The 132,500-nt window shown below is 47.7% G+C and overlaps 1 protein-coding gene and 8 pseudogenes across 1 annotated transcript; 3 read left to right on the top strand and 6 right to left on the bottom strand.

Annotated features, from left to right (window-relative positions):
* Positions 1–26,953: 26,953 nt before the first annotated feature.
* LOC136661928 (5S ribosomal RNA) lies at positions 26,954–27,074 on the bottom strand (annotated as a pseudogene).
* An 870-nt stretch (positions 27,075–27,944) lies between these two features.
* HIVEP3 (HIVEP zinc finger 3) lies at positions 27,945–85,440 on the top strand. Its single transcript, XM_066638794.1, has 6 exons — positions 27,945–32,999; positions 36,141–36,286; positions 59,613–59,788; positions 68,681–68,779; positions 81,800–82,875; positions 84,571–85,440. The coding sequence occupies exons 1-6, from the start codon at positions 27,945–27,947 to the stop codon at positions 85,438–85,440; spliced, it is 7,422 nt and encodes a 2,473-aa protein (XP_066494891.1).
* Positions 44,174–44,290, bottom strand: LOC136661871 (5S ribosomal RNA; annotated as a pseudogene).
* On the bottom strand, positions 61,488–61,604 carry LOC136662093 (5S ribosomal RNA; annotated as a pseudogene).
* On the bottom strand, positions 71,084–71,203 carry LOC136661770 (5S ribosomal RNA; annotated as a pseudogene).
* Positions 85,441–86,783: 1,343 nt separating the features above from the next.
* LOC136661841 (5S ribosomal RNA) lies at positions 86,784–86,903 on the top strand (annotated as a pseudogene).
* Positions 86,904–116,886: 29,983 nt separating this feature from the next.
* On the bottom strand, positions 116,887–117,006 carry LOC136661846 (5S ribosomal RNA; annotated as a pseudogene).
* A 1,492-nt stretch (positions 117,007–118,498) lies between these two features.
* Positions 118,499–118,621, top strand: LOC136661931 (5S ribosomal RNA; annotated as a pseudogene).
* An 8,574-nt stretch (positions 118,622–127,195) lies between these two features.
* LOC136661994 (5S ribosomal RNA) lies at positions 127,196–127,312 on the bottom strand (annotated as a pseudogene).
* Positions 127,313–132,500: the final 5,188 nt, after the last annotated feature.

A 132,500-nucleotide genomic window follows, 5' to 3' on the forward strand; every position in this document is an offset into this window, starting at 1 on the left:
TAACTTTCCAGCACTGGTGCAGCCTCGAGGTAAGGGAACAAATGTTCCCATACTTTAAGATGGCCTCTGTGACTGCCTCTTCACCACAGGATACAGTGCATACTGCATGACTGCACTGGCACTGGAAAATTGGGTAGGATTGGAACCTCAGGCAATAGATTAGTAAGGGGCACCCACAGCCCTCTGCTAGGCTGCTGTCAATTACTACTACTCCTCATCCCTTGTCATGAATTGGAAAAGGAAAAGAGTTAGACTGCTATATATTAGACTGCTATATATTTTTAATATATAAAACTGCTGCCTGTCTGCATTGACCACATTGACCTAGATGGACACATGATCTGAGTCAGTGTGGCAGCTGCCCTAAGATCCCATAAGGAGGATAGACCTACCCAAGGTTATGCAGCTAAATAGAACCTCCCAGGCCAGATGCAGTCTATCTTTGAGTAGTGGAAGGTGGGGGCAGAAAAGAGGTCAGAGCAGAAGAGGAAGTGTGGAGGAGAGGAGAGTAGTGGGTTAGAGCAGTGTTTCTCAAACTGTGTGTCAGGACCCACTAGGTGGGTTGCGAGCCCTTTTCAGGTGGGTTTGCATTCATTTCAATATTTTATTTTTAATATATCAGACTCGATGCTACTATGGTATGTGACTACATTTGGGGAAATGTTACAGACCTGTACTTTGAACAAGCTACTCGTATATTCTTTTAACAATGATAGTAAATGGAACTTACTCCTGAGTAGGTGTGGGTAGTCTAGCAGTCTAGGATTGTTAACATTTTCCTGCTTGGTGATGTCACTTCTGGTCATGACATCACTTCTGATGGGCCCTGACAGATTCTCATTCTAAAAAGTGGGTTCCAGTGGGTGCTAAATGTGTGAGAACTACTGAGTTAGAGCATTGGAGGCTGACCTGTCACGGGGGGGGGGGGGGGAATAGCATTCAGCATGGTGCCTCAGGTGCCAGAAGGTCTTGGGCCAACCCAGGCTTCGATCCTTGGCCCATCCGGGAAAGGATTCCCTGGCAGAGAAAGTATTCTGTCTGAACCTTGACTGAGCTGCTGCCTGTCTGTGTTGACCGCATTGACCTGGATGGACACATGATCTGAGTCAGTGTGGCAGCTTCCCTATGATCCCATAAGGAGGATATACCTACCCAAGGTTATGCAGCTAAATAGAGCCTCCCAGGCAGATGCAGTCTATCTTTGAGAAGTGGAAGGTGGGGGCAAACTCATAGGGCATGGCTATCACCCAGCTCCCTGCCTGTGAACTTTCAGGGGCATTTGATTTTGTCGTCAAGGGAGATGAGAATTTGAATTTGAAGACGTTTGACATTGCTTTGCAAAACAGTTGTTGCACTCTTTTATTTTTATTTTATTTTAATTTTTTTGAGATGAGATGAGGCTCATTTATAAAGCCACTCAGGTAGAGACTTTCAGATGTTGCGGGTCTTCTGCTTCCTGGAATCCTGAGCACTCCACGGAGCAGTTTCAGGTCATTACATGGACTAACCAGACATTTCTGATTGAAAATCCAGCCCTGCTCCATTCATCCTCAGAAGCGGACCTCTCTAGATAATTGAAACTAGCCCACACACAGGTTAGCTTTTATTTTATTTTCTTTTTTCTTCCTCTTCCTCTGAAAGAGGTTAGTTGTATATGGGGTCAAAGTAAATGCTGGAGAGAGAACAATCAACCCCAGAACTCCTTTTACTGCCAATCGCTCTCTCTCTCTCTCTGCATAGACCAGGGAGTTCATATCTTTTGCCTGTCTGTCCAAGATTGGGGGGGGGGGGGGGAAGAGATCAACCTCTTTGCTTAGGAATACCAGAACATTCAAACCACTTAGTCTGAATGGGTTTCTGGTTTTTGTTGATTAACAGCTCAATTCCAGAGAGCCAAGGATGGTAGGACCTGGAAGATCCAGATTCAATTCCCTGCTCAGCAATTGAAGCTACCTGGGTGATCTTGGAGCAGTCACTAACTCTCAGCCTCACCTGCCTCACAGGGTTGTTGTGAAGGCAAAAGAAGGAAAGGAACTAATGTAAGCCACCCTGAGCTCCTTGGAGGAAGGGTGGGATAAAAATGTGAACAATCACATAAATAAATTCAAACAGCTAAATAGAGCCTCCCAGGCCAGATGCAGTCTATCTTTGAGTAGTGGAAGGTGGGGGCAAACTCATAGGGCATGGCTATCACCCAGCTCCCTGCCTGTGAACTTTCAGGGGCATTTGATTTTTTTTTTGCCCTGAGTTCTGGGAATTTTTTTTTTTTTTAGCTTTGAGTGCGGTGAATCTCTAAGAAGACAACTGGGGCGTATCAATTAAGTGCAGCTGCTGGACAGAGATGCCAGACGGCACATGACACCTCACTGTGGCTTTGGGCATGAATGACATGCACAATGTTGAGGAATCATGAGCAAGCCGTCCTGTGTTTGCGCATCTCGTTAGTGTCCAAAGTGAGGAGTCCTACGTCTTGCCAATGGGGAGGAGTGTGTCTGTGTACGTGTGTGAAAGTGGGCGCACATGATGCGTTCTCCCCCTCTGTTTGGATCTCTGAGCTGTTTGGATCTCTGCTTTGGACGTGAGTTATATACAGGATAGAGGAAATGGAATTCACCTGTGCTTCCTGTGCCTACATCAGTGATTCCCAAACTGGTGGGTCGCGACCATCTCAAAAAAGACATAGTGGAAATGGAAAAGGTGCAAAAGAGAGCGACTAAGATGATTACAGGGCTGGGGCACCTTCCTTACGAGGAAAGGCTATGGCATTTGGGCCTCTTCAGCCTAGAAAAGAGACGCCTGAGGGGGGACATGATTGAGACATACAAAATTATGCAGGGGATGGACAGAGTGGATAGGGAGATGCTCTTTACACTCTCACATAACACCAGAACCAGGGGACATCCACTAAAATTGAGTGTTGGGAGAGTCAGAACAGACAAGAGAAAATATTTCTTTACTCAGTGTGTGGTTGGTCTGTAGAACTCCTTGCCACAGGATGTGGTTATGGCATCTGGCCTGGACGCCTTTAAAAGGGGATTGGACAAGTTTCTGGAGGAAAAATCCATGACGGATTACAAGCCATGATGTGTATGCGCAACCTCCTGATTTTTGAAATGGGTTATGTCAGAATGCCAGATGCAAGAGAGGGCACCAGGATGAGGTCTCTTGTTATCTGGTGTGCTCCCTGGGGCATTTGGTGGGCCGCTGTGAGATACAGGAAGCTGGACTAGATGGGCCTATGGCCTGATCCAGTGGGGCTGTTCTTATGTTCTTAACTACAATTCCCAGGAAGCCTTGCAGGTCTTCCTGTTATCTGGTGTGCTCCCTGGGGCATTTGGTGGGCCGCTGTGAGATACAGGAAGCTGGACTAGGTGGGCCTATGGCCTGATCCAGTGGGGCTGTTCTTATGTTCTTAACTACAATTCCAGGAGGCCTTGCAGGTCTCTTGTTATCTGGTGTGCTCCCTGGGGCATTTGTGGGCCGCTGTGAGATACAGGAAGCTGGACTAGATGGGCCTATGGCCTGATCCAGTGGGCTGTTCTTATGTTCTTAACTACAATTCCCAGGAAGCCTTGCAGGTCTTCCTGTTATCTGGTGTGCTCCCTGGGGCATTTGGTGGGCCGCTGTGAGATACAGGAAGCTGGACTAGATGGGCCTATGGCCTGATCCAGTGGGGCTGTTCTTATATTCTTATGTTCTTACCTTAAGGGGCAAGACGGAGCAATGGCAGCAATGCAATCCCCAGGATTGTGCCGCTGCTGGGGCCAGAAGGTTTTTTAAAAGAACTTACAGACATCAGTGCCAGCCTCTGGGCAGGGTGGGGAGCCCCATGGATGCCTCTGCAGAGCTCCCCAGTTCGCCAATTGGGTAAAAGTAATGATTCCGGTTTTATATCATGAAACTGGAAGTGGTTCTGATAGTTATTTTTACTCAGTTAGAGGCATGGGGAGCCCTGCAGAAGCATCTATGGGGCTTCCTGCACCACCACCCCAGAGGTCAGCGCTGATGTTTGTAAGTAAATTAACCCCTCTTCTGACCCTGGTAGCAGCACAGTCCTGGGGATTGTGTGGCTGCCATTGCCTCACTCCTGAAACACTTAAGTGGCTCCTAATTCCTCCATAGGAATTTGGGAACCAATGACTACATAGTCATGAGTACCCTAAACCAGTGGTTCTCAAACTATTAGCACCAGGACCCACTTTTTAGAATGTCAGGACCCACTGGAAGTGACGTCATGGCTAGAAGTGATATCATCAAGCAGGAAAATTTTTAACAATCCTAGGCTGCAATCCTACCTACATTTACCCAGGAGTAAGTCTCATTGACTATCATTGTTAAAAGCATATAGATAGTAGCCTGTTAAAAGTACAAACCTGTAACATTTCCCCAAATGTAGTCACATACCATGAGAGCATCAAGTCTCACATATTAAAAATAAAATATTGAAATGAATGGGGACCCACCTGAAATTGGCTCGTGACTCACCTGGTGGGTCCTAAACCACAGTTTGGGAAACACTGCCCTAAACTGCATTTTTACTGATTGGGTTTGTGTAGAGCAGTGATTTTCAAACCTTTTTCATTTTATGGCACACTGACAAGTTGCTACAATTGTCACGTCACGTCATCGGTTTTTTGACCATTGAGAAGGCACACCGCACTGCTGGTGGGGGCTTACTTTCCCCAATGACCCTACTAATAAATGACCTCTCCGAAACTCCCATGGCACACCTCTAGATCATTCGCAGCACGCCGTTGTACACGCTGGTTGAAAATTGCTGGTATGGTGGAATCCAGACCAGCATCGTGTTGGAACCAAAAGCCTTCTGTTGGGACTTCTGTTGCCTGATCGTCTGTGGGGGGTTCTGTGAAAGGTCTGGTTCTCCATTGATATTTGCAATGATGCAGTTTAGAACTGCTCTACACATTCAGTGGGATCAGTGCGATCATTCGGGCCGGCAGATTAAGGAAACTGACCAGGCATCATGCTACTCTTCCTTTGTGCTTCTCAGTAGAAACAAAGGTAGGAGATGTGAAGGAAAAGAGGAGTTCAGGGTGCAAAGTGAATTTAAAAAAAACACAAGACGAGATGAGGGAAAGGCGGTTGTACGATGATGTACCTCTTCATAAATGACCTGGAGACAGGGTTGAGCAGTGAAGTGGCTAAGTTTGCAGACGACACCAAACTTTTCCGAGTGGTAAAGACCAGAAGTGATTGTGAGGAGCTCCAGAAGGATCTCTCCAGACTGGCAGAATGGGCAGCAAAATGGCAGATGCGCTTCAATGTCAGTAAGTGTAAAGTCATGCACATTGGGGCAAAAAATCAAAACTTTAGATATAGGCTGATGGGTTCTGAGCTGTCTGTGACAGATCAGGAGAGAGATCTTGGGGTGGTGGTGGACAGGTCGATGAAAGTGTCGACCCAATGTGCAGCGGCAGTGAAGAAGGCCAATTCTATGCTTGGGATCATTAGGAAGGGTATTGAGAACAAAACGGCTAGTATTATAATGCCGTTGTACAAATCGATGGTAAGGCCACACCTGGAGTATTGTGTCCAGCTCTGGTCGCCGCATCTCAAAAAAGACATAGTGGAAATGGAAAAGGTGCAAAAGAGAGCGACTAAGATGATTACGGGGTTGGGGCACCTTCCTTATGAGGAAAGGCTATGGCGTTTGGGCCTCTTCAGCCTAGAAAAGAGACGCTTGAGGGGGGACATGATTGAGACATACAAAATTATGCTGGGGATGGACAGAGTGGATAGGGAGATGCTCTTTACACTCTCACATAATACCAGAACCAGGGGACATCCACTAATATTGAGTGTTGGGAGAGTTAGGACAGACAAAAGAAAATATTTCTTTACTCAGCGCGTGGTCGGTCTGTGGAACTCCTTGCCACAGGATGTGGTGCTGGCGTCTAGCCTAGACGCCTTTAAAAGGGGATTGGACGAGTTTCTGGAGGAAAAATCCATTATGGGGTACAAGCCATGATGCGTATGCGCAACCTCCTGATTTTAGGAATGGGTTAAGTCAGAATGCCAGATGTAGGGGAGGGCACCAGGATGAGGTCTCTTGTTATCTGTTGTGCTCCCTGGGGCATTTGTTGGGCCGCTGTGAGATACAGGAAGCTGAACTAGATGGGCCTATGGCCTGATCCAGTGGGGCTGTTCTTATGTTCTTATGTTCTTATGATGTGCTACCCCCCAGGAACAACTGTTCTCCCCTGCTAAACCTCAGACAGCCATGACTTGCAGAAGCTTTCCTTTGACCCAGTTAACTGTTTCTGATCCTTGTTTCGCCACTTCTCGATCTTTACATTTGTTTTGTTGCTGTAGAATCTCCCCCCCCCCCCACACACACATCATTATATGTGGTGAGGTGTGCTTATGCATTCTGCTGTCCATCCAAAGGCTGGGGGAGGGAAATGAAATAAATAACCCCTGACTGTACCAAAATAGCTGCTGTTCACCATGTCCCCAGCGCACAAAGGCAGAATGCCGAGTTTTGCAGCATGGGGAGAAACGGACTCCACTAGGTGAAGCATTGTCTAACCTATGTCTAGGCGAAATTCTCAAGGGGTGATGTGCACTGGTGTATTAGGGCTTTCTTCAGACGAGTCTACAGAGGAAGAGGAACAGTCTCCAAGAAATATTTTGTGCGCAAGCAGGTTTTTGTGGTTGCCTCCCTTCTCTCTCTCCCCCCCTCCCCCCAGATCAAGAGATTTTTGCAGAGGGATAATTGCTGTTACTGGAGTGGTCTGATTCCAAAGAAGAAGGGAGGGGAATCCTGTGTAGGTCATTTTTTCCCCATGCTGAATGTAAGCTATACAATGTGTTAAGGGAATCTCACTTGCTTTTCCTTTCACGGTGAGGCTGTAGCTCGGTGCTTTGCATGCCGGCGGTTCAATCCCTGGCATCTCCAGGTAGCGCAGAGAAAACAAGGCTCTTGTCTGAAATCCTGGAGCTTGCCCCTGGTTGGGATAGACCAGTGATTCTCCAACTTTTAGCACTGGGACCCACTTTGTAGAATGAGAATCTGTCAGGACCCATGGGAAGTGATGTCATGACCGAAAAGTGACATCATCAAGCAGGGAAATTTTTAACAATCCTAGGCTGCAATCTTACCCGCTCTTACACACAAGTAAGTCCCATTTACAATTATCGTTAAAAACATATACATAGCTGCCTGTTAAAAGTACAGATGTGTGACATTTCCCCAAATGCAGTCACATACCATCGTGGCATCAAGTCTAATATATTTAAAATAAAATTTTGAAATGAATGTGGACCCACCTGAAATTGCTCATGACCCACCTAGTGAGTCCCTACCCACAGTTTGAGAAACATTGGGATAGACAATATAGTACTGAATTCTGGTGAACAGGCCACCTTTTAAAGTGGTGTTCTCATATTTCTCTCTCTCTCTCTCTCTCTCTCTCTCTCTCTCTCACACACACACACACACACACACACACACACACACACAATTTATTTATTTATATTTTGTGTGTGTGTGTGTGTGTATTTATATATATAAATAAAGATCATGAACCTTTTAGGGACAGGGAACCATTTATTGATTTATTTTACTATGTAAACTGCTTTGGGAACTACTCTGGTGGAAAAATGGTCCAATAATATTAATAATGGTTGTTGTTGATCATCATCACCAACAACACCTCCTCCTCCTCCTCCTCAGACCAAATGAAAAGCACATAGAACACAAGGCATAAGAGAATTTGGCAGGATTCCTTTGGGGTGTGTGTGTGTGTGTGTGTGTGTGTGTGTGTGTGTGTGTTGTATGGACTGGGAGAGTGACAAAAGATATTTGCATGGTGTGGGAAGATGGTTCCTCCCTCATTCAAGAGTCCGTGGGCCTGCTCAGGACGGTGGTTGTATCATGCGCCCATCACACTTAGAGCTGTCCCAAGACCCCCTGACACCTGAGATGGCATGCCACATGCTGCTTCCCTTACCCAATGATGTGCCTGCTCCATCCACTTGCCCGTAGCTTAGTGCTCTTCTCCCCATTTTCTCTTCTTCTGTCTCTCCCTCTTCTCTTTCCAATCCAGGGAGTGGAAGGAGATGGAAAACAGTGGAGGCAAATTGGCATGTAGAGATGGGCACCCACCACCTCTGCTGCCTGAGGTGACCACTTCGGTTGACCTTGTAAGGTCAAGCATTACTCCCCTCACTACCTCAAAACTTGTTAAATGAAATACATGGGCAAGGGACCATGTACACCACCCACTTATTTCATGAATCCTACATTTCTCAAGGTGTGTTCCTTGGAGCCCTTCCTTCAGGGGCTCCAAGAGCACACCATCAGTGGCCATCATCCAGTGGCATCACTAGGGGGTATGGGTGAGTGGACTGTACTGGATTACACTCTTGGGGTGTGTGTGTGTGTGTGACACCACTAGTTGGACACCAGAGCTAAACCAACATGCATCACCCTGAACTCTTTGCAAGGTGGAGCGGAAAACCATGCCTTCAAAATCCCAGGTCTCTTATTTAGCCCCTGAAGGATAGCCTGCCTCTTGCATTTGCTCGAAGGAAGAGCTGTGTGTGGAATGTGTGGTGGGTTTTGCTATTCATGTCTTGGCCCCTGAACAAGAGAGTTGGAGGAAGGGGTCGTTGCTTGCCCTATTCTCTATGGGGGACGTGGTTTCGCTTTGTGCCTGCCAGTAATTCATCGCTGGCCTGCCTGGCCTGAAGCTTGTGGGTTTTGAGCTGTTGTGTACCTGTGGGAATCCGCTACTGAATTGGACATTGCAGGAAGGAATGGCATTGGCATTCATCAGAACTGTTGTGATTCAAGGGGAGATGGTGATAATGTCCAACACAATGGCAAAAAAAAAAGGCATGGACAGAGCCAGGCTGGATAGACCAATGGCCGAGCTGGTGCAACACAGCTTCTGTGCTTCGAACTGAGTTGCATGTGGGCACATCTGCCCTGTCTCCTGAGAATAGTGGTCCTTGTTGCGAAGGGTACTGTTGCAACTGTCGACCTGGTTTCCAGTCGCTCTGATTTTTCTCTTTCTTTGTTCCCCCATGTGGCTGAGGAAAGCTCTCTGTTGTTCTTGCGAGTGTGAGAGATGCTATGGAAACCGATCCTTCCCACCGCCGGTTGTCACCAATGGCACACGATGCCAATAGCCATTCACAGGAACTGTCCGGTGGTGGGCACATTTGCATGTATTGCCTCTGCAACGCCTTCTACGTGCGGCTGCCTTGGTAGAGTGTCGGACACATTCAGCTGGTACAACATGCTTCAGCGAGACTTAGTTTCAACCTGTTGTTCAGATTCTGTCTCTCCAGTATCCTTGGTTTCTGGTCTGCTATCAAGTACAAAGCTCTGGTTATTTTCCAAGTAGAACTAAAATTCCCTGTTTTCTCACCAGATTTGCAGAGTGCAGTTTGAGATTTGGGTTTTTTTTTTTGAGAGGTGGGACAGGAGACGAGGCTCAGATGCTGCCCCCTTTTCTCCCACCAGCTGGTGGGCACCTCTTTTTTTCCCCGGAAGCCCCCTCCTTGTCACACTGTGTCATCATTTACCACAAGGGGGGGGGGGGGTCAAACATCATCATCATCATCATCATCATCATCATCATCATAATACATGTATTTATATACCCCTTTCTTGGTCTTTATTCAAGACTTCCTTCAAGGCGGTTTACATAGGCAGGCTTATTAAATTCCCGAAGGGATTTTTACAATTTGAAAGAATGTTCTATCTTACAAGAACCACAACATTCAGGTGTTACTTTCTTGATCTGGTTTCACATTCTGGCCTCCATCCTCCCACGCTCAGAGCAGATGGAATAGCTTGGCTCAGCTTGTCAGCTGCTTCAAGGTCGCACGGTGCCGGTGGCCTCGAACTGGCGACCTTCGGATGTTATCTTCAGGCAAATGGAGGCTCAACCCTCTAGACCAGACCTCCTGCCCACGGACCAAATGGGGCCCCTCAAAGCTCTTTATCCGGCCCTTGGGCTCTCTCAGCACCACCATCAGCTGCTCTTAGCGTAATAATTGGACTCTCCCATATCTTGAAAATACTATCAAGATATTTCCTCTCCTGTTATTTGAGGCTAATGAGTTCCTAAGTGGGGAAAAAGTGCTTACTTCTGGTCACGATCTGCTTAATGACATCACTTCCTGCTTAGTGACGTCATGCCTGGCCCTCAGCAGGCAACATGAATGCCATTTGGGCCGCTGTACGAAACGAGTTTGTCACCCCTGATCTAGCATCGTGGGCTCATTGGGGTAAAACAAACAAATTGAGCAGGGCCAGAATCTGCAGAGGGGAGCAATTCTAGGAGCACTTTCTGGGCACACAAAGGAAGAGTGAGAAGCTTACCTCTGTCCAGGTAAAACTCGACACCAAAGTTTGTAATCAGAGAGGAAAAGACGCCATCGTTTTGTGAGTAAAGGCAGAGAGGATATATTGAGGAGGTTTCAGGGTTTTTTTTTGATAGTGCCCTTTTGGAAATACAGGAAAGAGGAAGGCAGCCATACGTATATGATGGTTTACAGATATGCCATTTAACGGCTCAGTCCTATTGATCTGTGTGGCAACCCACAGGAACATTAGGGCTAGCTTTACAGAAACACTTCGTCCACTTTTTGAAACGGAGCCGCTCGTGATTTAGTGGAGGAAAAAAAGATTGGCAGGTGGGTTCCATTAGACACCCACAATGTTGCCATGTTTTATCCCCGTTTAATTGTACTTCTGTTGGGTCTCGGGCAGCCCAATCCTGAGTTGCCCACGGCCCAGAGGAGCAGTGTTGCCAAAATGGCTACTGCTGCATCCTGTGGCTTTGGGCAGCCGACGATGTCTCCTCGGGGGAATAGGACATTTTCCCCCTCCCCTGGGGAAAGACCCAAGCCCTGCAAGCCCCTGGGGAAAGACTATTTTGCCAGCGCAGAGTTGAGAGGCTCCAGGTCGGGCCAGGAAGCCTGACATGGGGTTCTGAATCTGGTGGAGCTCACCTACCCCACTCCTTCCCCCCGCACTACCTTGCCGCACTCTCCCTCTGCCCCAGAACACTTCTCCCCTGCCTTGGCTTTCCGGAGCTTTCCGGAGCTCATCCCTTGCTCTGGGTGGCATGTGGTGGGCTTCTGGCTGGTCCAGCGTGGGCTGCTAGTGAGCTGGCACCAGCGCTGACCCAGTGCTGAGTGTCACAGGTGTGCCTTGTGGCATGTTTGTGACACTCAGAGCTGGCAGAGGGCTGGTGCTGACTGTTCAGAATTGGGCCCTTAGTCTTCTATAGAATGTTCTTCTGGAGGCTTCTGTTGAAAGTGAATGTGGATGGGTGAAGAAAGCGCATGACTCCATCCTCCTCGGACTGGAGCATTTCAGTTTATGGAGGATGGAGAGACCCTTTTGGAGTCTCCCTTGTATAAAACCTGGTTAAGGAGAACATAAAGTTTATTTATGTGTTCTTCGCATTTTTACAGCGCCCTTCCTTCAAGGAGCTCAGGATGGTGTACATAGTTCCTCCCCTCCTTTTGTCCTCACAGCGACCCTGTGAGGTTGGTTTGGCAGAGAGATGATGACTGGCCCGTGGTCACCCTGCACATGCCTAATCTCATCTGATCCAGAAGCTAAGCAGGGTCAGGCCTGGTTAGTACTTGGATGGGAGACCGCCTGGGAATACCGGGTGCTGTAGGCTTATACCACAGTCTTTCGAGACTGAAGGTTGCCAACCACTGTTACCCAGGAAGCTTCATGGCTGAGCGGTGATTGGGATATGGATCGCCCATATTTAAGTCCAACTCCAGAACCACTACATCAGGTTGAGCTAAAGAGAAGCCGAGAAATGGCTGCTTCAGAAGTCATCTTGTCTCAGACACAACATGACCAATGTATCCCTGCATCTTACTAATCTTATAGTGTAATTCAGCAGTTCCCAAACTTACCATGGTCACGGTACCCTTCTTTTGTGGCAGCCCCTTCTTCCCAGCTCTCCTGGGTGCTGCCATCTTGGATTGTGCATGAGATGGTCCAAGATAGCGGCAGCTGGGAGAGCCAGGAAGAAGAGGATGCAGGGAACATCCTATGATGCCCTTGTGAGTTCACTGAGGCTCACAGTTTGGGAACCACTTGTGTAATCTAATGCATGGTTATTCAGATATAAATCCCACTCTGTTGAATGGGCTTACTCCCAGGTAAGTGTGCATGGGATTACAACCTTACTGTGCAAACCTATGCATGTCTACTCAGAAGTAAGTTCTACTGATTTCAATGGGACCTACTCCCGGGTAATAGGATGTTTAGGATGGGAACCTTAGTTTGCAATCCTGTTCACACTTTCCTGGGAGTAAGGGCCATTGAACACAATGGAACTTACTTCTGAGTAGACATGCCTAGGCTTGTGCTGTGAATCTACCTACCTGCCCTATTGTAAACGATTTCCTGAGCGCAGAAAGAAGATATGCAAGGCTCTCTTTAGATTGAGGGCACCTTGGCAGTGCCTACTTGGGTGGGCCCTTTGGTCTGAGGTGCAGTGACGGTGGATCTCACCTGAACGTGTTGGCTTTTTCAACTTGTTCAAAAGTCAAAGGAACTTAAATGTGTTTAAATCTGGCTGCTTTGTTCTTGACAGCAACATTGTACACGCTTTACCTGATTGGATTTGTGGAGGGATGATTTGTAGCCGAGCCAACTGGCTTACTCCGTGGAGGTGGAGGGGAGGGGGGAGGTGAAATCACACGCTGTCATCATAAAAAATTAATTAAATACTGAACGGTAATTTGCAGTGAATAAAATGTGGTACCTACAATTCTTGGTTGACATCTGGTCTTGAACCGGCGGGCCATTAGCGATTCTCAGAACCGAGGGAAGAATCTGGAGTCTCTTAGCACGCTGGCAAATGCTCCAGTCTCTGGTAGAGAGGCCCTATTACCTTTAATATTTTATAGAGATGCGTCTCTGCCGGTCTTCCTGTGAGTCATCCCTCCACAGGAACCCAGAAGCCTTTTGGGCTGGTTAACCCCTTTAGTGGATTTAATGGCCGGCACTAAATCTTTGCCAATGATGAAGGATCAACAGGCCGGGCCAAGCAGGAAATGCCTCATTCGGTTTCAGCCACCACAGACCCATAAGTTCAAGATTAGTCATCAAGAGCTGTGGGGCTCTCTCCAACAAAATTGCTAATTGAGACAATACGCCTACTAATGGAGCTTTGAAGTTATGTAGTTGATCCCAGAATGGGGTTGGGGGGTAAACTGGCTGATTTGCTCAATTGGCCACTGGACTGCAGGTAGTAGCCCAGTCAACAGGTGAAATCTGCCTGGCTGAGGAGGGGATAGTGGTTCCCAAACTTACTGGGGCCACAGCACCCCTACAGCCTCTTTTTCCTGGCTCAGCCAGGCGCTTCATCTTGGTTCACAACAAAATCTCATGCAATCCAAGAAGGTGGTATCCAAATCTTGTGATATCTTGTGCGGTCCAAGGTGGCTGTGCCCACCAAAGTTGGTAGGAAGGGCCACCGGAGACATCCCACAATGCTCCTGTATGTGCACCATGGTGAACCAGAGCATCATGAAACACGTTTTGGGAACCTTTGGGCTAAGGTGTTAGCTGTGAATGCTGGGTAGGGGAGGAGGCTACAGTACGGTGGAAGGGCACCTGCTTTACATGCTGAAGGTCAATGTTTCGATCCCTGGCATCTCCAGGTAGGGCAGAGGAAAACTCCTACCTTGGAGTCACTGCCATAGTCAGACATATGAGCTTACACATGTGTAAGGCAGCTTGCTATGGGGGGATGTGACTAAGGAGTCCAATATCCCTAATGTTGCACAAGACTGAGGACCTCACTAGACACACTACGGCAGATCTGTGTTTGGATCCCTGCAGTTTTATGCTTCATCTCGAAGGTGCTGATGAGTATACCTTAACTTGGATTGGGTCATGCAGGAGAGAGAGGGTCTAACCTCTGTTCCCGTGCGGCAGCCCTAATCCAAATCCACACCTTGAGCTGTTAGCTATTAATCTAGCAGCGCCGTATGTCTTCTCCTGATAACTAATAGCAGCTCTGAGAGGAGCCATTTTAAATCAAGGGGGGGATCAGGAGTGTCAAGCATAAGACCCATGGGCTGAATGCTGCCCCTGGAATTTATCTGGCCCCCATTATAATTGGGCTCTCCCAGTCAGCTAATTCGGCTCTCTCATATCTTGAAAATATGAATAAGACTTGCACATTTTCTCTTCATTTGCAGCTCATGAGTTTCTGTGTGAGAACAAAGTGCATATTTCTGGCCATCAGCTGCTAAATGATGTCACTCCCTTCTTAATGCTGTCATTTCCAGCCCACAGCAGGCCCCATGAATGCTAACTTCAGCCCTCTGTATGAAGCAAGTTTGTCATGCCTTGGTTAGATCCTCCTCCTTCACCTCTATTGGTGAAGGACAACCTAAGATCTCCTGCCAGCATAGGTGGCACAACAAAAGCCCTCCCTTACCCAGCAGTTTGCTAGATGCTGTTCCTCCTCCCGCTTCCTGGATTTGAGGAGAGCAGAGGAGTGAAAGAAAGAACACTAGACAAGATCATTGGGCCAGAGCATCTCTGATGCTCCAGCCCGCTCCTCTCCTTCCACACTTCTGCTCCTTTCCCATCTCCCTTTTCATATCCAGGGAGGAGGAGGAGGAGGCGTGGAGGTGATTGAGTCTGGTGCCCCCTGCAAGTTCTCCATCTCAGCTGATTTGCTGGGCAGGACAGCTCAAAACCAATGAGCTCCAAAACCTCTCTAGGTATTTGGGTTTTTTTTTTACATTAAAAATAATAAATAAGTAAGACTGACCAGCAAGCATGATGCACCTGTGCGTGATATATAAGAAGTCAATCCATGGTTGGAATGGCCTAGGAGCCAAGGAAGGCCAGGATCAAATAGGAAGCCTCCAATTCCCAGTGAATCAATTTGCATGGCGTTTAGAAAGCAGTGGTCAGGATGTTCCATTCTTTACCCGCGGAGAGCATAAATGTGTTTTAAATGTATTTAGTCATTACTCTGCGTCTGATATGTAAGCCCAGTAAAAATCCCCTTGCTGCTATAATTGAACTATATGGTTGGCAACCTTCAGTCTCGAAAGACTATGGCAAGGGTGTCCAAACCCCCGTCTGGGGGCCACATGCAGCCCTCGGGGGCTCTCAATCAGGCCCTCGGGGAGCCCCCAGTCTCCAATGAGCCTCTGGCCCTCCAGAGACTTGTTGGAGCCTGTGCTGGCCCAAAGCAACTGCTGCCAGCAAGTGAACGACTGTTCGACTTTGCACCTGAGCTGTGGGGCAAGGGCTCCCTCCACTACTTGCTGTTTCACGTCTGTGATGCAGCAGTAGCAGCGAAGGAAAGGCTGGCCTTGCTTTGTGCAAGGCCTTTATTCATTCATGTAAGTTCCACCTCTAGTATATTCATTTATGTAAATTTATTCAAATTTTAAATAGTTAATTATTTCTTTTTTCCTAGCCCCTGACACAGTATCAGAGAGATGATGTGGCCCTCCTGCCAAAATGTTTGGACACCCCTGGACTATGGTATAAGCCTACAGCACCCGGTATTCCCAGGCGGTCTCTCATCCAAGTACTAACCAGGCCTGACCCTGCTTAGCTTCCAAGATCAGACATGTGCAGGGTAACAGTTGCTGCTGAACTATATGGGTATCTCGGTTTAGATACGCTCTTCCTTTGGGGTAGTATTACTAATCCAGTCTGTGCTTCGATCCCCACCATTTCACTTCCACTCCCTCGTGAGGAGGAGGCAAAAGTGTCTCTGGAGAGTTCCGCAGGTGTGAAAGGAAGCAAACGGTTCAGGGGAGTTAGCGGTGGGCCATCAGCCATTTTGCCCCCAGAGCGGACCTGGGAACAGTGGCATCCCTAAGGTTTGCATCACCCAGTATGGGATGTCACCCCCCATGATTGACCTCATCCCATGCAGTGGGAAGGACAGTGCCCTGGGTGGGGGGCATGGCAGTGCACCATTGCCCCACCCCACTGCTTTTTTGGCTACAACCTTTGATAGAATAGAGATGTTTCAACGTGGTTTGCTTCATTGTATTCTGCATGAACGGACGCATCAAATGATATATAACATGATGGTATTATTTGAAAAAACCAAGATTTAAAAATTTTGGGGCCTGTATGGGTGTCACCCCTCCCATGCGCGTCACCTGTTGCGGTCTGCACCACCCACACCCCCTAGCAACGCCACCGTCTGGGAACAATGCTGTTGGGTGACATAGTGGCATTCCTGGGGGAGAACATGGGAGAACAGTGACCCCCAGGAGAAGACCCCTGCTGCTGCAAAAACCAAGCAGGCCATGTGTCACTCCCTTTACTCCTCCCCATTGATCTGGGAAGCTAAGCAGGGTCAGGCCTGGTTAGTACTTGGATGGGAGACCTCCTGAGAATACCAGGTGCTGTAGGCTTGTACCATAGTCTTTCGAGACTGAAGGTTGCCAACCAACCATTGAAACAGAAAGTTCTGAACACTTCAAACTAATTAGTGTTGATTGAGAGACTGTGTTAGAACCAGGCCACACGGCCCTGCAGTGCCCACAAATCTTACCCTGCTACCATTTCCCCTGGCCAACAGCATGCATAGCGAACCACACACCGGTCTCCACCACCGGTCTTCCTCTGCTACAGCAGCTTTTGAAACTCACTGCTCCATCCTTTCCCTGCTTGGTGCTACTGGTACCACTGCTCATCTTCTTCCTCATCTTCCTCTTCCTCATCCTGCTTCCTTAAAGGCAGAGAGTGGGGAACGGAACTGAAGGAAGTGTAGCGGAGTCGATTGAGGGGCTCTTAAATGAGAGATTCCACGTCTTGATTGTCTCTGTTTTTAATGATACGGAGTAAGGGTGTCAGACTTGTTTCATACAGAGGGCCGAAGTCAGCATTCATTGTACCTGCAGAGGTAAGTGACATCATTAAGCAAGAAGTGGCATCATTAAGCAGGAAGTGATGTCATTAAGCAGATGTTTAAAAAGAAGGACTTTGCTCTCACATAGAATGTCATTAGCTGCAAATGACAACAGAGAAAATGTGCAAATGTTGTTCACGTTTTCAAGATATGAGAGAGTCCAAACCCAATTATAACGGGCTGGAGAAATTACTTCCAGGGGCCGCATTCAGCCCAAGGGCCTTACGTTTGACACCCCGATACGTACAAAATGGTGCTGATGCTTCTTCGGATCAATTTCTAGTTTTTTTTTGCTATGGGTTGGAAAGAGAAGCTTTTATACCCTGCTCTGATATGGAGTCCCAATAGTTTCCTGTTGAAGAAATGGACCTGATCTGTACCTGCTGGTTGTCACCAGTTCAGGCCCCCTTCTTGGGCAGATTTCCCCCATTCCCTGGCTACTGGTGATGATGTGGCCCAGTAGCATAGCCAGAGGGGTGGTGGTGGTGCAGTATGTACAGCAGGAAGTAAAACACCCGATGTAAGCACATCCCAGTTGCTATCGCATCCCTGAATGGCTTCACTACTGATGTGACCAGTGAAGGCGGTGCTTTCCCAGAGTCCCTTTGGGCTGCCCTGCTCTTGCAGGAATTGTCTGCCCACTTCCCTTTTGCTTCCCAAAAGTCCTTCCCAAGGAATTGTGAACTTGACATCGATGGGATCTTTTGGGCCAAAAATGGGATGCTCATGGGATGCTGCATAACCTTGCAGGAAGGGCAGATAGCCAATTGAGCATTGAGATCCACAGCCAATTAAACAGCCAATTAAACAATTCGTATAAAGCCTGAGAATAACTATATGCGCTGTTCTCATTCTAGCAGCCCTGTGCGCTTATATGCTGGACTAGAGGGGCTGATGGTCTCTCGTCTTCATTTGCTTAAGATATTTTTATCCTGCCTGGTGGCACAAATGGCTCCCCAAAGTGACCTCCGTAAAATAAAAATAACAGGAGCGTTGTAAACAACCAATTAAACAAATTAAAAACAATTTAAAAAACGGAGGAAGCCAACAGTAGTGTTGGCAGTTAAACACAAACTCGTAAGTGCAATGGATCCCAAACAACCTCTGAAATAAAACTGGCTATGCACACAGAGTCTCAAATCGAGGGATACTGGAGAAGTGTGTGGGTATGAGGCTTGAGCAGGGAAATGAGCGTTGGCAACTTACTGCAAAGGAGAGGCGCATGTTTGAAGCCTGCACATTCTCTGGTTCACATTAAATCTCCCTCTTGAATGGTGAGAGTCGCTGAAGTCTCCTGCCTGTTGCATAAGGAGTCACAAAGTGGCTGTGTCTTCCTCTGCCACTTGGGAAGTGAGTCACACTGGTGTTCCTGGGGTTGTGCCACCCGGGGTGCCCCTTTAAATGCCACTCCCCCTGCCCTGGAAGTAACTGTTTCGATGTGATGACATCACTGCAATTACTTCCTTCATGCTCCGAGGGGCTGTGGTCACTCGGAGGGGCCAGGCTACCCACTTATTTTGACTTTGAAGAAGCGGGTGGCCCAGCAATTCCGAGCAACACGCGCCCACCGCAAGGGGGGACCTTCGCTCCTCACGGCCGCTCGGAGCAGTTGTTCAGAGCAGCCACCCACTGCTTCAAAGAAGCCGGCGGTCACTCCCAGCAGCTGCTCCAAGTGAACATAAGAACGTAAGAACAGCCCCACTGGATCAGGCCATAGGCCCATCTAGTCCAGCTTCCTGTATCTCACAGCGGCCCACCAAATGCCCCAGGGAGCACACCAGATAACAAGAGACCTCATCCTGGTGCCCTCCCTTGCATCTGGCCTTCTGACATAGCCCATTTCTAAAATCAGGAGGTTGCGCATACACATCATGGCTTGTACCCCGTAATGGATTTTTCCTCCAGAAACTTGTCCAGTCCCCTTTTAAAGGCATCCAGGCCAGACGCCATCGTCACATCCTGTGGCAAGGAGTTCCACAGACCAACCACACGCTGAGTAAATAAATATTTTCTTTTGTCTGTTCTGACTCTCCCAACACTCAATTTGAGCAGATGTCCCCTGGTTCTGGTGTTATGTGAGAGTGTAAAGAGCATCTCCCTATCCACTCTGTCCATCCCCTGCGTAATTTTGTATGTCTCAATCATGTCCCCCCTCAGGCGTCTCTTTTCTAGGCTGAAGAGGCCCAAACGCCGTAGCCTTTCCTCATAAGGAAGGTGCCCCAGCCCCGTAATCACCTTAATCGCTTTCTTTTGCACCTTTTCCATTTCCACTATGTCTTTTTTGAGATGCGGCGACCAGAACTGGACACAATACTCCAGGTGTGGCCTTACCATAGATTTGTACTGAGTGGTTGAGGAGGGGGGAGTAACTGTTGGCAGCACTCCCATAGAGATGCCACCTGGGGTGACCTCTCCTAGGTATGCCCCTGGCGAGTTGCAGATGAGAGGTAGCTGTTTACAGCCACAGCGGTTTCTCTTTGAGGGTACAGCTTCTTAAATTACCCAGTTCCAAGCCAGGCAAAGATCTCCAGATGCCTGAGGCAGTTTGCTGAGTTTTGCCTCCACCTGTTGGGACTTTCGGTGGCACTCCTTGTACTTCTGCGCCCTGGATTTGAAAAAAGAAGAGAGGAACAAAGTGGAAGTGGAGAGGAGACGCTCTAGCCCTGCCTCCACTTTTCCTGTCCTCCACAGTTCCTCTACTACCTTTTCAACTTCTGACTTCCTTTTCAAATTCAGGAAGTAGATAGAAATGTATGGAGGTGATCATTTTGACCACCTCGGGCAACTGCCTCAGTTGGCCTCATGGATTGGCCAGCCCTCTCCCTATTTCCATCAGCTGAAGCACATAGTGACAGGGAAGTGGAGCCCAAGCCAATGTAATCCACGAGGTACCTGTTTGTCACGACTGAACACGAGTCAAGAATGGGCAAGACTGACCCTCCCTTTAGAGCAGGGGTGTCCAAAGTTTTTGGCAGGAGGGCCACTTCACCTCTCTGACACTGTGTCGGGGGCCGGGGAAAAAGAATTAATTTACATTTAAAATTTGAATAAATTTACATAAGTTTACATAAATATATTAAAGATAAACTTATATGAATGAATGGCGGTCTTGCAATAGCTCAAGGCCTATAAAAGGCCTTGCACAAAGCGAGGCTGGCCTTTCCTTTGCTGCTGCTACTGCATCACAGATGTGAAACAAGCAGCAGTGGAGGGAGCCCTCATCCCACAGCTCATGCGAGAAGTCAAACAGTCGCCCTCACACTGAGATCGGTTGTGTCGGGCCAGTGCAGGCTCCAACAAACCTCTGGAGGGCCAGAGGCTCATTGGAAACTGAAGGCTCCCTGAAGGCCGCATTGAGACACCTCAAGGGCCATGTGTGGCCCCAGGGCCTGGGTTTGGGCACCTCTGCTTTAGAGCAACCTCTGTAATCTCAGTCCCGCCATTGAGAAGGTCCACAAACCAAGGGCAGAGGCTTCTCTAACCGCTCAAGGAGGTCATGCCTCAAGGTCAGAGCATTGGGCCAGAGCATCAGGCCCCACATATACTGCAGTAGGATATATACAGTGGTGCCTCGCAAGATGAAATTAATTCGTTCCGCGAGTCGTTTTGTACTGCAAAAATTTTGTCTTGCGAAGCGCGGTTTCCCATAGGAATGCATTGAAATTTAATTAATGCATTCCTATGGACAAAAAAAGTCAGAACAAAGTCAAATTTGGTTTACAAAGTGTTTATTAAGTGCTCTTTAAAGGCATATGTACTGTACAGAGGATTTCAAAAATTTCAAGCACAAAACTTCAACTTTTTAATTTTAAAAATTCGTCTTGTGAAGCACGGCATAGAAAAATTCGTCTTGCGAGTCACCAAAAAAATTGCAAAAACGCTTTCGTCTTGCGAGTTTTTCAGTGTGCGAGGCATTCGTCTTGCGAGGCACCACTGTATTTTTTTCTTTTGGAGACATTTTACTCCTCGTTCACCGCTCCCTCTCATATCTGTATTCATAGCAAAAGGGAGGTATTAGGAGATTTCGGCACGACAGACTCCTTTGTCATTTTTGTGAGGCTATAAAAGGATCTCAGTGACTGTTTCCATTTTATTTTGCATGAGTTTTATTGCTCTTTCCTTAATTGATACTGCCTTCCTTCTTAATGTGACAAAGGCAATAGGTTTCAAAGAAGAGAATGTGAATTTAAATGGGTCTGGTGTACAACTTCTATCTTCACCGCGTTCTGCGGATCTTGTCATAATTATCATCATCCTTATTTTATTATTTTATTATTATTTTACATGAAGAAGTCTTCTATGCCATACCAGGTTGTTCAGATAGCCACCTTGTTCTCTCTTGAAGAACAGCATGGTGTAACCGGAAGCACTGCTTTATTCCCCAGTTCAAATTATTCAAAAGAAAAAAAAACATCCAGCTTATATTTGGAGCTGTGGTTCTCAAACCCTTTAGCACTGGGACCCACTTTTTAGAATAGCAATCTGTTGGGACCCACCAGAAGTGATGTCATTAACCTGAAGTGATGTCATGGCTGGAAGCGAGATCATCAATTTAGGCTTCAAACCTAAGCAGCGATAAGCCAAAGGTTCCATTACACAGTGCGCTCCTGGTGTTATTTTGCATCTTTTGGAATTCAAACATTCCAACGTGGAAGTCAAAGCAGAGCGTAGACTTGGATCCTTCTCCCACGACATAGCCCCCCCTTCTTCCCATCTTCCCACCTATTCAGGGCAAAGCCCTGGGAACCTACCACACCCAGCAGCTCTGTATTTTCAGCTCTGTATTTTCTATGGTGGCTGAACTAGGTACTACGTGCCCCAACTGAAAATGGCTTGTGACCCACTTACTGTGTTCCGATGCACAGTTTGAGAAACACTGAACTGGAGAAAGTTGCACTAGCCACCCCTAGGCCAAATTCAAACATCACCACAAACCGCAGCTAAGCAGGCTCGATTCTGCTTGGGCAAGGCAGGTGAACTGATAAATAGCGGTTTGTGATGAGCCCGAAAACGAGAACTGGAAATCATGCTTTTTTGGAGTCCCTGGGCTAACTACGGTGTGATGTATGAATTGACAAACCAGGTTTAGGGCTGTCGGTTTGTTTCCCCTCATCCAACACACATGCACACAAAGCCAATGCAATCAAATACACTGCACAAAGAAAAAAAAATATCAAGTGGTAGTTATTATTAGAGTATATGCATAAGAACATAAGAAGAGCCCTGCTGGATCAGGCCACAGGCCCATCTAGTCCAGCTTCCTGTATCTCACAGGGACCCACCAAATGCCCCAGGGAGCACACCTGATAACAAGAAGATCTGCAAGGCCTCCTGGGAATTGTAGTTAAGAACATAAGAACAGCCCCACTGGATCAGGCCATAGGCCCATCTAGTCCAGCTTCCTGTATCTCACAGGGACCCACCAAATGCCCCAGGGAGCACACCAGATAACAAGAAGACCTGTAAGGCCTCCTGGGAATTGTAGTTATGAACATAAGAACAGCCCCACTGGATCAGGCCATAGGCCCATTTAGTCCAGCTTCCTGTATCTCACAGCAGCCCACCAAATGCCCCAGGGAGCACACTAGATAACAAGAGACCTGCAAGGCCTCCTGGGAATTGTAGTTAAGAACATAAGAACAGCCCCACTGGATCAGGCCATAGGCCCATCTAGTCCAGCTTCCTGTATCTCACAGGGACCCACCAAATGCCCCAGGGAGCACACAAGACAACAGACACAACCTGCATCCCGGTGCCCTCCCCTGCATCTGGCAATCAGAGGCAGCCTGCCTCTAAAACCAAGAGCTTACACATACCTGCTATGACTTGCAAAATTGCAACAGGATTCTCTTGTGTGTAGTATGTTTTGCTGGTGTGTGCAAGTCAGTAAAGTGCCACACACTAAAAAAAAAAAATGTACTTATACTGTTCGTGCAGTTACATTCAGGTTGGCTACGGCTTTTCTCCCTGCATGCACATGAGTCCATAGACCAATTTCTGCATCCTTGCTTGCCTGCTGTGTGCCCATTTGCCCCTATCTTCTGGTGGCACTTTGGTTCTCCCTCTTCCCACGACTGCCATTTTTAAAAAGCAGCCGGGGAGGAACAGTGTCCAGGGGAGGAGAGTGGTGGCATTCTAGAGTGTCCGAGATGCTCTAGGACACCACCGCTCTTCTCCCCCCAACACCTTTCCCCTTCTCCTGCCTTTTAAAACACACTACCCGGTGGGGACGTACTTTATGCAGGTTGTTGCTTTGTGGTTTCTGGTAGCCTGGCCGTGTTGGTTTTGGTGCACTTTTCTGGCCCCCGAGTATGATCCAGAAGTTCTTCATCAAGATCCTCTGTCTCAGTCGTACTATGAATCCAAGGATCCTGCCGTTCTGTCACAGCCTGATCAACAGAGCAGAGATCTGGTCTGCTCCACGCAAGCCTCTGGCTCCTGCAGCTTGCTGTCTTGTCCCTGGACATTCCTCCCCCCGAGGCTTGCCCCAAATGACTATTTCTGCAGGCTGTGCTAGCAACTGTTCACGATTCTCCTCTTTGCCCCAGAGCGGCGGCAACGCTGGCCAGGGAGTAAATCAAACGTGTTTGTGATTTCCCTCCCTTGTGGGCTCCCATCGGCAGCCCTGGCACAGTGCGTTCGGTCATGAATATGCATGACAGTCAGCTTGCCATGTGGGGTTAGCCATCTCTCTAAGGAAGGAGCCAGCTGTGGGCACCAAGTCTGTGTATGGCTCCCGTTACCAGGCAAGGTGTTCGGGGCACCCAAGTCCTGTTTGCTGACAGCACCGCTGGAGAAAAAAAAATAATCCATTCCATCTGCAATGTGCTTTTCTGAGGATGATGATGATGATGATGGCATGTGCTTGTCTTCTTTTGTTTCCTTGCAGATTGAATTAAATCCTCAGCAGAAGAATTAAAGCAAGCACCCATCACTCTTTAGAAGATCAATTTGGTTGGTGAGTATTCCCTACTCTCCTGCTACTCTCAGGTGGAGCAGATGTGTTTTGGACTGTTGCCCAGAGCCTAGGAGAGGGGGGTAAAGGGGGTAATGTACCCAGGCCCAGGGTTAAAAGGGAGGCCCAGGAGCCAAAGGAGGGGGCCCAGAAATTTCCTAGGATCTGACATTCTCCTATCTACTCAGACTTGTTGTCTGTACGGGATGCTGGGAACACTACTGGTGCCACATGGGTGGGTAGACCTGGTCTCCAAAGACTTTTCCAGCTGTCTCTCCCCTCCCCTTACCCTGCTTCGCCCCTCCCTGCCCCTATTTTGCTCACCCGTCACAACCCTCCCCCACTCTGTTTCACCCCTCCCCCTTTGCAAAGGGGCCCATAAGAAACTTTGTAACCCCTGATATAATTCCTCTCAGAGGCCCTGCTGTTGCCTGCCTTTGCAGGTCTTTGTTCTCGTTCCATGTTCTTTCCTTTGTGGAAGTTCTTGGCCCAAGATTTCCAGGGTGCTGGAGTTTGACCATGGCTACTTGATTGTGGCTTGCAATTGCAGCTAGCCTTCTGTGTCCCCTGGTGAGCATCGGACCCTGCCTTTTACTGAGTCAGACCATTGGTCTGTTAAGGTTAGTGTGTTGTCTTCATGGACTGGCAGCAGCAAATCATCACAATTTCAAGCAGGGGTATTTCTGGGAATGCCAGGGATTGAACCTGCAGGCACAGTAGGGGCTCTAGCCCCATCCCTTGTTGGCTGGATAAAATGGAGGAGAGATGCATTGCCCTAAGCTGTTTGGAGGAAAGGAAGGATTGAAGTGTAATAGTCCCACCCACATAATAGGAAGAGACCTCTTCTCTCATTGTTCCCATTGTAAGAGATGGGGGACAAGGGTGGAGCACGAGAGAAGTGTAGAGTAGAATGGTGGGCTAGAGTGTCCAGCACTGTGGTTAACTCTGTATTTCCTCTGCCACTCTGTTCCTCTCTTCCTTTTTGAACCTCATAAGCAAGAACATCCACCTGCAGGTGGATGGAGATAGGTGGCAGACCCTATTAATATTGGGTTGCATTTTGTAATTTTGGTATCTGAGCAGCCTTGAAAGTCTCTATGAATGCCAGCTGCAAGAGAGTGGCAATAGGATACAGGTCACTTGTGTGCCTCCAGGGGTATCTAGTGAGCCACTGTGATATACAAGAAGATGGACTAGACAGGCCCTTGTCCTGATCTAGCAAAGCTCTTCTTATTTTCTTATGACCTGAAAAATGGAGCAGAAGAGGAAGTATGGAGAAGAGAAGAATAGTGGGCTAGAGTGTCTCCAATGCTCTGGACCACCGTGATCCTCCACATTTCCTCTTACTCTCCATTCCAGTTAAGGAAGTTGGGATTTGCTGTACCACCTCAGCATTATGAGGTTTTGGACTGAACCTGAATTTTGACACACACTTTTTTTTTCATAGCAAGGATGGACTTTGAAGTATCACAATGAAGTGACTCTCTATGACTCATTGCATCATACAGGTTCAAGGTAAGAAGCAGCTTTTGCGCAAATGATAGGAAGCCATCTTTTTCCACTTGCTGAAACTTGCATCTGCCCCTTCATCTCCATAGGTGCCCTATCCCTTGGTGGCACTTGTGTTGTCCCCATGTGCTCAACGTGGAAGCCAGTGTAGTTATAGATAGTGAGCCACACATATGTTCCTTTTGGTTGAGAAAGAACCACAGCTCGCTGGCAGAGCCTATGCTTTCAGAAAAGCTGGCTGGTGGGCCTTCAGCCTTGGATTGCAAACACTTATGGGCTTGCAGGAGGCAATGCACCCTAGCTTCCTCCACCCTTTGGCACTGATGTAAAGATGCTTGGGCTGTCTATTGACAGGCATCTGTTTTGAGTCAGGGTGGGACCACCTGAAAGGAGTATCAATGGTGGGTTGCTGTCTCCTCTAGGTTAGAGGCCTACACAAAGAGGAGTCTTGAGGCTTGGCTCACTGCAGGGTTGATCAATTTTGTGATTGACTTTCAATCAAATTGGCCCAAATGACATTCCAAGCAACTTTATTCCAAGTGTGTTTATTTTGGGGGGGGGAGGGTGTACAAACAATAAACTTTACAAACGTTTCAACCCGCACCCCTATGTATTTATTTATTTTCTAAATTACAAAAGTCTCCAAAATGACACAAATGCCAGAGACAGTAGCCAAGAAACCAGGGAATCACTTTTATTGAGACGACTCCTTTTTGGAGTCCTTCCTCCTCCTTCCTTCCTTCCTTCCTCCTTCCTCTTCTTCATGCAAACTCCAGGGGAACTTGTTCTTCCCCCCCCCCTTTTTTTTTTTTTTGCTGAATGAAGCTTGTAACTTTCTGTTAATCAGAAAACTGAATTTCCCTTATATGATAAATGGAAATTTGTAATGCATAAAGCCACCCTATCCGCAGCTGCTGCAAGGGGAAAAAGGAATAAAATGAAATCAGAGTTTATTTGGTTAAATCAGTTGTGGTTTGTTGTTATGGTGACCATTTACACATTGAGGTCATCTTGGCTAGGTCGATTTCTGGAGCACATCTGCTGTTCTGTGGCATGTGCTTTGAAGGATGGTGCTTAGAAATATAGGGCCAGCCTATCCCTGAGGCCGGCCACTCTCTATGGTTCTCCTTCCTGGATTTGAAAAGAAAGTACTGGGGGGGGGCATATTTGTGGATCCCATATCTGTGGTTTCTGTTAACTGTGGATCAGGTCAGTGGGACCCCGGCACACCCGCCCCCTCCAGAGGGGAGGGGAGCTGGGCTCCCTTTGCCTCCGGAGAGTCCAAGCCATGGGGACGAGCTTTCACCTTTCACCTTGGTTTCTATGGGGAGGTCGTTCCAGAACAGAACCCTTGCGGATAAGGGGGCACCCCTGTATGGCAAAAGTAGAATGAGCATTAATGTTAGTTCCCATTCTTGCTACCGGAAATCAATGTGGCTGCTAGCCCCAGTGCACCTAGAGAACGCTTGCACGCATGGATCCTTTTCTTAAATAAGATGAGCATGGAGCAGAAGGGGAAGTGTGGAGGAGAAATGGTGGTTGGCAACCTTCAGTCTCGAAAGACGATGGTATAAGCCTACAGCACCCGGTATTCCCAGGCGGTCTCCCATCCAAGTACTAACCAGGCCTGACCCTGCTTAGCTTCCAAGATCAGACGAGATCGGGCATGTGCAGGGTAAAGAATCGCTCCATTCTTCTTACTTCCTCTTTCGCTCCATCCCCCTCTTCCTAACAAGAAGACGATCAGAGAAGGCTGGTGGTGACGTGCCATTGGGCAAAGGTTCACAGGGCTGGCAATTGGTGCCTGGGTCCATATGATAGCCCTTTAAGTACATGGAGAGCGCAGTCATGTCCCTGCTTCAGCCTTCTCTTCTCCATGCTAAACTGAATACGGAACTGCTTACAATACAATGAATGCCAAGTGCATTAATGTGTGAGATCTTTCTCTCTTAACGGACGTTGTTGCAGAAATGTGAGCTGTGGCCTTTTCTCTCCCCCCCCCGCCCCCCAGGTCTCCAAACACTAAACAGAGAGAACCAGAAGACAAAGACAGAAGCACACCAAAGAGACCATCGAGGCAAGTTCCCGAGCTAAGGAGAAAGACGGTGATGAGATGAGTTCTCGAATGTCAAGTTTACAAAGGTTTACGTGAACGGGGGGGAGAAAAAGCATAAGAACATCTTGTGAGCCACGACTCTCCTTTGAAGGCTCGCCACTCTCCGCGGCGTTGAAATGGCCCGGTTTAAAGACTTGACGGAGTTTACAAGGAAAATATTTGGACTCCGCGTCTTGGAAAGTACCTCTTTGAAATAGCTTTTCCTCCATCCCCAATGTGGACTCTATTGACTCACCGACGTTCACGCTCCCCCCTCCCGAATCTGTTGGCAACAAGTGACACTTTTGACAAATCTTGAGTCAACAACCATTTTCTCGGCAGCTCCGGCTTTGTAGCAAAGGCAGGGAACGGACCGAGGAGAACGGACTGCCTTTGTCAATGAAGTCTGCCCGCACCTTCCCCAAATAGCACTTCTCAGCCTTCCCCTGCCACCCTTTCTCTCAAGGTCATGGATCCTGAACAAAGCCAGAAGAGCACAAAGAAGAGCGAGCAGGGTCCGAGGAAGAGGCTGGTCAAAGGGGAGGCATTCCAAAGCAGTGTTTCATCCACAGCAACTTACCCGGGCAGCTCTGCTTCTGTGCAAGGCTCCCCCCTCCGAGATGTTGCAACATCGCAGCAGCATTTTCAAAGGGAGGAGAGCCAGGAGAAAACCGGGCCAACCCAACCCAAATATTCCTCTTTTGAACCCCCACCTCATGTGACCCAACTTCAGCAGCACCCTCTGTCACCAGCATTCTTGCCTTCCAGGAAGCCAGAGAATGTACTTGAAGGGCCCACATGGCAGCTAGTTGAACCAGCAAGAGCAGGCCCCTCTGGTTCCTTTGCATCTGCTGGGCTTCATTCCACCCATGGCCAAGTCCTACCTTCCCGCTCCTCCATTGTCCCCGAAGAGGACATGCCCTCCGTTCCAAAGGTTTACGTCCCCCGTGCTTCGCAGGTGTCCTTAAAACCTTCAGAAGAAGGTCACAAAAAGGAGAAGAAGCCCCAGAAACCCGGCAAGTACATTTGCCAGTACTGTAGCCGACCATGCGCAAAGCCGAGCGTGCTCCAGAAACACATTCGGTCGCACACAGGGGAGCGGCCGTACCCATGTGTCCCGTGTGGTTTTTCCTTCAAAACCAAAAGCAACTTGTATAAACACCGGAAGTCTCATGCGCACCGGATTAAAGCCGGGCTGGCTTCCGGCAGCGGGACAGAGCAGTATTCTTCCGGTTTGGAAATGGAGAAGATGGCCGGAGAGGAGTTCGAAGAGCCCACTGAAGGAGAGAGCACCGATTCCGAGGACGAGACAAGGACCTCCTCAGGGCATTTGCCGGAACTGTTGCCCAGGCAAAAGCAAGCCATGTTATATGGGGCTGGAAGTCAAGGGTCGAGTCAAGAGAGTTGCTCTTTTTCCCAGTCGAGCATGTCTCAGTCTCTTGAGGAGACCAGTCAATTTGTGGAGCCAGGTTCTGAGCTTGCCCAGAGTCATAAGTCAGAGGAAACTCATACCGTCAGGCAGAAGCTTGCTCTTCGGCTCAGCGAAAGGAAGAAGGTGATAGAAGAACAGGCTTTCCTTAGTCCCGGTAGCAAAGGGAGCACCGAATCGGGCTATTTCTCAAGGTCTGAAAGCGCGGAACAGCAGATCAGCCCGCCAAACACCAACGCAAAATCTTACGCGGAAATCATTCTGGGAAAATGCGGGCGGATCGGCCAACGGACTGTGATGCTGGCGGCAACGGCTGCCCAAGAGTTCCCTCCAGTGTCGACAGAAGAGAAATCCAGCACGGTTCCACTGTCCGTGCCCAGAACGCAGGTCATTGAGCACATCACAAAACTGATTACCATTAACGAAGCGGTGGTGGACACCAGTGAAATAGACAGCGTTAAGCCTCGGAGAAGTTCTTTGTCCAGACGGAGCAGTATCGAGTCCCCCAAATCCGGTGTGTACAGAGAGCCCTTTTCTCTCGAAATGAAATCTGGTTCTGGTGGCCAACTGGAGCCATCCAAGTTGACATCCCATGTGGAAAAACTGAAGCCTGAACAATCATTGCTATCCCTCCAGCAACCCCACGGTGCCACAGAGACAGTGCCTCTCCTCAGAAGCCACTCTATGCCTTCAGCTGCATGCAGTGTGAGTTCTTCTCATACCTTTAGAGGTAGTTATTCATTTGATGACCACATCTCGGAGTCGGAGGTCTTGAGCCGTGGTCAGGTGTCCTCTCACCCTCGGATGCTCAAGCGCCAGCCGGCCATCGAGCTACCCTTGGGAGTGGAATACGGTTCGGAGGAAATCGGCACAGGGAACAAAGACGTGATCTCCAAACCTCTGGAGGAACAAGAGCCCAAGGAGAGTGAGCTTACCAAAAAGTCAAGGAAGGGCGCCAAAGCGAAAGGGTTTATGTACGAGTGTAACGTCTGTGGCGCCCGGTACAAGAAAAGGGACAACTATGAGGCCCACAAAAAGTACTATTGTTCAGAACTCCAGATCTCCAAGCCTCGCTCTTCCACTTCTCATACCTCATCAGAACCTGAGAAAGGCTTTGCGGAATCAGAAACTTGGCCGCAAATGATGCATTATAAGCTGGGGACCAGTTTGGAGCTCACTCCGCTGAGGAAGAGGAGGAAAGAAAAAAGCCTCGGCGATGAAGAGGACCCTCCAGCTTTTGAGTCGATTGGCAGTTCCACCTCCAGCACTGGGCCAGCCACCCAGTTTATGAGCTTGAAATCCACTGATGTGGCCTTGAACCTGGCACCTGAGTCCATCAAGTCACCAGCAGAGCCCGGCCAATCTATGCCGCTGTCCGACGTGAGCGTTAGTTTTCACCCGCGGACTGCAAAGCCATCGTTCAGTGCAGAAAGCAAGGAGAGGCGGACCACCTCCAAGGAGATATCTGTCATCCAACACACGAGTTCGTTTGAGAAGTCGGACTCGGTCGAACAGCTGAGTGGCGTAGAAGAAGAAAAACTCTTGTTGCCCTATGCATCGCAACCAGTGGTCCAACATGGCCGGCCATCTCATTCCATGCAACCCAAGCTTGTGCGCCAACCCAACATACAAGTCCCTGAGATTTTGGTCACGGAGGAGCCGGATAGGCTGGAAACAGAACCGGAGCCGCCCCCTAAGGAGCCGGAGAAGACGGAGGAGTTTCAGTGGCCGCAGAGAAGTCAATCTCTCTCCCAACTTCCTGCAGAAAAACTGCCACCCAAGAAAAAGAGGCTCCGGCTAGCAGAAATGGCTCAGTCTTCCGGAGAGTCCAGTTTTGAGTCGGTCAGGAGCCCAAGCCAGGAGAGCAGTCTCTCCCACGCTTCCAGCCGCTCCACGTCCTTTGAGCGAGAGGAAGCTGCTTCCCAGCCCTTGGAATCCCATACGAAGTTCCTCATTGGTCCGCATATGCTCACGGTACCGAGTCACCACCATCACCCCCAGCACCCTTCCCGAGAAATGAGGAGATCTGCCTCTGAGCAAACGCCTGACGTCTCTCACTCCTCCCCGATGTCCGAGACCCGCAGCAAGTCATTTGACTACGGGAGCTTATCGTCATCTTCGGCCTCCACCTCGCGTCCTCCAACAATGTCGGCGCCGCAGGAGAGGAGGAAATGCTTTCTAGTTCGCCAGGCCTCTCTCACCCGGCACCCGGAACATGAACCGGATTCTGCCTCCAAAGGAGGGGTGGAGTCGGAAGAACGGTTGCAACCTTTGAGCAAATCTCCTGCAGCGAGTGTGCTCCACCAGAAACCTCCTCCCTCCTCCTCCTCCTCTTCTTCTTCTCATGGAGGCTACCCGGCCGACAAGGACCAGCCAAGAGATTGCCCGGAGCCCAAGTACGCCCATCCCTACACCGAAGCGGTCCAGGTGTTCTACCACTCTGCCCCATCATTAACCCTCCACGAGAAACAGTACATGACGCCCCAGATATCTCTCTTGCCCTTCCAGCATCTTTTGCCCCAGCCGGGACAGTCGGTCGAGCTCTTCTCCTCCCAGACCATGACGGACCTTTTCTCGGCTCAGTACCCCATTCCTCAGATACCTCACTCCGTATTTCAGAGCTCAGCACTCCCTCTGCAAGAAGCACTGCTGCACCCAGGCCCACTTCATATTGCCCCTCCACTGATGTCGCACCCGGCTGATGTGCAACTCCGGCAGAGTCCCTCTCTCGTCCCTCTGCACTACCCAAGCTCCCCACCGCTTCCTTCCACCTTTTTCCTGCCTCTCCAGTCCCAGCTTGCTCTCCAGCTGCCCAGTGACATTGGTGCTCATTTGCCCCAACTCAAATCCAGCCTCTCTCCCCCGACAGGAAGTCCTAGTTTCTCCCCATCCACGGACTTGGAGAGCAGGTTGCATATTTTGACTCGTCCAGCCAGCCCCTCTGCAGCCGGCTCCATAGCTCAGTTGGTCATGCCTGCGTGGCCAGAACCCGTTGTTTCCCTTGTTGTCCCTGTCCGCATTCAGACAAACATGCCCTCTTACGGAAGCGCAATGTACACCACCCTTTCTCAAATCCTGGTCACTCAATCCCATTGCAGCGCCTCTTCAATCATCCTGCCCAAGTTTGACAACTACGAAACCAAGGGCACCTTGGTCTGCACCGCCAACATCCACGGAATAGGTCTCGATTTGGCCCAGATGATCACCGAGGAGCAGAAGACTTTGTTTCAGTCCCCATACCTAAGACTGCCGCTGTCGTTGTCGGAGCGGAAAGGTTGCATTCCTCTGAGCCCTGCATCAGAGAACATCTTGGGTCTGGAAGGAAGCCCATCCACTGTTGGGGGAAGCAAGAGGATGCTTTCTCCGGCTGGAAGCTTAGAGCTCACTATGGAAACTCAGCAACAGAAAAGAGTGAAGGAAGAAGAATTTTCTGAAACAGAGGAGAAGTTGGATGTGACGGTGACCCCGAGTGCAATAGTTGAAAGCAAGAAGCACAATCAAAGGAGAGCCAAAGTCGAAACACCTCCAAGCATCACTTCTGAGCTGTCAGAGGCCCAGGAAACCCAGAATCCTTTGCGTCCAGGCTTGGAGAACTCTGAGGCCTCAAGTCTTGAGGTTCAAGAGGAATACAAGCAACTGGCTGGCAAGCAGACAAGAAACAGCAAGGACTCTTCCCAGACGGTGAAGAAGGAAGATTCCAAAGATGCGGTGGAGCCCCCTGTGGTCAACCCGCCGAGAGGAGCGTCGTTGTCCTCTGTGGCGGCCCAAAGCTCAAAGAAGGCTCAAGGCAGTATGGACAGTAAGCAGGTACTTCCGTTCCCCAGTCTCCATACAACGACTAATGTCAGTTGGTGCTATTTGAATTACACAAAGCCAAATCACATCCAGCAAGTTGACCGAAGGTCCTCGGTGTACACCAGCTGGTGCGTTAGCTTGTATAACCCCAACCTCCCTGGCGTATCCACGAAAGCAGCCCTCTCGCTCCTGCGCTCCAAGCAAAAGGTGAGCAAGGAAACCTACACCCTGGCGACTTCTCCGCGGCCGGAGGCAGGAAGGCTGGTCCCCTCCAGTTCCAGGAATCCCAAAATGTCAGAGGTAAGGAAATGTGTTTTACCTTTTGTCCCCGCCTCTTTGTGGGTAGGAGAGTGGAAAGAGAAGCAATGTGCTTTTTAAGAACACAGTTCTCGAGCTGCAGTTCCATATGGGTCTGTCCTCTGTGTCCTTGTGTCCATGGATTTGGGACCCGCGGATTTAACTCATCAGGGATTCTGAACCCGCAGTGGAGGGCTGGACTTAAGCTCCTGGATGTGACTGGAGGTGTTCTCTGATCATGTCCAGGAGACTTTCCAAGGCCTGCAGAGAGGCTGTGTGTGGACCCTTCAGGCTTCAGAACACCTCCAGGCACAACTGGAGAACGTCTCTGGTTGCATCCGAAGGTCCTATGAACCAGAGTCGCGGATTTGCTTATCTGTGAGTTTCAATATCTGCGGGGGGGGGGGGTCTGGAATTGATCATCCATGGATGTTGAGGTCCAACTCTATGAACTTACCTGGGAATAAATCATGTTAAACATGATTGGCTGATAGACATGCCCAGGATTGTACTGAAATAGCAAGCAGCCTAACACAACAGCTTGGTGAACCAAGGACAAACTAACAGCACAATCCTTTGTGAGGAGACATAGATCTCACTATGTCCAGTGGGACTTACACTCTATTAAATGTGTATAGGATGGCAGCTGAGCTGGCTAGGCCTTTCAGGGGCAGTGGTTCCATGGCTTAAGTAAAGCTACCAAAGGATATGTTTGAGTACCCACCAGTAGTGGTGAGACACAACTGAGCATCTCCCATAGTGATCTCAGCAGGCAGGCAGATACATATAGACTAGTGGTCTCCAAACCCCAGCCCGGGGGCCAGATGTGGCCCGTGGTGAGCCTCTATCCGATCCGTGGCCTGCCTCTGATCCCCTGAGAGCCTCTGGCCCACTTGACCAAACACAACCAGAGTTGTGCTTATGGGGTGGGGAAACGGGGGGGGGGCATTTAAGTGTGTACTTCAGTTCTTGAGCTATGTTCGTGCTTGGAAAAGTCCTGGATATTGGAGCCCATTCATTTATTCATTCATCTAAGTTCCATCTCCAAAGTATTTGTTTAAATTTTATATTTAGTTTTGTTTTCTGGCCCTCGACACTGTGCCAGATATTTGATATGGCCCTTAGGCCATAAAGTTTAGAGACCCCTGATATAGACAAAAGTCATATATGCCAATAAAGGTGGTGGTGGTGATGATGATGATGATGACGATGACGACGACGACAAAAGTCATGTCAATCCCATGCAGAATATAAAGTCCAGTGTGGTCCAAGCCATCAGCTCTTCACCAGGGAAATTTGTTGCAGTGCTGTTAGTGGCTAGGAAGCACCGATTGTGGACGTAGCTCTTCATACTATGGGAATCTGTCGGTCAGTGGCTCTTTTTGGATGTAGTCAGTGAAGGAATTGAAGTGGATTCCTCTGATGAAGTAATGGCTTGACCTGGGTTGGGATATTTATAACATGGATTGCTGTATTTTATCTTGTGCATTGTGCTGGATTTCTGCTCTGGTTTTAATATCTGAACATGCATCACCAACCAAGTCTGCATCTCCTTCCACTCTGTGCCATTTCCTACTTAAGAAAAGGATCCATGTGTGGAAGCGCCCTCTAGGCGCACTGGGGCTAGCAGCCACATTGATTTCCAGTAGCAAAAATGGGAACTAATGTTAATGCTGTACACCGACTGACATCCATTCAGTGTCGTTGAGCCCATTCGGAAGCACACTCGGATCCGGGACACATACGGCCTCGTGTCCAGGTCTGAGCTCAGGCAGAACCTTGCCTTTTCCTGTTTGAGGAGAGGAGAAACTGGATTTGTGCAGCACTGATTGCCCAGTACTGGTGCCAAGTGGAAAGCAGCATTCCTCCTGCTCTTCAGTGCACCACTAATTGGATGACCCTTTTGTGAGACAGGAAGTGACCTGCCCCAAGCCAATTTCAAAGTGCAGGCATAAACGTACATGTGTATCCTACCAAGCACATAGCCTGCATGTTGCTCCTTCTGTCAAGTTTCAATCCAGTTACGAACCTGGTCCCTGTGGCATCCTGGGCGCAAGTCCGCCATGCTGCCTCCCCACATCACACCACACCCCCATACTTACCTAGCCACATGAATTGCCTTCCAGTCACATCCAGGAGGTCCTCTGAGGCCCTCCAGCTGAGGGTCTGGCACCAGCAGATATTCAAATTCATGGGTGCTGAGCTCACATATAAGGAAAGCCAACGGAACTTGCTAAGTAGTAACTATGACTCAAAAACTGAGTCACTGAAACTCAAGATGGCCAGTCATGGAGACTCAGTCTGGATGTTTTGCTTGTTTATCTGTTAAATAAAAATGGCTATGCTGCCTGTCTAGTAATTCTAGTGTTAGTGTCCAAAATTAGGCTCTCGACTAGCAGTTTCCAAATTGTGGGTCGGGACCCACTAGTGGGTCGGGACTCAATTTTTGATGAGTCCTCTAGCAACTGAGCACAGCCTCCAGTCAAAATCAGAAAACTAGTTGCCTCCAGCCCTGAGACTGTTCAAAAATCAGGTGCTGATTGCCTGCATAGAACTCAGGGCCCAATCCTGTCCAGCTTTCCAACTTCGGTGTATACACTCCGTGAAACCCCATGTTAAGAGAACAAGCATTCCCATACCTTAAGAATGCCCCAGTGACTGCCCCTCCACCACAGGTTGCAGCACATACCCCACTGGCACCATTGCACCAGCACTGGAAAATTGCACAGGATCAGGCCCTCAGCTCCTGAAGTTTGCAAGGCAGCTGCTGATTGCCCTGCAAAGAGCTCAGCTCCTGCAGTTTGCAAGGAGCTGAACTCCTGAAGTCTGCAAGCATATGTAAAGATGTAAAAATAGGGAGATAAATGAACATCTTTTTTTCCTGGTTATTATTACTTGCAAATAAATAAATATTTATTCCTATAGTAGATCTTTGAAAAAAAAAATGTCTTGTAAACCTAGGTGGGTCATGATATGGTGTCATTTTAAAAAGCAGGACCTGGTTCTAAAACGTTTGGGAACCTCGTGCTTATCAAAACCACATGTACCTTTTTCTCAATCTGGAAGGAAATTGCCCCGGTTTCTGTGTTCAGTGTGGCCGTTTGAAAGGTAATAAACAATTGCTTTGATCTTTTGGGGAGGTAGGTTCATCTGCCTTCACTCCTTCCCAATGAAGGTCGGAAAAACGTAACGAAAGCCGATAAAGAAGAGGATAAAAGAGGGAAACCAGAAGAAGACATTCCGGGGTCCAAGAGAGGAGAGCCAGCCAGAATCAAGATCTTTGAAGGAGGGTGAGTAAGCGGGTGCTTTGCCTTCCATCTTTTGTGGTTGTCTGTTGGGGTGGAAAGCTCTGTCCTTCAACAGCAATGCCATGTTGATCAAAGATGACGCTTGGAAACTAGGGCAGGAGTCTACCAGGCATGACCTCTGGTTGTCTGTCCTTCTATGTCTGTCCATCACCCCTAATTTCCTCTGATGTTTGTGATCTCAATGCCACTTTTGTAAAAAAATTGTGCAGCAATTGAACTGCAAGACAGTTCAATAGACTTGGGTGGGAAATGTGTTATCTACCATGCAATAGTTTCTCTATAGAAGCAGTGGCATAGCGAAGGCTTTTGGCAACCAGGGACACGAAAAGTAACATCCCCCTACCCCAACTTTAACACCCCATGTCATATCTGGTCATGTCCAGGAGGTGGTGTGTGGTATAGAGAGGCCTTGTGCAGCCTCCCTGTGCCCCAGAAGGCCACTTTTTCACCTGGAGTCCGCTGTTGGGGTTGCAGGTTGGCACCCTCTCAAGGTGTGGTCCCCAGTGCAATGTAGTCCACTGACCCACCTTAGCTATGCCACTGTTTAGAAGGAAGGGTACGCTACAGACTGGTTTGGATGAAATGCTCTGGTCATCCAATGAGGTGGAGCATGTGCGTGCATTTCTCCTTCCCCCGGCACACTGATCCATCTCACATAGTCAGGGGGGCAGTGAGAACATCCAAACTGCCCCATGTTTGTGATCTGAATGCTGCTTAAGGGCCATATCCTGTTCAAACTTCCAGCACTGATGTAACTGTACCAATGGGGCATGCACTGCATCCTGCTGTGGGGAGGGGGGGCAGACAGTCATGGAGGCCTCCTCAAGGTAAGGGAATGTTTGTTCTCTTACCTCGGGGCTGCATTGAGGCTGTATCGGGCCTGGAAAGTTGGATAGGGTTGGGCCCATAGCCATTGGTTTAGAGGCAGTTCAGGAATGGCTACATTGGGCATTGGTCAAAAATCCATTGGGGGGGCCCTTTTGATTAGTACTAAGGGGATTCAGGGGGTCAGCCCAAAGAGACACTGTGGTTCCCCTTCCCATTCACTGATTACTTGGGTAGGAGGAGCCACTACTCCCATTCATAAGAACAGAAGAACAGCCCCACTGGATCAGGCCATAGGCCCATCTAGTCCAGCTGCTGCTGTGGCTGTACCCCAGCAATCTGACAATTGCACTTTCACATATGGCTGCATGGCTAGGACAGCACACGTGGTTGTGGGGCGACCTATGTGCACCCAATCTTCCTCCTGCAATGGCCAGAGCATGTTGTCTGAGCCAACCCAGGGACAGGAAGATAGGCTGTGTAAGTTGGTTTTGCCCCAGGGCCTTTGGTTTGGTTTGAAGTTCTTGTTAGCATTGTAGCGGTAGTCAGACCACCTTGCCTGACGTTTGCAGTCCTACATGGTGGAATGTCGAGTACCTTGTGCGTAAACTTTTGCAAAAGTGCTCACGCTGGATTGTGTATAATTTTAACACAGCTTGGATTGTTGGTTTGATCCTTTGATATGATACCCGGACAGCAGACTTTACCCACATTGTTTTGCCCATGCGCGCATGCACAGATAACATGGCAGCCCAACACCAATTATGTTCCTGGAGCGGGGCAACCTTCAGTCTCGAAAGACGATGGTATAAGCCTACAGCACCTGGTATTCCCAGGCAGTCTCCCATCCAAGTACTAACCAGGCCTGACCCTGCTTAGCTTCTGAGATCAGACGAGATCGGGAGTGGGGGGAGGGTCACTATTTCCCTATAGGTTGTACCCCTAACTAATTCCAATTTAATGTTCATCCCAGTTTTGCGGTGTCATCATTTGACACTTTGTGGTCATTTGTGCAGAATATCTGTGGGTTTCTATTGTCACATCCAAACTGCCATGTATTTACTTGTTCGTTCCTGTTTTTCACATTTTTGTACCACCCTTCCTCCAAGGAGCTCAGGGTGGTGTACACTGTGTTCCTTCCCTCCTTTTGACCTCACAACAACCCTGCCAGGTAGGTTAGACGGAGAGATAGTGAGCGGCTCAAGGTCACCCAGGAGACTTCATGGCTATGTGGGAATTTGGACCTGGATCTTCCAGGTCTAATTCAGAACGACTGCACCATCCTGACACTCTTTTTAATAAGGTAGAATATCCTGGTGAAAGGTACACAAGTTATGCTCCATTTTCCCCCCGCCCCCTCCCCCTCCCCCAGTGTCTTTTTGGGAACATGTTACAGCCTCAAAGGTGTGAAATCTTCAAGGAAACTTGCAAGGAACTTCCTGTAGGCAACTGATGTGCTCAGCCTTGGGGAGAGGAGAAACTGTGCAGCCCCAGATAAAGCTATACTCAATCTAAGTCATCCTCTGACATGTGCATATATGTGGTAGAACTAATGTTTGGCATGCTGGCAGTCAATCATTGGCATCTCCAAGTAAGGCAGAGAGAAATCCCCTGCTGAGTAAGATGCACTTTTTCAAGTGAGTGCTCCTCTTTTATTTAGCAGGGGGAGAGTAACTGGCCCTCCTCACCCCAGCAGGGTTTTTTCTAGTTGCTGTCTGCTGGTGTCTGTTTTAGAGTGTGAGCCCATTTGGGACAGGGAGCCATTAGTTATTTGATTTTATCTGTAAACTGCTTTGTGAACTTTTTGTTAGAAAGCGGTATATAAATACTGTTGTTATAATAATAATAATAATAATAATAATCCCTAGCATGTATGCACTGCTGAAACAGAGACGCCTGCGTTGGCTCGGTCATGTCGTGAGAATGGATGATGGCCGGATCCCAAAGGATCTCCTCTATGGAGAACTCCTGCAAGGAAAGCGCCCTACAGGTAGACCACAGCTGCGATACAAGGACATCTGCAAGAGGGATCTGAAGGCCTTAGGAGTGGACCTCAACAAGTGGGAAACCCTGGCCTCTGAGCGGCCCGCTTGGAGGCAGGCTGTGCAGCATGGCCTTTCCCAGTTTGAAGAGACACTTGGCCCACAGACTGAGGCAAAGAGGCAAAGAAGGAAGGCCCATAGCCAGGGAGACAGACCAGGGACAGACTGCACTTGCTCCCAGTGTGGAAGGGATTGTCACTCCCGAATTGGCCTTTTCAGCCACACTAGACGCTGTTCCAGAACCACCATTCAGAGCGCGATACCAGAGTCTTTCGAGACTGAAGGTTGCCAACAACAATATTTTCAACTAGCTTAGATACCCTTTTTCCTCAATAACAGCAAACTCTTTTTTTTGTTTGTAGTGTAACTCTGTAACATGAATACAGCGTTAAAAGCAAGTATATATTAGTTTGAAACACTTTTATTTTGAAGTGTTTCAAAGAGGTTTGCAAACAAAATCAGTTCAAGAAGCCCCCCCAATAATACGCTAGTTATACAATTGAAAACTGAAAGCCGCTTAATTCGAACCAGTTACCAGTGTTGAGGGATTTGGTTCTGGTTCAGGCTCAAGACAACAAAAAATTCTCTGAAAGGTTTTATAGGTTCACCGTCAGTTCAGCACCCTGTTTCCCAGGCAGTCTCCTATCCAGGCACCCATCAGATCTAGACCGGCTTATTTTCAGCAAGGCAGTTGTCTCATGTGCTATGCAGATTTATGCAAATAGATTAAACCTCGTGATCAAAGAAGTGAGGGCCCAATCCTGTCCAACTTTCCAGCGTGCCAATAGGATATGTGCTGTATCCTGTGGTGGAGGGCAGTCATGGATGCCTCCTCAGAGTAAAGGAACATTTGCTCCTGTACTTTGGGGCTGCGTTGTGGTTGCATCAGCGCTGGAAAGTTGGATAAGATTCGAGGAGATTTAGGACAAAGGGATACCTTTTTTTTAAAGGGATATCTGATTCGAGGAGATTTAGGACAGAGTTAAAGGGATACCTTTTTTTTAAAGGGATATCTGATTCGAGGAGATTTAGGACAGAGTTAAAGGGATACCTTTTTTTTCACTTGGCACATCTGTGGTCTGTGGAATTGGCTGCTCCAAGATGTGGTGATGGCCACTTGCCTGGATAGCTTTCAGGGGGGACTGTGCAAGTTCATGGAAGATAAGTTTTTCAAGGATATCTTTGCGTTACCTCTGGAGTCAGTGGCAAAACCTCACCGTTTTGCTTGTGAATTATGTTGGTAGCAAATCCTAGACATACAGACGGACTGAGTGACTGACTGGTCATTTCCAGCTGTGTTCAAAATTAGGGCTGAGCCATAAATAACCCTCTTCCCCCCCCCCCAACGTTTACAGATGAAAAATGGAGCCGTTCTGGAGATGGGGGGGGGGATACAGAAGGAAGAGAAATACATGGGTACCAGAAATGGTGGCACTCCTCTGGTTGGCTAGTAGCCCCCCACCACATCCCATGAGATTATTGCAACACCATCACCAGAGGGGTCTCACCACTGCTGTGAAACCATGAGAAGAGTGATCTGGTGTCATGAGGGGGTGGGATGGGTGAGTACTGTTAACCCCACCTAAATTTTAATCCTGATGTTCTAACATAATCCTGATGTTGCTAACACAGCAATTTTCGTTATCTTTCTTCTCATGGTACACATGGTCTTCTCTATGCCCTTTGCCTCTTGTGGCTCTTCTGGCTTCCTTCAGACATTTCTGGGTACTTCAGCTCTGTTTCTAAAGCAGCTGTCTGAACCGGCAAAGGAAGTGGGACAGACAATTAGCTACTACAGACAGTTGCCCTAAAGGCAGAACTACAGAACCCAGAAGAGTTTTTCAGCGATGTTCAAAGGTTGGGCTCCAAACTACCATGACATAACCTTGGAACCTGGTTGAAAACAGGTGGCACACTGGTTGAAAACTGCTGTTCTAACAGGAGCTCAGCTCAACCAAATACACTTTTGCGCTTGTTACATGTGCCGTGCGCTCCTTAGTCTTGGACAGAAAAATTTTTCATGGCAGAAAAATCAAACGTCTTCCACAGGAAGGGTATGGAGCTGCACATCATTGTGCATGAAAAGTAGAATTGATTTCCATGGGAGCAGTGCTTGAGAGAGTGCTTCAGGCTGCAGTCCTGGACACACTTAACTGGGAGTAAGTCCCAGCAGTGGCATCACTAGGGTTCACATCACCTGGTGCGGTGGGGTCAGCGTATCACCCCTATGATGGATGTCTTCTCATGCAGTGGGCAGGGCAACAACCTGGGCTGTGGGCATGGTGATGCACCATTGTCCCACCCTCATTGGTTTTTTTGGCTATAACATTTGATAGAATAGAGATATTTCAATGAACATAAGAACAGCCCCACTGGATCAGGTCATAGGCCCATCTAGTCCAGCTTCCTGTATCTCACAGCGGCCCACCAAATGCCCCAGGGAGCACCCCAGATAACGAGACCTGCAAGGCTTCCTGGGAATTGTAGTTAAGAACATAAGAACAGCTCCACTGGATCAGGCCATAGGCCCATCTAGTCCAGCTTCCTGTATCTCACAGCGGCCCACCAAATGCCCCAGGGAGCACACCAGAGAACAAGAGACCTCATCCTGGTGCCCTCCCTTGCATCTGGCATTCCGACATAACCCATTTCCAAAATCAGGAGGTTGCGCATACACATCATGACTTGTAACCCATAATGGATTTTTCCTCCAGAAACTTGTCCAATCCCCTTTTAAAGGCGTCGAGGCCAGATGCCATCACCACATCCTGTGGCAAGGAGTTCCACAGACCAACCACATGCTGAGTAAAGAAATATTTTCTTTTGTCTGCCCTAACTCTCCCAACACTCAATTTTAGTGGATGTCCCCTGGTTCTGGTGTTATGTGAGAATGTAAAGAGCATCTCCCTATCCACTCTGTCCACCCCCTGCATAATTTTGTATGTCTCAATCATGTCCCCCTTCAGGCGTCTCTTTTCTAGGCTGAAGAGGCCCAAACGCCGTAGCCTTTCCTCATAAGGAAAGTCCCCCAGCCCTGTAATCATCTTAGTCGCTCTCTTTTGCAACTTTTCCATTTCCAATGTGGTTTGTTTCATTGCATTCTGCAAGAAATTGTGCATCGAATGGCACATAACATGATGGTGGTATTAAAAAATGCCAAAATTAAAAAAATTTTTGACCACTAGTGGTGTCACGCTCCACCTACACTTCACCCAGTTTGGCCTGCACCCTTTGAACCACCACTTAGCAATGCCAGTAAGTCCCTGTGAACTCAGTGGGACTTGATTTTGAGTAGACAAACATAGGATTGCGCTGTCAGGGTCTTTTACAAACGTGCCAAGGAACCAAATGTCAGAAGATGGTTTGAATAGTGCTTCCATCCTTCTGTGGGAAAAGGGAACTCTGTTTTGTTTGTTGTTCTTGGGAAAGTCTTTGAGCTTCCCTTTGTGCTTCTGATTCTTGTTTCCTCGCAAGGCATTTGCCATTCCCCTGCCGAAAACTAAAACACCCATAAAGATTTCACTTTCAAATGTCCTATCCAGATGTGCGCCCATTTTTCATCCTGCAAAATGGTTTAGATTACGTGCATCAGGCAATGATACGTGACCAGCAGCTCCTGTAACAAAAGACCTCCTTTGCTTTAAACTCTTCTGCAATAATAACTGCAAGGTAATATCCCGTCGCTTCAAACAGCCAGACTGCCAGCTTTACGTCTGCCCAAACCACAAGCCAGCTGAAACGCTGCGATTCAAGCTGCTTCTCGCCCCGTTGACCTCAAAGAGAAGTTCTCAGATGCGGACCAGTCAGGGAACGAAACATAGACAACATTTACAGCCCAATCCAAGCCCAGCACTGGACCTTGTGCTGTCGAACTTGTGCACACAGCAGTGCAAGGCCCCTTGTAGTGGTACAAAAGTCAAAATGCCATCCTTTGGCTATCTGGGCCACTGGTGCAAATAGCCAGAGGTATGGCACACACACCAGTAGATCCCAGAAACCGTGTCAGTGTCAATATGTTGGCCGTTGGTGAAGGTAGATCTGGGCAGCAAAGATGTATGCCAGATCCTATTCCCGTTTCTCAACCTGCCCCCTTCCTTTCCATGGACATGCACCAGCAAAATAGCTGGGGTGGGTCTGAGAAGGCCCATAGGCAGCCTGGTTTGCTTTCTGATCACTCCCTCACCCCCACCATAGGAAGAGCCCTGTTGGATCAGGCCAAAGGCCCATCTGGTCCAGCTTCCTGTATCTCACAATGGCTCACCAGATGCCTCAGGGAGCATAAAAGACAACAAGAGACCTGCATTGTGGTGCCACTCCCTTGCACCTGACCTTCTGAGGTAGCCTACTTCTAAAATCAGGAGGTTCCACATACCCATCATAGCTTGTAACCTGTGATGGACTTTTCCTCCAGAAATGTGTCCAGTTCCCTTCAAAAGGCATCTAGGCCACCACCACATCCTGTGGCAAGGAGTTACCACACTCCATTTTAGTTCTGGTGTTGTCTGAGAGGGAAAAGAACATCCCTCTATCCACTGTATCCATCCCTTGCGTAATTTTGTATGTCTCAGTCATGTCCCCGCCCACCCTAGGCACATTTTTTCTAAACCATAGCATGCAGCGTGCACTCCCTTGGCAGGATTGGGCTTCGGCTACTCATTTTACCTTTTCTGCGCAGATTGGTTTGGGATCCCCGATGGATTCTTTCAATACAGGTGTACAGCCTAAGTAGAGGTTAGCAGATGTCTAGAACATTGACAGTAGAAGCTGGTTTGGTTAAAGCAATATAATGGTTGGCAACCTTCAGTCTCGAAAGACTACGTATGGTATAAGCCTGCAGAACCCGATATTCCCAAGCGGTCTCCCATCCAAGTACTAACCAGACCTGACCCTGCTTAGCTTCCGAGATCATGGTATAAGCCTACAGCACCTGGTATTCCCAGGCGGTCTCCCATCCAAGTAGTAACCAGACCTGACCCTGCTTAGCTTCCGAGATCATGGTAGAAGCCTACAGCACCTGGTATTCCCAGGCGGTCTCCCATCCAAGTACTAACCAGACCTGACCCTGCTTAGCTTCCAAGATCAGATGAGATCAGGCATGTGCAGGGTAACAGTTGCTGCCTCCACCAGCATAAAAACCAACTGATGTACTTTGTGTGTGTGTGTTGCTTTATGGAAAAGGGTCCGGCAAGAAGTCCCATGCATTTTGAAATAAAGATATATGTATTTATAAATGTTTTGTGTAAATAGCAGCCCAATCCTATCGAGGGGGGGGGGAGACTCTGGGAGGGGTTGGATCTGATGCGGAAGGTATGTGCTGAATCCGATCTCCTCCAGCAGTAACTTTCCTCCCTTGCGCTAGCAAAATCACTAGCGATTGGGTGGCTTATGCAGGTGTAAGGGGATTTAAATCTCCTTTCCTTGCTGAAGCCTCCCAATCTGTCACCCCCTCCCTTAGCGGGATACATCACACCCATTTTTGGCCCAGGTGCACCAGCAGGCGTGAGGAGGATTGGATTGGACTCCAAATAAACATTGGCTCCTATAGGCCAGCAATACGTTGACCTGTACAGTGAAGCTTATTTGCCTTTCTCAGGTTGAGCGGATGAAATGTCTTGCCCTTAATCAAAATGGCCAAACACGAAGCAGGCTACATAAAATCAGAAGCACAGGCTGTGACAATATAGTTCTTTACTTTTTTTATTTTGCCATAGAATACCTTGGTTGTCCTTGACGTCGTGGGCAGACAATGCCGATCTATCAAATGTTGCCCAGACAATTGGAGATGAGTGGTCTCCAAGATTCATGAGCTTTTATCTCATTAGATCCCAGAATGGAGATTTCATTTAATTGCATCCCATAGATGTGCTTGGCTGTCAAAAGTGATCCCCCCCTCCCCAATCACCACAAACCAAATAGAAATGCAAGCAATGTCCATGTTCGTGTGTGCCCTGCATTGACAGTGGGCTACCTCCAAAGCAAGATAGTCATGACCAGGGTTTCTGTTAAGCTGCGAGGAAGTTAGTAACTTTTTGTGTTGTCTAGGGAAGAGAGGTGGGAACATAGATGTGGAGGATGAACTTGCCAGGTCATAAGATGACCAGGCTGTTATTCTATTCTTGAAGCTGTCAGAGGAGATTTTGGTCAAGCTGAGCAGGGAAATGATGTGTCAGTATCAGTGACAGCGAATGGATTGGAATGCCAGTGAGCTATAGATGATGATGTCATAAGAGTAATTCTAGTGATGATGCTATCGCATGAAGTCTGTGTGGGCTTTCATAGACTCTTGATGTGAATCTCCTTTCAATCTACTCATCGATGGGTGTTCCTACTGAACTGTGGATCTTGTGCATGATGAACCTGCCCATTCATCTATGTCAGTGTTTCTCAATATTGGTCCTCTGCCATACCATCTCACATGGTGTACCTTTTCAAAGTGCCACTGAAAGTAACTGGTAATGACATCGTTACTAGTTACTTCTGGGTTGGGAGGCCAGATGCAGCATGATAAACAGTAAGAGGCTCTAGGTGGATGGGAAGGTTTTTTTTCAGTATGGAAAAGCATTTTTGGGAGCCTTCTACCAGTGTTTGTTGTGTCATGTTCCTGGTCTTGTTGCTAGTCAGCAGCTTCCAGGAATCCCGCAAGAACCACCAGACACCACCACAAGTACCACTGGTGGTACTTGGACCACTAGTTGAGAAACACTGTTCTATGTGATGTCCCCCAGGGAGTAGTGATGGGAACTTGTTGTCAGAGGTTGGATGGTTACTGCTTCTCTCTTCCATGGGTTTGACAGGACCCTTGGTAAAGTCAGCCTTCCTTCCTTGTCACTGTGTGTGTGTGTGTGTATGTGTGTTTTCTCATTGTCACTTGGCTGGTAATCCAGGGGTTCCCAAACTTTGCAGCGCCACAACCCACCTTGTCCTCTGATGTGGGTTACTATGCTTCTGGTGGTGTGGGGGGGGCCTGGCAACCCACTCTGCGGGCCTCAGAATGGTCCGCAGAAGCCTCCATAAGCCACTTTTGGTTTTTGGAAGCAAGCTGGCTTGCGAAAACCGGACGTGGCTTATGAAGGCTTCCGGCTTATGAACCAGACGTGGCTTATGAAAACCAGACGTGGCTTATGAAAACCAGACGTGGCTTATGAAGATCCCATTCTGAGACCCACAGAGGCCTATAGAATAGGTTGCTGAGCTGGGAACTCTTCTTTGGAGGGTTTAAGGGACCAAAAACCACAGACTTGCTTATCCACCGTTTTCAGTGTCCACGGAGGGTCCAAAAACGAATCCCTTGTGGATACCGAGGCTCCACTTGTATTTTCAAGAAAAGGGAGAGCCTGATTATCATGGGGGGGGCACCCTTTCAGCAGTGACACCTCAGCTCAGCTTCCAGGGGCCACATCCGGCCCTCAAGCCTTACATTTTATACCCCTGCTCTAGAAGCTCTGACCATCAGGTTTCCTCAAACAAATGGCCTGAAAATGTTTTATTTAGGTATTCCTGAAGTGATCCCACCTGTCTTTATGATTCTAGGTTCTCAGACGTGATAGATGGCTTCTAGTACCACCTCTACTCAGGGGAGACCAAGCGTCTGGAATAATAAGGTCTCTGTATTAGCAGTGAGCATGTGATGCCCAGACAGGCCTCAGGATTAGTAGCCTTTTTGCATTATTGATTTAGCCCAACCCTTGCTGGAAATTTTGAGGACAAATTTAAAGCAAGTAAGCGAGCAAAAGAGAGAGAGAGAGAGAGAGAGGCTAATTGCAAAAGCCCTAATTAGTTAATGGTCACAAAATCATGGATTTAAATTTCTAAGCATATCCATTACTATAGCGAACAATGATGCCCAGGGCTTAAACATATGTGAAGAGTATTCCCGAGACTCAATCATTCTTACAGGCTTTTATCCCTAGAACCTAAAGATTACCAGGATAGGAAGGTGTTTGTTTATTTCAAATAGCTTTTGCATGGGATATTTTGGCCTTCATCAAAGAGGAGGTGTTTGATAGACTGCATTCCATTGATCTGTTCCCTAGCCCTACCAAGGGGTTACTACAGCACGGATGCATTAGGGTTCAAAAGCCCAAGAAGGTGACTTAAACTGTTGCACTTCGATATATAATGTCCAGCTTGCAAAAATCTGTTGAGTGAGCTCCTTTGGTACCACAATTAATATACAAGGTAAATAAGCCATTTTCAAGTTTTACCATTATTTGCCCGGTATAAATTGTGAGTCCGCTGGATTCAAACCTTAAGTTTAGTGTTTGTGGTGAGTTAGACCTGGAAGATCCAGGTTTGAATCTCCCCTCAGCCACAAAGCTTCCTGGGTGACCTTGGGCCAGTCACTTTCTCTCGGCCTCACCTACCTCACAGGGTTGTTGTGAAGACAAAAGGAGGGGAGCAGCTGTGTACACTGCCCTGAGCTGTTTGGAGGTAGGGCGGTCAAAAAATGGGGAAAATAAATAAAGAAGAATTAAAATGCTTCTTAAATACAGGCAAGCCCTGGTATCCATGCAGGTTCCATTCCCGAACACCCCGTGGATAACGGAAATAGTGGATACATGGGACATCCCTAGCATTCTGGACCCACTGGAGCCCCTCGCCTCTTCTGAGCCCTGCAGAAGCCGCTCGCATCCGCCCGCAGCCTTTGCGGGCCTCAGAATGATTGTTAAAAGGAAAAAAAGAGACTTACGCTTTTTTGACAAAACGGAAAGTGATGTTTTTATGCCTTTAAAATGTATTATGAGGGTCAGGGAAACGCTTTTTGCCCAAAAAACCCCCCAGGAAGTCATGTTCCCCCCGCCCCTTTAAAAATCATTCTGAGAACCGCAGAGGCTCAGGTGGAGGTGTATCGCCTCTGCGGTGCTCAGAAGAGCCTCCAGAGGTGAGGGGAGCACAGTGTTGGCATGTTTCTTGCTTTTACAGATGCTATAAGAGCAAAGCGACAGGCAGGCAGGCAGTCTGCATACTAGGGGGACAGCACCGGAATGTTAACCGGAAGCAGGAATTGCCCTGGTTTCTGTTAACATTCTGACTGCGTCCCTATAGCCTGGAGGCTGCCTGTCTGCCTGTCACTTTGCCTTTTTAGTGCCTGTAAAATCAAGCAGCATGTAACAATCGTGCCTGATTGTTAATGAAAAACGTGGAAGATAATGGGTGGGCGCGTGGGGGGGGAGGCAGTTGGGGGCCCCAGAGCTTTAGACCTATAGGGTTCCCCCCTATCTGCAGTTGAAGTCCACAGAAGGGAGGGCTGGAATGGATCCTCGCGGATATGGGGAGACACCTGTCTATCCTCCCTTCCATGCCTACGCCTCATTAGAACGATGGCTGGTTGTCCATGCTCTCTCTCTCTCTCTCTCTCTCTCTCTCTCCCCCATATTATTGACCTGGTTCACATTGCTATCTCTTTCATTCACATAGCGGTAGTTAGTGGTTCAAAGCGGAGAGATTGCTTGCAGATGTTTTGCATCAAGGCACAGCCCCAGTGGTTTTTCAAGGCTTATGAGGTTTATGAGTTTCTTGACATCCTTCTTTAAACAAACTATTTCATGGCTGGAATTATGTGGTTTCCAGGGTTGCAAGAAGCCAAGCGGTTTTGCCTCTCATCTCAGGTTCAGTTCTATATTGATTTCAGGTCCAGGTCTTGAACATGCCAGAAGATGGATTCCCAACATCCGTAGGCTGGTTCTAATGTAAAGATTTGTACTCATGGATTGGATCTTCCCCACCCCCAGTAATCATTTGAATGACTCCATGTATTTCCATGGGGAAATTATTCATGAGAACTGTTCATGTTTCTCGAGATGAGTCTGTGAACAAGGTCCTAGGTTTATGGGCAAGTGCCCCCAAACATTGGCACTGCTTACTAGCCAGTTCATGATTTGTGATTGCCACCAACCCTTCTCCACCCTTCTCATCTGAGGCTGCAGTCCTAACCTCACTTTCCTGGGAGTAAGTCCCATTGAACACAATAGGACTTCTGAGTAGACCTGGTTAGGATTGTGCCCTGAGTCCTCCTGCATGCCCAAAAGGCTTGTGAGAGACACAAGTTCCTCTTATATGCACCAACATAGAAAGGAACATGAGAAACTATGAGAGCCTCCACTGTTGCTTGGAAGAATTCTGAATGTTTCATTCCTCCTCAAAAAAATGACAGTGGAACTGAGGGTATCTGTATCGATGTTGAGCGTCTCCCTTGCTGAAGGACTAGGAGCACTCACCTCTGGTGAATCGGCAAGTGGATTTATGGACCACCCGTCTATCACTTCCTCTCTGGAAAAGATTCGGGATTTGTGGCCTAACAACTTATTCTGATTTGTTTGAAAGACTGATCTCAGTTAAGATAATGGGAGTTGGGGAAGGAGGTTCACCATGAAACTCTCTCCGTGCATACACGGAATTTACAGTGTTCTTCGCACAAAGGTGATATTCCTTATTTTTCACATTTTTTTTACTGCTCCTCCTACAAGCTCAGGGTGGTGTACTTAGTTCCTCCCCTCCTTTTGCCTTCACAACAACCCTGTAAGATAGGTGCTGCTGAGATAGTGACTGGCCCCAGGTGACCCAGAAAGCTTTATGGTTGGGCAGGGTTTCAACCTGGATCTTCCAGGCCTAAATCAAAAGCACAAACTACTACACCAACGATTCCCAAACTATGGGTCCATGGCCCACCAGTGGGCCACGACTCAGTATTTGGTGGGTTGCAAAACTGATAAGGCAGATAGGCTATGTGCATCAAGGGTTTAACAACCTGCCACTTGCGGGAGCACTGCTGCCCAATCACCATTATAGCCACAGAGGCAGAGCGACTGGGAAAGTGGAATTTTTTTTAGGTGGGTCCCGATGCTCAAATGTTTGGGAACCACTACACTTACACCATCCTGGCTCTCAGTTCTTCGGGGCAAACTAAGTGTTATGGAAGCTTATCTGTATGTTAGAATACAGGTTTGTGTTAAGTTGCAGAGCAGGGGGCGGGGTGATTTAAATGGACGCGGCCGTTCTGAAACCTTCTCCACTGAAATCTCCCCCCACCACTTTTTTTCCCCTTTTGGGGTTGCTTCTCACCTCACAGCCCCTCCAAAAGAAAGGAAAAAAAAAAAACAAAAACATTTGTGGGAGGATTGCAGATAATGGGAGAGTTCAACACTCTCTTACACCCCTGCTGAGCTTTCCGTTCACTCTGGGCCACCACCCTTTATCTTTCACCCTTTCTCTTCCACTCTGTTGTCTTCCCATGGCAAATATGGGAAATGTGGGAGGAGGAACTGCTGAACATGGGGAGAAGGGTGGAGATAGCAGTAGGTGAGGGGGATGGTGTTTGGTACCCTACCTCAAGTGCCCAAGGACATAAACCATGGTTTCTGCTTGTTGTATATTCAGAAGCCCAAGCCTTGGTTTTTATCCTAAACTGTGGTTAGTGCAACCTATGGTTTGATGCAAGGTCTGATTTGAACCACCGGACTTGGCATTCATGGTTTGGGTCCAGTGCTTGGTTTAGGTCCAGACCTAAACCATGCTTGTCTTCCTGATTGCTCAGCATTCCTGTTTTTTTTTTTTTTTCCAGCATGTTAGAACCTAAACCATGGTTTGTGTTTATTTTGTATTACAAAGCCCAAGCCTTGGTTTTATTCTAAACCATGGGTGTCCAAACTTTTTAGCAGGAGGGACACATCCTCTCTCTGACACTGTGTTGGGGGCCGGGGAAAAAGGAATTAATTTATATTTAAAATTTGAATAAATTTACATAAATGAATATATTAGAGATGGAACTTATAAATGAAGGTTTTGCAATAGCTTGGGGCCTATGAAAGGCCTTGCACAAAGCAAGGCCGGCCTTTCCTTCACTGCCACTGCTACATCACAGATGTGAAACAGCAAGCCGTGGAGGGTGCCCTTGTCCCACAGCTCATGTGAGAGGTTGAACTGTCACCTTCAAGCTGAGATTAGTCGCTTTGGGCTCCAGCATGTCTCCGGAGGGCCAGAGACTCATTGAAGACTGGGGGCTCCCCGAGGGCTGGATTGGGAGTCCCCGAGGGCCATAAGTGGCCCCCAGGCCAAGGTTTGGGGGCCCCTGTTCTAAACCTTGGTTAGTTCCAATTATGGTTTGATGCAATGTCTGAATCGAACCACCGGTGTTAAGTGTGTCCTTCAGTGCTATCGCAAGGGAGTGAGTGCATAAAGGGTGTTCCCTTAAAACATTGAAGGGGTCAGAACCATTAGCTCATTTTATTATAATCCTACTAGGGAAAAGGACTTAAATATGTCTGTGGAGAAGGAATAAAAAGACCCCAGCTGCTGAAGTGTGGCCTCCTTGTCTCTTAGTGGAATTACATAGCATTGGCCCTGTTGGTGCTTTCTTTCTTTTTTTTAAAAAGGTCCCTGTTTCCCTTGCATGTGTTTTTTCAGTGTGTGGCAGACCCATTTTTCCACCCCTGCAAACTGAGAAAGTCAGGAGCAATACAGCATGTCAGGCGCAATAGCCGCTGGTGGGTTTTGTCTTAGATGGTCTCCATGGACCTCTGTCGCTGGAGCTGCTGAAAACTGTATACATGAAGGGTCGCGTCGGGAACTGTGAATCTGGTTCATGAACTGTGGCTGTGTTTGTATGGCTGCTGGCGAGACGGCAGATAAGAACATAAGAACAGCCCCACTGGATCAGGCCATAGGCCCATCTAGTCCAGCTTCCTGTATCTCACAGCGGCCCACCAAATGCCCCAGGGAGCACACCAGATAACAAGAGACCTGCATCCTGGTGCCCTCCCTTGCATCTGGCAAGGGCAGATGATGCTGTCAAGGCAAATCCCTTCCAAGCAGATGACGGCCTTCCAAGCAGATGACGGCCTTTTGCATCTGCTGTTAGAGAACGTAGCAAGTTGCTGGTTGGGGAGGCAGTTATTAGAGGACTGGATCTCAGCCCCTGCTAAGTGGGCAAATGAATCCTTTTTAAACTTTTAAATTCTTTTAAAACTTTCTAATGACCCCTTTTTAAATGAACTACATGCTGGGGAGGGCAGCAGGGCAGAGGTTGTGTCTTGCTGTCTTGTGTGCTCCCTGAAGCAGTTGGGGGGCTACTGTGAGATACAGGAAGCTGGACCAGGTGGGCCTTTGGCCTGATCCAGTGGGGCAGTTCTTATGTTCTTAAACTACAATTCCCAGGAGGCCTTGCAGGTCTCTTGTTGTCTGGTGCGCTCCCTGGGGCATTTGGTGGGCCGCTGTGAGATACAGGAAGCTGGACCAGGTGGGCCTTTGTCCTGATCCAGTGGAGTTCTACTTAAGTAAACTGGTGGCTCCCTTAGATATCGCTCTCCATCCTCCATCCTCTCCATTACCCGAAAAATTCTCACTTCGGGTAATGTGTAGATCTCGTCTTATATTTGGAAGAGGAGAGCAGGTGATAGGCCAGCCCATCCATGTGACCAACTTCAGGCAGCAGTTTGGTGTGGAGGGTACTCATCTCTGCCTACTTGCCTCCACTGCTTCACCTTCTCCTCCTTCTCCCTGCATTAGAAAAAACGCTGGACTCCGTTCCTCCACCTTCTTTACAGCATGTGTCGAATCTCATCGGCAATTCCATGGGCCTTGAGTTGCGTTGGAATTTGAGAGCCGATGTTGCGTTGCGGCGAAGAAACCAAAGCCGTGCAGTGGGGATTCCCTGGTTCATGTCTTGCCTCTGCTGTGAACTCACTGGGCCTCTTTAGGCAAGCTGCTCCCTCTCAGAGTCAAGCTGCGATATTGGGATGAATACAGTAGTTCCCAAACTCACTGCAGCTGTGGTGCCCTTCGCACTCATGCAGCTGCTTCTTCCCGGTTCACTGGGACGAGATAAATCTTGCAAGATCGTGTGAAATTCTCGCACAGCCGATCAGTATTTTGCACGATCGGATTGGTGCAGCGGGAAGAAGAGGCCGTGGCACAGACTTTGGGAACCACTGGGATCGTGCTTAACTTTACAGGGTTGTCGGGAGGACGGCGAAAAGTGAATTCGTAGGGCATGCTTTGAACACTTGATAGTGCTGTACAAAAGCATTGTTAGTCAATCTCCACTGCTTCGTTGTGTGCTCTGTTGCATCTCCCAGTGGCATCCTACTACGTCCTAGAACTCAGTGGGCAAGCATCTAAATGCCAGTTTCCCAGCTCCCACTCAGCCCTCCAAGTGGGAACTGGCCAGACCCCAAAAGCATTTTTTGAAAACGGACCTGGGAATCGTCCTGCTCACTCAGCATTCCTGCTTTCTTCCAGCCTGTCAGATCTGCGAGGGATTCCATTCCTGTTTTGTCGAGTTTCCCAGCTGCTTGTGGCTCTTGATGGAGCACGTGGGTGTGGGCAGAGCATCTGGGAACAGACAGCCTGGCAGCTTTCCCTGGCCCTGGAGTTCCCTGTCTGCATGAATATGACCTCCTCCAATTTGCATTGTAGAGCAGTCAGTTGCTGGAGAACGGCTGATTCTAATAGGAGATGTTAGGTGAACACTTTTTCATTGGCTTGGGGAGCGCTGCCTGGTTCTAATTAAGGAAATGCAGAAGACCCCCATTTACAACCGTTGGTGCTCAAGTGAACCACAGGAATAAGTGATCCAAAATGCTCCACTTGGTCATAGGCATGGTGATCCTGTTAAGCCTCTTTCTACCACGGTGGCACGGAAAGCTATTAAAGCCAATTAGTTTTTTCTGCACCATGAAAGACTTATTTGAAGGCCTTTGAATCACAGAATCATAGAGTTGGAAGGGGCCAAATAGGTCATCTAGTCCAACCCCCTGCCTTAGGCTGGAAATTCTCTGCATCTCCAACAGGTGCTTGTCGAGCCTTAATATTGTTCATCAGTGATCTTCATGATCGCATCACTTTCATCTCATTGCAAATAACCTATGGCCGTGTGGTCATTTGTATTGCGCCTGTAAGGCTTTCACATGTATCGTGTGTGGCCACAGTTGGAACACTGTATACACATCTGCCATTGGTATCCGTGGGGGATCCCTTCCCAGATCCCTCGTGTATACCCAGAGGCATCACTAGGGCAGTGGTTCTCAAGCGTTTAGCGTTGGGACCCACTTTTTTAGAATGAGAATCTGTCAGGACCCACTGGAAGTGATGTCATGACCAGAAGTGACATCATCAAGCAGGAAAATTTTTAACAATCCTAGGCTGCAATCCTACCCACACTTACCCAGGAGTGACTATCTTTGTTAAAAGCTTATATATAGTAGCCTGTTAAAAGTACAGAGAGGTAACATTTCCCCAAATGCAGTCACGTATCAGTCTAATATATTAAAAATAAAATATTGAAATGAATGGGGACCCACCTGAAATTGGCTTGCGACCCACCAGTTTGAGAAACACTGCACTAGGGATTGTGTCACCTGGTGTGGGGGCTCATTGCTTTACCCCCATAATGACCCTTCTCGCATGCCAGACCATACAGAATAAATCACAACATGGTACACACAACTTAAATGCTGTGGCATCATTAGGGGTAATCCCCATTAATTTTGTTTGTTTAAGTATATAACAGTACAGGTCACCCAACTAATCAATTTTTAAAAGCCAGTGGCAAATTTATGGCACTCTAATAATAATAATAATAATAATTCCAATATTTATATATTGCCTTTCTTGTCTTTGGATTTCTCTTCTGACTTTATTCAGTGTGGTTGTTTACATAGGCAGGCTTACTAAATCCCCATAGGGATTTTTACAAGTTCTATCTTCCAAGAACACCTTCATTCCAGGTGTAATCCTTCACAGTCTGGTCACTTTCTGGCTGAATTTGCCTCTCCTACATAGCTGAGGGCACTCCACTCCACTCACTGTGGTGGTGGGGGGAATCATCCTTTGCTTCGCTCACCAGCTGGGATGACTCATCCCATCAGCACTTTCTGCAGCTCTTGGATACATCCATCTGTTTAGAATTGCATTCCCAGCTGTTCTTCAGGCTTCCTAGTCAACAGGTCTACCACTCAACCAGACCTTCTGCCCACACAAATAACTAAAATGCGCGAGATACATGGAAAGGAGAACTGACTTGTACTTAATGGTTCCTTGCTGTGTCATTATAACACCTCATTGGCTCTGAGAACAATCAGTCTCGTTGGTCAGTTCTGAGTTCAGAAAATCCACTGTTTGTTACATAAGGCAGTGGTGTTTTCCATTTCTGGTTATTTGGCCACAAAGTTTGATAGAATGCAAACATTTCAGCATGCGTGAAATGCATCCTGCATGACATTGTGCATTGAATAATATATAACTTGGTGGTATTATCTGAAAATACTGAGATTTCACCATTTTGTCCAGTGGTTGTGTCACCCCGCCCCCTAGTGATGTCACTGCATACACCAGTTCTGCAGATGTGGAAGGCCCTCAGAGGACATACTGGATGTGAACAGAAGCATCTTCTAGTCACATCTGGGTGGTCCTCTGAGGTCCTCCAGCAGAGGCTTGCAATCTGCAGACACGGAGGAGTGCATCTGTTCACTGTTCTGTGATGCCAGACTCTGTTTGTGCATGTTTAGTCTGTTGTGTCTTTTTTTTCCAACAGAACACTTGCCATTTTTTAAAAATGAGAGTAAGTAGGTGAAAACAACGCAGTATTGTGTTGTTTTCTTCAAAAGGAGCTTCTTTTGCTTCAAGTGCAGGTAAGCCGAGTTGAAAAGTAGGGTTTTGCTAAGCAACGGCTGCACCGGCATAAACATCCCCTCTGCAAATGAACCAAAATGTGAGCAGCGGTAATCGTTCCAAGAATCTTTTTCTGCTTTTTCCTAGGGTAAAAAAAACACAACACAACAAGATTTAATAATACTACAGCTCAGTTCTAACTGGGTTGCCCATCCCACAGTACAGTAGCACCAAAACAGCAGCCCCTGTATCCCATGGGGCCAGGCAGCCAGCCAAAGGTTTCCTTGAGATAAGGGAACATTACTTCCCTTACTTCGTGTCAGACCCCAACAGCCCCTACAGGTCTATTTGGATCTGAACCAGAGAACCGAGTAGACCAGCGTTTCTCAACGTCTGTCTCCCACTGTACTACTTTGCATGGTCCACCTATTGGAAGTACCACTATTAGTAACTGATGATGATGTCATCAGCAGTTACTTCCTGATTACGAAGCCGTGACAAATGTGAGAAGCCCAGGGTGGACAAGAGGGCTTTTTGACTGTGCAAAAAGTGCGCACTGGAGCTCTGCCTGCCAAGCCAAGCCTCCTACTCTTGCTTGTTGACTTGCATTGCTGGATTCACTGCCAGGGGGCAGGGTTCTGGGAGTTCTGTGAGTACCACTGGACACCACGTCGTGTACCACCAGTGGTACTCATGCCACTGGTTGAGAAACCCTGGAGTAGACCCATGTAGGGCCTTGATACTAGATACAAATGAAACTAGTTCAGTGTGTCACATATGAAAGAGCTGCACACTATAGTTAACGTAAAAGTAATGTCTTAAAATCCCTCCTACATTTTTTTCTATGAAACCTTTGGTTCAACACCAGTCATAGAGTTGGAAGGGACCCACGAGACCATCTAGTCCAATCCCCTGCCTGTTGCTGGAAGTCCTCCTCGAGCATCTCCGGCAGGTGCTTGTTGAGCCTCTGCTTGAAAATCTTCAGTGATGGAGAATCCACCAACTTCCTTGGTAATTGGGAACCGACCTGACTGTCAAGAATGTTCCTGATGTCCAGCCAGAAGCTCCTATCTTGCACCTGTTGGCCACCACAAATGGCCACCATTTGTATCTTACAATTTTTGAACTGAATCATCTCCAATAATATTGCGGGCTCTCTCCTTCCGATTTCCTCGCATTCTTCTGTAGAATGTTTGGAATATGTTTTATATTTTATAGCATGTAGTCTCTTGTAAATGAATTGCTTGTAAACCAGAATGCAGCATGGGGTTTGGAACTTGTCTTTAGTTTGGTTTTGGAAAGTGCCGGAGTTCCCCGCCTCCCACAGGTCCCCAACTTACCCAGGGAAAAGACTGCTGGGCCAGAAGATCAGGGAGGAAGCCGGTGGAACATGGGGCCACTTCCCCATATGCTGCCTGGGCACTCCTGTGGGCAGCAAAGCGCAGCAGAGGAACACTGTGCGCCGGACCCCCGCTTCTCCCTCCGCTTTGGAGGAAGGAGGGGGGAGACTGGATGCAGGCCATTCGGCTGCTGGGCAGCCACCCATCCCCCGCCTCGGGGGAGAAGGGGAGCACTCCCTCGCCCAGTCAGCCAGGACCTGCCTGACCGGGCAGGGCACCTGGCTATGACATTGGGAGCCCACAGCTGGACTTCCCAATGTCTTCTGCAGAGCTACAAGACCCAGGTGGGCATGGCCAGCCCACCCCCCAAAGGCAGAGACCAGAGCAGAGGCAGCAGCCTTCCCAGCCATCTCAGGAACAACCCTGGCAGCTCCAGGTGAGAGGAGGTGGTAAGGAAACAGAGAGAGGAAGGGGAGGAGTTGTGGTAATCCCAGGGGAGGGCAGTCCCAGGGACACGCCCTTTTTGCACCATGCCTGTGAGGGAAGGGGAGGGCCAAAGGGGAGGGGTCTGCCCTACATAAACCTGAGGCCAGGGATGACAAAGCAGTGGGGGGTTAGAAGAGCAGGCAGGAGGATCTGCTGACAGCAGCCCCTGCTCCTGACTGGCAAATGCTGCCAACCCAAAGAGGGGGAACTGGGTGACGCAACCCCCTCTTTCCTCTGGTGAACTAGTCTGAGGCCTCCAGAAGGGGGTCCCCCTCGGAAAGGCCAGGCGGGCCCTCCCCTCCCCCTACAGGGAGGCCTCACAGAAAGTTTATGGGTTTTCTTGGTCAATACTTTTCATTTAGTAAATCATTTGGTTTTTGTCCCGAACCCCCTCCCCCTTCCTTGGCTGTAAAGAAGACTTCAGCAATGTCTGTCCTCTGTCAGATATTCTAGGGCAGCGGTTCTCAAACTTACCTTGCAAGATTTGGGAACCGCCATCTTGGACCTTGGGAGATTTTGTGAGGTCCAAGATGGACTGGTGCCTGGGAAAACAGATAAGAGGAGTCAACAGGGATAGCCTGCTGTGCCTGATAGTGCACCACGACCCCTGAAGATACACTCTTTGGGAACCTGTATCCTAGGGTTAGACTCCAAAACCGAGATGCATAGAAAACCTAGGCATTTTTCCCTCTTTCCCATTGACTAAGATGGTGGTCTAGGTAGTGGTGTTCTCAGTTTAATAAATCCAAGCAATTTTTCCCCCCTGTGCTTTTGAGTATAAGAAAATGGCAGGAAGCGATTGTTTGTGACTCTGTGCTCACCTTCATGAGCTATCACAATAGCCTTTTCATCACCACTGCCAGAATGGAAACACATGAACGAATGGAGCTTTGGTTTTTGAAAGGACGCAGCAGTCACTTGGTTGAGTCCAGTGCTAACAGGGTGCTTAAGCTTTTTAAACCTCTTTCTCCCGCTCATTTCATTTGATGTTCCTGGTTACCCGTTTCAAGATATCATCTCTGTAATGTTCAGGTGGTTGTCAGAGGTAAGGATGTCAACCTTCCAGGAGTGACCTGGAGTCTTCCGAAATCAGCGTTAAAATCCAGGTGATGACTGGAAGCAATCCTGGAGGTGTGAACAGGGCCTTTAGGGATTTCCAGCCTTACATCATGATGGGAAACAGAATCTGGAGGGATAGGTTTAGCTAGAGGTGGCGACCCTAGTGGAAAGATGCGTTAGTTGTTTCAGTAGAAAGCAATTGTCTTGCGGATAAGCAAAGAAAGTGGGGTGTGTTCATGTCCTAGAGTGAAAAGCCGCAGTAGACTGTCATGTATCATCAAGTGAATACTTGCTTGAGCATGTGGGCTCCTGATCCTTCCAGTGGGGAAGCCAGTCCACACACACACACACACCTTTTGCCTTTTAATCCCACCCTTCTTCCATGGAGGTCAGGTCAACCCACATGGTTCTCCTCCTGCCCATGCGATCTTTACAAAAACCCAGTGAGGTAGATTAGGTGAGGAGACAAGGCCGCTCACTGGGTTTCATGACGAAATGGGGATCTGGCCCAACATTTTCACCACTAGGCCAGCTCCGACATTTTCACCACTACAACCACATTGGCCCTTGTATATAGAAAGGACAGTTTGTCCATGCAGATTGGCTACCTCACTCAACATGGAAGTGTTGTCCAGAGGAGCTAAAAGGCTGAACAGGCACCTGCTGGAGATGTTGTAGGAGGAGTTCCTGCTACAGGTGTGGGTTGGACTAGATGACCTTTTGGGTCCCTTCCAACTCTATGAGTCATGTATGAGACTCCTGGTGCTTCCCCCACGACCAGTCACCTCTTAATTATTCTTTGATGACAATTCACTCCCTTTCTAACCAATCCTCTTTTCCCCTGTAGCCATGAATAATGTCGTGACTTTTTTTTCCCCCCAAGGAGACATGTTTCGAATGTTGAGGTGGGAATCTTGTATTTCTGTTACCATGACACCCTGTTGCTCATAGGTACAAATCAAACGAAGAGTATGTGTATGTGCGAGGCCGCGGCCGAGGGAAGTATGTATGTGAGGAGTGTGGAATTCGCTGCAAGAAGCCCAGCATGCTGAAGAAACACATTCGCACGCACACAGACGTCAGGCCCTATGTCTGCAAGTACTGTAACTTTGCCTTTAAAACGAAAGGTAAGCCACAGTTGGTTCCAAAAGCTCCTCTCCTCAGTGCATTTGGCTTGCGCGTTGAGTTCTCTTGGGGGCACTAGTGGAACAGGAACGGCCTTTTTGAACAAGAATTTGGCTCGGGTGCCAAACCTCTAATTGGCTGGAATTGGCCGAGGCCTGCCAAAGCGAGAACGACCGATGTGCCGAGTCATCGGGCGATGCGGCAAACTTTTGCTCTCAGAGTTTGCCTGCCATACTGCGGGACGTCCTTCTGATTTGTGTTTGGCCTTCATTGTGGCTGAAAAGAAAAAAAAAAAGTACCAAAACCAATCACGTTTTTTTGACAACCGAATGGCCAACCAAATGGCACCTGGTTGTAGGGCAGCGTTCCTTTTAATTTGAGGAATCCAAAGAGGTCTCCAAAGGCCATCTAGCATGTCTGGGGCCTAACATACTAGTGCTCTCAATGTCAATATATGCTGTATTTTATTACCTTTGCATTGCTGCTGCAGCACCCCAAGATGCCCTTTTCCCGAATGAACCAGCTTTCCAGTCCAAAGCCCTGCAGCTCTAGGAAATGTTGATTTTCCCCACATGCACTCTACGCTTTCAGCTCTGAGAGTTATAACAACCCTGCTTTTCATCTCATTTTAGACGGGGTTGGGGCCCTAACCTTTCCATTAAATCCACACAGGACTGCGTTGTGAGCAAAATGCCCACCAGTGAAGAGGTTATGAAATTGGGCCAAACCATATGTGAGGAAGAGGACAGAGAGGAAGATTAAAAGGAAAATTCAAGATAGTGAAATCTGGCTCACAGCTCCTTAATTTGAATAGCTGGGCCTCGTGGCTCAAGGTTTTGCTGTTTCACAACCAGAAACCCTCTGGGTTGTTGTTGTGTTATTTTTTTTTTTCGTACAGGCATGCTGCCACCTGACTCATGTCGCTTATATTGGTCTCCCTCTACAAAGAGCTTCTGTGCAAGCTGCATGGAATTGCCCAATGGGTTGTGGTTGGTTTGGCAACCTTCAGTCTTGAAAGACTATGGTATAAGCCTACAGCACCTGGTATTCCCTGGAGGTCTCCCATCCAAGTACTAACCAGGCCTGACCCTGCTTAGCTTCCGAGATCAGAAAGACTATGGTATAAGCCTACAGCACCCAGTATTCCCAGGCGGTCTCCCATCCAAGTACTAACCAGGCCTGACCCTGCTTAGCTTCCAAGATCAGAAAGACTATGGTATAAGCCTACAGCACCTGGTATTCCCAGGCGGTCTCCCATCCAAGTACTAACCAGGCCTGACCCTGCTTAGCTTCCGAGATCAGAAAGACTATGGTATAAGCCTACAGCACCCAGTATTCCCAGGCGGTCTCCCATCCAAGTACTAACCAGGCCTGACCCTGCTTAGCTTCTGAGATCAGAAAGACTATGGTATAAGCCTACAGCACCAGGTATTCCCAGGCGGTCTCCCATCCAAGTACTAACCAGGCCTGACCCTGCTTAGCTTCCGAGATCAGAAAGACTATGGTATAAGCCTACAGCACCAGGTATTCCCAGGCGGTCTCCCATCCAAGTACTAACCAGGCCTGACCCTGCTTAGCTTCCGAGATCAGAAAGACTATGGTATAAGCCTACAGCACCAGGTATTCCCAGGCGGTCTCCCATCCAAGTACTAACCAGGCCTGACCCTGCTTAGCTTCCGAGATCAGAAAGACTATGGTATAAACCTACAGCACCCAGTATTCCCAGGCGGTCTCCCATCCAAGTACTAACCAGGCCTGACCCTGCTTAGCTTCCGAGATCAGATGAGATCAGGCATGTGCAGGGTAACAGTTGTGGGCTTACTAAAATTATCTAATAAGCTTAGGTTTGAAGCGGAGTTACCCATCAGTGGTATTCAGCGTAGCCACTCCATTTCACTGAAGATGGAATTGGGCCAGGTTTTGAGCTTTTTTGCTTTGGTGGAATTGACACAGATTGTTAATGGTCACAGTGGAGGCACTTAGAAGAATCAGAGGCAGGTTCTGGCAGGGTTCTTTCATGTGCTGGGCTCTGGCAGAGGCCTCTAAGTGTTGGCCGGCATCATTGGCATTTGATGTACCACGGCCCGGAAGCGTTTGTCCAGTTTCAGCATATCAGAAAAATCTCAACATTCCAGTTAAGTTGTCTCCCTCCCAGTTTGGGTGGAATCCAACTGGGTAAGTGAAAATACTGGAGATTTGGGTGTAGTACACAGATTAGTAAACCCCAAGTTAGTACAGATTAGTAGCATTCCTCCTTTGGGTCCTGTTCATTTTTTAATTCTGAGCAGCTGTACACAATTCAATGCTGGATCACATCTTTTACATGATGACTGTCCCAGGTTCAACCCAAGGCATTCCTAGCTAGAAGGGTGTTTGATAACATTGCTATCACAGCCAGTCAGAGGAATGGAGAAAACTGAACTTGATGGACCTACAGTCTGGCAATAGCAGGGAGATTCGTTTTTATTGCTGGGTAAATTAGAAGTCTCTTCATTCTTCTGATCAGGGCCCGGTCCATCCACGAGGCCAACTGAAGCTGTTGCATCAGGCTGTGCTCTTTCTCCCCCACCTTCTGTTGCCCTGTCTCAAAGTGACTTCTTCCATTTTAAGAAGACACTGAAAAGCAGGTCCCTGGGTTCTCGTGTTCAGTGTGTTGCATACAACATATAGTTAGAACGAGTGGCCTGGAACCATATGAAATGCGATTCGTTCTTTTGAAAGGGCTGTGATGTACTGAAGGTTTGGCTTTAAATGTCTGCTTTTCAGGGACCTGTAGGAAAAGCTTATCCAAAACTGCAATGCTCTTTGGGTTGAATTCAGCCATAGTTGAGCATTTTTAAGCCCGGCAGTTGAGGAGTTAACATGTATTTTATGCCTGGAAATCAACAGGGGCTTTGAATTTTGGCTATATTGTATCCTTTGTGTAAACACCATTTTTCCCCCTCTTCTCTTCTCCCCTCTGTCTTTTCTGTCTGTATGACATGTTGCAAAAGTAGGTGGCTTTAGGGCTGCGGTTTTCAAATTCTCAGGGACCCCAGTAAGTCCTTGGAGGGGAGGGGAAGGAGACAGTGGAGGCGGGGGGAAGGGGGGCTGCAGGGACTGGGACGTACTCACCAGTCCATGCAGCAGCCTGTCAGGGATGCAGGGAGCCCTACACAAGCATCTGCAGGGCTCCCCAGCGGAACCCAGCGGAACCCGGGGGGTGATCGCTCCACTTCCACTTTTGGAGCGTATGGGGACCCTGCAGGTGTTCATGTTGGGCTCCCTGCACCCCCAACAGGCTGCTGCGGGAACTAATGAGTACATCCCAGTCCCTGCCGCCCCCCCCTTACCGATGTGATCCTGGGGATTGTGTCTCTGCCTTCCCCCTGCCCCTTAGGGGGACAGAGGCTAGGGCGCCCCAGTTTGAATAGCTCTGCTTTAGGGGGAAAGGAAATCACAGTGCCATACAAATGTTAAAGGAAACTGGCTCAGAAAGTTAGTAGTTGCAGTTTGTTAATGAGATATGTTGGGGAGGGGTGCTTAAGAGGGGCCCAATTTGAAATCCAGAGCTATGTGTAAAAGAGCATCTTAAGCCTTTAGATTTGGTGCATGTGCTGCGATACCAACTCTCCCCAACCCCATTTCTAGAGTGTTTTTCCTTCCCTGATTCCTGGGGAAGTCCATGGGGTGTTTCCTTATTTCCCATCAAGTCCTTTACTCTTCCTGCACCAACTTCAAACTGGAGGTTGCCCGTGATACTCAACTCTCCATATACCTTTTGATATAATCACCAGGCAAGATCGTAAGGCTTGGCTCTCTGACTTCTCCGTCTGTTCTCTATAGGCTCAGCTCTGTTGTGTGCATGTCGCCGGGTCTCTCTCCGCGTAATTGGCATGTCTGCATCTTTCTGGAATGTGCAATAGGCTCTGTGCGCAACCTCCGAGGAATGCATGGGCAGGGCTGGGCGGAGCCAATGAATGTGATCCGCTTTGCACCCACCTACCCCTTTGCCATGTTCATATCTCCAGCTTTGTTTCCTGAATTATATTCTTGGTAAAATTTGGAAAACTTATATTAACGTTAGCCGAGTCTGGGGTCTGTGGAAACTCTGTTTGAATGGCGGTTTCCAGATCCCCATCACATGGATAATTGAGCCACAGGTAGGACTGCAAATACAGATGAAAGTGCATTAAAAAAAATAGGGAAGTGATTACCTGTCTGCTGGGAAGGCAACTGGGTATGTCTCTTCCTGCAGAGTCTCTGTGGCTTAAGATGGAGGCATTTTGGCAGGTCCTAGATGCTGTATTGAATGTTACAAACCATTGGGAATTTACTCAATGGTCCCACAGCGCTTGAGTGACATGGAATAGCCATGTTGCCAAAGGACCTTTGTAGGCCTAGAAATTGAAAAAGGGATGTGAACTGTCTTAAAGAAACCATTATGTAAAGCAGGGGTGTCAAACCCGTTTCATCCAGTGGGCCGAATGGCGTTTATGACACCTGCTGAGGGCCGGAAGTGATGTCATTAGGCAGGAAGTGATGTCATTAAACAGGTCATAACCAGAAACAAGCACTTTTTCACGCTTAGGAACACATTAGCTGCAAATGACAGAAGAGAAAATACACAAATCTTGATCATATTTTCACATATGGGGGAGCCCAAGTATCATGTGGACTGTCCTTTCAGCAGTAACACCTAACTACTACAGCCACTGCTCAGTAGCTGAGAGCCCAGGGGTCAGATAAAAAGCTTCCATGGGCTGCAACCGGCCCCCGGGCCTTATGTTTAACAACCCTGATGTAAAGCTTAGTTCCAAGCTGGCTCTGACAGTTTTCATGCAGTCGTATTCTCTAGAGCAGGGATTTAGAAAAAATTCCTTTTTTCTCAAGGTTTGTCCTCTGCCGTACCACTTCACATGGTCCACTTATTTGAAGTACCACCTATTTGAAGTACCACTTCTTATTTGAAGTATGACATCATCACCAGTTATATTTGGGTTGGGAGGCCAGATGCAGCATGACAAACACCAGTAAGAGGCTCAGGGTGGACAGGAGGACTTTTTTGAGCACAGAAAAGCATGCTTTGGAGCTCTGCCCCCTGAGCTGAGCCTCTGACCGCTGTTCGTTGCATCACGTTCCTGGTCTCTTTGCTGAGTGGCAGATGTCCAGGGATCCTGCGGGTACCACCAGACACCATCTCAAGTCCCACTGGTGGTACCTGTACCACTGGTTGAGAAACAGTGCTCTAGAGCAGGGATGCCCAAACTCCGGCCCTGGGGCCACTTGCGGCCCTTGGGGCCTTTCAGTGAGGCCCTCAGGGAGCCCCCAGTCTCCAATGAGCCTCTGGAGATTTGTTGGAGCCCACACTGGCCCGACGCAGCTGCTCTCAGCGTGAGGGCGACTGCTTGACCTCTCGCGTGAGCTGTGGGATAAGGGCTACCTCCACCACTTGCTGTTCCACGTCTATGATGCAGTAGCGGCAGCATGAGAAAGGCCAGCCTTGCTTTGTGCAAGGCCTTTTATAGGCTATTGCAAGACCTTCAATCATTCATACAAGTTCATCTTGAATATATTCATTTATGTAAACTTATGCAAATTTATTCAAATTTTATATGTAAATTAATTCTTTTTCCACCTGGCCCCCAACACAGTGTCAGAGAGACGACGTGGCCCTCCTGCCAAAAACTTTGGACACCCCTGCTCTAGAGCTTCTTTGTGGTTCTGGTGCAATGAAGCCTTTATGCTTTCTGGAAGAGGATGATGCTGGTGATGTTTTATGTAAGATGGCAGTCTGAGCCAACGACGGGTAGCAGATATAATCACATGACCCTTATGTAGAAGTTCTCGAAAAGTGGTTAATATCGTGAATTGTCATTGACAGAAAACTGAGGAAAGGGGAGCAGACATTGTCCAGAAGGGTCAGCATAACTTCTCATGACCATTCACACCAATCACATAGGCTAACGCCTTTGTGGTCCACTTTGGTTCGGTTCAGCACACACTTGACTTTCCTCCTCAATTTTTTTTTTTTTTTGTCCTCTACAACCACAGCCTTGATCAGATGCCCTACATTTGATAAAGGATCTAATTCGGATCTCAAAGGCACAGAAAGTACGCCCTCTCCTTCCTAAGCTGCTTTGAGGGTTTAAGAACCCAAAAGAGTATTAGCTGGCTGACAGCAACTGCTTAAGTCCTACGAATGCCCGGTCTCCAACAAAAGGAGTTTAAGCAGCTAATAATGTTCATTGAGAAGTAGGCGATGCTGGAATCATGTGGTGTGGGGGGGAGAGTGGTGGTTCCTTGCCTGTGTTGCTGGTGCATGCTCCTGGTTCCCCCTGCTTTAAATTGTGCGCTGATTGATTTAAAGTTGAACAGTGGACAAGACCTGTGTGGGTTATATTGATGTAGTCTTCAGTTGAACTGTGATGTTATTGATTATTGAGCTTCTCTGCTTTGAGCTTTTTTCACATATTAGGCAACATGCTCCAAAATTGAGATCTTTAGCATCCTTTGAACATAAGAGCCCTGATGGATTGGGGGCAAAAGCCCATCTAGTCCAGCTTCCTGGATCTCACAGTGGCCCACCAGATGTCTCAAGGAACAAACAAGATAACTGCATCGTGTGTCCCCTCCCTTGCACCTGGCCTTCAGAGATAAGCTAGGCTACCTCCCAAATCAGAACTTGATGTCAGTGGGAGAGAATCAAGCCACTCAGGACGCAATCCTAACTATAAGGCTGGCACAAGTCCCTTTCAGCACAAATCCCTTTCATCATAAGTCCCTTGTGCCAGCCTAGGAGGGTCACAAAAGTGCCATAAAGCACATTTACGCCTCCGCAGGAGCAAGACATACCAGTGCATGGAGGTGCGCCGGAGCACAGAGGCTGCATTCAGCCTCTGTGGCAGCTTGCCAAGCGAGCCTCGCGTCGGCCAAGCTTGGCTGACGCAAGGGTCTGGGGTGGACGGGGAGGAGGCAGGAGGGAGGCGTTCCGGGGTGGGGGGAGGGTGGGGAGAGAGCAGGGGGAGGGTGGTCCTGGGGGCAGGCAGGCAGGGAGCAAGAGGAGAGACTGGGACCTGGCAGATATGCCGATTTCTATCCCTTGTTCCTGAGCGGCGCCGAGCGGCTACAAGTCATTCTGCTCTCTAGGGATTTGTGTCACCTCCAGATGTGGCACAAGTCCAAGGAGACCCACTGGGGCTGCGGTGGCTTACCCGGGGGTAAGGGGAACAGTTTACCCTTACCTCCTGCTGACCCGCTTTGGGCCCCTATCTTGCACTGTATACAGCTCAGGCCTCATACAGCGCATGGGACTTTAAAAAGCTTACTGGTGGTTGGCAACCTTCAGTCTCGAAAGACTATGGTATAAGCCTGCAGCGCCCGGTGTTCCCAGGCGGTCTCCCATCCAAGTACTAACCAGGCCTGACCCTACTTAGCTTCCGAGATCATGGTATAAGCCTACAGCACCCAGTATTCCCAGGCAGTCTCCCATCCAAGTACTAACCAGGCCTGACCCTTCTTAGCTTCCAAGATCAGATGAGATCAGGCATGTGCAAGGTAACTTGGCCAGATTGTGATCTTTGTTTCTTGTTCGTAATTATTTTCAGAAAGCTCTTATTTTCCACGTTTAAGTGGCAACTCAGAGACGTTCCTGTGGTCTTATCCTTGCAATTCTTAATCCAGATTACACAGAGGAATGATATATATGGAAAATTGTCCAGTAGCGATGTGCCCTTGGAGCTCTTTTCTGTGCTGAAGCATTAGGAATCTGCCGCTTGGGAGCTCTTGCGCATACAGGTTGCCGCTGAACTGGGCTGAAATGATGCTGCTGTTGAAGCCGTGACAGGTTCAAATCAGTGATGCTCAAGCCTTGCTGAATCTCAGTCCACTCTTCTAGTTTGCTTTCTCTTTGTGGACCTCCGCATCATCTAGCCTTATGTCCACCTTGCAGGAGACTGCTTTGAAAAATGGCGAGGATTGAAATTTGACTCCTTCAGCACTCTGACGCGGCCATTCTGTGGGTCCCATGAAAAGAATTGTCCTTAAAACTCAGTACATGGTTTGCTTTGGGAATTACTTGTGGCTTTTCTTTCTGTTTCTGTTATGGTCTCATGGGCCACCTGAAGGCAGACCAGGGATGGCCTATTGGTAGTCTGTGAGCCACAGTAAGACTGTATCCTGTGCAGCTATTTTTGGTATCTGGTTGTGGCAGGCTCTACATGGAGTCCATCCTTCCACATGATCAGTGGTCCCTGGTTCATGTTTACAAGTCAGCAGTCTGTGTGTGTAGTGTACATAGGTTTGTCCCGCATGAACAGGAAGTGTCAAGAAGTGTACCCGGATACGGTCTAGTAATGATTGGACTTGGTTGTACTCGTATACGGCTTAATAGTGCAAACAGCCCTTTGGGTTTGCCCTTCTGTCTCTTTTCTATTTCACTGTTACAAACAGCTAGTAACCTTGTTTTGGGAGGCAAGACTTCCCCTTGTGTTTGGTCATGCCTGTGCTTTGGAGAGAAAGATGGGCCATTTCCATCACGCGACACGCAACTATCTTTCCCTCTCCAGATCTCTCCTGCCTGTTGCGTATGCTGCAGCAGAGAGCATTCTGGGTAATGCCTTTTTTCCCCCATCGTGCAAAGCGCCTGCCTGCTTGCTTTTCTGCTTTGCACGAACGCTTTGTCATGGCGGAAGCTGCACTGTGCCCCCCCGCCCCCCCCGAGAAGCAAACAACTAAACACACGCTCAGCCACTGGGGCCAGCTGCTTGGGATACAGAGAGGACGTTGTTCACGGGAAACCACCTCTCGCTCTGATTGAGAATGCCGACATCGCTTGCCGAGACTGTTACTGGTCATCACTGCCCAAAGACAGCAAACAATGCTTGACAGATGTGTCTGTTTCTGTTTTATTCCAGGGAATCTGACTAAACATATGAAGTCAAAAGCCCACAGCAAAAAATGTCAGGAGATGGGTGTGCTGGTATCCTCCTTGGCCGAGCTAGAAGCAGAAGAAGGTACAGGTATCATATATATATATGATAAAAAGTGTATATATATATTTGATATACGTGTGTTATCTTTCCCATCTGGGTGGCCTGTATAATGCTTAGGTATCAACTGTGCCCTGGGAATTTAGAGCCAATCTGTACATCAGTGATATAAGGAAAGCCTTGCTGGTTCAGACCATTGAGCCCAGCAGGATTAAGGAGCATTGATATAGCTGACCAGGTAGCTGGGGGGGGGGGTGTTGCTGTGATACTTGGTGGCACTCAATGCCACCCCACTGGCCATAAACCATGCCGCGTGACCTGCTTGCCAGGAGAACCTGTCCCCCGCTCAGCCGCACTTGGAGCAATTGTGTGCTGCGGTGAGTGACCGGAAATAGTCGCAGTGACATCATCACATCACCGCAGTTACTTCCGGGTTGGGGACGGCATTTCAAGGGGTAGCACCAGAGCCAACTACGCCACTGGTAGGGGGTTAGTCTGTGGCTCAGTGGCAAGGCACATACTTAGCGCACATGAAGGAACGAGCCTGTTGGGGAGAAGGCTGATTTCTAACATACTGACTTGTTACGGGTAGGGTGCTTTTTGTGTCAAAGAATATTCAAATATGCAAGTTCCAGCTCAGGGCTGGCACACATCCTCCCGGTACTTGGGGTGGTGTGCCAAACGCTGCCCTTTTGTGCCCAGCAGGTACGCACACTGCCACCCTTACCCCTTCTCCTGCTCTTCCCCATTCCCTTGATTTGAAAAGGGAGCTATAAATGGAGCCGAAGGGAAAGTGTGGAGGAGCAGAGAGTGGTGATCTAGAACTTCCCTGACACCCTAGCCTAGTGGGGAAGAGGTTCCCAAACTGTGCCCTGGGGCATCACAAGGCAGTCACTGGGGCATCATGGGATGCCTGCCGCCCAGCAGTCAGAAAGCAGTGAGCTTTCACTACAAAGCTCCAGAAGCCCTCAACCAGCTTTCGTCAAGTAGGTGTCATTCAACAGCTCGTGACACAGAAGCAATATTTCTGAAGCTTAAGTTTTGAAGCTTTCCTTATAACTGTAATATCAATATTATTAATGTACTAAGAATTCAGTTCAGTAAGACCTTTATTGGCATAAAATACAGAGAAAGAACAGAACAAGACAGGAATGTACAAAGGCAACACAACATAAGCAAAAACATCAGTCACTGCCCAGAGTCCCAGGGCTCTGCCTGGCTATTACCCCAGACAAAAAGGAAGCAACATTATCCAGAGTCTCAGGATCAGGAGTGGAAAGGAGAGACTGAAGCATGGTTGAATCCTCCCAGCCCTGCATCCTAGCTAGCAATGGACCTAGAAATTTCTTGCGTGACACAACATGTAGCGGGCAATAAAAAAAGGTATGCATTAAAGTCTCAACGCAATCCCTACCACACTTGCATTTCCTCTCTAAGTAGGGGATACCGCTGAACCTGCCCGTTAACAAGGCTGATGGAAGAGCGTTACACCTTGCCAGTGTGAAAGCTCTCCGGACCAGGTGGTAAAAGAAGGAGGCCGGTTTCCCAAAACTGACTGGAATATGAAGATGGAGTGGAGAACATGTGGTTCTGGCGGCACTAAACAGCTCTTGTTGTTCAATATCTAGAATTCTTCCTTTGACAATTCTGTAAGCTGCATCACAACCAATCATACCTAACTCTTCAGTGTCCAGCCCTATTGACTTAATTTTAGTTAGAAGATCAGTGATCTCAATAGGCAGGGCTGGATCCGATAATAATTGTTGCATTAGATCAGAAGAGGTGGGGTTAAATAAAATCCTAAACCAAAATTTCGGAAGTCTTAACCATGCAGTAGTCCTTAGTCGAATTAACCCCACCTCGAGACACAGGACCGAGTAGGGAACGCACCTGGGTAAGCCCAAAATCTTCCGTAAAAAGGAGGCTTGGACGCGTTCTGTACTAAGAATATTTATACAATCCATTTTGCAACCAGAACTTTCACAAATGGTTGGCAACCTTGAGTCTCGAAAGACTATGGTATAAGCCTACAGTACCCGGTATTCCCCGGCGGTCTCCCATCCAAGTACTAACCAGGCCTGGCCCTGCTTAGCTTCCGAGATCAGACAAGATCGGGAGATAGTGTTCAGTATAGGGAGATGGTTGGCAACCTTCAGTCTCGAAAGACTATGGTAGAAGCCTACAGCACCCGGTATTCTCTGGCAGTCTCCCATCCAAGTACTAACCAGGCCTGGCCCTGCTTAGCTTCCGAAATCAGACAAGATTGGGAGATAGTGTTCAGTATAGGGAGATGGTTGGCAACCTTCAGTCTCGAAAGACTATGGTAGAAGCCTACAGCACCCGGTATTCTCTGGCAGTCTCCCATCCAAGTACTAACCAGGCCTGACCCTGCTTAGCTTCCGAGATCAGACGAGATCAGGCATGTGCAGGGTAACAGTTGCTGTCAACTTTCACAAAGCCTGTATCAAAAGTCCTCCTTTCACATTCTGCTGCCCAGCCTTTCTGTGACATCAGAGCTGCTAAGCCAATGGCAGCCAAAGGGCAGCCAACCCCCTCATGACCTCAGAGCAGATCAGCCCCTTGTTGTCAGAATGATGCTTGTGGGCTGTGAACGTGCCAATCACTTAACTTCCTTCAACAGATCAGAGCTGCTAAAAGAACTTAACTTCTCTCCCTCCCCACCCCAGCAATTTAGGCACTGCATGTTCTCCACAGTGACTGTGATTTGTCCACCCCCGACAGTGGGGATGGGGGTGGTGAATGACTCTGTAATGTATGAGGGTTGAATTTTTGACAGAGGATGTGCTCAGCCAGGTGACATCATCGGTTAATAATCATGAATAAACTTAAGTCATCAGCTAGGTGACAGTACTGACTACAGTGTTGGTACGTTGTGGTAAACACAGTGCAATGCACACATAGTGTACTGTCACCTTCACACGCACACCCCGACTGACCTAGCTATGTGACGGAATGACTGTTGGTCAGGATGGATCTATGGAGTTTCCATGTTCAAATACAATGAATACCAGTCTGCTGGGGAGCAACAACCGGAGTGCTGTTGCAGGGATGGTGCCATACATGAGTCCTTCCAGGGCTGGGACACGGGCCTAGAAATCTTGGAAAGACCATTGCAGGACAATCCAGCTTTGGATGTGGTTCCCATGACAGCCAATGGGTTCGTCGCTCATTGGCTGGGCGGGAGAGTAGGAAGTGCCTGTTCAAGTCTTTTGCGGGCACTTTTCTTCTTCCACCCACTGAGTGTGGGAAGGAAGGAATTGTACCCAACAGCCACGAGCCGTCCTGGTATATTGAGGCTGAAGGGTGTAGGAAAGTCACCCTATGGAAGGAGGCACTCATGCTCAGAATCAAAGAGAGCTCAAGAGCTATTCCCCCCCCCCCATAGCCATTGCCTTCATGAACCCCATGTGACGTTCTGGGAGGCATCTCCTGCAGCACTTTGGAAAGCAGGATGGAAACAGGCTAGACTGATCTTTGGTTCCATGGCCTCACATCCTCTAAACCAGGGGTTTCTAATCTTTAGGGGGCCTGCAGACCACTGAGGCACAAATTAGCATCATCGTGGACCACATTCAACCCCCCACCCCATCCGGCACCCAAAAAATGCAATTAAATTTGTAATAATTAGAGAAGATTTATTAGACATTTATTTTATCAGGGATGTTAAACTTGCTTCATACAGAGGGCTGACGTTAGCATTCATGGGGCCTGCTGAGGGTCGGAAGTGACATCATTAAGCAGGAAGTGACATCATCAAGCAGATGATGACCAGGATAAGTGCTTTGTTCTCACCTAGAAACTCATTATGCAAATGACAGAACAGAAAATGTGCAAATCTTGTTCAAATTTTCAAAGTACGAAAGAGCCCAATTTTAATAATAATACGTAATAATACAGGTTTTTATATACTGCCTTTCTTGGTCCTCAGATTTCTCCTTAGACTTTATTCAAGGCGGTTTACATAGGCAGGCAATTTAAATCCCCGTAGGGATTTTTACAATTTGAAAGAAGGTTTCTATCTTTCAAGAAACCACAACATTCGGATGTTTCTTTCTTGATCTGGTTGCACATTCTGGCCTCCATCCACCCACGCTCAGAGCAGATGGAATAGCTCAGCTCAGCTCAGCTTGTCAGCTGCTTCAAGGTCGCACGGTGCCGGTGGCCTTGAACTGGCGACCTTCAGATGTTATCTTCAGGCAAATGGAGGCTCAACCCTCTAGACCAGACCTCCTGCCCTTCAAGCTGGGAGAGCCCAATTATAACAGGGGCCTGATAAATTACTTCTGGGGGCCGCATTTGACCTACAGGCCTTGGGTTTGACACCCCTGTATTAGGCATATTATTTATGGAGAAGATTTGTGGGTTGATGCTTTTGTTGTCAGCTGTGGCTGCAAGTGGTCCATCCTCCGCTCTTTCTGGTGGTCACCTGAACTAGCACTCCCCCGTGGACTACCAGAGAGGGTGGAGAATGGACCACCCACAGACACAACTGGTGGTTCTGGGCTGGCTACGACTGCAGATGGTCCGTTCTCTGCCCCTGTGGTGTGGAAGCCTCTGCCCCTCGTCCGTGGGGAAGCTCTCACGAGGTGAAATGCTGGAGGTGATCAAAGGCGATCTTTTATTTTTCTGAGACGTAGCAGCTCACTTCTCAGGGTCTTGCAGACCGCCTGTGGTCTGCGGACCACGTGTTGGGAACCAGTGCTCTAAATAGAAAGCATAGCGCCGCCCCCTGACCATGCTGTGAATTGCAGCTTATGTTACCCAAAGGGCTTCTTTCTCAGATATCCCTGTAGTCTTTGTTGCTGCTCTCAGTATCTTACATCACGTAGAGACGTCCTTTCTTGGAAAGGCATGGCGCTATGCCCCGAGGGAGGGAATCACGTGCAAAAAAAAAAAAAAAAAAATGGAGTCCACTCTTGTGTCAGTCACAGGGGAGACACATTCATATTGATGTCAGTCAGTGGACAGCTGCTCCCGCGTCAGATGGCTGGAGGACTTGGGGCGTCTGTTTAGTGTACTCAGAATTGCTGATTAGCTTTGACAGCCTCTCACAATTGCACTTTCCAGTCTGACCCAGTACCTGTGGGCATTTCTTCTTCAGGCTTCCCGAAATGTGGGAGGCTCAAACATCACCCCTATGCCACAAGCATGGTATAATTTCAGCCTGGAGGTAGAAGGGAACAGGCAGAAATCTGTTGTGTTAGTGACGGGCTGAGAAGCTATAGATTGTGTGGCTTCAGGCAGCACTGTGGACAACTACAGGCTGAAAAGACCGAAGTTGGGCAGACTCTGAAAGGATCCTTTTGGTTAATTACTTAGTACTGTCAATCACGTCCCACCTCCCTACTGGATGAATGGTGACACGTTGTGAACAGTGCCCTGTGTGAGCCGCTCAGCAATGATTCAAGCCTTCAAGCCAACCATGAGCTTATTCTGATTCCAATAGGGGGGGGGGGGGACATGAGCATGAAAACATGAAAGTTTCAACCCTGCCACAATGGTGTCTCACGCTTTGGGGAAATGTGTGGCAAGGTTCTATGGTTGAAGCAGTGATGTGACGAAGGCGGTACAGGTCAGGTACATTGCCCCAGGTGCCAGTCCTTGAGGGGGTGTCATGCCAAACACACACACACCCCCACTGTAGCTAGAAGCCTCCCAGACACTCCAGCAGGATAACCTGGCTTCACACCCCTTCAAAGCCGGACACCCAGTTTTTCAGACCACGTCTCAGGCACCGGGAGGATATTGGGATTTATCTGGGAGGATTTAGCACCGCTCTGGGTGGTGCTAAATTTGATTTTAAAGTATGGGGGGTGTTAAAAATGTTTGTGCCCCCAGGTGCCAGGTGCATTAGCTACACCACTGGGCCGAGGTCTCCTCCATAAGAACAGCCCCACTGGATCAGGCCATAGGCCCATCTAGTCCAGCTTCCTGTATCTCACAGCGGCCCACCAGATGCCCCAGGGAGCACACCAGATAACAAGAGACCTCATCCTGGTGCCCTCCCTTGCATCTGGCATTCTGACATAACCCATTTCTAAAATCAGGAGGTTGCACATACGCATCATGGCTTGTAACCTGTAATGGATTTTTCCTCCAGAAACTTGTCCAATCCCCTTTTAAAGGCATCCAGGCCAGATGCCGTCACCACATCCTGTGGCAAGGAGTTCCACAGACCAACCACACGCCATCCTCCTCTACACACTGATCTGGACGCCTTCCTGTTGCACCTGCCCTCTCAGGCCCTGGAATCTGGCAAGCCCAATGCCAAGGGTCAACTCCAGCCCTGTGGCAGGGACCTGCTGGCATTTGAACTGGTGTCCTCCCCCGTGTGTTGATGTTGGCTGTGGCTCTGTCCACCAGAATGTATTTAATTGTCTGGGTTCCACTGCATCATGCTGTCAAAACATGTAATTACAGAATTCTCTCAGAATGTCCGTACAGTTCTCATGTTTGCAGATACAAATCTTATTTCCGGACCATTAAAGCTCTGCTCGTTTTGAGACATAAGCATTCTCATTCACCCCTGCCTTTTAATGGAGTAATGGTGGTGCTTCCCTCCTTCCTGTCCCCGTCATTTTCTCCCCCATTTTGAAACTCTTGCCATATACCAGAGAATTGACACTATGTGTGGTCAGCTTCCAGGGAGCCACTCTCTCCCAGGTGAAGCTGCCGGGAGCCTGTGATCCCTTAATCCAGGGGGCTCCAAACCCCGGCCTGAAGGGCCAGATACAACCCGCGTCAAGCCTCTATCTGCCCTGCGGCTAGCCTCTCATCCCCTGAGAGCCTCTGGCCCAGTTGACCAAACACAACCAGAGCTGTGCTTGTGGGATGGGGGAATGGGGGTCCGTTTAAGTGTGTGCTTTATTTCTTGGGCTGTGTTCATGCTTGGAGAAGTCCTGGACATTTGAGCCCATTCATTTATTCATTCCTCTAAGTTCCATGCAGTGGGCATGTTGATATACCATTGCCCCACTCTGCTGGTTTTTGGCTATAACTTTTGATAGAATAGAGATATTTCAACAGCGTTTATTTCATTGCGTTCTGCATGAAATTACACATCGATTGATGTATGATATGATGGCATTGTTCTAAAATATGAAGATTTTAAACATTTTGGCGAGTGGTGGTGTGGCATCTCCTCTATGGAGAACTCGTGCAAGGAAAGCGCCCTACGGGTAGACCACAGCTGCGATACAAGGGCATCTGCAAGAGGGATCTGAAGGCCTTAGGAGTGGACCTCAACAAGTGGGAAACCCTGGCCTCTGAGCGGCCCGCTTGGAGGCAGGCTGTGCAACATGGCCTTTCCCAGTTTGAAGAGACACTTGGCCAACAGTCTGAGGCTAAGAGGCAAAGAAGGAAGGCCCATAGCCAGGGAGACAGACCAGGGACAGACTGCACTTGCTCCTGGTGTGGAAGGGATTGTCACTCCCGAATCGGCCTTTTCAGCCACACTAGACGCTGTTCCAGAACCACATTCAGAGCGCGATACCATAGTCTTTCGAGACTGAAGGTTGCCAACTGAGGTGCGACATGCACCCCCCCCCAGCAACGCCACTAGCAAATGGCTTAGCAAAGCCTGCTTTACATCTGAACGTCGTGGGTGTCAAAGCACCTTGAATGGGAGAGCTCATTTTAATTTTGCTCCACTTGCTTTATTTCTCATAGTACATAAAGACTATTTTAAGAACCCCCCCCCCCCAGGTCTCCCATGCCCAAACATCTCCCATTGGATGAAGTTAAGGCTGCTTCTCACTCAGTGGCAACCATGTGCTGTAGCTAAGCACTGCTCCTTGTCATGCAAGCAGTGCATCTCTGCCAGAGAGTGGCATCGGGATGACGACATGCGCGTCAATCACCCGTCTGTCATGCAGATGAATAAGCCTTCACGCTGAACTATCTTGACAGTCAGTGAAAACAAGTGAATAACAACATACAATGTGGGCACAGACAATGGGGAAAATGTCCTTGGCATGTTCCCACATGCAATTTCCATACGTTTCAGTGGGGATTGTTCAGGAGAACTCCTTCAGTGGTCTTCTTTCTTCTTGCACTTTTTTGCCCTCAAAAATAATGTTGAAGACTAGAGGTTTGGGCTTGTGTCCTGTTGGCAAGCTACAGTCAGTTCTCGTTATTGGCTTGGGTGAGGTTCCTAGAAACCCTAGCAGATAGCACATTTGCAGATAATGAACAATTGATCCTATGGGATCAATGGGGTTAGGTGCAAGGGGTACCCTGGGAGGGAAGGGGTACCACAGAAGAATCCAGCAGAGACCCTCAGGAAGCGACTATAGATCTCTGAATGCTGCAGAGACCTTCCAGAGGCTGCAGGGATCTTCAGAATGGCACCCACAACCAGCACAGACCCCTTTAAAATGACTGGCAGAAGCTTCCGGTGGCCGTTTTAAAGGTCTCTGCAGCCATTGGAAGTTCTCTGCATAGCAGATGACAAGAACAGAGGCATGGATAATGAGAGAAGGTAGCGATTCTGCCCCTTGCATATAAGCAAAGTCACAGATAGCGAACTCGCATACAAAGAGAACTGACTGTATATAAATAGATCCTGTCAATTGAAAATCGATATAGGTTATTGATCTTGTTCCTTTTTATTATAGTAATAAACTACTGTGATAAGCAATGGTGTGTAGCCCGTTCATGGGCAAGCAGACCAATGGGAAGAAGCTAGACATGCTCTTTTAATGTCTAATCCAACTCAAGGGGGTCTGATCCAGCTCAGGGCCATGGCACATGGAGGAGGGTAACATTCCCTCCCCACTCCGCATGTTTTTCCAAGTTTGCCACACTCTAACGTGACTATTTCCAGCAAATAATCAATTTGGGGTCAAATAGCCACTTCTGAGGTTGTTTTTCTGTTGAAAAAATGTTCTGGGGAGGGAGGGTTAACCCCCCTTTCAAGTACAAGTTGTCACAAATCAAAGTTCTCTCTCTCTCTCTCTCTCTCTCTCTCTCTGACATCAAAAGGGCACTTTAGACTTGATCTCATCTTATAGGGTTGGGGCACTATACAAAACAATGATGTCATCTCACATGTTGGGTTAAAATTAGATGTTAACCAGGAACAGCGACTGTAAAGGGACGCACAGCAGTGTCAGCGCCATGCAGGGTCGGTGTCAGTTGGCATTGGGCCTATATCACAAGGTTCCCCTGTGTTCACACACCCACATGCCCCCACGCTCCCCATCAGCATGGCTTTTCCCCCTCCCCTCCTCTAAGCCACAGATAAAGGTAGGAAGCGAAGAGTCACTGTGCATCTATGTTTTCTTAACAGATTCTAAGGCTAGTGCAACAGCATCTACTCATAGGGGGCATCGTCTCTACGTGGGCCCATGTCCAAGACCCCATAGCTGATGTCATCCATGACTCCATGTTTCTCATAACGCCTTGTGCTATCTCATAATGTCTCATGTGGTCCTGCACGGACCAAGGGAGGGCACCAGGATGAGGTCTCTTGTTATCAGGTGTGCTCCCTGGGGTATTTGGTGGGCCGCTGTGAGATACAGGAAGCTGGACTAGACGGTCCTATGGCCTGATCCAGTGGGGCTGTTCTTATGTTCTTATGTTCTTACCCTTTCGAGATATTTCAGTCTCATCTCCTTGAATATTCAGATTCCTCTCTCAGTTGAAAGTCTCTGATCTTTTTCTCTTGCGGAGATATATTGAGAATAACATGCAAATAAAATGGTACCCAATTGCTCCCAAAGACACTAGTCAGTTAAATAATTTTAAATCATATTAGGCCACCTGTATTTATGTTCTGACTGTTCTGCTATAATTTACCATCCTTTTTATCCCCCCCCCCCCACATTTCTGGCTACAGGCCCCTGAGTTCTACGCCGTGTGCTCACATCCATACACGCACAGGATGATAAATCAGCAGTGCCATTATCCAAAAATTCCTTCTTAAAAGTGATCTGGAGGAAGGGTAGTTGCTTTCAGATGCCACATCTCATAGGATATACTGACATCCAGTGGCTGTTCCTTCCAGATCTCTCTTCCATCCTGACTGTGAATACGTTTCACTCATGATCTGTCAGGCAGAGAAAGGAGAGCATTTGTGAGAAGTCTGTAAGAAGTTTACTGTTGTTTGTAAAACAACAGTAATAGAGGCCCAGCAGAAGTGTATACTGCAAAGGAAGAAGGGCTCCACTAAGTCCAGGATGTGCCCGCATGGCTAATGAGCCAAGTTAGAGAGGTTGTAAAGGGTAAGGAAGCTTCCTTCCATAGATGGAAGTCTTGCCCTAATGAGGAGAATAAAAAGGAACATGAACTGTGGCAAAAGAAATGTAAGAAGGTGATACGGGAGGCCAAGAGAGACTATGAGGAATGCATGGCCAGCAACATTAAGGGGAATAATAAAAGCTTCTTCAAATATGTTAGAAGCAGGAAACCTGCCCGAGAAGCGGTTGGCCTTCTGGATGGTGAGGGAGGGAAAGGGGAGATAAAAGGAGACTTAGAGATGGCAGAGAAATTGAATGAGTTCTTTCCATCTGTCTTCACGGCAGAAGACCTCGGGCAGATACTGCTGCCCGAACGGCCCTTCCTGACCAAGGAGTTAAGTCAGATAGAGGTTAAAAGAGAAGATGTTTCAGACCTCATTGATAAATTAAAGATCAATAAGTCACCGGGCCCTTATGCACAGGAAGGATAAAGTGGATAGAGAGACGCTCTTTACACTCTCACATAACACCAGAACCAGGAGACATCCACTAAAATTGAGTGTTGGGAGAGTTAGGACAGACAAAAGAAAATATTTCTTTACTCAGCGTGTGGTTGGTCTGTGGAACTCCTTACCGCAGGCTGTTATGACGGCATCTGGCATGAATGCCTTTTAAAGGGGATTGGACAAGTTTCTGGAGGAAAAATCAATTATAGGTTAAAAGCCATGATGTGTATGTGCAACCATTGATTTTAGAAATGGGCTAAGTCAGATGCTAGGGAGGGTACCAGGATGCAGGTCTCTTGTTATCAGGTGTGCTCCCTGGGGCATTTGGTGGGCCCCTGTGAGATATAGGAAGCTGGACTAGATGGCCTATGGCCTGATCCAGCGGGGCTGTTCTTATGTTCTTTCACTGCCACAGTTAACTCTCTATGCAGTAAGAGACTAGCTGAGGCAGATGAGAGCTCAGTCTCCCCAGAGATAACGCAGCCACTCAGAAACGGGGTGGAACGTGTGTGCAATCACAGGGAGATCAGGGCTTGGAGTAAGATTGGTGAGGCTTTGCCTCTCCTGACTGCATATCCCTGGCAAATGATGGTATAAAACCAACCCATGTGTGGTTTTATCCTCAGTATAAAACCATTTCATACACTCATGCTTCCACAGAAGACGAGACAACAGTTGGCTAAGGTGGCTGAATTCTCTTGCCAAAACACACAACAGAGTGCCTAGTTCTGGACTCCTCCTGCTCTCCAGCCTATCAGATTTTATAAGTTACGGACATGTCTCCGGATTTTATGCATTCCTGACTTTTGCAGGCATTGCATATTTACATGGGTGCTGGTCCAATATGTTATCACACCAGCTGTTTGGATAGGAAATGCATGAAAACACTTGACCAAAATGTATGTTGGAAAGCACATTTTTGGGGGATAACAGAAAATGTATTCCAGAGACAAGAGAGCAGTGTGGAAATGGAAAAGACACTGAAAATTTCAGAGGGAATGAAAACAGAGAGGCCTGACCATCTTTAAGCCCCCCCCCCCGCTAGCGGGGGAGGGGATACAGTTGGGGGGAGGGCTGGAGTGCAGACCCCAGTTCGAGCTGAGCTCAAATTAAAGGGAGACTGGGGCCTAATTTGAATTCAAGCCAGACTTCTTGGACGCAAGGTGAGGGATGTTCTCGTGCTTTGAGGTCTTGCACCATCTCTAGAGGAGCTCACCTCCGATCATATTCTTGGACGCAAAGTGAGGGTCCAGGGTGACCGGAACATTCCGGTCCATGTTCTTGGATGCAAGGTGAGGGATGTTCTCGTGCTTTTGAGGTCTTGCACCATCTCTAGAGGAGCTCACCTCTGGTCATATTCTTGGACGCAAGGTGAGGGTCCAGGGTGACCAGAACATTCCGGTCCATGTTCTTGGACACAAGGTGAGGGATGTTCTCATGCTTTTGAGGTCTTGCACCATCTCTAGAGGAGCTCACCTCTGGTCAGTGGCGTACCAAGGTCATTTGGCAGCCGGGGCTCATAAATTTTTGGCAACCCCTCCATTGCAAAATTATTTTCTGTAAGAGTTGTGACATGAAATGAATAATAATGATAATGGCTAGAGAAGAAGTGCAGGCAGTGAACATTTTCTTTTACTGAACTTTGTGAGTGTGTCTAGCAGTGTTTCTCAAACTGTGGGTTGGGACCCACTAGGTGGGTCACGAGCCAATTTCAGGTGGGTCCCCATTCATTTCACTATTTTATTTGTAATATGTTAAACTTGATGCTTCCATGGTATGTGACTGCATTTGGGGAAATGTTACAGACCTGTACTTTGAACAAGCTACTATGTATATTCTTTTAACAATGATAGTCAATGGGACCTACTCCTGGGTAAGTGTGGGTAGGATTGCAGTCTAGGATTGTTAAAAATGTTCCTGCTCGATGATGTCATTTCCGGTCATGACATCACTTCCCTGACAGATTTTCATTCCAAAAAGTGGGTCCCGGTACTAAATGTGTGAGAACCACTGGTGTATAGGACTGTAAGTTTGTATGTTTATATTTGTATATTTATATACAATTTTGTATATATCATTATACCAATAAGCAGGTTTCTCTTGCAGGTGGCTGCAGCCAGCGCTAGCCAAATCACTGATGCAGCCGGGATCAGCCCCACTGTCTCATCTGTCTTGGGGTGGCCTCTCGGATACCCCCCTGTAGCCTAGCATCCGGAGCTGGGACCGTCCTCAGCCACTCTTCATATGCCGCTTCCTCCTCATGTACCACAGGAGATGGATATACTGATATACCTGTATGTTCTGCATTCCATGATGATTTTATTTGTTTTTCCCCATAGGAACTGGTGAAGAACTCTTCCAAGATTCAGAAGGGCAAGAGGGATCTGAGCCCCTTGAAGAACACCAGTTTTCAGGCTTGGAGGAGTCCGATGACGACGATGACAATGAAGAGGAGGAAGAGGAGGAAGAAGAAGAGGAGGAGGAGGAAAGTCAAGAAGAGCCACCTGTAAAGTTTTCAGAAGCAAAGAACCCCTCTCTCCCAGGACATTCTCCAAGAAATTCTCCCTCTGCCCAGGAGAAAGGTGCCAGGCCAGCCTTGTCTGTATTGGAAGATGTCATCTCCAGCAGACAGCGTGCTGTTCAGACCCACCAGGCCGCCTCTTCAGGACGCGAAATAAAATGGTCCACGGACAGCACCGAAGTCGCTGTCTGCCACAGCTTCTTAAGACTTCATCGGCCGGTTTCGACTGCCAGTGAGCCCTTAGCTTCTGCCGGGAAGGAATCCGTTTCACAGCCCCAGATGGTCTTCACAATGGACTTACCTGTCTCCAAAGACACCTCCCCTAGAAGGAAGTGGTCCCCCCGCAAGGACTCCGGAAGCGGTGGTGGGAACCGGTCCATATTAGCAAGAAAGCACTTTTTAACCAAAAATGAAACTTCACCGAAAAGGTTTTCACCGACTGGAGAAATGTCTCCACTCAGGAGTCTCTCTCCAGGGATGGGGGTGTCCCCCTGCCACCGTGTGTCCCCCAGGAGAGAAGCATTTCCTGTGTGCAGTTTGTCACCAAGGCTCGAGCTCTCGCCGAGCAGGTACTCTTCTCCAAGAAGAGAGCTATCATCTCGATCGTACCTCCCGCCAGAGAGGGGGATCTCTCCTTTGCGAGGTGTGTCTCCAAGCAGGGACTTGTCATCCTCCAGGTACTTATCCCGGAAAAAGATGCTCCCCCACAGCTATTCAGAGCCACCTTCCCAGTACTCATCTCCAGGAAGAGAGGACTTGCCGACCAGTAGCCAGTCGGCCACCGATGAGAAAGTTCAAAGCTTGAGAAAAACTCCATGTGGGATGTCGTCTTCAATGCCTCTACCTCACAGGTCCCTTGGCAAAAACATGGAGCTGTTTGATGAACCTAAACAGGTAAGGTCTACACGTCATGAAGCACTTCTTCATTCATCACATAATGAATCTGGGAGGGGATTAGATCAATTTATGGAACATGTGCATCATTTTGTTCTGCAGCTTCCTGACTTTGGTGGGCCCATGGCCCATCAAAACTGGGGTTCTGACCCACTTGTGGGTCGCAGCCCGCAGTTTTGGAGCTACTACCATAAATCATTCAGCATGGTACCGACAGGATGATAAACTGTGTAAATCCTGGCTAATATTTCCTCTCACTTGACAACTCTTTGGCTGTGGTCCTGTGCAAACCACCATATAGATAAGCCCCACTGAATACAGTGGGACTTCCTTTTGAGCCAATATTTATGGGGTTGCCCTATTCATGTGTTCAGATATTGTGATGTTTTTACTAAGTCACCATGAGGTCTTTTTGAAACACAGAATGGCAGATTTATAAAATAGATAATATAAACCAGGACCCATGAGATGGTTTGAGGACATGAGATACTCTTATGGCCCAATCCTATCGAGTGTCCTCTCCAGTGCGCAAAGCCTGGGTAAAGTAGGTATGGAGGATAGGCTATTACCCATGCAGCAAATCCTCCCTCTCCATGTCGCTGAAATGGTCCAATGGAAAGGCAGAAGCCAATACGGTTGGTTCCAGCGGCGTCGCAGGAGTTGCCAGAACGTGACTGTGTTCAGCCATGAACTGCCTCAGGACTCCGGCTCCGGATTTTGCGTCGAGGTTGACTCCTGAAGCCTTTTCCATAACTGGATGTAGCCACAAGGCAGTGGAGGTTTGGGATCAGAGTTTTCCTTCTCTCAGATGAGCTGCCTTCCCAGGCTGACGAGTCCCATCTACCCGGTGGCTGTTCAGTCGCCTCTTACGACAAGTACAGCCAAACTGAGGGCCTATTCTTATCCCATGGTCTTCCGAGACTGAAGGATGCCAACATGCATCAGGGCCTTATGCTGACAGGTATTGTACTCCTTCAGTGTAAGGGCAAGCCTGCTGTTGTATGAGCTGCTCCAACAGTGGAAGGCGCACTGCCGATGGGAGCCAGAAAACCTGAGAAACCCCCTGCTCCAGCAGCAACCTGCCAAACCACCCCCAGGGAGGTCAGCAGTGGGGGCAATTTATGGGAAGATCTTGGGCAGTTCAGGGCAATGAACAGGTTGGGCCAGGAGCGGGCCGGGGGATGATCTTGGTAGCAGTGGTGCATGCCAGGATCCTATTTCCTTTCCCAGACACCCACTAGAGTCTTGGACTTACAAGAGCAGAAGAGCTGGCATAGGTCCAAGGGAGACCAATTGAATGCCAGGCAGTTTACAGGGAGGTAAGTCTCAGATTCAATCACTGGCATCTCTAGGCAGGGTTGAAGAAGACCCCTTCCTCAAACCATAGAGCCACTTCAGGTTGCTGTCGGCAAAGTAAACCAAGGCGCTGAAATGTTGGCAAGGCGCTAAAACTGTCAGGGCACACCATCAGTTTTTGGGACAATTGGTAAGGCAAACTGTACTGCTGGCAGGGGGCTGGCATCCCCCAGTTGGCCCTACAAGTAAATGACCCTCCCCCAAACTCCCACAGTTGCACCTGCGTACTGTTCACGGCACACCCATGTGCTGTGACCACTTTTGGCCACTGTGTTGAAAATTGAGGCTCTGGGCTGGTAAAGTTGACTGATTTTCTTTCTGTGCCTCTGCCCGTTGCAGAAGCCTGAATCCAGGAGCCCGACGAGTTTGCCTGGTGGCACCCAGCACTTCTGCACAAGACCTTTGCAATCACCCCATGAAATACACGTCCGTCCTCCAAGCAGAGTGGAAGACTATATCTTCAGCCACCTCCCATTACATTCCCAGCAGCTCCCCAGAAGTCCCTGTCCTATGATTCCCATTGGGGGCATTCAGATGGTCCAGGCCAGGCCCAGCAGCCACCCCAGTTTGGGGGCTCGGATGTCCCTGCCAGCCAGCTGTTTTAACCCTGACGGTATCTTCTCCGAACCCAGCCAAGCCAACGAAAGAGGCAAAGAGGCCCCAGATCCGCGAGGACCTTCCCCGTCGTTGTCAGCAGCAGCAACTCCACCGCTTCCAAGCAGCGGCAGCAGCAGCTACTCAGAAGAGAAAATAAGGACTAGTGAGCATCATCAGAGGACTGCCAAGGAGGAATACAGGGTAAAAACAAGCACTGACCCCTGCGGGTCAGAGCGGGTCACTTGTTCGGCCGCTGGAGACAGTTCCTGCCCAAAGGATGAGCACTCTCCAAAGCCTTCAACCAGTGGGGATGAACCTTCTGGAAAGAAGGGGAGGAAGCAGCGCCGCAGCTCCAGCACTTCCTTTGAACCCGCCTGCACTTTCATCTCAGATGCCTCCACCCCGACGCTGGACCGGAGCAATAGCACCAGCTGCTTGACGGAGCCCCCATTGAGCCAGTCCCCTCCCTGCCCTCTCTCCATCCGGAGGCGAAACCTCTCAGGAGAGCCGGCTTCCCAAAGGGGATCACACCGGAGGAGTAGCCCACCCTTAGAGCAAACAGACCTCAGCCTGTTGCAAAGGCAAGTGGAGGACCAGACAGGAAGTACTTGAGCCCGGTTTCTTTTCTTTTGCGTCACAGGCGCCTCGCGTGCGTCCACAGACCTCTTGCCGGCGCTCTCGGCGCGGCGACGAGCGTTGCAAAAGGAAGCTCGCGAGCGTGCGGCCACACACACAGGACCGTCGCTGGTGGTGGTGGTTTTTCATTTTTTAACACAGTTTGTTTCAGTCTTGGTATTATTTCCACATGTATCTGTGCCTTTTCTATACCTTTTGTTGTTGTTGTTGCTCCAAATAGACTGACAAAAATTATAATTCTTTTTTTTAAAGATCATTTTTTTTGGAAAGGGATTTAGTAGATTGTGTCCTCCTCCTCTTCCTCCTTCGTAGATGTCCCTTTCTAACGGGCCTAACAGATGCAGCAAGGAAAGGGTTATAAGAAGCATTCTGGGGAAAAATAATGCACTGAAAACAAATGAAACATTTAGGAAAGAACATGCCTCTCCAAGTATATCAATTGATTAGAAAAACACCTCCAGCTCTTGTGTACAGCCGGTTACGACGACCCCCTATTTATTAAGGCTTTATTTAAATAACGTGGCAAAGTGCTTGTTCTTATTTTATAATTGTTGCTTTATTTTTATTTTTTTCTTATTTGCAATCCTGGTTGCCTCTACGTGTGCTTTAAGGACAGCCGTGACTGCTTTTTGTGTGGAAGAAAGGAAAAAAATATATATAAAAAAGGAAGTGTTTACCCTTGAATTGTAAATGAAACTAGCACTTATTTTGTATGGGTGGGCCACAGTGGTGGCAAAAGAGAACATCCAAAACAAAAACAAAAAAAAAGAAAGAAAAAGAAAGAATTTCAAATGTGCCTCCCTTACATGAAACCCTAAAAAGCACTTTTCGAAAAAAAAAGGGACACACACACAGACACAGACACGCACGCAGCAGGTCCACCCCCCCCCCCATGAAGAAAATCAGAAGATATTGAATGTAGACAATCTTTGGAGACGGAGGTTGCGTTCTGCTTTTAACAGCCATTCCTGCTTGAATCCTGACATTCCATGATTGACTTTAGGATCACGCACACAATTCCTTTGGGGTGCCTTTTGCCGGCCACCAGACCGAGAGGTTCTTTGAAAATGTCGCTCCATCTGGGTTTTTTTTTGTTCTGTTTTTTATTTTATTTTTTAAATCAAATCTCAGCTTTGGAGAAGGCTTTGTCTCCCCTTCTTCTCATTTGAGCTTTCTGTTGGAAACGAAAAGGAACTGTGAAACCCACAAAAGCCTGGCTGCAACTGGGTGGTCATCTGTGCAGTCCCACGCGTACGTCCTCTGCCTGCAAGCCATTCCATTTGGCGCCACCAGAGGGAAAATTGATCAAGTAAGGCCTGCTTTGCAGCAACTGTTACCCTGCGCATGCCCAATCTCGTCTGATCTCGGAAGCTAAGCAGGGTCAGGCCTGGTTAGTACTTGGATGGGAGACCGCTTGGGAATACCGGGTGCTGTAGGCTTATACCATAGTCTTTCGAGACTGAAGGTTGCCAACCAAGGCCTGCTTTGTTGCTTGGGCTGGGACTGGCTCAGGGCCGGCCTTAGGACACTTTGGCGAAATTGGGCCTCATGCCTGGGGGGGGGCCCTTACTGGGAAGGTGAGCAGAGTGCCCACAGCCGCAACTGGCACTTCACTCTCTAATTGGCGCTTTGGCATGGAATCTTTCTCAGCAAGCAGAGCATTGCTGCTGAACAGCCCTCCCTGCCTACCCCTGAATCAGACTGGCTTGAAATTGTACCCCCCTCCACCCCGGAAGTAGTTAGTGGTGACGTCATCACAACACTACTGCCCACTACTGGCTGCCATGTTTTGCGTAGCGGGACATCAGCCTTGGGTTCGCCAGTACCACTCGATCTGATGAGTAGGGCCTCCCCGCAGGGGGGTGGGGACCCTGCAAAAATGTTTTGCACTGTGCCCCGCAGCTTCTAAGGCTGGCCGTGATTTGCCCTCCCAGAACCAACTTCCTCTGCATCCGACTTTCATTTGGCTTCAAAGTTCATTCTATTGGCTTGGCTGGGACCAATTGCCATTCAGCTCCCCCATTCCCAGAACATATTAAAAACTGCCTTATATTGAGTCAATCCCTTGGTCTGAACGGCTCAGTATTTTCTACAGTGTAGCTTCCCCCTCCCCCGCCCCCAGTCCGAGCTCGAAAGACCTGGCATTGAACCTGGACCCATCTGTAGGCAGAACTGCCCTTTGCTGGGGGCCCTTCCGCCCAGTCATTGCAACATCCATGCATGAATTGGTACCCGGAGTTCATTCTTTTTCTCTTCCACCCCTTTGCCCCATTCGTATCATGTCTGTTGCATTGCAGACCATCCGTTTAAACCAGGGGTGTCCAAACATTTTGTCAGGAGGGCCACATTATCTCTCTGACACTGTGTCAGGGGCCGGGGAAAAAAGGAATTAATTTATATTTAAAATTTGAATAAATTTACATACATGAATTTATTAGAGACGGAACTTATATGAATGAATGAAGGTCTTGCAGTAGCTCAAGACCTATAAAAGGCCTTGCACAAAGCAAGACCAGCCTTTCCTTCACTGCCACTGCTGCATCACAGACTTGAAACAGCAAGTAGTGGAGGGAGCCCTCGTCCCACAGCTCAGGTGAGAGGTCAAATAGTTGTCCTCATGCTGAGAGCAGTTGCATCGGGCCAGCATGGGCTCCAGCAAGTCTCTAGAGGGCCAGAGGTTCATTGGAGACTGGGGGCTTCCTGAGGGCCTGATTGGGAGCTCCCGAGGGCCGCAAGTGGCCCCCGGGCCGGGGTTTGGGCACCCCTGGTTTAAACTGTAAACCACCTGGACTGGATTGGCAGAAAGAGCCAGCAAATACCTGCAATCTGATCAAGACAGACACATCTCAAGCTAGCCAGGAATTGAGCTGATCATTGGGACTTTCCTATTGATCAAGACTCAATTTACTCTCATAGGTTTGCCGGCCTAAACCGTAGCTACATTCCGCAGCTGGTCCCAGATGTGTCTGTTTCTCTTGGAATACCTGGATGTGGGACTACACAGAGACCACAGTGAAGACAATGAGGGCATTTATTTAATTGTCTTGCATACTTTTCCCTCCCCCCTTTTTTTTTTGCAAAGAAGTTCCACAAATTTTAGTCCATACTGTTGTCAGTATTCTAAAATCAATCCATGTCCTGTGGTTAGCAAAGGGGCTTTTGTTTGCATGGCTAGTTCCGGCTTATAAGGCGGTTGACTGGAAGAGGACCATAGCCCTCCAGTTTCTTGCCAACCTGGTATGGGCATCCAAGAGGAAATCATCCCACATTGCTCCACCCTGTTAAGGCCACCCTACCAGCAAGCTGCCCTCGTTGCAGTTCTGGAAGCTCTCTGTCTGCGCATGGAGCCAAGACCTTCGCAAAAGCATTTCACAGATCTTACCAACAGAACAGTGGTTTCGTCATTCAAAGATGTTCCACTTTAAGATGCACCTGCTTCCTCGCTTTCTCTGCATCCCTCCCCAAATGACCTGTGCTACTAAAGCAAAATGGCAAATGACCGCATATTTAAAATGGGCTTGGATTGCCACAGACTGTTGCCATTGTATCGGTGGACAAAAACTGTGGGGTGGGGTTCTGTGATGTGTCATTTCGTTCTTGCCTTCTGTGAGTTATGAAGGACCGCAGGATGTCAAGATCAGATTGAGTTTTGAAGGTGACCAAACCGACGTTGGGACTTTCAGACTTCACTGGAAAAGCTCCATTCATGGTCTACGGTGGGGCTGTGGCTTTGTTTGTTTTTGCATTTGTTTACTTCCAGTTCTAATACCTCTTTGGATGCCAAGGTCCAGACTGATCTTGCTAACAAGTCCACACTGGAGCCTAGGACCTACCTGGAGGCCTTACTGAAGGTCCAATACAGCCCCCCCTTTTTCTCAGCAAGACCTACAAATGGACATCAAACCTTTGACTTCAGCTCTGCCTCCAACGACATCTCTCTCTCTCTCTCTCTCTACCATGTTCAAGTTGCTACCTTCGCAGGATCCGGAATGTCACCCAGCTACTTCAATGAAGGAGCAAGCCCTGGATCAGGACTTTGGTGGGCACTATTGGAAAGCATCCATGTGTCTCCACCATGGCTTTCAATGCTCTGCCATTTGGGGTGGTTTCCTTTCTCACTATCGTCTTAACCCCCCTTTCCCCTCCCCCTCTTCCTTCAATATGCTGATTTTCATACAGCTCTTTTTTGGGACTGGATGGTTGTCAGTTTTGAAATTGAACGTGAGCCACGATGGGAGCATTTGCACATTGGTTAATGCGATGGTGTGCTGGATGTTGCGTTTGGGGGGGGGGGCTAGATCAAATGCACATGGTGCTTGGCCTTTGGATGGTTCTCTCCATTGGGTGCACTGGTAATTGTGCTTCTGTTCTAATGGGACCCAACGTTCATTAAAAAAAACAACTATTTAGCTAGGTTTACCTTATCATCTTGCACTTTTAGAACTCCGCAGAGGAATGTTATTTTTGTCTGCGCTGCAGTGCAAAGATGCACCCAGCAGGGGGCAGGCAAGCACTGCACTTGTCATAGTGTCTTGTACATATTATCCCCAAGCGGTGTTTGCATCTAAGGGAGAAGAAATGGGGTCCTGAATGCCATAGGCTCAGGAACATGATGACTTACAAGCAGAGCAGCCTGTGACACTGTGCAGAGCAGTGTCTGTGTAGCCTTGGGCAAAAACATCTCTGAACTCTTCACTTGCTTTTCTCTGTTTGGGGATCCGATGAGTGCCCCGATCCTAAACATCGGGGCCAGTGTTATCTGCATGTAACAACGTATTCCCATCTTCAGTGTCAATAACACCTACAACACAACAGCGTTGTGTTGTGTTCTGTGGCTCGCTGGTGTAGCTTCGTGTTGGTGTTGCTTCGTCCCTTCGTGTGCTGGTATAGCCAGACTTTAGTTTTCACGCATGATGCTCAAGTGTGCCTTTGAACGCCTGGCACAACTCATGTGAATGTTGGGAAGAAAAAATCAATTGGACATTCGTGCCAGAGTTGGTTTGATGTTCCTGTTTGAGGCCAGTTTAAGGCTCATGCGTGAAAATATGAGAAGTTCTGGGCAGCCACCAGCTCTTCCCATCCATCAGTCCCAACCAGCAAGCCTCCTGATGTTTCTGGGGCATTTCTTGGTGGCCTACTGAGTGCACTGGCTGGCCAGGTGGAGCTGGCTCTCCTTAAGACAAGCTACTCAACACAACTAAGGGCTCAAACTGTACGGTGCTGAGCACTCGAGGCAGGCCTAGCAAAGCCTTAAAGAACATCCTTAACCTGAAGCACTTAAAATTGCCCCGTGGAAGAGGTCATCCTGGGTCAACCACACAGGCTACACTTCTTCAGCCAACCGCTGTGCGTTTCCCCACTTGGCGTGGTGCTATCACGAAAGCCGAAGGAGACAGCCACAGTGACGCAGTGTCCCCTGCTGAGTCCTCAAACAAAAGAGATGTGGCAGATTCTATCATTCCTTCTTTTGTCATTTCAAACAGATGATCAGAGAGGTTCTTTCGATCACTTTATGCAACAGCTCACTAAAGCTGCAATCTTACGCGCTCATGCTTAGGAGTTGATCCCATTGACCGTAGCTTCAAAGTAAATATGCATATAATCAGGCTACATGTTTCCTAGAATGAGTTTCTGAGGCCAACTAGCTTTGAAGTCCAGGTTTTTCAAAACATAATGTAGGGATGCATGGATGCATCGCATTGGTGCATCAATGTGCACCTTTCTGCAAAGTGCATGTTGAAGTCTTGAGTTGGTTCTTGTGCTTAACCAGAAAGGGTAGAAATGTACAAGGATCTTGGTGTTTGCGTGAAAGCTCCTCCTAGCTTTATCCATTGATAGGCCAAAGAGGGTAATGGTTAAAAGATTGGTAAGCAACCAAATGAGAGCTGATCCTTTTTAAAAAAAATTTTCAAAATGACTAGCTTTATAACCCATGGAAGACTTTCCACTATATTAAAGCATCTGGTTATGGTGCCCGGTGGTTTTCAAATGTTCTGAGAGCTGGTAACCTGTAGTGTTAGTTACAGGGGTCAGTCTGACTTAAAGTTCAGGGTTTCAAACAGTTGGTCTACCCACCAATTTTAAGTTCATCAAAATCTTTGCTTTGGGTCAACCCGTTATGGGTTGACTCAGGCATGAACGCCGGACTGCTCTTTGCCCAAACTGTCATTTGCAAGCCAGCTTACAAGTAATTTGGTTTCAGATCATGGCTTAGCGGTCACTTGCAAACCATGGTTTGTCAGACTGTGTTGATTCAGACGTTTGCTTTGGAAGCTGCGGTTTGACATTTCATCTAAGCTGTTTCTATGGGGCATCGAGAGCATTTAAGAGCGCAGTCCTATGCATGCCTACTTGGAAGTAAGTCCCATTATAGTCAATGGGGTTTACTCCCAGTTTAAGTGTGGATAGGATTGCAACCCCAACCTTCCTGCTGGCTTCTTCTGTTAGTTCTACAGAGGAACTGAGTTGCAGTAACAGAAGTGAAAGTCATTGGCTATGAACCCAGTTTGGTCTCTGGCTGTAAAACAAAACTCCACCGTGCACATGGTCTTCTATGCAATCAGGGTTGCCTCATTCACTTTAATGTTGGCACATGGGCACATCTGAGTCGCTGGGTGGTGCCGATGCATTGAACATCAATATAATGCACTTTCATTTTTCTGATCTTTTGGCAAAAATCTAACCTTAAGAGCCTAACCAGGTCTACTCAGTCCTATTTTGTTCAATGGGGCTTACTCTCAGGAAAGTGTGATTAGGATTGCAGCCTAATACATGAGCCATTTGACAGTCCTCCCCCAAAACTGCGATTCTCAGTTTAAAAGCTTTCATTGTTTTTATGTGTTTTGATTTCTACCATTTTATATTCATTTCCAAGTAAAATATTAGAAAATAACCTTGTCTGAAACCAAACTGCCAAGATAACATTTAAACAAGGGTTGGCAACCTTCAGTCTCGAAAGACTATGGTATAAGCCTATAGCACCTGGTATTCCTTGGTGGTCTCCCATCCAAGTACTAACCAGGCCTAACCCTGCTTAGCTTCCAAGATCAGACAAGATCAGGCATGTGCAGGGTCAACCATGGCCTCATTTAAACAATACATTAAATAGATCAGAACCAGATCTATTTAATCTGGCCAGAGAGATCTTAACTTCTCAAATAATTTAATTTGAAGAATGTGTGCTGTACTGGGATGCCCTATTTTGGGAACCTCCAATAAATTCTGGAAAAGATTATCAAGGCATTGAGCAATTGGTGGATCTAGCTGGACTTCTGCTCATTTTAACCTTTCAAGCTTTTACATCTTCAGAATATCTCAGAAAGTATCAATTCATGGATGCTTATAGGAGACAGGTCTTGCTCCCCCCCTCCCCTGGCTTTTCCTTCTATGGCAGCCATTACAAGATATAATGCCATAAGAACATAAGAACAGCCCCACTGGATCAGGCCACAGGCCCATCTAGTCCAGCTTCCTGTATCTCACAGCGGCCCACCAAATGCCCCAGGGAGCACACCAGATAACAAGAGACCTTATCCTGGTGCCCTCCCTTGCATCTGACATAGCCCATTTCTAAAATCAAGAGGTTGCACGTACGCATCATGGCTTGTACAAGCATCATGGCTTGTAATGGATTTTTTCCTCCAGAAACTTGTCCAATCCCCTTTAAAAGGCATCCAGGCCAGATGCCATCACCACATCCTGTGGCAAGGAGTTCCACAGACCAACCACATGCTGAGTAAAGAAATATTTTCTTTTGTCTGTTCTAACTCTCCCAACACTCAATTTGAGTGGATGTCCCCTAGTTCTGGTATTATGAGAGAGTGTAAAGAGCATCTCCCTATCCACTTTATCCTTCCCGTGCATAATTTTGTATGTCTCAATCATGTCCCCCCTCAGGCACCTCTTTTCTAGGCTGAAGAGGCCGAAACGCCGTAGCCTTTCCTTATAAGGAAGGTGCCCCAGCCCAGTAATCTTGGTCACTCTCTTTTGCATCTTTTCCATTTCCACTATGTCCTTTTTGAGATGTGGTGACCAGAACTGGACACAATATTCCAGGCCTTACCATCGATTTGTACAACGGCATTATAATATTAGCCGTTTTGTTCTCAATACCTTTTCTAATGATCCCAAGCATAGAATTGAGCTTCTTCACTGCCACTGCACATTGGGTCGACACTTTCATCAACCTGTTCACCACCACCCCAAGATCTCTCTTCTTATCTGTCACAGACAGCTCAGAACCCATTAGCCTATATGTGAAGTTTTGATTTTTTGCCCCAATGTGCATGACTTTACACTTACTGACATTGAAGCGCATCTGCCATTTTGTTGCCCATTCTGCCAGTTTGGAGAGATCCTTCTGGAGCTCCTCACAATCACTTCTGGTCTTCACCACTCAGAAACTTTTGGTGTCGTCTGTTAACTTTGCCACCTCACTGCTCACCCCTGTCTCCAGGTCGTTTATGAAGAGGTTGAAAAGCACCGGTCCCAGGACAGATCCTTGGGGCACACCGCTTTTCACTTCTCTCCAATGTGAAAATTGCCCATTGACACCCACTCTCTGTTTCCTGGTCATCAACCAGGTCTCAATCCAGGAGAGGACCTGCCCCCTAATTCCCTGACTGTGGAGTTTTGTCAGTAGCCTTTGATGAGGGACCGTGTCGAACGCCTTCTGAAGGTCCAGATATATAATGTCCACGGGTTCTCCCGCATCCACATACCTGTTGACCTTTTCAAAGAATTCTGTTAGGTTTGTGAGGCAAGACTTACCCTTACAGAAGCCATGCTGATTCTCCCTCAGCAAGGCCTGTTCGTCAGTGTGTTTTGAGGTTCTATCTTTGATGAGGCATTCCACCATCTTACCCGGTATAGATGTTAGGCTGACAGGCCTACAGTTTCCCACGTCCCCCCTCTTTCCCTTTTTAAAGATTGGTGTGACATTTGCTATCCTCCAATCTTCTGGCACTGTGACTGTTTTGAGGGACAAGTTGCATATTTTAGTCAAGAGATCAGCAACTTCATTCTTCAATTCCTTAATAACTCTTGGGTGGATGCCATCAGGGCCCGGTGACTTATTGATCTTTAATTTATCAATGAGGTCTGAAACATCTTCTCTTTTCACCTCTATCTGACCTAATTCCTTGGTCAGGAAGGACCTTTCGGGTAGCGGTATCTGCCCGAGGTCTTCTGCCGTGAAGACAGATGCAAAGAACTCATTTAATTTCTCTGCCATCTCTAAGTCTCCTTTTATCTCCCCTTTCCCTCCCTCTCCATCCAGAGGGCCAACCACTTCTCTGGCGGGTTTCCTGCTTCTAACGTATTTGAAGAAGCTTTTATTATTCCCCTTAATGCTGCTGGCCATGTGTACCAGATCTTGGTTTGGTTTACACCAGTGTTTCTCAATGTGTGTCCTCCATTGTCCCACTTCACATGGACCACCTATTAGAAGTACCACCAGAAGTGACTGATCTCATTGCCAGTTACTTCAGGGTTGGCAGGCCAGATGCAATGTGACAAACACCATTAAGAAGCTCAGAGTGGAATGGAGGGCTTTTTCGAGAGCAGTAAAGCCTGCTTTGGAGGTCTGCCTGCTGAGCCTCCTACCACGCTTTGTTGTGTCATGTTCCTGGCCTCACTGCCAGGGGCAGGGGTCCAGGGGTCCGTGAGTACCACCAGACACCACCTCAAGTACCACTGGTCATACCTGTACCACTGGTTGAGAAACACTGGCTTATACTAAATAAATATCTAATAACATAATATACTAAATACCCATTGATGAACCAGTTTTTCCTTGCCACTAAGCAATAAATGGTTCCCAATTTTGAAATCCATAAAAATAAGTTAAACTATAGATCCCGTTCATTCTATTACAATTAATTTTGATTACCGCAGTCATCCCATATATTTTATCTTCTTGATCATATGGATACATTTGATTTTCCACCCTCTAAATTCTAGTGGATTTAGAGTGCAATCCTATGCTCATTTACTTGGGAGTAAGCCATATTAATAATCCGAGGATGCTTCTGAGAAAACATATAGAGGGTTGGAATATTAATAATCTATACAGTGGTTCCCAAACTATGAGCCATAGCTCCCCGGGGAGCTGCAGAAACCAGCCAGTGGAACCATGGAAACCTACAAGAAACCTACCGTCCTACACAATGTAAAGGATAGGAGCCCCAATGGGGAGCTACAGCCAATAGCCCAGTAGATCAAGCGGGCTACCAGTCAAAAAAGTTTGGGAACCACTGATATATGAGATTTTTTCTATTCTATTCAAAAGAATGTTTTGAGTATCACTTCCAATATCATGGAGGGGTCATGTGAGGTAGCCTCATTTTTGAAGCTAAGGCGGTCGGGCAGCCCGGTCTTAAGCCCCGTGGCACACAGGGCTCTAGCGGCATCGAAATGGCTACCGCTGGATCCATTGGGTACTGGGTTAGTGCTGAGAGTCTCCTCGGGATAAGGGAGCATTTGCCCTCTTACCCCAGGTAACACAACACAACACCAATGGGTCTCCTTGGATCTACACCTGCTTTTGAGTGGGCACAGACCTGAGGAGTCCCGTGTTGGCTAGGATATAGAGCCTGCCACTGTCTCCATCCCCCTCCTGGGCCTGATCCACCTCTCCCTCCACTCTGTCCTGCCCACTCTCCACCTCCACCCTGCCCCGAGAAGACCTACTGCTGGCCACTGCTGGAGGAGTGCCGCCCAGCCGTCCAGCGGCCCCTCCTCTCCGGGTGCTCCAGTTGTGCCTTATGGTTCATTTGCGACACCCAGCACCGGCACTAAGAGGTGTTAGGATTGATCCCTAAGTCTGGGCAGTCCTTGATTGAGTGACCACATGGGAACCCCATGTTTTCCACCTTGGCTTCCATGATGGAAGTGATGGGTTATAAATTTAAATAATAAATCCAATAGAAATAATAAGGCGTCTACACCTAAACTCATATATCAGACTTTTTCAATTGTTTCTCTGAAATTATTCCATTTGGTTTATTGCCAAATGTCAGGTCCAGCAAAATATTTTCAGCTACTCTCTTGTGATTGGCATTTGGAGAGCACCAAAGCAAGCAATATCGGCGGTGACCTTGGTCACCCGTGCACCATTTTTGAGCCAAGTGAGACGTATTTTGAATTTGATCTAGCCCATTTATGGCAATTGTTCAATACAGTATATATCTATAGCTGTACATTCTTCTCTTGAATTATTGATTTCATTGTGTGTGTTCCTTATGAATTCTTTTTTTTTTTTTTGGTCCAGTTATTGTTGCACAGTATTTGTGAATTTTTTTTAAAAAGGTATGAAATATTTTTTAAAAAAAAGAATACCAAATTTGGGTCCGAATGATGACATAAAACAAGTTTTCATTATTGAGATACAATGGCACTTATGCTCACTTTAGTAAATGTAATGTATAAATAACGACGATGATAATTATGATAATTAAGGACGTGTACGCAAATTTAATATACATGGTCTCATGTAAGATAAATATTTGCCTTTTTTTCTAAAAGGTGTACGTATTCTGTAAGTGGAATAGTCTTTAGAAAGTTTCTATATATGTTCTTACAATGGCAATACATTCCAAAAAACAAAAAAAGGTCCTGTAAATATGTACAGAGTGCAGTGTATTTGGGTAGTTTTGCCTGTAATTTTATTTTGAATTCAGTTTCTACATTTGCATCTTGCAATGTCTGTATGGTTATAAGAGTGCAAAAAATAATGATGATGATGCAGGTATAAAGCACAGAATATAATGTTACAAAAAAAAGAGAGGAAAAAAAAATACTTGGCTTTTGATGTTTGTGATCTTGTAAATGACATCTGTACTGTGAATGAAAAAAGTTTTTACACGTATATTGCCTTTACTACAGTCCAGACTCTATGCAGTCTGAGCCTATTTTTTAAAAAAAATTAGCACGGAATAAATTTTAAAGTCCCAACATATCACCACGAGCCTGCTTGGCTGTCATTTTTTATTTTATTTCCTATAACACAGGGATGTTTCATACCTGCCCAAGGCTGGTACCATCAGGGGCCTGTCCTGGTTCAGGGTAAGGAACTGAGGGCCCGATCCTATAGAATTTCCCGGCGCTGGTGCAGCCGTGCCAATGGGGCATGCACTACATCCTGTGATGGGGAGGTAGTCATAGAGGCCTCCTTAGGGTATGGGAACATTTATTCCCTTACCTTGAGGTTGCATGGTGGCTGCACCAGTGCTGGAAAATTGGATAGGATTGGGCCCTGAGTCCCTGCATGTATGGGGCCTCTCTTCCCCCTCCAGAGCTGTGCCAGAGCTGCCACCCCTTGACTCGAGCCGAGTTCCAAGTCTCTGTCCCCTGACTCAAGTTGCAAATGAGTCAAGTCGCCCCTGACTCTATCCTCTGACTCAAGTCGCAAATGAGTCATAATGGACAGCCTTCGCGATTCCTCCAGAGCCTTTTTGAGTCACTTTTACTCGAGTGAGTCTTTTTGAAAAGCGAGTTGAGTTGCAGAAGCAGCTAAGAAAACCTGGTGAAGCCCACATTTCTCGCACGCCCCCTAGTGATACTACTGATGTGCCAATAGCATGGTATCTGGTTGCAATCAACAACCTTTGCAGTGTAGAGAAGCAATCCAAAAGCACATCACAGGCAGTCCTCTACCAGGACTCTAAGGAAACCATCACACTTGGATCTGGGGAACCCTTTGGTCATCCTCTTGGAGCTGAAGTTCTGTCCATCACTGCCATCTACTGGATAACCCTGTTCACAGCAATCAAAAGTTGAAATGTCCCCGTGGAACTTTCAAGATTTGAGATTTGTATTACAGCAGTGTTTCTCAAACTGTGGGTCGGGAGCCTCTAGGTGGGTCGCGAGCCAACTTCAGGTGGGTCACCATTCATTTCAATATCTAAGTTCTAATCTGTTAGACTTGATGCTACCAGGGCACGTGACTACATTTGGGGAAATATTACAGATGTCTACTTTAAACAGGCTGCTATGTATATACTTCTAACAATGATAGTCAGTGGGGCTTACTTCTGGGTAAGTGTGGGTAAGATTGTTAAAACTCTTCCTGCTTGGTGATGTCACTTCCGATCATGACATCACTTCTGGTGGGTCCTGACAAATTCTCATTCTAAAAAGTGGGTCCCTGTGCTAAAAGCTTGAGAACCACTGTATTGCAGCAATGTTTTCCCCCTTCTGGGTTGTTTCTATACAGATCCTTTTTTTCTGGAATGGACAGCCTTCGTTTGCTCACTTTTTATGGAGCAGCCAGACAATGACATCGTCATATTGTCGCACCCAATGTTTTTTGTGTTGTCCTTTGGTGTTCTCTTTAGAATAAATGTGTGACATAATTTCTTTCCCCCACCCCATAATGCAATAGCATCGATCTTTCATTTTAGACAGGAAAAGTGCTATTAAGGGTTTCTATACCTTTGGTTAAATGCTTCTTCCATCATGTTGGCATCCTTTAGTCTCGGAAGACTATGGTATTGCGCTCTGAATGGTGGTTCTGGAGCAGTGTCCTCTCCAGTACGCGAAACCTGGGTAAAGTAGGTATGGAGGATAGGCTGTTACCCATGCAGCAAATCCCCCCTCTCCACGTCGCTGAAATGGTCCAATGGAAAGGTAGAGGCCAATACGGTTGGTTCCAGCGGCGTCGCAGGAGTTGCCAGAATGTGACTGTGTTCAGCCATGAACTGCCTCAGGGACTCCGGCTCCGAATTTTGCCTCGAGGTTGACTCCTGAAGCCCTTTCCATAACTGGATGTAGCCACAAGGCAGTGGAGGTTTGGGACCAGAGTTTTCCTTCTTTCAGATGAGCTGCCTTCCCAGGCTAACGAGTCCCATCTACCCGGTGGCCGTTTAGTCGTCTCTTATGACAAGTACAGCCAAACTTAGGGCCTATTCTTATCCCCAGCCCCCAGGAGAAATGCTTCTTCCAATTTGCATGTTTATCATGCTTTATTGCTTCTTGCTGATTGTGACAGGGCAATGAATGAGGAAGAGCTTATTAATTGACCCTTGATTACTATCTTAGGGCACAATCCTATGAACACTTTCCTGGGAGTAAGCCCCATTGACTAGAATGGGTCTTACTTCTGAGTAGACATGCATAAGATTGGGCTGTGAAGCACTCCAGTGACAGCATCTGCTCTTTCACTGGGCTGAAGAAGGGTTTCATTTGTGTTTTCCTTTTATTTTTCTTTGTCTTCTGTTCCAGATGGTTCTGTTGGTTAAGTCAACATTGGAGTAGGGGGTCTGAATAGAGGCTTGAATCAAGTCTGGTGATATAGATAGACCATGGACAGCTCCAATGGAGGGAATCAGTACCTCAGGCAGCTCTGAGGTGAGGCCAAAGATATCTAGTCAACTTTGACTGCATAGAAGTGGCTCCAACATCTGGAGTGGATGTGTGTAAAGTTTGTTAGGGTTGTAGTAACTGCCCTCTCCTCACATAAACATTGCATCCCTTAAAGGAACCCATGCCCAATTTAGAGGTTTGTTCTGATGTGTGCTGGGGGATTTTGGCTCCATTTCAGGGTTCTCAGGGGAGTCCTCGGACTCAGAGGAAAGGGCAAATATTGGGATGTGGGGGAGGGGGATGTTAGGATGGACAATGAGATACCTCCTTGGAGGAGATGTTGCAAGTAGAGGGGATGCTGGAATGGTCATCCTCTTGTGCAGGGGGTTCAAGTGGAGTAAGGGCACAAACCTAAGCAGGTCTACTCAGAAGTAAGTCCTATTTATTTTCCTACTCTCAGGAAAGTGTGGTTAGGATTGCAACCTAAGGGTGTTAGGGAGTCTGTCCAGCAGAAATAACCTTCTCCCAATCTGTCCCCTCAACAGTTGGAGTTGGGTGCAGTCTCATCCCCAGACTGGTGTGCACTCAATTCCCAAGGCTATGACCCTTTTCTTTACGTTATAGCAAGTGTATGGTATTTCATTAGAAACAATAATAATAATGAGAGAAAAAATGAGTGAAGTATTTGCTAATAGAGCAACACGAATTCTTTAATGACTGAGTTGGTTCAGTCTGGAGTTTCATCACTGTCAGCTTTGAATCTCTCTCCCAATCTCCTCCCTTATCATCGCCTTTTCTGAGTAATTTGGTTGCAAAAATTAATGCTTAATAAAACAAGCCTGCTAGAATCTCCTTTGATTAGAAAATGCAGCTTTCCTAAGCCAAGAGATTAGGCTTATAACTTTGCACCCACAAAGGATATAAAAATTGCAGTCGGAACCATAAAAAAAGCACACCGTGGTATGCAAGTTTAATATGTGCCTTAGATAACACTGGAGAATTTTTATGGCTTCTGTGTTTATTGGAGATCTGGGGCAATCGGGTTAGAAATCAAAGTCCTTCTGGGCCTCTTTGCAGAGGGTGCAGCATGGAATTCTGCAAGCAAAATGTTTTCAGGCTTTGGGCTATGGATCCCTGGCAAGAGCATAAAATGGTATTCTTCTCTAGTGTCCAGTGGAATTCCTAGGGGAGAGGTCCATGGGTACAAGTGACCCTGGGCAGCACTGCAGGGCTGCCTGTACCCACTGCCTCCCTCTGGAGACCCACTACCTCCTTCTGGAGGCACTATGAGGGCTCCAAATGTAAAAATTGGATAGGATTGGACCCCAAGGCATTACAGTCATTTTTGAGAGCATACATACTTATCCATTCACAACCCAATACTCTCCTTCTCCCCCTCCCATGCTGGTGCAGCCATGCTAAAAACAGGCATGGGGAAAGGAGGGGAAAGGGGATTTAAACCTTTCCCCCCTCCCCCATAAGCCTCATGACCCACAATGACTCTCCCTCACTAGAGATAGTCAAGCAAAGGCTCGACAAGCACCTGTTGGAGATGCTCTAAGAGGATTTCCTGCCTAAGGCAGGGGGTTGGACTAGATGACCTTTAAGGACCCTTCCAACTCAATGACTTTATGATATGATTAGACCTGCGCCAGCAAGTGACTAGCACAAGCCCAAGGAGAGAAAGGGCAGAGGGGGGCTGCTGCTGGAAGGGAAAGGATCAGGCAAGCACCATCACTGCAGGATCCACCCCCCTCCCACAGACTCCCTGCCCCATTTCGCCCCCTCTTTGTCCCCATTCCACCCTGTCTGTCCCTCCTATTTGACCTGCCATCTTACCTTCCTTGGCGGGCAGCTGTTCCTCCAGTGACATGCTGCTGGAAGGTGCATCAGGCCTGCTTTTTGACAACTAGCGCTAACACATGTTCCTGCCTTGTTGTGCAATGCTTTTACTGTGACACAGCATGGCGTGCCACAAGAGAGCATCCCATTTGTACCTTTGAGTGTGCCTCTGGATGCCAATGTCATCTATCCGTCTTACAAATATCTGACTGGTAGCAGCAGATTATAGGGTCTTTCTCAGCCCTAACAGAAGATGCCAGGATTTGAATCTAGAACTTTCTGCGTGCAAAACATGTGCTCTGAAATTGACATATGGCACCCTCCCTCTGTCTGTGTGTGTTTGTGTGTGTGTGTGTGTGTGTTGGAGAAATGTTCACTCCTCTGAGCTAACATTTTCATATCAGTCACAAAAGTTGTGCAAAAATGGGACACCTTACCATGCACGAATGTACTGAGATGCCCCTTTTATATTTGACTCTAAGGGCGCAAGCCTAACCAGGTCTACTCAGAAGTAAGTCCTATTTTGTTCAATGGGGCTTACTCTCAGGAAAGTGTGTTTAGGATGGCAGCCTAATTCTGATCAACTAATCCAGAGCTATACAAACTGGGGTGTCGCGACGCCCCAGCCTGACAACCCTGCTCACTTTCCCCTTAAGGGGCGGAGGCAGCGGGGAGGCAGTGACGCGATCCCCAGGATCGCTTCGCTCAGGGGGCTGCAGGGACTGGGAGGTACTTCTGGGATGTACTTCTGCAGGGACTGGGATGAGCTTCTGCAGGGGTCCCCACACCCCAAGGAGGTCGCTGCAGGAGCTGGTGAGTACATCCCAGTCCCTGAGCCCACTGAGCAAAACGATCCTGGGAATCACGCTGCTGCCTTCCCCCTTCCCCCGCTGCCTCTCCCTCCCCTGCAAGGACTTATGCGGTCCTCAAACTCCTTGAGAATTTGAGAACTGCAGAACGGATCCCTGCAGAAATCAAACAGCTGGCAATTGCTAGCCCCCAGTCCTTTCAATGTCTTGCCCCTAGAGGGCACTGTCTAGCTGCCTTTCATAGAGTTGAATTTCCTGGGGTAACAGAGGCAGTCAGGTATTTCCAGCGCTACTACACAAAATCATAAATCCTTCACCTTCTCCTTCTGGAGCATGAGGAAGGATTTGGCGATGCGAGCCTTTAAAAGGACATAAGAGCCAAATCGGATGATAATGGTCTCCTGAGTCAGGCCATCGTGTACTCATGCTTACCTTCCCTGTCCACCAGTCCTATTTTCCCCATCCTTGCGGGAACTGAATGTGCCCATGCCACAAATGCTCTTGAGCTCTAACGCACACAGGCTAAAACTGCACGATCGATCCTGGAATCAATGAGGCAACAGTGACACTGATCTTCACTAAGCTTCAGTGAAGGAAACCGTTCATGAGATTTTAGCTGAGATTTAATAAATGTTATATGACATTCATATACAGGTGGACCCTCTTAATCTGTAGGTTCAGAACCTGATGATTTGACTCAGTATGGGTTCAGAACCCATGCCAGAAGGCCTCATCTGACCTCCCAGATGCAACAGGAAGCACCTTCCTGTCACTTCTCAGACAACCACATCTCAGGTTGTGCTCAGAAAGCTTTCTGAGATGCAGGGAGGCCGTATGTGACCTCTCCATGCCTCAGAACACCTCTGGATGAGACCAGAGGACTGCTTCTGGTCACATCCAGAAGACATCTAAGAGCCTCAAATCCATTATCTGTGAAGTTCGGCATCTGTAGGGATTCCGGGAACAGACCCGTCACAGATGCCAGATGCCAACTCTATTGCATCTCTGCACAGATGGCAGTGATGGAGGGCAAGAGTGCACATATGCTGTCCTCCACACAGTGAGCTGGATCAAGAGGTAAATGTTGTCTCTGTTTGGGCCCATTGTGTTTAAGTTTAATTGGAGCCATGATTATATGTAGACCCAGACCTCTTTCCAGTGCCCACATCTGTCTCTGGAATATGTTACTCTTTTGAGTCAATTGCATTTAGGATGACCCGCAAGTTCTCAGCAGGATGTTGTCACCTCAAAATTGCAAGGTGACTAGGAAACCATCATTGCCCTTGCACAATTGGATCTTGGGTGCCCATTGGATTTGCTGTAGACTGCCCTGTTGAAGTTAACTGATGCAATCGCCTCAGGCGTTGGTTGGGGATGCCCACCTCTATCTGCCTCTACTGCTTCTCCTGCTTCCTGGATTTGAAAGGGAAGAAGGGAATGGAGCAGAAGAGGAAGTGTGGAGGACAGGAGAGTGGCAGGCTAGAGTGTCATGGATGGTCAAGTCCATCCCTCTCGTGTCCTGTCCTCTGTGCTTCCTCTTCCTCTCTGCTTCACTTTTCCTTTTCAATTCCATGGAAGGAAGTAGGGCAAAGGTGGAGGCAGTGATTGGTGCATCCCCAGATATGGGGGGAGGGGGACATTTGGCATGCTTGGCTGACCTTGGGTCTCATTTATCTTTGCTGGATTATGCCACGTGTCACACATACTTCAACATGTGCCACCAGATCCCAGCCAATCAGGGATCACATAGGGAGTGCAATAGGTATCACAGTGGCAGATGTAGCCCATCATATTATACAAGCAGATGATGGCGCATGAAAGAGGAATGTTGGCTTAGAGCCGTAGCCAATGCCATAAAGCGCAACGAAGACATGTCCATAATTAGGGGGCTAAAATTTTGAGTTGAGACGAGGGACTCTAATCCTTTCGTGAGGTCACATTGCCTGGAAGTGACCTCAGACTGTGTGTTTGGCTAGTCAGGTTTCATCTCGGTTGTTGAAATTCATCTACCTGTACCGCATTACCTGTGAAAAATCCTTCCAGCCAATATGTTTACTTTCACCAGCCACGCTTCACACTGGCTCCCTTCTTCCCTTTTAGGGGAAGAAAAGAGCAGTGTGGCTTTCAGCATTTAGTTCCTTCCACATGAGTTCCTCTTCTCAATGGAACTGATGATAGCGACACCGCCAAACCTGTCAGGCTAGCAGAAAGCTCCGACACATAATTCTGTAGATGTGACTCACTCCCAGCCAATCCGGATTCTCCTTTCAGTCTGGTCAACAACGCCTTAAAAGGATGCTACCTGGTCTCAATGTACCCATTCCTAAGGCAGGAAGGACGTAGCAGCTGCATGCCACCAAAGCCACTAGTATTTTTTTTTTTTTTTGGGGGGGGGGGGGGAGGAAATACTGTCAGAAGTAGAGCGAGAACCAGGAAGTGGAAGAACTGGTGGTGTCTCCATAGCAATGCCATTCTCCATAACCCTGGTTCTTAGATGGTCTCAAAGACAGGCTCAAAGTGCACCTTTAGCTCTTTATACAAATTAGCTCCATTTGGCATCGCTAAGGGAGGGCAGGGGGGTACATTGCACCAGGTACCACACTTTGAGAGGATGTCTCAGGGGGCCTCTGAAAGACATCTCCAGTTTTAGGCTAATGCACCTTTCAGAGGTTTATAAGACACCCCCTCTAAGTGTTGTACCTTTTGGATGCCTCTTAAGATATTGTATGGGGGTGTTAATAAATTTTGTGCCCCCGGGTGTCTTAGCTACCCCACTGTATGAATCATTTGCAAATCTGACAGAACACACAAGGGGGGGACAGAACCATAACTAGGGATGATGAAGCAATGCCATGGCTTAACACATTTGGAGTAAAAAATTATTCTTCGCAGCTTGGCTGACTTAGTTCCAAGCTCAAGTTTATTTGCGACTCATCCCTAAGTCACTCTTAAGTTGTATTCATCAGAGACCTGGACTCGACATACAACTTGGAAGCAGGGACTATGGACTCAAAGCCATTTGAGTCCCTATCAACATAGTGTGTGTGTGTGTTCTCTTCTTTTTATTGCCACAAATCAGCTGGGCACAGTGAGATGGCATTTTTGCACCCAGCTGATCCACGGCATCAAAGTGCCCTAGGCAAGCTCAGGGCAGGGACTTTGAGACTTAAGACTGACTTGACTATTTGAGCAGGGACTTGAGACTCCCACCCTGGTTCCTCCCCCTGCCCTCACCTGCCCACTTCCCCACCTGCTGGAGCGCTGGCTGGCCTTTTGACTGACTAGTCCAGGGGTGCCCAAACCCCAGCCCTGGGGCCACTTGCGGCCCTCGTGGCCTCTCAATGTGGCCCTCAGGGAGCCCCCAGTCTCCAATGAGCCTCTGGCACTCTGGAGATTTGTTGGAGCCCGCACTGGCCCGACGCAACTGCTCTCAGCTTGAGGGAGACTGCTTGACCTCTCGCGTGAGCTGTGGGATGAGGGCTCTCTCCACTGCTTCTTGTTTCATGTTTGTGATGCAGCAGCGGCAGCAAAGGAAAGTCCAGCCTTGCTTTGTGCAAGGCCTTTTATAGGCCTTGAGCTATTGCAGAACCTTCATTCATTCATATAAGTTCAACTTTAATATATTCATTTATGTAAATTTATGTAAATTTATTCAAATTTCAAATGTAAATTAACTCTCCCTCCCCCCTGGCTCCCAACACAGTGTCAGATAGACGATGTGGCCCTCCTGCCAAAAACTTTGGACACCCCTGGACTAGTCAAACTAGTGACTGACTGACTAGTTCCGGTCCAGTGCTAGTGACCCCTTTTCTCCAGGTGCCCCACACACACACCTCACACGTGGTCTCTGCGGGGTTCAGAATAGCCTCTGGACCTTGACTACAGAGGCTTCAACAGGTGATGCTGCTTAACAACAGCATCACTTAATGATGGGGATCAGAGAATGCATCCCCACCATTAATCATCTGTATTTGGTTTGACCTATTGCAACCCACTCCAAGAGGCTGGGATAAAACGTCTGATCCTTTATTGAAAGTGGAAGTTGGTGGAGGTGAAGACAAACTCCGAGAATAAAAGGGACAGTTTTGCAGTCTTACTGGAACAGTCTTAGTGGAACTTGGCTATAGGGAGTACAGCAATGAGGGTGTGAGTCCCTTCTGCACTTCAGGTTGTGCCATGACACCACTGTGCCAATATCTCAGGGATCGCTGGAGATTGCTTGTTTGCAGATCTTGGGATAATGGAAAAACCTTTCACTTGCTTTCCTCCCGAGCATCTAAGCCGCGCCACCAAACCCATTAGCCAAACAGTGGAATGATAACGCAGCCAGGAGCCATGCTGAAGCTGGAGCCAGCATATCGCAGCATCTCATGCGAGAATCGAAGTTTATTGCTGCGAGTCCATGTTTTAAACGACTTTATTAGTAATAATTGTTTAATAGCTCCCGGCTGTCAGGGAAAGGATCCTGAGGTGTGGTGTCAACTGTACAGTCAGCATAGACAGCAGGAATGCAAGCTCTGTCTCAAGCTTGGCTGTCCTCTGAGATGCACTCAACCTGATGGCCTGAGAAGGAGATCCATGCATGAGAAACAGGTTCTGAATGGTGGACCTTCCTTCCTGGGTGAGGTGAACGCTGGAACCTTCCTTCTGTTGAGTTAGATTTTGGGACTTTGGAGCGCAATGTAATCCAAATATTTGGCACCAGCTCTTCAGAGTTCCTGAAGGACTTTACCTGCCCTACCTGGAGAAGTCAAGGGTAGAAACCAGCACCTTCTGCTAGCAAAATACATACTCTACCAATGGCTTTCGAGCTTTTCCCATCAAGGCATTGGCTGAGATGGGTTTGAAAATAAATAGGACAACATCATGGAGGAAGGCAGGTCTATGAACTGCTGTTAGCTATCTTGGCTAGATGATTCCTTCAAAACGGGGTGCAGGAAGAGGCCTCACTTGGGTTTACACCACCCGATGCAATAACTCATTGAGTCACCCACCTGATGGAACTCCTCCTGTACAAGACCATAGAGAATAAATGACAATATCATATGTGCAGCCAAAATGCAGTGCCCTCATTAGGGATGATGTAACTCCCATTCATTGTACGTATGTATGAATGTGCGCGCACATTTATTTATTTATTTATTTATTTTAATATATAACAGTCTAGGGGTGCAATCCTAACCAACTTTCCAGCACTGACATAGCTGTGACACTGCGGCTTGCACTGCATCCTGAAGTGGGGAGGCAATCAAGGGGGCCTTGTTTGTTACCTTAACTTGGGGCTGCATTGCAGCTAGGTCAGTGCTAGAAAGTTGGATAGGATTGCGCCCTAAATTACCCAACAAATCTGTCACCAATAAAAAAAAAAACCAATGGTCAACTTGATGACACTCACACAACTGAATATGAGTTCTAGTATTAGCATTGTTACACAGAAATGAGAGCTGACTCATACTAACACCTCATTGGTTCCCTGCCGTATCATAATGACGCCTCATTGGCTCTCAGAACAATCAGTCTCATTGGTCAGTTTTGAATTAAGGAAATCCACTTTTTTTGTTACACAAGGCAGTTGTGTTTTCTTTTTCTGGTTAATTGGCCATTGATCGCATATAAATAATTCAAATTGGTTTGTTTCATTACATTCTGCATGAAATTGCCTTTCCAATGATATATAGCACGATGGTGTTACTCATAAATGCACACTTTCCAAAAGTTTTCCAAAATTTTGGTCACTAGTGGTGTCAAACCCCCCCCCCCGAGAGTGTACCCTGGTGCAGTCCATACCTCCACGCCTCCCTAGTGATGCCACTAGGTTCAGGTTTCTGGGAAGGCAATGGCAAGTGAAGGCTAATATCTTCAGTCCCTGCTGGCATGCTTCCTGGAGACCATTTGTCTCCACCCTGCTCAGCAGAGCACTGGCTTTGCTGAGTCTCTGATCTTATCCAGTCAATTGCTTCTTCTTCAGAAGGAGGAGGTGTCCAAAGGGTATACAGTAGCCCCTGATGGAGGAGCATGTTGAGTTACATCAAGGAACTTTCTTCCTCTGTAATCATCATTTATGACAGCATCAACCCTCGATCCATCAGGTGGATGCCTGAGAACAGCTCTTGCCTTTGTGAAAACACAATTGATTGAAAATGTCCAGGTCCTTGTCAAGTAACTACAATAGGAACAGATTTGAAATTTGCCTGTTAAAATCATATAAGAATATTGTATGGAACATGTCAGGAATTCCCAAGTGTAGGGTTTCTTGTAAACTTCTCTCTTTCTGAATCTCACCCCACCTTGATTAATGATTCTGACCAATCATTCAAGATCTAATATCACAAGAGGGGGGACAGATGACCTCCACTCACTTTCCCCAAGCAATGCGTCATTTTATTTTTATTTGTTTTCCTCATTTTCATACCACATTTCCTCCAAGGACTTCAGGGTGCTGTACACATTCGCTTCCCTCCTTTTTGTCTGCACAACAACCCTGTGAGGAAGGTGAAGCTGAGAGAGAACATAAGAACAGCCCCACTGGATCAGGCCATAGGCTCATCTAGTCCAGCTTCCTGTATCTCACAGCAGCCCACCAAATGCCCCAGGGAGCACACCTGATAACAAGAGAACTCATCCTGGTGCCTTACCTTGCATCTGGCATTCTGACATAGCATCTGGCATTCTGACATATCACTGAGAGAGTGACTGGCCCAAGATCATCCAGGAGGCTTCTTGACTGAGTAGGGATTTGAACCTGGGTCTTCCAGATCTAACTCCCAAACCAAGACACCAGTGGTTCCCAAACTTTTTAGCACCAGGACCCACTTATTAAAATGACATTCTATCTATAGGGACCTGCTGAGATTTACCAACTTTGGAAAAAGATCTAGAAATATTTATTTATTTATTTATTTATTTAGACCCTCAGAAAAAAGACTCTCAGATGTTTATCTCCCTATATTTATGCATGCTTGCAAACTGCAGGAGCTGAGCTCTTTGCAGGGTTATTAGCAGCTACAGTATCTGATTTCTGATTAGCATCAGGGCTTGAGGCAATTAGGTGTCTGATCTTTCCATCACCCTTTGTCGACCCCCCAAAAATCAGGTCACGACCCATTAGGGGGTCCTGACCCACAGTTTGGGAACCACTGCACTACACTATCCTCTCTCTTTGATGAACCCCGATCATGTTCTGCTTATTGTACTCTAGTTTTTCCTCTAGGGAAGGTGTGCTAACACCTTGATCGTGTCCACCATTGGTCTTCTCATCACTTTTTCTGCTTCTCCAGTATCACATTGGAAATGAAGCAACCGTTCATGAAGAAACCAGAATGGTCAATGATGAAGAAGCCTAAAGAGTTCCAGGAGAAGACCCTTCAATCAAGCTCAGAAACCTTCCAGTGCGTTCTCCATCTTGCATTATAGTGAGCTATTATTTTTGGGTCCTCTTGAGGAGCTTGCCCATTTTGGACTTTTGCAACCACCTGCTCTTCTGCACCTGGCTAGCGGGACAAGGACGCAATGTGTACTGATTGGTATCTGCACAAAAGCCGCTTGTGGGAGGAATGATATGTGAGCACATTCCAAAACCAGAGTGAAGGTGCCATAAGCGTGCATAAAAGACCAGGTGGGCATGTTGTCCATCAACTGACTGCCAGTCGCACATCCAGATAGAGGGAAATTGTGGATTCCTTCTCCGCAGTTCCTGTTCTCAGGATCTTCATACCTTTGAGTACTGTGCAAAATTTGACCCCGGCTACCTGACATTCCTTCCCACCCTAGTACAATGAGGTAAGAACAGGTAGACAGTGTTCTGTGTATCATATCACACTGCTGGCAACAGATCGTGGAACAGACCCAACGTCCATGGAATGGACCCAGTGTCCAATGACCATGGGACTTCTCTGTTGCCAGGCAGTTGACCTGTTAAGAAATCCAGCAAACCTCCTCATTGGCTGGGATACGGGTCACAGAATCAGAGATTGGAAAGGATATGAGAAGGTCTAGCCTCTTTCCATAACACAGAACCCCCATCTCACATCCTCAGCACACTATGCTCACTCTCCCCAGAGATCCACATCATCTAAGCCATGATGTGATCTATGCAGATTTCAAGTCTGGGCAGAGTGAAGGAGGCTTCGAAAATGAAGTCTTATTCTTGCCTTGATGCATATGAGCATGAACACAGTCATGCTCTTAGATATGATGAAAGCATCTATACTGAAGCATCATGCACTGATCTCAGCTTTGACATCTCTACTAGTGAGGTCTGAGAAGTTCGTTGTTATCTGGTTCACAGAATAAACTTGTTCAGTTTCACTAGTGCTCTACTGAAAACCACATCTAGTGACACTTTGACCCTAAAGATGTTTTCAAACTCAGTGCGCCGAACAAGTATCTCTGGTTCTTTCCTGGTGCTCTGATTGCTTCTGTAGCAGCATCCCAGACACTAATGACCTCATCATTTGGATAATGCCATCAGGAGCGGAATGGATTCAGATTTTGGAACTGAGCTTGAGGGGAAAACCCTCCAGGATTCATTCAATGACAACAGCTCAGTTTATCGACTCTCAATTCCAAATCAAGCCAAGGAGAGTTTATTTCCATCCTTAGTCTGTACAAAAAAAGGTAGTAATGAGCTTAGAAGCCCCAGGTGATGGTTAGAAAAAGCATTATACTTCCTGGAGCACAGCTTAGTCAGTAGCATTGCTATCCTTTAGGGAATTGAAGGCAGGAAAAAAAAAATGGATACAGAACTTGTGTGAGCAGCCAAAGTCATGATTTTTCTACGTACTTGACAGTACCATCAGCAGACATGACTTTTCACAGTAGAACAGAAGACAGATCCCTGCCCCGAGAAGCCTGCAAACCAGCAGCCCAATCCTATTGGGACTTGGGCAGTGGTGTCACTAGGTGCTTGCAGGGGTTGCACCAGGTGACATGCAAGGAGGGGGGATGGCCCAAATTTTTAAAATCTTGGTATATTTGAATACTACCATCATGTTATACATCATTAGATGTGTATTTTCATGCAGAATGCAATGGAACAAACTGTGCTGAAATATCTCTATTCCATCAAAAGGTATGGTCAAAAAATGAGCAGGGGGACCGCGGACCATCACCACGCCTACCTCCCAAGGCATTGCCTTGCCCACTGCATGAGAATGGCCATGGCAGCCTGTACTGAATCCTAACCTCCGTCCCTGGCCTGAGCAGCCTGTATAAGCCTATCCAACTTTCCAGCACTGTATAATCCTATCCGACTTTCCAGCACCAGTGCAGATGCAATGCAGCCCAGAGGTAAGGGAACAAATGTTCCCATACCTTGAGGAGGTCTCTGTGAGTGCCTCCCCACCAGGATACAGTGCACATCCCATTGGCACAGTTGCACCGGCACTGGAAAATTGGATAGGATTGGGCCGAAAGGCTGCTCGGATTTGCGCCAGCTAAATAACTGGTGCAGATCCGAGTAGTCCAACGGGGTGGCTAGACCTTGATGCAATGGACCTTGATGCACCCCAATGGGGTGGCTAGACATTGGAATGTAAGGGGAAAAATATTCCCTTACCCTGAGTTGCCCTCCAGCCACCTCCTAACCTGTGCTGTATCCAGTACAAGTTAGGATTGGGATGTAACTGCTATATTTTTCAGTACATGTATGGAATGTGCAAAGGAGGGCTTGTGTTCACATGGTATGGAAGGCCAGTGTGTCACCTCTATGATGGACCTCCTCCCATCCAGTGGGCGGGGCAATGCCCTGGGCAGTTGGCATGGTCATGCACCATTGCCTGCCTCCCACTGGTTTTTTGGCTATAACTTTTGATAGAATAGAGATGTTTCAACACAGTTTGTTTCATTGCATTCAGCATGAAATTACGCATTGATTGATATATAACATGATGGTATTATTCCAAAACGACAAGTTTTAAAAATTTTTGGTGAGTAGTGGTGTCACCCCCCCATGCATCACCTGGGGCAGCCTGCACACTCTGCACCCCCCCAGTGACACCACTGATTCCTATTATGTGCTCACTGGAATGCCTTGCCCAGTTTCTAGCCCATGAAGATCTCCTTTGAATGTTATACTTGGCCTTCGTCTCCTGTCCAATCACTGTGGAGTCTTGTTCAGATACGGTTCCGAGTCAAGTGCGCTGCCCTTGGATGTCATCCAGGAACCCCTTTGGTAAGACATTATTTCAGCCTATTTGTCTTCCTACTTCAGCCAGAGACGTGGTGATGTCATCGTTGCCTTTCTCTGCTGCTTGGTTTCCTTTATGCAAAGAGGCAGCTTTTGTCAACCAGCATGTTCATATTTCAACGCCACTGAGAAGAACAAAGAGTCCCTGCTCATTCCTCTTTGCTTACTCACACCAAGTCACGTAGAAAGCTAGGACCAAAATTGGCAGGGAAGGAATTATCAGCTGCAAGTCACCAGGCCAACAGAATGCACTGGTAGAAATTGCATATTGTCCCTTTGGCAGAAAGACAGAGATGAGTGGAGAAGGGACCACCAAAGGGTTGTTCATTGGGGTGGACAAATGTGTGTAAAGTCAGAGCTGTTCCCAAAACAAGGGCAAGATCCTCTTCCCATCTGTCTCTCTCCCCAGGAACTTGTAACTTCATGTAGCTGCTATATCAGGGTCGAGCACATCCAGGAACTCCGGTGATTGTAACAGAGCACTTCTGCTAACTGCACATAAGAGTGTGGTATGTGTCAGCTTCCCAATGTGAAAGTTGTTTTGGAAGGCTACAACAGTGCCTTAAGGGAACCTGCTTTCCCTGACTTGTAATTATCTTTTGTCTTTAGAACAGACGGAATAAAATGTCTTTTGCGTGTATTTAATCTGTGGAACTCCTTGCCACAGGATGTGGTGATGGCACCCGGCCTGGATGCCTTTAAAAGGGGATTGGACAGATTCCTGGAGGAAAAGTCCATCATAGGTTGCAAGCCATGATGACTATTTGCAACTTTCAGATTTTAAAGGTAGCCTGTCTCTGAATACCAGGTGCGAGGGAGTGGCAACAGGATAGGGGCCACTGCTGATCCTCAAGACCACTTATGCGTCAAGGGCTGTCCCACGGCAACATGCCAAATTCCACCTCCCGTTCCACTCTCCAGTGGCCAGCCCTATACATATAATTTTGTGTCACCTGGTGTGGCAGATAGGTATATTTATCACTTGATTCACTTTCTTATTTCAGTGTATTTGTTAAGCTCATATTGAAGTCATTAATTCAAATCAGCAAGCAAAATCAGGATGAAACTAAGGGGCCAATCCTATCCAATTTTCCAGCCCTGGTGCAGCCATGTTAATGGGGCATACACTGCATCCTGCAGTGGGGGGATGGCAATCATGGAAGCCTCCTCAAACTCAGGGTGCAATCCTAACCCCTTATGTCAGTGCTTTCCAGCACTAGCATAGCAGTGCCAATGGGACATGTGCTGCATCCTGCAGTTGGGTGTCACTCACGGAGGCCTCCTCAAAGTAAGGGAATGTTTGTTCCCTTAACTCGGAGCTGCATTGCCCTTATGTCAGTGCTGGAAAGCACTAACCTAAGGGGTTAGGATTGTGCCCTAAGGGAGTGTTTGTTCTCTTACATTGGAGCTGCATTGTGCCTGCATCGGTGCTGGAAAATTGGGTAGGCTTGGGCCCTCAAAGGGGAAAAAAAATCAGTTCCAAATTCCAAAACTGTCAGTGGTCCTAAACCAACACCAACAATTAAAACAGGAATAAGTGACTGAAATAAAGTAGCTCAGGGAAAGCTTGTCAGCATAAAAATGTCTTCAAAGTTTGAGAAAACATGGACAGAGCTGAGTCTCCCTGGGAAAAGAGCAGTTCCATCATTGGTGATCGTCCTTACTAAATAGTATAGTTCAGTGTTTCTCAAACAGTGGGTAGGGAGCCAATTTCAGATGGGTCCCCATTCATTTCAATGTGAATTTTATTTTTAATATATTGAGGCTACCATGGTATGTAACTGCATTTAAGGAAATGTTATAGAACCCAATCCTATGTGTGCCTTGTGTGTGTACAAGTCCCATTGTAGTCAGTGGGGCTTACTCCCAGGTAAATGTGGATAGGACTGCACCCATAGATTTGTACTTTTAAAAGGCTACTATGTACTCGTATATGCTTTTAACAACGTTAAAACGCATCGGTAAAGCAGCTACCACATTTTCCAGACTCACAAAGAGAGTCTGGTGCAACAAGAAGCTGACGGAACATACCAAGATCCAGGTCTACAGAGCTTGCGTCTTGAGTACACTTCTGTACTGCAGCGGGTCATGGACTCTTTGTTCACAACAGGAGAAGAAGCTGGACGCTTTCCACATGCACTGCCTCTGACACATCCTTGGTATCACCTGGCAGGACAAAGTTCCTAACAACACAGTCCTGGAACAAGCTGGAATCGCCAGCGTGTATATGTACACTGCTGAAACAGAGACACCTGCGTTGGCTTGGTCATGTCGTGAGAATGGGCGATGGTCAGATCCCAACGGATCTCCACTATGGAGAACTTGTGCAGGGAAAGCGCCCTACGGGTAGACCACAGCTGCGCTACAAGGATATCTGCAAGAGGGATCTGAAAGTCTTAGGAATGAACCTCAGCAGATGGGAAACCCTTCCTCTGAGCGGCCCGCTTGGAGGCAGGCTGTGCAGCATGGCCTTTCCCAGTTTGAAGAGACACTTTGCCAACAGACTGAGGCAAAGGGGCAAAGAAGGAAGGCCCATAGCCAGGGAGACAGACCAGGGACAGACTGCACTTGCTCCCAGTGTGGAAGGGATTGTCACTCCCAAATTGGCCTTTTCAGCCACACTAGACGCTGTTCCAGAACCAGCATTCAGAGCGCGATACCAGAATCTTTCGAGACTGAAGGTTGCCAACAACAGTCAATGGGGCTTACTCCCGGTAAGTGTGGATAGGATTGCAGCCTTTAGGATGTTTCGGAAATTTTTTTTTAAACAGACCAGCAACTGCTTGGGAGGGTTCTTTATTTTAAATAAATTTTTAAACTTGTACTTATTGTAGACTTTTAATTTACTTACTTAATTGATTGGATTTGATTTTGATGTATTGGGGGGGGGGGTGTTAAAAATTGTTCAGCTGTTGATGATGTCACTTCTGTCCATGACTTCAGTTCCAGGACTGTGGTATCACTCCCAACAGATTGTCATTTTAAAAAGTGAATCCTGGTGCTAAAAGCTTGAGAACCACTGGTACAGTTATTTTGACTTGGGACCCAGTCCTATTCCAATTTTCCAGTGCCAGTGCAGCCATGCCAATGGGGTTACACCAGCCTGGCTACACCAGACTACACTGCTGCTGGAAAGTTGGATAGAATTGGACCCACAGTCTCTTAACTGAGGCTGCAATCCTATCCACACTTACCTTGGCGTAAACCCCACTGACTATAATATGACTTACTTCTGAGTAGACATGCAAAGGATTGAGCTCTTAGTTTCATTCCCCATTCTGGTTACTTACAGGTGTTAACATAACGTTCAGACAGGAGCCAGAAAAGGCCCTGCTTTGGTTTGAAAAGATGCTTCAATGCTTTTTGAGTTTGGATCTTTGGCATTATTAAGATTTGCCCAGCTGGACCAGATGATCTGAGGAGCCAATAGGAACTTGCCTGACCTTATATTAAACCCTGACTTTAGGCTTTTTTTCTCAGATGAAGTCATTTGTTAAGGGTAGTTATGCTTGGGTAGTTGCTATCACAAGGTCTCTAGTTAGGCTCAGATTTCTAGTTTTGGAGGGCTATATCTGCTGTTACCTTGTTCCTTTCTCTGCAAAAATGTAGTATGTGCTATCAGTCCATCTCCTCCATTTATCCTGAAAGTATAGGATGTGGTGTAGGAGTGATATGAGAGGAGTTTTGCAGTTATAGAATTGGTTGTAGTACTTTAGAAAGTATCTTATTTTACTTATTAGTTTAAAAAAAAATTTGAGTGTTTTCCCCCCAGATCTTATTTTCCCTGGGTGTGAGCTGCACCCTGGCATCAGATTATTATTGGTTTGTTAGGGAAGCTGAAGGCTTAGTAAGGGGAGTAGCTTCCAGTGGTTAATGCTTATTGCATCTCTTCCACCTCTCTGCTTCATTGATTTGGGAAAGTGACCCTCCCGCCATGGGACCGTGGTCACCGAATCCTAAAAACAGAGAGGTGGAATTTTTTTTTTAAAGATGCAACTAAAATAATCAGGGGTCTGGAACAGCTGTGGGCCTCTGGGTTGGCAACCCCTTCCTTTGCCCAACGACACCATGTACTGAGGCCATCCATGACTATAATGGTTGGCAACCTTCAGTCTCGAAAGACTATGGTATAAGCCTACAGCACCCGGTATTCCCAGGCAGTCTCCCATCCAAGTACTAACCGGGCCTGACTCTGCTTAGCTTCCGAGATCAGACGAGATTGGGAGATAGTGTTCAGTATAGGGAGATGGTTGGCAATCTTCAGTCTCAAAAGACTATGGTATAAGCCTACAGCACCTGGTATTCCCAGGTGGTCTCCCATCCAAGTACTAACCGGGCCTGACCCTGCTTAGCTTCCAAGATCAGACAAGATTGGGCATGTGCAGGGTAAGTAAAACACCCGATTGCTACTTCTTTTCTTCTGGCCCCCTGAGGTACAAACCCAGTGCAATCAGGCAGGCATACGGGAGAGATTGGTAACTGACAGTCAATTTCACTTTATTAAGCACTCCTTACTTACAAAGAGCCCCCTCCCCCAATGGCATTGCTCCGCCAAGCGTGCGAACATGGTGAGCCTGAATTTATTTGGCGCATAGCCCTGGAGGAACAGCCCAGATGTGCTGCAACATGGCCACCTTTCCTCTTGCAGGGAAAGAGCTGTGCGTGATGAAATAGTTTAGCATGCTTTTCAGACTTGCTGGCCTACTTGTATCCATGATGCTGGGAGGAGGAGATAGTGGATATGTGATATAGCATAGGCCACTACTCTCCCCTCCGCCCAGCTTATTCTATCCCCCTCTTTCTTTTCCAGTCCAGCAAGTGGGAGAAGGAGGAGAAGGCTGAGTGGAGGCAAGTGCATGGATGGAACTGGGTGCCCTCCAGAGTTGTAATTAGGGCAGAGCCTGAGGGACGCCTGCTTCGTGGATACGCTAAGGGGGTGCAGGATTATCCCTCGGGCTTCACCCTAGCTACAGAGGAGGTGCTAGTGGCTTTGCACCCTTGAAGGGGAGCTTCCACAGGAGAAGGCACAGGGGTGCAAAGCCACCACTGCAAGTGCCCCCTCCTCCAGGGAAAACCTGGAAGTGATGTCATGTGTCTTTGTGATATCATTGCCCTGGGAGGCAGGGCAGTGCGTTACGCCTCTGATGCCCCCTGCCTGTCTTCTGCCTGAGGCAACTGCTTCAGTTGGCCTCATAGATGGGCCAGGCTTGGCCACAACTGCAAAATAAGTCATGGCGAGAAAAAGGAGGAGCAATTTTTTGGGGGGGGACGGGGACTTTTACCTTCCCTTATCTCCCCTCTTTGAACCAAAAGATCTCTTGTGAGAAAAGTTCGTTCCCCTACCCAGTGACAATGTGTCCATCTTCTCTCCTTGTTCAGCATTTGTGAAAGAGGTGAGAGAGCTCGTCTTTCAATAACCTTTGGGGGGGGGGGGAATAGGACAATTTCAAGAGCAGGAAGCAAGGAAACAAAGGGGGAAGGAGGACAATTCCTGAGCGTAGGGGCCAGTGCGGGCCAAAGCGCTGCCATAATGCCCAAAGTTTCAGCCAAAGTTAAGACCCTGGAGACACAATTCAGGTCAAGCAAGACATCAGGTGGGAAATCCATGCTCAGATGTCCCCACGTTTATTATCTTTTGCTTCAAAGTGCTCAGAGGGGAGTCCATTATGAATTTGGGCCATGGCAGCAGGGGGAGGAGGATAGAACCCTTCCCTGATACCTGGGCAAAGAGGGCTCTTTAAAAATGCTGATTCTTTTATATTTAACAGACATTACCCTGCACATGCCTGATCTCGGAAGCTAAGCAGAGTCAGGTCTGGTTAGTACTTGGATGGGAGACCGCTTGGGAATACCGGGTGCTGTAGGCTTATATCATAGTCTTTCGAGACTGAAGGTTGCCAACCATCTCCCTATACTGAACACTATCTCCCGATCTTGTCTGATCTCGGAAGCTAAGCAGAGTCAGGCCTGGTTAGTACTTGGATGGGAGACCGCCTGGGAATACCGGGTGCTGTAGGCTCCTACCATAGTCTTTCGAGACTGAAGGTTGCCAACCATATATAGCAGAGCCACTCTCCCTTTTTATCACAGCAAAGCATACCTCCCAGTGGGGGATTGCTGATGCCTCCTTTGCCTCTTTCTGTCTCAGCATATGAGCCTCTTTGGAGATGGGGAAACACTATTTTCCCCTTATATTGCTTTGTTAACCATATTAGACTGTAGTTAAAAAAAAATACGTGTACATCGATTATTCTTAAAACCCTCCCCCAAGCTTTTGTTTTTAGCCTTACAGGGGGTGGAGGGGGGGACGACACAACAGGTACAAAGTTTGCTTTGGGCAGTGTAAACTTACAGTACAATCCTACTCATGTCTACTCAGAAGAAAGTCCCTTTAAACACAAGAAGACCCTTGCTGGATCAGGTCAAAGGCCCATCTAGTCCAGCTTCCTGTATCTCACAGTGGTCCACCAGATGCTTCAGGGAGCTCACAACAAGAGACCTGCATCTTGTTTCCACTCCCTTGCACCCAGCAGGTAGCCTACTACTAAGAACAGGAGGTTGCACATATACCCATCATAGCTTGTAATCTGGGAAGGACTTTTCCTCCATCGATCTGCACAGTCCTCTTTTCAAGGCATTTGGGCCAGATGCCATCACTGCATCCTGTGGCAAGGAGTTCCACAGATTGATGCCACGCTGGGTAAAGAAATAGGTTCTTTTGTCTGTTCTAACGCTCCCGACGCTCATTGTTAGGTGGGTGTCCCCTGGTTCTGGTGTTGTGTGAGAAGGAAAAAGAACCTCCCTCTATCGACTGTATTCATCACCTGTATAATTTGGTATGTCTCAATCAAGTCCCCTTCCCCAGGCCTCATTACTCTGAATTGTATTCAGTGGGCATTACTCCCAGGAGAGTGTGTATAGGATTGCATCCAACAGGCACAGTCATGATGGTTGTTTTCTCATTTTCTTTACTGGATGATCCTTTTTTTGTTTTGTTTCTGAGTAAAACCCTTGTGTTAAAAGTTCCTTTTTTTGGGTGCTGAATCTCTTCTCTGTACATCTGACTCTTATTGTTTCTGGTTTGCGAGTGTCCTGGTGTTTAATCTCTTCCAATCTGCCACTTCTGGTTTTATTAATACCTTTTTCAGCACCTGTTTCATGTGGGTGGTTTGGAAGGTGAAGAATGTGTTGGCAGCTGCCCTAAATCTCATCATCCTAGGAGCATGTCAGCCCTGGAGAATTCCAGAGGCTGGAATGCGTTAGTCAGTTGCGGCAAAAAATCCTTTGGGTTAAAGAGAATAGTGTGACACAATCTGTGGCTACTTGGAAGTAAGTCCCAGTGTGTTCAATGGGGCTTACTCCCAGGTGTCAGCGTGTGCGGACTGCAGCCTTAATAAAACATCATTTGTTATCAATGCACTCCAAAACATAAGAACATAAGAACAGTCCCACTGGATCAGGCCATAGGCCCATCTAGTCCAGCTTCCTGTATCTCACAGCGGCCCACCAAATGCCCCAGGAAGCACACCTGATAACAAGAGACCTGCATCCTGGTGCCCTCCCTTGCATCTGACATAGCCCATTTCTAAAATCAGGAGGTTGCACATACACATCATGGCTTGTAACCCGTAATGGATTTTTCCTCCAGAAACTTGTCCAGTCCCCTTTTAAAGGCCATCACCACATCCTGTGGCAAGGAGTTCCACAGACCAACCACATGCTGAGTAAAGAAATATTTTCTTTTGTCTGTTCTAACTCTCCCAACACTCAATTTTAGTGGATGTCCCCTGGTTCTGGTGTTATGTGAGAGTGCAAAGAGCATCTCCTTATCCATTCTGTCCATCAATGGTCAGTGGTCTTCAACCTTTTTCATGCCATGACCAAAATTAACAAAGGACATATGATACTGGGGGTGCATAGCCGACCTTGCCCCCTCCCCAGAACCTGATCCCGGGACCCCTGTTACCACCCACCCCGCCCATTTCCCCCCTGCCTCTTGTGTCTTCACAACAACCCTGTGAGGTAGAAATCTGAGCAGGGCTGGCCTTAGGAACTGCGGAGCAAGACAGCAAGAAGAGGCTGTGCAGGATTATATATAAAAAAGCTCTGATAAGGCAGTACCATTATTGCATTGGCTCCAAGCTCTCTCTTGCACAGATTTTGAAAGGTTACTGCAACCCTTTCTCCAGGAGGCTTTGAGAGCCCATTGGGGTTATGACCCACAGTGTTTAAGAACACTGCTCTAAAATGTGTGATTATGTGACACCCTTGACCCTGTGCTATGCAATGTTCCAGGGGCAAGTTGCATCAAGGGTGATCCTGGCTGTGAACCGTTTTTAATGTCTGATTGATGTCACTTCCAGATACTGGAATATGTAATTTACACCCTCAGATATAAAAGTTCAGGCCCTCTGATGGTGTAAACAAGGCTTGTTCCTTTGTGGCTATACTGGCTATTATTTTTTATGCAAGGTTAGCGGAGGATGTGATCTTGGGACTTCTTCCACAGGAAACAGCCTATCACAATGTCTCCTTCCTGAATTTCCTAAACATGACAGAAAGGAAAATAACATGTAAGAGGAGCGCTGGGGTGAAATGCTTCCTGCCCAGAATTTCAGTCTGGCGTTCCAAATCTACCTGCCTTCGGGGAACTCGGCAGAAAACCCATCATGCCGCAGTGGCTGCCATCGTCAACTACATGTTGGCACCTCTTCCGCTTGACATTTGTGTGCCTTGCTGTTTTGTTCACCCTTAAACAGTGCATTCCATGAAGCTGACGCAGGATGTCCCACGAAGTTAGACATTCAGTCCTTCCCTAATTTCATTCAAAGCTTGGAAACTCTTTAGGGAAGTAGCAAACGTATCACAGGCAGAAAACAATGGCCAGGTGAAGGGCCAATGCTTTGAAGCAGGGCTGGACTGAGAATGAATGAATGAATGAATGAATGAATGAATGAATGAACTTGAGACTTTTGATCAAAAACCCCATAAACTGATGGACATTCACCACTGGTTGCATCCTAGGAGTGACGTTGACCAAATGTACCTACCGAGGAAGATGGGAGGCTGGGGGCTTTTGCAAGTACCACAAACAGTGGAAAAGGAAAAGTAGGACTGAATGACTATATCACGAAAAGGTTGGAAAAGTTGATAAAAGCAGTTTAGTCAGCAAACTTGATGAAAGTTACAGAAAGTAACCTGAGTTGGCATCCTTCAGTCTCGGGAGACTGTGGTATCGTGCTCTGAATGGTGGTTCTAGAACAGTGTCTAGTGTGGCTGGAAAGGCCGATTCAGGAGTGACAGTCCCTTCTGCACTGAGAGCAAATGTAGTCTGCCCCTGGTCTGTCTCCCTGGCTACGGGCCTTCCTTCTTTGCCTCAGTCTGTTGGCCAAGCCTCTCTTCAACTGGGAGAGGCCATGCTGCACTGACTGCCTCCAAGTGAGACGCTCAGAGGCCAAGGTTTCCCATCTGTTGAGATCCATTCCTAAGGCCTTCAGATCGCTCTTGCAGATATCCTTATATCTGCAAAGAGAAAGTAAAGAGGAATACAAAAAGCAACGTTGTGAAAGATGGATCAACAGCAGGAGAGAAAAGCCATTACGTGGACATTAAAGGTATAGAAAGCAAGAGCAATAACAGCTTGAGCTGGGCATGGTTAAGAACAGGCACCCTCAAGAAGGAGACTGAAGGACTAATTCTCGCCGCACAAGATCAGGCTCTGCAAATGAATATAAGAAGACAAAAATACAAAGCACCAGTGATGATAGTAAATGTCGTTAATGCAAAAAATGGGATGAAGCAATCAATCATTTCATTTGCGAATGTCCCAAAATCAGCCATCCTTCAGTCTTTGAAGACTATGGTGTCGTGCTCTGAATGGTGGTTCTGGAACAGAGTGTCCTCTCCAGTGCGTGAAGCCTGGGTAAAGCAGGTATGGAGGATAGGCTGTTACCCATGCAGCAAATCCCCCCTCTCCACGTCGCTGAAATGGTCCAATGGAAAGGCAGAGGCCAATACGGTTGGTTCCAGCGGTGTCACAGGAGTTGCCAGAACGTGACTGTGTTCAGCCATGAACTGCCTCAGGGACTCCGGCTCCGGATTTTGCCTCGAGGTTGACTCCTGAAGCCTTTTCCATAACTGGATGTAGCCACAAGGCAGTGGAGGTTTGGGATCAGAGTTTTCCTTCTTTCAGATGAGCTGCCTTCCCCGGCTAACGAGTCCCATCTACCCGGTGGCTGTTCAGTCGCCTCTTACGACAAGTACAGCCAAACTGAGGGCCTATTCTTATCCCCAGCCCCCAGGGGAAAAAATCAGCCAACACCGATGACAAAGAACGGTGCAATAATGTGGCCCAATTAGTCCACTGGGCCTTATGTAAAAAGTACAACTTACCTGTCAGAGAAGCCATGGCAACACCAGGTGGAAAGGGTAGTAGAAAATGTAGAGGTCAAAATTCTGTGGGACTTTCAGATACAGACTGACAGATGTGTGGAGGTCAATGCTCTGGATATTACCATCATAGAAGCCGGGCGCATGTTCATCATAGATGTCGCCATTCCCTGCAACTCGCAAATTTTGGAGAAAGAACAGGAGAAAATATCTAAACACTGTGGCCTGCACATAGAATTGACACAAATCTGGATGAAGCATGTAAAAGTGCTGCCTAGAGTGATTGGCGCGCTAGGAACAATATCAACACAATTTAGCAAGTACTTTGAACGACTGGGCGACCCGTAATAACAGCTGTGGAATTGTAAAAGACGATCATAATTGGCACAGCGTCCATCCTTCGTCAGTACCTCATCTACACCCTGATGTCAGGCAGGATGAGGATTTACCAGCTGATAAATGTTTGTGTATATATACGATCATTATCGGCTGTGTTGTCATTTTGATGGGAATAAAATAATAACAGTAAAACTAAGTCTTTTTATTAAAGAAAATATTTCTTTACCCAGCGCGGAATTAGTCTGTGGAACTCCTTGCCACAGGAAGTGGTGATGGCATCTGGCCTAGATGCCTTTAAGAGGGAATTGGACAAATTTCTGGAGGAAAAGTCCATCATGGGTTACAAGTCATGATGGCTATGTGCAAGCTCCTGATTTTAGAAGTAGACTACCTCGGAATGCCAGATGGAGGGGAGGGCACCAGGACGCAGGTTGTGTCTTGCTGTCTTTTATGCTCCTTGAGGCATCTGGTGGGCCACTGTGAGATACAGGAAGCTGGACTTGATGGGCCTTTGGCCTGATCCAGCAGGGCTCTTCTTATGTTGTTATGTTACGTTCTTAAATCAACACATAAGGAAAAGAAGAGTTGAATCGGTTCAAATTGGGGGCAGTTCAAATCTGTTTTTTTGCATAGTGAGGGTTGGTAGAATCCAGGCTTCCTGTAATGGGGAGGGAATAATCCTTTATTCTTCTTGAGAATATCTTCTTGAGAATAACAGAACCAGGGGACATCCATTAAAATTGAGTGTTGGGAGGGTTAAGACAGACAAGAGAAAATATTTCTTTACTCAGCGTGTGGTTGGTCTGTGGAACTCCTTGCCACAGGATGTGGTGACGGCATCTGGCCTGGACGCCTTTAAAAGGGGATTGGACAAGTTTCTGGAGGAAAAATCCATTACGGGTTCAATCCAAACCATGATTACGGGTTCAATCCAAACCATGATGTGTATGCGCAACCTCCTGATTTTAGAAATGGGCTATGTCAGAAGGCCAGATGCAAGGGAGGGCACCAGGATGAGGTCTCTTGTTATCTGGTGTGCTCCCTGGGGCATTGGGCCGCTGTGAGATACAGGAAGCTGGACTAGATGGGCCTCTGGCCTGATCCAGTGGGGCTGTTCTTATGTTCTTAACTACAATTCCCAGGAGGCCTTGCAGGTCTTCTTGTTATCTGGTGTGCTCCCTGGGGCATTTGGGGGGCCGCTGTGAGATACAGGAAGCTGGACTAGATGGGCCTATGGCCTGATCCAGTGGGGCTGTTCTTATGTTCTTAACTACAATTCCCAGGAGGCCTTGCAGGTCTCTTGTTATCTGGTGTGCTCCCTGGGGCATTTTGGTGGGGCGCTGTGAGATACAGGAAGCTGGACTAGATGTGCCTCTGGCCTGATCCAGTGGGGCTGTTCTTATGTTCTTAACTACAATTCCCAGGAGGCCTTGCAGGTCTTCTTGTTATCTGGTGTGCTCCCTGGGGCATTTGGGGGGCCGCTGTGAGATACAGGAAGCTGGACTAGATGGGCCTATGGCCTGATCCAGTGGGGCTGTTCTTATGTTCTTAACTACAATTCCCAGGAGGCCTTGCAGGTCTTCTTGTTATCTGGTGTGCTCCCTGGGGCATTTTGGTGGGGCGCTGTGAGATACAGGAAGCTGGACTAGATGTGCCTCTGGCCTGATCCAGTGGGGCTGTTCTTATGTTCTTAACTACAATTCCCAGGAGGCCTTGCAGGTCTTCTTGTTATCTGGTGTGCTCCCTGGGGCATTTGGGGGGCCGCTGTGAGATACAGGAAGCTGGACTAGATGGGCCTATGGCCTGATCCAGTGGGGCTGTTCTTATGTTCTTATCTTCTTCCACCATACTCTGATCACGATCAAACGGACCTAAAGGAACTGGAATAAGTTATTTTTGTCATTGCATACATGTCTTGTTAGCCTGGTGCTCTGATGTGGGGCATGAATGTGCATTTTTCAGGAGTCACTTTTCTTGTTAGGTCACGACTAGGCATTTGAGCCTTCAGCTTAGATTTTTTTTTTTTTTGGGGGGGGGGAGGTAGGGAGAGGTGAATTGACATACTGGCTGCTTTCTCCTTTGTGCCATCACCCAGATCTCAGCAGTAGTCTTCCTGACAGCCATCAAGCAGGGGCTATCTCACCAAGAGAAGAAGGTGAATGGAGGTGAGGTACAGAGCAGTGAGTGAGCAAAGTCAGAATGAGGAGGACAAGACAGGAAGGCAGAAACAGACCCATTTGGTTCCCTGCACCCCCTCCCCTCCGTGGACTATTGGATGCTACTACTGCCACTGCTGTTTAAGGGTCAGCTAGGCCAACTGACTACTCTGATGGGCTTGTGGCTTTGACCTGGTTAACCTCTGGTGTCTCTCTGACTGTATTTTTTTCTATTCATTTTGTCTTAATGCTCTCTTCTTATTTATTTACTTTTTCACTTATTTATTGAGCCCATTTTCCAAAAGAGTTCAGGGTGATGTTCATAGTTGCTTCCCTCCTTTTGGGCCCTCAGAAGAACCCTGTGAGGTAGGTGAGGCTGGCACAAGGTCAACCAGGAGTGGGGACTTGCACCTGGATCTGGCCAGGATCTTGCACCTGGCTCTAAGTCCAATTCCCGAACCATTACACCATCCTGGCTCTTGAGCACTTCATAGCTGCCTTGAGCACTCTATAGAAAATGAGCAGGTGGGAAATAAATATTTTTACATATTATTAACTAACCTTGGCACTATACAGGAAAAAGACTCTCTCTCCCCTACCCCCCACACCCTATTGCATGGAGCCTTGGGACTTCCCCTTCCCAGAATTCCCGGAAGCATAAGCATGGCAGTTGCTGGTATCTCTAGCACGTTTCTGGAACTTGTTATATTTTAGCCAGGACTGGGCTCGTTCACCAAACTAAGCTGGCAGTCGTTTGCATGCCATGACAACGAGGCAATCTGAGCCAAGTCGCTGAGAGCAAACAGATTAAAAAACAAAATGCCAGCCTAAGCATTTTTATTTTTTAAAAAAATGCTTTCCTACAAAATCTTATCATGTAGCAAGCACTCCAGGGACTCTTGCCAAGGAAAGCAACAGTTTTCAAGTGTACCACTCCTGCCTGGCACCCATGTTTAGCCTAAACATGCCTTATAGGAGCCATTTCTATGTCTACAGATAGAGATATTTGATCATAGAATGGCTGGTAACATGGGGTGCCTTCGGGCAGGGTGTGACCCCTTTGTGGATCCTGATCAATCAACTAAAGGCTAATGTTCACTTGAAGAATAGAGGTGTCTTAAAACACCTGAAAGCCACCATATAGCCAAACTGGAGCAGGTTCAGAGAAGAGCAATGACAATGGTCAGCGGATCGGAGAACAAGCCCTACAAGGAAAAGTTGAGAGAACTTGCTATGTTTAGCCTAGAGAAGAGAAGGCTGAGAGGGGATAGGATCAATGTTGGCAACCTTCAGTCTCGAAAGACTATGGTATTGTGCTCTGAATGGTGGTTATGGAACAGCATCTAGTGTGGCCGAAAAGGCCAATTCGGGAGTGACAATCCACACTGGGAGCAAGTGCAGTCTGTCCCTGGTCTGTCTCCCTGGCTATGGGCCTTCCTTCTTTGCCTCTTAGCCTCAGACTGTTGGCCAAGTGTCTCTTCAAACTGGGAAAGGCCATGCTGCACAGCCTGCCTCCAAGCGGGCTGCTCAGAGGCCAGGGTTTCCCACTTGTTGAGGTCCACTCCTAAGGCCTTCAGGGCTCTTCAAATACTTGACGGGCTGTCAGATATAGAAGAAGGGACAAATTTGTTCTCAGCTGCTTCTAAGAGTAAAACTAGATCCAAGGGGTGGTTGGTTGGCAACCTTCAGTCTTGAAAGACTATGGTATAAGCCTACAGCACCCGGTATTCCCAGGCGGTCTCCCATCCAAGTACTAACCAGGCCTGACCCTGCTTAGCTTCCAAGATCAGACAAGATTGGGCATGTGCAGGGTAACAATTGTGGTATTGGAACAGATTGCCAAGGGAGGTGGTGGATTCCCCCTCATTGGAGATCTTCAAGCAGAGGCTGCTCTTGCTACACACAGGGGGCTGCCTGTTTAGCACCTCCCCATAGAAGCATCACCCCTTCCCTGAGGGTGAGGAACACCAGAGTGGAAAGTTGTCATGACATCTAGGGTTACCAGTCCTCCAGGATTGGCCAGGGGAACTCCAGGAATCAGCATCAACCTCCAGGTGAACAGGCATGAAGATTTGAAGGGGGCCTCCTTGACTTAGTGACATTGCATCATATTAGAAAAGGAACAGCTTCAGTTTGAGTTGGCAACCCTAAGGGGGTCAGATCTTTTGATTCAACCTCCCCATGCTGCATGTGGGGCAATAATGATAGTTCCACCAAAACGAGGGCAAAACAAGGAATTGGTTCTCAATTTTCTCCTCAATGATTCATAGCTGAATGTCTTTGATCTGACTCCACTCCAAGCTGTAGTTTATCAATGGACAAACATGCAACGGGTGAAGCCGCCCCAGTGACCTCTCTATAACACAAATGCATATAGACTTTAGGTGTTTATATATACATTCCTGGGATGTATAACTTTGCTAGGAAGCAGGAGTTACTCACTACTCTCCTTTGGCCTAGTCTTCTCTAGGAAGTCAATACACACAGTCAAAAGCATTACTGCTGCCAGGTAGGCCAGGAAGAAGCTGTATACTAAATGTTACCAAGGTTTTTGTTTTAGGCTGCAATCCTAACCGCACTTTCGCACCATTGAACAAACTAGGACTTACTTCTGAGTAGACCTTAGGTGCCACCTTAAAAGCTAACAGGTATATTTAAGTCTTCCTCCATTAATGCATTAGTTTTTTAGGTGCTACCACATTCTACTTTTGCTGCAGCAGATCAACATGGTTTACCCCCCCCCCCCCCAATGAATAAAGGCTGTAATCCTAACCATACTTTCCTGAGAGTTGTTGTTGGCAACCTTCAGCCTCGAAAGCCTATGGTATCGCGCTCTGAAAGGTGGTTCTGGAACAGCGTCTAGTGTGGCTGAAAAGGCCGATTCGGGAGTGACAATCCCTTCCACACTGGGAGCAAGTGCAGTCTGTCCCTGGTCTGTCTCCCTGGCTATGGGCCTTCCTTCTTTGCCTCTTAGCCTCAGACTGTTGGCCAAGTGTCTCTTCAAACTGGGAAAGGCCATGCTGCACAGCCTGCCTCCAAGCGGGCCGCTCAGAGGCCAGGGTTGCCCAGCTTTAGGGCAGGAGTTTTCTATTGCATGGTGCAGAGTTGTCGATCTGCTTGTCGGTTTTCACCCTAAACCCCACGCACCCCGTGAGGTTAACGGACCGTGGCGAGGCAACACCTTACTGGCTGGGGACTGCCCAGCTTAAGGCGGGCGGTAGCTGCCCAATGAGATGCAATGATCTCTCCCACCGTCGGAAGCAGCCCCTGGCGTCACGCCCTACGCCAATCGAGCGAAGACTTATAACCGGTAACTGCTGCTTCCCGTGTTGTGCCAACGCCGTATGGCGAAGTTGGAGTGTCCTCTCCAGTGTGCGAAGCCTGGGTAAAGAAGGTATGGAGGATAGGCTGTTACCCATGCAGCAAATCCCCCCTCTCCATGTCGCTGGAATGGTCCAATGGAAAGGCAGAAGCTAATACGGTTGGTTCCAGCGGCGTTGCAGGAGTTGCCAGAACGTGACTGTGTTCAGCCATGAACTGCCTCAGGGACTCCGGCTCCTGATTTTGCCTCGAGGTTGACTCCTGAAGCCTTTTCCACAACTGGATGTAGCCACAAGGCAGTGGAGGTTTGGAATAAGAGTTTTCCTTCTCTTAGATGTTTCCCTATTCAACTTCCTGATACCCACAAACCCCTCTTGTGCCCCTCCCCCTGCATCCCGTCTGCCTCACTACTGCTCCCTTTGAACAAAATAGGACTTACTTCTGAGTAGACCTGGTTAGGATTGTGTCCCAAGTCAGTGGTTCTCAAACGTTTTACCCACTTTTTAGAACCTGTTGGGACCCTCCGGAAGTGATGCCATTAACCTGGAAGTGATGTCATGGCCAGAAGTTACATCATAAGCAGGAAAATTCTTAGCACCCCCCATAGATAAAATAAAACCACTCAAGTAAGTAAATTAAAAGTTTATAGTGAAGGTATTTGAATGTTATTACAGGCTGCAGAGACATCCATATGGTGGGTAATTGTAGCAAAGGGCTTCCATAGTGACTACACCAGGCACTTTCAACCACTGAGCCATGGCACATTGGTGTTCTGTGAGTGGTCCACAGGTGTGCCACAGGAATTTGGGGAGGGTCATTTATTAGTAGGACCAATGGGGGATATGAGCCCCCCACTGGCAGCATGGTGTGCCTTGCCAATTGTTGAAAACCTGATGGTGTGCTTTGACAATTTTAGTGCCTTGTCAGTGTGCCTTGAGATGAGAAAGGTTGAAAATTGCTGGACTGCACACTTGTACCCTGAAACAGAATGATAACAATGGCTTGTGGCTTTCCCGTGTTGCACCTCTTGTGCGCCATCTGCTGGCACGAGCTGCATACTGCCTCACTCCACGACCTAAATTATATGACAATATATTATTTTGTTAAAAGGTAACAAAGTGATCTCAAAAATATGTTGCTTCAGTTCCAAAGGACCAAGGAGAAATATGTGCAAGTTAGCCTGCTGCTTAGGGTGGTCCCATATATGAGGCCAACTGAGACAGTAGCCTTAGGCAGCAGTTTGGTGGTGGTGGTGGGGGGGTGCACTTGGGGTCTGTCTGATTCTCCTGTTCTCTAGATGGTGACATTCTCTAGTCCCCTCCACACTTCCTCTTCCATGCTCCATTACTTTCTTCTGTTTTTTGAAACCAGGGGGAAGGAGCATGAAAACTGTGACTGGCATGTTCCTGGCTAAGAGATAGGGGGTGGCATTGCCCCTTAGCTACATGCTGCAGGGAGATGGGTGGGTTTGCATTTGATGAGCTGTCTTGGGTGCCCCCGAGAGGACATGGGTCAGCTCTGCTACTGCACAAAGGAGCCATAACAGTTCCTTTCTCAAAGGCCTGAGACCTTTCACCAGCCAAGCCAAGGGTGTGGCATGGCTGTTAGAATGGTCCGCTAAAAGCAGGCAACCCTCTGTTTGCCACAAAGCTGACTGGGTGACTTTGGGCTAGTCATGGCCCCTCAGTCTATCCTACCTCGTAGGGATGGTGTGCAAATGGGCCCTGTAAGTTGCCTGGGATTCTTTGGAGGAAGGGCAAGCTTTAAAAATGTGCTACATAAATAAAGATGAAGAAATCAGGGCAGTGTTTTGTTTTGTTTTCAGCGCACGAAGGCCAAACCAGATGCTATAATGCTATAAGTGGGGGTGGCAGCTTGCCAGCCAAGCGCATACCACCCCGCCTTCTTTCAATATTGATGCCCTGGCAGTTTTTTGCAACCCCACAAACTGGGGTTACATACTGTTTATTTTTAAACTTTCCAAACCTTGGCATGACGGCGTCCCTCCCTGGTTGCAAAATGAATCACCAGCTACCCCTGATTTCATTAAAAATGTTAATTGCTGAGCTGGCCCTGCCCACTGCCTTCCTCTGGCCTGATTCATATCATTCCCCTAAATGGTTTGCGGTCTTCTTTGCCAGGGGGATTAGGTATGCTTTTCGCTGCATACCTTTGACCATTTAAAATTCCCTCCTGTACCTCTTCCCCCTCCCTCTCTCCTATAGGGTGGGTGCTTTGGGCTTTTTCCAGATCAAGCAACTCCCCTCTGCTACCCCCCTCCTCCAAAAACACACCCAAGCTTGCCACAATATCAGACTGTTGGCTGATGTCCAGCTGGGAAGGTCTGCGGGTCAGGGTGGGCAGCCAAAGTGGGGACGGAGACTCATAAAATAACATAGTATGTGATGGCAAGTTCAAGTGTTCAAAACCCATCTCAGGTTGAACCCTACCCACCTTCCAAAGCTTCGCCCCCTCCTTTAATCCTCGCGTTAACCCTGTGAGGTAGGCTAGTGGACAGTACTTGGCCCAAGGTCACCCAGTGCGCTTCATAGTTTGGTGAAGATTTGAACCAGGTTCAAAGTCACATGAAGCTGCTTTGCTGAGTTGGATGTGGTCTAGTTAGGTCAGGCTGGCAATAGCCTGGATATGTAGCATGGAACCCTCTTCATGTAACAATATGTTCTATATCTATATCTATATCTATATCTATATCTATATCTAAATCTATATCTAAATCTAAATCTATCTATCTATCTATCTATCTATCTATCTATCTATCTATCTATATATATATATATATATATATATATATATATATATATATATATATATATATATATATATATATATATATATATATATATATAATCTACAGCCCTCCTCAAGCCCAGCTCCCTAGCCCCTGGACTATGAGTGTCAATACAGAAGGTTGAATAGCATTTGTGATGCCCGCTGAGGGCTGAAAGTTATGCCAATAAGCAGGTCATGATCAGAAATAAACACTTTTTTGTTGCTTAGGAACTCATTCACTGCAAATGACAGAAGAGAAAATGTGCAAACTTTGATTGTATTTTCAAGATATGGGAGAGTCCAATTATTACTTGGGCTGCCCTTTCAGCAGTGACACCTTAGCACAGCTCAGCAGCTGAGAGCAGCTGATGGGGTCGCTAAGAGAGCTTGAGGGTCAAATAAAGAGCTTCCAGGAGCCGCATCCAGCCCGCGGACTTTATGTTTGACACCCCTTGTGCTAAACCAAGGGTCTCCAAACGTTTTGGCCAGAGGGCCGCATCAAATATCTGACGTGGTGAAGAGGGCCAGAAAAAAAATTTAAATATAAAATTTATGTAAATAAATTAGATATGGAACTTAGATGAGTGAATAAATGAATGGGCTCGTTCATTCAACCTCCCTGGCCATTAGAACACCCTCCAGAGGCAATCAGAGGACAGCTCCAATCATGTTCGGCCAAGTGGGCCAGAGGCTTTCAGGGGACAAGAGGCTCGCTACGGGCCAGATAGAGGCTCACTGCGAGCCACATCTGGCCCCCGGGCCGGGGTTTGGAGACCCCTGTGCTAAATGATGACACAGTGTGAGAGGGAGGGGACTTCTGGAAGATAAAACAGGTGGCCTCCAGCTGGCGGGAGAAAGCTAATGGTGGTACTGGGAGAGCCTGAGGGCCAGATAAGTAGCTTG

The sequence above is a fragment of the Tiliqua scincoides genome, chromosome 10 (assembly GCF_035046505.1).
Source record: "Tiliqua scincoides isolate rTilSci1 chromosome 10, rTilSci1.hap2, whole genome shotgun sequence".
NCBI classification, from domain to species: Eukaryota; Metazoa; Chordata; class Lepidosauria; order Squamata; family Scincidae; genus Tiliqua; species Tiliqua scincoides.

Excerpts from the sequence above, each read along its gene's own strand:
- HIVEP3 (XM_066638794.1), top strand. The coding sequence starts at position 27,945 with ATGGATCCTGAACAAAGCCAGAAGAGCACAAAGAAGAGCGAGCAGGGT. Across the intron at positions 36,287-59,612 it reads ATCAAGATCTTTGAAGGAGG|GTACAAATCAAACGAAGAGT; the intron begins GTGAGTAAGCGG and ends TGTTGCTCATAG. Across the intron at positions 59,789-68,680 it reads CTTTGCCTTTAAAACGAAAG|GGAATCTGACTAAACATATG; the intron begins GTAAGCCACAGT and ends GTTTTATTCCAG.